General features: G+C 36.3%; 1 pseudogene; it reads left to right on the top strand.

Annotated features, from left to right (window-relative positions):
- Positions 1 to 53,844: 53,844 nt before the first annotated feature.
- On the top strand, positions 53,845 to 142,694 carry LOC116597079 (annotated as a pseudogene).
- Positions 142,695 to 144,179: the final 1,485 nt, after the last annotated feature.

Genomic DNA, 144,179 nt, shown 5'->3' with positions numbered 1-144,179 from the left:
TTACCTTTCTTTGAACCTCTCATGTATGTAGGGTTCCTATAGGTACAAAATTAAATTTTATTTTCTCCTATCAATCTGTTTCATGTCAACTTAATTCTTAGACCAGCTAGAAGAACTTTTTGAATGGGAGAAGAAAATTTTTCTTCCCCTACAGTATTATGAGAAAGATACCATGAAAGCTCTGGTACTACCACTTCCCCAGAGATTTACCCATTCTCTGACAACTGCCACTACTAGATCAGGCTCTCACTATCCAAGCTACTAAGTGGCCCCCTATTTTAGTCCACGTAGTAATAATAACATATAAAGCTAAATATGTGCCACCATTGCTCTTAGTATTTTACAGATATTAACATTTAAATCTCATACTTTCATTCCCATTTTACAGAAGAGGTATTGAAATACAGAGTTGAAGGAACTTTCCAAAGTCTTGCAGCCTGGAGTGGTCAAGGTGCCAATCAAGGCAGTCTGATCCAAGGTCCATACTCATAACAAGGATTTAATACCCTTCTAAATATAGAGTACATTCTTCATTCATCCATTCATTCACTATCTGATGTTGATTCTACCTCTTTCACATCTGTTCCTCATTTTACATATGGACTCTCCTTTGTAGTCTTCTATCAAGCACCCTAAAATAAACCCTGATTAAATTCTCCTCCTTGGTTATAATTGTCTCATTTGTCTTCCTGACCCCAACTCTCATTTTATCTGACACTTCTCTGTTAGTTTAATGTTTTTGAAACAAAGTTCTCGTGCAAATGTCTTAATTTGGCATTTATAATGTCTGTGAATCAGATTTCAATCTACCAAATCCCCTTGAAGATATTTCTATAAATATTTTCTATTTTGTCCAAGCTGAATTTTTCATTATTTCTTGAGAATACCTAGTATTTTCCAAACTTTCTTTTGTTTTATATACTATTACCTCTACAAAGACTGGCCTTTCCTTATCTCTGGAAATTCTAAGCCTGGGGTGCATGGGTAGCTCAGTCCAACTCCTGATTTCAGCTCAGGTCATGATCTCAGGGTCATGAAATCAAGCCCCACAGTGGGCTTTAAGCTCCATGTTCAGTGGGGAGTCTGCTTCTCTCCCTCTCCCTCTGTCCCTGCCCTGCACACACATGTACTCTCTCTCTCTCTAAAATAAACAAAAAATCTGAGAGAAAGGAAGGAAGGAGGAAGGATATTAATTAATTCTAATCCATTTTTCAAGAATTCTTTCAAATGTTAACTACCCCAAAGAAACCTTTCTCAAGCTTCAGACTGAAAATGGTTTCTCCTCTTCTCCCTATCCTAGCAATTTGTACTGTTTGTGGCATGGACCATATTTTATTCTACAGATAGTTATTTGTGTACACATGGTCACATCTTGGACTGGTGTACTGACAAAATATTTGTAGAGGAGACTGTATTAAGTATATGGGGGGTTAAGATTGGGTTGAGTTTGGAAAAAAGGGGAATGAGGAGAGTGTTACAGAAAGAGCTAAAAAAGTTGGGGGGAATAAAGAGGGAGACAACTAGAAGGGGAAATGTGTATAAGAGAGCAGCGGGAAATAAAGCTGAAAAGGTAAAATGGGGTCAGACCATTCAAACACATTTAATTACCTGTTAAATAATTTAGATTTGATACTGAATGCAATGGAAGATTTCTAAAGGTTTTACATTTGGGAATGAGTACTTGTAAGTGGTGTCCTGGGAAGGTTAATCTGGTGCCAAGTGTAGGATGGATTTGCAGATAGGAAGACTGGAGGCAAAGGAATAACCAACAGTCAAGCCAGGATGAAAATTCAATTATCCTTCTGGTTAAACTTGAATCAATTCTTAGATGTGATTGGCCAGAGTATATTACTCTATCTGAGAAATTGTCCCAAAGCAGCTACTCAACAGCAAATTCTTTCAGGTCAAAAGGACAACATCCCTCTTGGCAAACTACTTTATAATCAAATTTTCTCTAACAGCAAGGAGAATTTCCAGGCTAGTATCTACTGTTAATAAAGGCCTGAACTTCCATTGTTCTCTAACTTTTCATTCTAATCCCTGGAAACACATTTCTGCATATCCTTAATGGGGAAAGGGAACCAACATTTATAAAGGGATTACTAGTTTCATATTTAACCTTTAGACCAAGCCTATGATTTAGATATTATTTTCTCTATTTTACAATTATGGTAGAAGAGCTTTAAAGAAATTAGGTAACTTACCCAAGATCACATGCCTGATATGTAGCAAGAACATGAATTTTTTTTTAAATATTTTATTTATTTATTTGTAAGAGAGAGAGAGAGACAAGCAGGGAGCAGGGGCAGAGGAAGAAGCAGATTCCCCGCTGAGCAGGGAGCCCAATGCAAGGTTCTTATCCCAGGATCCTGAGTACCAGACCTGAACTGAAGCCAGACACTTAACCAACTGAGCCACCCAGGTGCCCCAAGAACAAGAATCTGATTGCAAGTCTGGCCGTTAAAAGACCTATTATATACTCTCCTCAAAATTTGGGCTTCTTTTTAGACATATTGAATAGTGTATTTGATAGAACTTTCATAAGTTCTGTATGGAAGCCAAGATTGCAGAGGACTGGGGGACTCCGTTTCAACTGGTCCCTTGAATTTAGCTAGAAACCTACCAAGCTACTCTGAACACCATGAAATCAGCCTGAGATATAAGATTATACATGTCTGGATCTCTACAGGGGCAAAGGGTCATCAGAGAAGAAGTACGAAGAATGGAGTTGGGACCTTACAAACAGATATCAGAGAACAAACAGAAGCAGGAAGGAGCCATCAGAAGCTAGCCATTGGAAAGTAATACCCCAGTGCAAAACCACTCTGTATTTGGGGACCAGCAATAGCTTGGAGACTGGTGGTGGTGGGATGGGAAGTGACTGATAACAGCATTCAAACAGAACACAGGGGCTTGAAACCAAGTGCTGGGACACTGCAGCTGCAGGAATGGACCTAAGCCTGCATCCCAGGTCGGTTATAGCTGACACCCAAGGGGACCCAGCACAGACTTGAGCCCAGAATCCTGAAACTGGCAGTCACTGCCACCACTGATACCACCGCCCATGCCCCAAAGGACCCAGCTTGGACTTGCACCCACAGACCAGGGCCAGCCACCGCTGGGCTCCAGGCTCATCTGGACTGGAATCACTCACAGTTTTGGTGGCATGGGGGTACAGGGACAAGTGGAGCCTGGATCTGCTGCTGAGAGTGTCACTGGGGGCATGCACTACCTGTAGGCAGTTGCAATATTCAGCGGTGGAGGTGGAGACTGTGTGTTCTGGAGGATTCAGAGAGAAGCAGACTGTGGTTTTTCTCCTCTGAGGCAGAGTCTGGGTATGGATAGTTTAGGCTGCTCTGGCCTTCCAAAAAGGTGTGAAAAGCCACCAGAGACCAAAAGCCTCCAGAGACCAAAAGCCCAAAAAACTGGTTTCCACAGAGCCCAGTCCCTTGATAGGAGGCAGGACAACTCCATCAAAACAGGACAGACTGAAAAACAACACGCAGGCCCCTTCCCCCCAAGACAAGCTGGAAGAACAAGAGCACAACAGACATAGAGATCCCATAAAACTGTAAAACCCAACACCAGGGGAAACAGTATACTGAGTTGCTGGTATTGCCTCACAGCCTGTGTATTTCTTAGATACAACTTCTCTCTCTCTCTCTTTTTTTAATTCTTTCTTGTGTTTCTTCTCTTTTTTCGTTTTTAATCTACTTATCATTTCAACTAGATGTTTAATATGACATATTCCATAGTAAATTTTTAACTTGAACTTTTAACACATATACTTTTTTTCTTTTATAGATAGATAGATAGATAAGTAAGTAGATATTAAGTTTCAATGTAGTCTTTTTTTCCCAATTCAACACTACCTCTCTCCCTCTCTCTCTCTCTCTCTATATATATATATATATATACACACACACCAGTTTTTTCCTTTTTTTAACTAAATTTATTTATTTTCAGCATAACAGGATTCATTATTTTTTCACTACACCCAGTGCTCCATGCAATCCATGCCCTCTATAATACCCACCACCTGGTACCCCAACCTCCCACTTCCCTGCCACTTCAAACCCCTCAGATTGTTTTTCAGAGTCCATAGTCTCTCATGATTCACCTCCCCTTCCAATTTACCCCAACTCCCTTCTCCTCTCCAACTCCCCTTGTCCTCCATGCTATTTGTTATGCTCCACAAATAAGTGAAACCATACAATAACTGACTCTCTCTGCTTGACTTATTTCACTCAGCATAATCTCTTCCAGTCCCGTCCATGTGGCTACAAAGTTGGGTATTCATCCTTTCTGATGGAGGCATAATACTCCATAGTGTATATGGACCACATCTTCCTTATTCATTCGTCCATTGAAGGGCATCTTGGTTCTTTCCATAGTTTGGTGACCGTGGCCATTGCTGCTATAAACATTGGGGTACAGATGGCCCTTCTTTTCACTACATCTGTATCTTTGGGGTAAATACCCAGGAGTGCAATGGCAGGGTCATAGGGAAGTTCTATTTTTAATTCCTTGAGGAATCTCCACACTGTTCTCCAAAAGAGGCTGCACCAACCTGCATTCCCATCAACAGTGTAAGAGGGTTCCTCTTTCTCCACATCCCCTCCAACATATGTTGTTTCCTGTCTTGTTAATTTTGGCCATTCTAACTGGTGTAAGGTGATATCTCAATGTGGTTTTAATTTGAATCTCCCTGAGGGCTAGTGATGATGAACATTTTTTCATGTGTCTGATAGCCATTTGTATGTCTTGATTGGAGAAGTCTCTGTTCATATCTTCTGCCCATTTTTTTTATATGATTGCCTGTTTTGTGTTTGTTGAGTTTGAGGAGTTCATTATAGATCCTGGATATCAGCCTTTTGTCTGTACTGTCATTTGCAAATATCTTCTCCCATTCCGTGGGTTGCCTCTTTGTTTTTTTGACTGTTTCCTTTGCTGTGCAGAAGGTTTTGAGTTTGATGAAGTCCCAAAACTTTATTTTTGCTTTTGTTTCCTTTGCCTTTGAAGACATATCTTGAAAGAAACTGTTGTAGCTGATATCGAAGAGATTACTGTCTATGTTCTCCTCTAGGATTCTGATGGATTCCTGTCTCACGTTGAGGCCTTTTATCCATTTTGAGTTTATCTTTGTGTACGGTGTAAGAGAATGGTCGAATTTCATTCTTCTACATATAGCTGTCCAGTTTTCCCAGCACCATTTATTGAAGAGACTGTCTTTTTTCCCACTGTATGTTTTTTCCTGTTTTGTCGAAGATTAATTGACCATAGAGTTGCAGGTCCATATCTGGGCTCTCTACTCGGATCCACTGGTCTATGTGTCTGTTTTTATGCCAGTACCATGCTGTCTTGGTGACCACAGCTTTGTAATAAAGCTTGAAATCAGGTAACATGATGCCTCCAGTTTTATTTTTGTTTTTCAACATTTCCTTAGCGATTCGGGGTCTCTTCTGATTCCATACAAATTTCTGGATTATTTGCTCCAGCTCTTTGAAGAATACTGATGGAATTTTGATCGGAATGGCATTAAAAGTATAGATTGCTCTAGGCAGTATAGACATTTTAACAATGTTTATTCTTCCGATCCAAGAGCATGGAATGGTCTTCCATTTTTTTGTGTGTTCTTCAATTTCTTTCATGAGTGTTCTGTAGTTCCTCAAGTACAGATCCTTTACCTCTTCGGCTAGGTTTATTCCCAGGTATCTTATGGTTCTTGGTGCTATAGTAAATGGAATCAATTCTCTAATTTTCCCTTCTGTATTTTCATTGTTAGTGTATAAGAAAGCCACTGATTTCTGTACATTGACTTTGTATCCTGCTACGTTGCTGAATTGCTGTATGAGTTCTAGTAGTTTGGGGGTGGAGTCTTTGGGTTTTCCATATAAAGAATCATGTCATCCGTGAAGAGAGAGAGTTTGACTTCTTCATTGCCAATTTGGATACATTTTATTTCTCTTTGTTGTCTGATTGCTGTTGCTAGGACTTCTAATACTATTTTGAAAAAGAGTGGTGAAAGTGGGCATCCTTGTCTTGTTCCTGATCTCAATGGGAAGGCTGCAAGCTTTTTCCCATTGAGGATGATATTTGCTGTGGGTCTTTCATAGAGAGATTTGATGAAGTTCAGGAATGTTCCCTCTATCCCTATACTTTGAAGCGTTTTAATCAGGAACGGATGCTGGATTTTGTCAAGTGCTTTTTCTGCATCAATTGAGAGGACCATGTGGTTCTTCTCTCTTCTCATATTAATCTGTTCTATCACATTGATTGATTTGCGAATGTTGAACCATCCTTGTAGTCCAGGGATGAATCCCCCCTGGTCATGGTAGATAATCTTTTTAATGTGCTGTTGGATCCTGTTTGCTAGGATCTTGTTGAGAATCTTAGCGTCCATATTCATCAGTGATATTGGTCTGAAATTCTCCTTTTTGGTAGGGTCTTTGCCTGGTTTGCTGGGTAATGCTGGCTTCATAGAAAGAGTCAGAAAGTTTTCCTTCTGCTTCAATTTTTTGAAACAGCTTCAGGAAGATAGGTGTTATTTCCTCTTTGAAAGTTTGGTAGAATTCCCCAGGGAATCCATCAGGTCCTGGGCTCTTCTTTTTTGGGAGGTCTCTGATCACTGCTTCAATCTCATTACTAGATATCAGTCTATTCAGGTTGTCGATTTCTTCCTGGTTCAATTTTGGGAGTTTATAGTTTTCCAGGAATGCATCCATTTCATCAAGGTTGCTAAGCTTATTGGCATATAACTGTTGATAATAACTTCTGATGGTTGTTTCTACTTCCTTGGTGTTAGTTGTGATCTCTCCCTTTTCATTCATAATTTTATGAATTTGGGCTTTCTCTCTTTTCTTTTGGATTAGTGTGGCCAGTGGCTTATGATCTAACAATTGTAAATATTGTAATATTGTAAATATGTAAAATTGTAAATATGAATACACTAATCGTAGGAGATCTTAATACGCCTCTCTCAGATCTTAATACGCCTCTCTCAGAAATAGACAGATCATCGAAGTAGAAAACCAATAAAGAAACAAGAGCATTGAATGACACATTGAAACAGATGGACCTCATAGATATATACAGAACATTCCACCCTAAAACAACAGAATACTCATTCTTCTCAAGTGCACATGGAACCTTCTCAAGAATAGACCACATACTGGGTCACAAATCAGGACTCAATTGATACCAAAAGACTGAGATTATTCCCTGCATATTCTCAGATCACAATGCTTTGAAACTGGAGCTTAATCACAAGGAAAAGTTCAGAAGGAACTCAAACACCTGGAAGCTAAAGGCCACCTTGCTTAAGAATGCTTGGATCAACCAGGAGATCAAAGAAGAACTGAAACAATTCATCGAAACCAATGAGAATGAAGACACTTCGGTCCAAAACCTATGGGATACAGCAAAGGCGGTCCTAAGGGGAAAATACATAGCCATCCAAGCCTCCCTTAAAAAAATTGAAAAATCCAGAACACAGCAGCTTTCTCTACACCTTAAAGAACTGGAGAATCAACAACAAATCAAACCAACTCCACACATAAGAAGGGAAATCATCAAGATTAGAGCTGAGATCAATGAGGTAGAAACCAAAGATAGAGTAGAATGTATCAATGAAACCAGAAGTTGTTTTTTTGAAAGAATCAATAAGATCGATAAGCCACACCCACCAGTTTTAATTTCCCTGTATCTCTAGGAAGTAGAATTCTTTAACAAAGAGAATAAAATATACCAAGCAACAAGGAAGAACTGAAATACCCTTCCTTTCCCACATCAAGGGATTATAGCCACCTTCCCATCACCCCCCTTTTATTGTGGGTTTCTTTCTTTTTGTTTTTTTGTGTTTTTGTGTGTGTGTGTGTTGTGGGAGTCCTTTTTTTTTTTTTTTTTTTTTTTTTTTTTTGGTTGGTTTTGGTTTTCTACTTTCTAAATCTTATTCTTGTGTTTCACTTTGCTGGGTTTTGGTTTTGGTTTCGGGGTTTTTTTGTTTTTTGTGGTTTTTTTGGTGGTAGTTTCTGATTGCTCTGAACTTTCCCAGGGTGCACTTTGCCTGGATTGTGGCTGATATTTTCAGCTGTACATCCCCTCAAACATAACTCAACAGAATGACTAGTAGAAGGAACGCCCAACAAAGAAAAGATCCAGAGACAATGGCCTCTCCAAAAGATCTAATGGAAATGGTTATAAGCAAGATGTCAGAAATAGAATTCAGGGGCCAGTCTGGAAGAAATTATTAATGGCAACACAGATTCTCTAAGGGAAGAAATGAGAGCTGATCTGGCAGTTTAAAAATGCTATCAATGAGACCCAATCTAGATACCCCAACAGCTAGGGTAGAGGAGGAAAAATGGATTAGTGATCTAGAAGAAAGACTGATAGGGGCACCTGGGTGGGTTGGGTCATAATCTCCAGGTCCTGGGATTGAGCCCTGCATCAGGTTCCCTGCTCCATAGGGAGTCTGCTTCTCTCCCTCTTCCTCTGTGTGTATGCCCTCTCTCACTCTCTCTCAAATACATACATACATACATATATAAAAGTACAAGATAAACTGATAGAAAAGAAGGAACAGGACAGGCCTGGAACAAACCGCTTAAAATCCATGAAAAAAGAATTGGAGAAATAAATGATGCTCTGAAACATTCCAATTTCAGAATTATTGGAATCCCTGAGGGGGTAGAGAGAGAGAGAGCTAGAAGGTATTTCTATACTCTGTATACTCTGGGACTACAGATCTATACTCTGGGATCTACAGAACAGTCATGAAAGAATCTATACTCTGGGAACTACAGAACACTCATGAAATAAATTAAAGAATATACAAAAAGATGGGAAAACATCCCATGCTCATGGAAAGGAAGAATAAACATTGTTAAAATGTCTATGCTGCCCAGAGCAATATACTTTCAACACCATCCCAATCTATACAAAAGCATTTTTCAAAGTGCTGAAACAAATAATCCTAAAATTTGTATGGAACCAGAAAAGACCCCGAATCATCAAGGAAATGCTGAAAAAGAAAAACAAAGCTGGGGGCATTGCTTTGCCTGATTTCAAGTTATATTACAAAGCTGTAATCACAAGACAGCATGGTACTTGCACAAAAACAGACACATAGATCAATGAAACAGAATAAAGCAGCCAGATATGGACCCCCAACTCTATGGGCAAATAATCTATGACAAATAAAGAAAAAATATCCAATGGAAAAAAAGACAGTCTCTTCAATAAATGGTGATGGGAAATTTGGACAACTATATACAGAAGAATGAAACGCAACCATTCCCTCACACCAGACACAAAGATAAACTCAAAATGGATGACAGACCTCCATGTGAGATAGGAATCCATCAAAATCCTAGAGGAGAACATAGGCAGTAACCTCTCCAACTTTAGCCACAGCAACTTCTTTCAAGACACATCTCCAAAGGCAAGGGAAACAAAAGCAAAAATGAACTTTTGGGACTTCAAGATAAAAGTCTTCTGCACAGCAACAGAAACAGTCAACAAAACAAAGAGGCAACCCACAGAATGAGAGAAGATATTTGCAAATGACACTACAGATAAAGGGTTGATATCCAAGATCTATAAAGAACTTCTCAAACTCAACACCCAAAAGACAGATAATCAAGTCAAAAAAATGGGCAGAAGACATGAACAGACACTTTTCAAAAGATATACAAACGGCTGACAGACAGATGAAAAAATGTTCATCATCATTAGCCATCAGGGAAATTCAAATCAAAACCACACTGAGATACCACCTTACACCAGTTAGAAAGGCAAAATTTGACAAGGCAAGAAACAACAAGCATTGGAGAGGTTATGGAGAAAGGGGAATCCTTTTACACTGTTGGTAGGAATGGAAGTTGGTGCAGCCAATTTGGAAAATAGTGTGGAGGCTCCTCAGAAAAATTAAAAATAGAGGTACTCTATGACCTGGCAATTACACTACTGGATATTTAGCCCAAAGATATAGATGTAGAAAAAAGAAGGGCCATATGCACTCCAACGTTCATACCAGCAATGTCCACAATAGTCAAACTGCGGAAAGAGTTGAGACGCCCTTCAACAGACAGGATAAAGATGATGTGGTCCATATACAAAATGGAATATTACTCATCCATCAAAAGGATGAATACCCAGCTTTTGCATCAACATGGACAGAACTGGAGGAGATTTGCTGAGTAAAATAAGTCAAGCAGTGAAAGTCAATTATCAGATGGTTTCACTTATTTATGGAAGATAAGGAGTAGCATGGAGGACATCAGGAGAAGGAAGTGGAAAATGGGGTGGGGGGGTTAATGGGGGAAGAGAACCACAAGGGACCATGGACTCTGAGAAACATATTGAGGGTTTTCGAAGGAGGAATGGAGGAATGGGTACCAGTGATGGGTATTAGGGAAGGCATGGATTGCATGGAGCACTGGGTATTATATGAAAACAATGAATCACGAAACACTACATCAAAAACTAATGATGTGCTGTATGGTGGACTAACATTAAAAAAAAAAGTTTTAAGAATGAGTAAGTTCATTGGTTCCATGTTCATTTGCTTTCTTATAAATAGAGAAAAAGAGAAAAAAGGCACTTAATTCTTTTTTTAAAGATCTTTTAAAGTAATTCACCATCATAAATCTAAATAATTGGGGAGGAGTCAAGATGGCGGCAAAGTAGCAGGCTGAGACTACTTCAGCTAGCAGGAGATAAGCTAGATAGCTTATCTAAAGATTGCAAACACCTACAAATCCATCGGCAGATCAAGAAGAAGAAAAACAATTCTAGAAACAGAAAAACAACCACTTTCTGAAAGGTAGGACTGGCGGAGAAGTGAATCCAAAGCAAAGGGAAGATAGACCACGGTGGGAGGGGCTGGCTCCCGGCAAGCGGCAGAGCAACGGAGCACAAAATCAGGACATTTAAAACTCTGTTCTGCTGAGGGATATTGCTCCAGAGGCTAAACCAGGGTGAAGCCCACACGGGGTCAGCCTCAGGTCCCGCAGGGTCACAGAAGGATTGGGGGAGTCTGAGTGTCGCAGAGCTTACAGGTATTAGAACGGGGAAGCTGGCTACAGAGACAGAGCCGACAGTGAGCTCACAGCTCGGGGTTACCTTGAACCAGACGCAGGCTCAGTGAGCTCGGAGTGCAGCTGGAGGTCGGGCAGACTGGAGTTACTGTGCACTCTTCTCTGAGGGTGCACGGAGGAGTGGGGCCCCGGGCTCTCAGCTCCTCTGGGCCGGAGACCAGGAGGCTGCCATTTGTATTTCCGTCCTCCGGAACTCTATGGAAAGCGCTCAGGAACCAAAAGCTCCTGAAAGCAAACCCGAGCGGATTACTCAGCCCAGCCGCTGGTAAGGGCGGTGCAATTTCGCCTGGGGCAAAGACACTTGAGAATCACTACAAAGGCCCCTCCCCCAGAAGATCAACAAGAAATCCAGCCGAGACCAAGTTCACCTACCAAGGAGTGCAGTTTCAATACCAAGGAGAGCAGCAGAATTCCAGAGGAGGAGAAAGCAAAGCACGAAACTCATGGCTTTCTCCCTATGATTCTTTAGTCTTGCAGTTAATATATTTTTCTTTCATTTTTTTCCCTTCTTCTGCTAAAATTTTTTTTAACTTTTACCCTTTTCTTTTTTAACGTTTTTAAAATATTTTATCTAATATATATATATTTTTCTTTTTTATACTATTCTTTATTTCTTTTATTTTTTAAATTCTTTTCTTTCTTTCTTTCTGAACCTCTTTTTATCCCCTTTCTCCCTCCTCATGATTTGGGATCTCTTCTGATTTGGTTAAAGCATATTTTCCTGGGGTTGTTGCCACCCCTTTAGTATTTTACTTGCTCCTTCATATACTCTTACCTGGACAAAATGACAAGGCAGAAATATTCACCACAAAAAAAAAGAACAAGAGGCAGTACCCAAAGGCTAGGGACCTAATCAATACAGACATTGGTAATATGTCCGATCTAGAGTTCAGAATGACAATTCTCAAGGTTCTAGCCGGGCTCGAAAAAGGCATGGAAGATATTAGAGAAAACCTCTCGAGAGATATAAAAGCCCTTTCTGGAGAAATAAAAGAACTAAAATCTAACCAAGTTGAAATCAAAAAAGCTATTAATGAGGTGCAATAAAAAATGGAGGCTCTCACTGCTAGGATAAATAAGGCAGAAGAAAGAATTAGCGATATAGAAGACCAAATGACAGAGAATAAAGAAGCTGAGCAAAAGAGGGACAAACAGCTACTGGACCAGAGGGGAGAATTCGAGAAATAAGTGACACCATAAGACGAAACAACATTAGAATAATTGGGATTCCAGAAGAAGAAGAAAGAGAGAGAGGAGCAGAAGGTATACTGAAGAGAATTATTGGGGAGAATTTCCCAAATATGGCAAAGGGAACATCATCAAATTCAGGAGGTGCAGAGAATGCTCCTCAAAATCAATAAGAATAAGCCCACACCCCATCACCTAATAGTAAAGTTTACAAGTCTTAGTGACAAAGAGAAAATCCTGAAAGCAGCCCAGGAAAAGAAGTCTGTAACATACAATGGTAAAAATATTAGATTGGCAGCAGACTTAGCCACAGAGACCTGGCAGGCCAGAAAGAACTGGCATGATATATTCAGAGCACTAAAAGAGAAAAACATGCAGCCCAGAATACTATAACCAGCTAGGCTATCATTGAAAGTTGAAGGAGGGATTAAAAGCTTCCAGGACAAACAAAAACTGTAAGAATTTGCAAACAACAAACCAGCTCTACAGGAAATATTGATAGGGGTCCTCTAAGCAAAGAGAGAGACTACAAGTGGTAGATCAGAAAGGAACAGAGACAATATACAGTAACAGTCACCTTACAGGCAATACAATGGCACTAAATTCATATCTCTCAATAGTTACCCTGAATGTTAATGGGCTAAATGCCCCAATCAAAAGACACAGGGTATCAGAATGGATAAAAAAACAAAACCCATCTATATGTTATCTCCAAGAAACTCATTTTAAGCCCGAAGACACCTCCATATTTAAAGTGAGGGGGTGGAAAAGAATTTACCATGCTAATGTACATCAGAAGAAAGCAGGTGTGGCAATCCTTATATCAGATCAATTAGATTTTAAGCCAAAGACTATAATAAGAGATGAGGAAGGACACTATATCATACTCAAAGGGTCTGTCCAACAAGAAGAGCTAACAATTTTAAATGTCTATGCCCCCAACGTGGGAGCAGCCAACTATATAAACCAATTAATAACAAAACGAAAGAAACACATCAACAATAATACAATAATAGTAGGGGACTTTAACACTCCCCTCACTGAAATGGACAGATCATCCAAGCAAAAGATCAACAAGGAAATAAAGGCCTTAAATGACACACTGGACCAGATGGACATCACAGATATATTCAGAACATTTCATCACAAAGCAACAGAATACACATTCTTCTCTAGTGCACATGGAACATTCTCCAGAATAGATCATATCCTCGGTCCTAAATCAGGACTCAACCGGTATCAAAAGATTGGGATCATTCCCTGCATATTTTCAGACCACAATGCTCTGAAGCTATAACTCAACCACAAGAGGAAGTTTGGAAAGAACCCAAATACATGGAGACTAAACAGCATCCTTCTAAAGAATGAATGGGTCAACCAGGAAACTAAAGAAGAATTGAAAAAAATCATGGAAACAAATGATAATGAAAACACAACGGTTCAAAATCTGTGGGACACAACAAAGGCAGTCCTGAGAGGAAAATATATAGCGATACAAGCCTTTCTCAAGAAACAAGGTCTCAGGTACACAACCTAACCCTACACCTAAAGGAGCTGGAGAAAGAACAAGAAAGAAACCCTAAACCCACCAGGAGAAGAGAAATCATAAAGATCAGAGAAGAAATCAATGAAATAGAAACCAAAAAAAAACAATAGAACAAATGAATGAAACTAGGAGCTGGTTCTTTGAAAGAATTAATAAAATTGATAAACCCCTGGCCAGACTTTTCAAAAAGAAAAGAGAAAGGACCCAAATAAATAAAATCATGAATGAAAGAGGAGAGATCACAACTAACACCAAAGAAATACAAACAATTTAAGAACATACTATGAGCAACTCTACGCCAACAAATTTTACAATCTGGAAGAAATGGATGCATTCCTAAAAACATATAAACTACCACAACTGAACCAGGAAGAAATAGAAAGCCTGAACAGACCCACAACCAGTAAGGAGATTGAAACAGTCATTAAAAATCTCCAAACAAACAAAAGCCCAGGGTCAGACGGCTTCCCGGGGGAATTCTACCAAACATTTAAAGAAGAGCTAATTCCTATTCTCCTGAAACTGTTCCAAAAAATAGAAATGGAAGGAAAACTTCCAAACTCATTTTATAAGGCAAGCATCACCTTGATCCCAAAACCAGACAAGAATCCCATCAAAAAAGAGAGCTATAGACCAATATCCTTGATGAACACAGATGCGAAAATTCTCAACAAAATACTAGCCAATAGGATTCAACAGTACATTAAAAGGATTATTCACCACAACCAAGTGGGATTTATTCCAGGGCTGCAAGGTTGGTTCAACATCCGCAAATCAATCAATGTGATACAACACATCAATAAAAGAAAGAACAAGAACCATATGATACTCTCAATAGATGCTGAAAAATCATTTGACAAAGTAGAGCATCCCTTCCTGATCAAAACTCTTCAAAGTGTAGGGATAGAGGGCACATACCTCAATATTATCAAAGCCATTTATGAAAAACCCACCGCAAATATCATTCTCAATGGAGAAAAACTGAAAGCTTTTCCGATAAGGTCAGGAACACAGCAGCAAAGTCCATTATCACCACTGCTATTCAATATAGTACTAGAAGTCTTAGACTCAGCAATCAGACAACAAAAGGAAATTAAAGGCATCCAAATCAGCAAAGAAGAAGTCAAAGTATCACTCTTCGCAGATGATATGATACTATATGTGGAAACCCAAAGGACTCCACTCCAAAACTGCTAGAACTTGTACAGGAATTCAGTAAAGTGTCAGGATATAAAATCAATGCACAGAAATCATTTGCATTTCTCTACACCAACAACAAGACAGAAGAAAAAGAAATTAAGAAGTCAATCCCATTTACAACTGCACCCAAAACCATAAGATACCTAGGAATAAACCTAACTAAAGAGGCGCAGAATCTATACTCAGAAAACTATAAAGTATTCATGAAAGAAATTGAGGAAGACAAAAAGAAATGGAAAAATGTTCCATGCTCCTGGATTGGCAGATTAAATATTGTGAAAATGTCTATGCTACCTAAAGCAATCTACACATTTAATGTAATTCCTATCAACGTACCATCCATCTTTTTCAAAGAAATGGAACAAATAATCCTAAAATTTATATGGAACCAGAAAAGACCTCGAATAGCCAAAGGAATATTGAAAAAGAAAGCCAACGTTGGTGGCATCACAATTCCGGACTTTAAGCTCTATTACAAAGCTGTCATCATCAAGACAGCATGGTACTGGCACAAAAACAGACACATAGATCAATGGAACAGAATAGAAAGCCCAGAAATAGACCCTCAACTCTATGGTCAACTAATCTTTGACAAAGCAGGAAAGGATGTCCAATGGAAAAACGACAGCCCCTTCAATAAATGGTGTTGGGAAAATTAGACAGCCACATGCAGAAAAATGAAACTGAACCATTTCCTTATACCACACATGAAAATAGACTCAAAATGGATGAAGGACCTCAATGTGAGAAAGGAATCCATCAAAATCCTTGAGGAGAACACAGGCAGCAACCTCTTCGACCTCAGCCGCAGCAACATCTTCCTAGGAACATCGCCAAAGGCAAGGGAAGCAAGGGCAAAAATGAACTATTGGGATTTTATCAAGATCAAAAGCTTTTGCACAGCAAAGGAAACAGTTAACAAAATCAAAAGACAACTGACAGAATCGGAGAAGATATTTGCAAACGATATATCAGATAAAGGACTCGTGTCCAAAATCTATAAAGAACTTAGCAAATTCAACACTCAAAGAACAAATAATCCAATCAAGAAATGGGCAGAGGACATGAACAGACATTTCTGCAAAGAAGTCATCCAGCTGGCCAACAGACACATGAAAAAGTGCTCCATATCACTCTGCATCAGGGAAATACAAATCAAAACCACAATGAGATATCACCTCACACCAGTCAGATAATTTCAGATAATTTATCTAAAAATTAACAAGTCAGGAAATGACAGATTCTGGCGAGGATGCGGAGAAAGTGTAGAAACCCTCCTACACTGTTGGTCGGAATGCAAGCTGGTGCAACCACTCTGACAAAACAGCATGGAGATTCCTCAAAATGTTAAAAATAGAACTTCCCTATGACCCAGTAATTGCACTACTGTGTATTTACCCTAAAGATACAAACATAGTGATCCGAAGGGGCACATGCACCCGAATGTTTAGAGCAGCAATGTCCACAATAGCCAAACTAGGGAAAGAACCTAGACGTCCATCAACAGATGAATGGATAAAGAAGAAGTGGTATATATACACAATGGAATACTATGCAGCCATCAAAAGAAATGAAATCTTGCCATTTGTGACAAAGTGGATGGAACTAGAGCGTATCATGCTTAGCGAAATAAGTCAAGCAGAGAAAGACAACTATCATATGATCTCCCTGATATCAGGAAGTGGTGATGCAACATGGGGGCTTAAGGGGGTAGGAGTAGAATAAATGAAACAAGATGGGATTGGGAGGGAGACAAACCATAAGTGACTCTTAATCTCACAAAACAGGGGGAGGGGGCTTGGGAGAAGGGGGGTGGGGTTATAGACATTGAGGAGGGTATGTGCTATGGTGATTGCTGTGAGGTGTGTAAACCTGGCGATTCACAGACCTGTACCCCTGGGGATAAAAATATATTATATGTTTATAAAAAATAAAAAATTTAAAAATAAAAAAAAATCTAAATAATTTATCTTAAAAATTTAATTTTAAAGATGAAGTTTGGCACAGTGGATAGCATAACATTTGATGAAGCCCCAGAGATTTCCATAATTACTAAAAATATCTTTTTACAGTACGACTTCCTTAGTAGCCAGCCTGCAAGATGACCCCAGTGATTCTTACTTCCTGTGATTCATGCCCTTAGGAAGCCACCAGCCACCGTGCTACAAGAAGCCCACATGATAAGGTGCTGAGGTTTCCTGTTGAAAACCTCATGAGTGAGTTTGCAAATAGATTCTTCAGCTAAGATTCTTCACGCAAGTCTTCAAATGACTGATGTCCCTACTGATAGTTGGAATGAGCCTTGTAAGAGACACTGAGTCAATCTAACCAGGTAAACCATTTCAGAATTCTTGGTCTACAAAAACTGAGAAAATTTGGTCTGCTTAGTGTTTTTCAGTTTCTGTAAACAGAAATGTTAAATGTTAGTCAGGAGTATTGTAAGGTTTAAGAATACTGTCTAATACTTCATAGCTGTGTGTGAGAGCATATGTGTATATATGCATATACGGAACTGGCAACTTAATTTGCAGGGCGTGATATGAAATGAAAGTATGAGGGCCTTATTCAAAAATATTAAAAATTTCAAAATGGCAACTGCAGAGCATTAAACCAAGCATGATGCATGTTTTTGAACATAGAGTTCTCTGTGACTGCACAGGTCACATGTCCATGAGCAGGCCTTCCGAGTGTGTGTGTGTGTGTGTGTGTGTGTGTGTGTGTACATGCACATTAATGTATGTGTTTGATAGCCATAACTAATATTTACTTACCATATATCGGATATTCCACAAGCATATTCTAGCTTAATCCTCAACAACTCTATGAGATAGGTCCTATAAATATCTTTTCTTCAAATGAGGAAAATAAAGTTTAGAGGTATTATTAACTTATTCAATAAAGTTCAAAAGGGTATTAAATGGCAGGACTGAGATTCAGACTAAATGTAGAAATCCTTGAATCCAGACCTATAATCATTATATTAAAGTACTTCAAGAATATTACTATGGCTACTACTGCAGCATAAAAAAATTAACCCCTAAGTTAGCAGCTAAAAAAAGAAGAAGAAGAAGAAGAAGAAAAAAAACCTTTTATCTTGCTCACATTTCACAGGGCTCAGCTAGGCATTTTGCACTTACAGTACCTTATGTGCTTGTAGTCAGACTTTGGCTGGGGTTGTGGTAATCTGAAGGCTCAACTGGGTTAAGCATCAAAGATTAAATCAACTCAGTACCATCAGTTGATGCTGGCTTTTGGCTAGAAATGGGTTGTCAATCAGAGCATCTGCTCACAGACCCTCAGCTTAGCATCTCATAGCACCTGTACTTCTTACATGGCAGCCCTTCTCCCCTTACTGACTATCCCAAGAGAGCCAAAAAAGCTACATGGCCTTTTCTGACTCAATCTTGAAATTACATGGCATTGTTTCTGCTGCAGTCTTCTGATTACAAGTGACTGATTAAATAGGTCCATAATCAAGAGGAGAGGACATAAACCCCACATCGCAGTATGAAAACTATCAAAGGATTTGTGGATAAGTTTAAACCCACCACAGAAATCAATTGGATTGTTATTTGGATTCAATATACCTTTTTCAAATCTACCTCTATTAAGTATCTGCTTAAATTTAATGAAATTTAAAATCATTTTGTATAAATATGGATAAGATTTTATAATTATTGTTGTGGATAACACTTGATAGAAGAACAATTAAATTAATAATACTTATTTATTTTATTGATCAAGGCAGTCTAATTTATAAGTGATTTATAATATTTAAATATAAAATTGTATGTATAACTTGCATTAATAAAGATATTAGTGACAATTACTACCTTTACTCAACACTGCTTTTTCTACTAAGTGCTATGCATTTGCATTTTTAATATATGTGTATGTATTACTTATTTTTATGTTGTATTTGTATTTTTGAGGGTAAATGAGTATCTTGATGAGTTGCCATTTATGATCATGCACCCTATTTCAGTGTGCAGGGTTTTTACCCACACACCACCAAGCAATTCTCCAATACCAGCTCCTACAACTCAACTTAATTCTGACACTAATTACCTGGAGATAATATCAGATCCCACAGGTTAAGGGCTCAGTCCTACAAGATGTGTGAGTCCCACTCTTCCACCACCTGGGCTTCTGACCTACATGCTACAGATCACATGTTCCAATGACCACCTTCTCAGGTTTGATTAATTTGCCAGAGCAGCTCACAGAATTCAAAGCAACATTTTTCTTACTAGATTGGTAGTTTATTATGGAAGGATATAAGTCAGGAAGACCCAGATGGCAAGATATGTGGAAAAGGCTCAGAGCTGCCTGCTCTCTCCTTCTGGGCTGCTCTATCCAAGTTTCCATGTGTTCACCAACCCAGAAGGTGTCTGACCACTGACCTTTTGGATTTTTATGGAGGCTTCATTACAGAGAGACACGATTGATTACATCATTGATTATCAATGATTTACTCAAACTCCAACCCCTCTTTTCTCCCAGGAGGTCAGGGGTGAGAATGAAAATTCTCATCCTTTAATCTAAGGGTTGGTTCTCCTGGCAATCCCCTCACCACCATCCTTAGGTTACCTAGGGGCTTTCCAGAAAGTTGCTTCACTAACATAACAAAAGACAATGTGATCCTTTTCACACTTTGGAAATTCCAGGGGTTTTAGGAACTGTGTTCCAAGAGCCAAAGACCAAACACAGATCTTTTTTTATTACAAATCACAATGTCATACCATTATTCTTTAAAACTGTGAAAAACTGAACAATTGTTCAATATGTATACATGTGTGAGAGGAAGCAGAGAGAGAGAGGGAGAGAGAAAGGCAGAAAGATAAATAGATAAGGATTGAAAAATAGAAGACTTGGTCCTGGGGTTGCTAAACAAACCAGGCCAAACTACACAGAACAAATCCAGCCTGCCCACATTTTTATATGCTTTTGCATGGCCTGTGAGCGAAGAATGTTTTTTACATTTTAAAATCTATTTGAAAAAAATAAAATAAAAAGTAATACTTAATGACCTGTGAAAATTAAAGAAATTAAATTTTTAATGTCTATAAATAAAGTTTTATTGGAGCACAGCCGAGCTCATTCATTTGCCTGTTGTCTATGGCTGCCTTGTGCTACAGCAACAAAGTCATGCCGTTGTGGCAGAGACCATGTGGCCTGTACCACCTAAAATGTTTACCATCTGGTGCTTAACAAAAACCAACCAACCAACAAACAAACACCCAACCCTGATTCAGATAAAATGAGAATTAGAGAAATGAAATGATAGATGACATTATTCTTCAAAAAGGGCCACAATGAATAATTAATAATGCTGACAGAAATGTTTCTGAACATTTCCATAAATGATTGGGTATATGAAGTTTTCTTCCCTGATTTTATACTGAGGATACTGCAGTATGTGCCCTGCACGTCTATGTCACTCTCCCAATGTGAAGCTGGCAAACACAAAAATATGTCTTTATAAACATAATTTTATTTTCCATAGTTACAAATCAAAGGTTATAACAAGCAGATTTCTCATAAATGTGTATGCCACAGATAGGAAAGTTCAGAAAGAATAAAGTTGGGGATTTTTTTTCCATTTCATTCTCTTAATTTATTTAGCATCATACTGTATATTATGAAAGAGACAGGTGCTCCTTGCAACATAGTTTCTATTGTTCTTTTAGTTATCACTTGCTGAGGATCAAGGTGCTGACAGGTAACTCAACCACAGACTGCAATTTCAACCAGGGACTCAAGGAGCAGCAACATTAGAGAGCAGGACTGTATATATTTTTCTTTAGTGTAGTTACAGAAATAGATGCCAATAATACCAAAAAACACTAATGACTTGAGTCTGCATGCTCCACCCAAGGGGCATATCCAATCACAAGTTAGACGACACAAGAATAGCAGCTTAGATACAGTAAATACAGAGTGTTTCATCTTTAAGCTAGATTGAATTTAATCTACCCTGAATGACATTACAATTTTACCTGCTATAGAAAATAAATCATTCAACGTCTTTTCGGGAGTGGTTGTTAAATCTGTAAAAGTAGATGGGATTACCCAAGGAGAGTGACAGGCTAGAAACAGAAAATGTGTCTCATGGGATCATACCTAGGCCAAAGCTCCAAGAGCTGGGACGTGGACAGATATGATAAGCATAAGTGCTCTCTTCGAGCTGCAGAGCATGGAGCCAAGAGATTTCCAAAAAAAACAATACCCAGGTGGGATAACTAGATCTCAGTGATTGCCTCCTGATGTCAGTGGCCAAAAATGTTTAAACTAACTGTAATCAAACTTTTAACTTTTCCTTATGAAAAAATACAAAGAATAGAGAATAATGGCTATCATGAAGGAAAGTCCCAAAAAAATCAGAATATGAGGTTTTCTATAAGAAAACTGGCCTGAGCACCTGGGTGGCTCAGTTGTTAAGTAACTGCCTTCGGCACAAGTCATGATCCCACAGTCCTGGGATCGAGTCCTGCATTGGGCTCCCAGCTCCACAGGGAGTCTGCTTCTCCCTCTGACCTTCCCCCATCTCATGCTCTCTCTCATTGTCCCTCTCTCAAATAAATAAATAAACAAAAATTAAAAAAAAAAAAGAAAAGTGTCCTGTCTTGGAAAAGTCTATATTAGGGCAAGGTGGAGGGAGGAAGGATGGGGCTATCCCAGATTAAAAGGAATTTAATAGTAAAATTTAAGAGATTTACATATGATGTATGATTCTTGATTATATTTTGGATTTTTGAAAATAGTTATTCTGGACAAAACTGGGAAAATGTGAATATAAATAGAGTACTAAATTATATCAAAGATTTGTTGCAAAATTTGTTTGATGAGATTACGATACTGCACTTATTCTGTAGAAATATGTGCTTTTTTTAAATTTAAAAATGTATGATATAACATTTAGATAAGTCCTTCTAGATCTATAATTAACTTTAAACTAGTCTAGCCCTTTCCGTATATATAAAGATGTAACAATAGCCGCATGTAGTTAGATGTATGTTAATTCTACTTTTTGCATGATTGAAAAACTTATACAAAATGCTTTAAAAAAAATCTTTCTAGGCAAATAGATTAAAAAAACCCATTCAGCAGGCTTATAAAGTCTTGATCTAAGGGTTTATACTATGATGACAGAATCCAGCTAAGCTACAGAAAAAGAGAGCCGAGTAAGCAGGTTTGGAAAAAAAGTAGAAGACTGGAAGGACTATAATGATGTTGAGAGGCTTGTACGTATCCCAGTGGTCTTTGAGGCCCTCATCATGTCTTTAGGGTTGATAACAAATCAGGTATATTTACACAGCAAACTGAACCCCTGTGGCCTCAGCACCCCCTAGCCCACTTTCCCCTATTTGTACATTTCAACTTACTCCATTGTTGGCCTTTCTGACAATTTTCTTATGGGACCTTATTGATTTTTTACATGAGTCTTTAGTTATACATCTCTTTTGCCTTTTGTAAATGTTTAAACCTCATCAAAACCTCTATGAGCATCACTCTCATTTCTCTCTCTTTTTACTTCCATAGATCTTTTTCTTTCATATTTGAAATTTTCTTTTTGATAACTCTCAAACTTCAGAGATTTTTTTTTCTTTCTCTATTTTCAGGCCATAAGAATATGGCCATCTTATCTCTTATATGGAATCTGCCTTTCTAAAACTAAAGCAGCTGCTTCTGCCTGCTAGTCTCCTTCCAGGACTGCAAGAGGACTTGAAGGACAGCAATCCTTCCACACCAAGGTCTAGTGCATTGACCAATTCTTCCTTATGGCCCAGAATTAGCTTTAAGGCAGCAGCTTCCAAATTTCTAACTCTAATTTCTGAAAAATTCAGTAATCAACAAAAGTAGTAAAGAATTAGCTTTGGATAGTATTTAACTCAAATAATTGAGCAGAAATCTGAATACTTGAATTCTCTGAAACATTTTGCATCTGTGATCTGGGGAAAGACTAAGACTTCCTTTCCTTCCACATGGCCACCTGCATTTGTCCTTTTATCCTCACGTGAATGCTCTACTATTCTGTCCTTGATTTTCTCAGGTTTTCCTTATTAGCTACTTAGTAACTTAATAATTAATAACTACCTTATTAACTACTTCATCACTCCCTTATCTACTGCCCACATTTGCCAACAGTTTCTCCAAAAATGAGGCAGAGAGTCAGCATTAGTGAAGAGAAATTTAACTTCCCATGAGAGCTGACTTTACTATATCATCCTATTTTTCCTTCTAAGCAACAAGGAAAGACAGATTGGTGAGAGAAAGTCTTCTATTAGAGACTATTAGCTCCTATTAGTAAGGAAGGGGAAGCTAGACGTTATTAACTATGTCCCCTAAGGGATTAGGTTTAGGAATGGCAAATTAAACCATAGCCTCTAGTAGAGAAATCTTGGTGGAAATAAGCTGATGAAAAGTACTGGGAGTGGGGGCCAAAACTAAAAAAGAAATAAACCCTAGCCAAAGATGTGAGTGCTATGGGCTGGTAGAACCCAAACCTAGTGAGTCGCTTTGACTTTCTTATGAGATTTGGTCTCAGTAGCAATCAAACCATTGTCTAAATGGAGCTATCACATTAAATGCCAGCCAAGTCCAATCAAGGGAGGATGCCCTGTCCAAAACAATCTCTTGACCTGGGACTGTTATTGGTCCTATTTACTTGTCAATTGCACCCAAAATACACAGGAATCTATTTTTTAAAGCCTGCATGGGGACTGCTTAGATTAGATTAACCCATATGTGTAGGTTAAAGGGGATTCTCCATAGATGCCCATTTTCATTTAAAGAATATTTCATACATTTCAATTTATAGACGAGTAGGACGAGTATTTTACAGAGAGTACAGAAATATGTCATAGGTGAGACTATAGTAAAAGAGAGCCTTCAGCTATTCTAAATGAGTTTAAAATACTAGGTTTAGACTAACTCTAACTTAAGGTATTAAAAAACTTGAAAGCATGATCTCAGAGCCAAGTTAAAGATATCCTGAAAGAAAGAAGATCCAAATGACTAGAAATGGCAATGCTCAATCAGAATAAAAGAATATAAAAACTATAGATGTGGTAACTTGGCAAGATATATTTAATAACTGTCATTATTATACAGTTAGTTTGTGAACATCCATAAACAATGCCATGACTGCCAAAGCAATTGTATACTTTGAACCAATAGCCAAATCATACTTAATAGTGAAATAAGACAGGAGAGAGAATTTAGAAACAGTAAATCTGGAAAACTGAATACAAAATTTTCATGATTCCCAGATGATATAATTGTGTAAGCAGATAATTACAGGGAATCAATTGAAAACTCATGTTAATTAATAAGACAGTTCAGTAGATTAGCTAAATAAAAGATAAATAAGAAAAATCAATAGCTTTTCTATGTTTTGTCAACCTCCATTAGAAACTTTAATGGAGGCAAATTCCTAAAATGGCATCTGTCTGGTGATGCACGCATGAATCGACGTTATTCCGCTTCCAAAGAAAATAGCTATAAAAATACAGAAAAAGAGGAACACTCTTAGTAATGCCGCATATGAAGACGAGAGGCTCATCTATTGTGGGAATTAGGGAAAACTGGCACTGATAATGAGAATAATGGAGATCAAATGCCTGTTACGATTTTTGGTCAAGTCACACACATGTTTTACATGATTCACCAAGCAGTCAAGAAATGCTACTTTGCTTTTTAACCTTAAACAACTATAAAGGATCAAGCATTTTTCAAAATCAAAGGTTGAAAACTAGTAAAATTTAAAATACTATAAAATTTGAAAATAATCTGGAGAGAAATGAAAATAACAATAACAAAAGTCATCCATATAGCAAAAGATAGATGAAAAAGAAAGAAGAGGAGGAGTGAGGGGACCAGGAGGAGGACTGAATAAAAAATAGAAAATGTGTATGAGAGTAGTGGGCAAAAACTCAATTATGGCAATAAATGCAAATGGATTTAAAAAGTCTCCAGTACTGAACCTTAAACAAAACACAACCTCACATCATTTATAAGAACTGCACATAAGAAAGTGGGTCATTTGGGGCACCTGGGTGGCTCAGTGGGTTAAAGTCTCTGCCTTAGGCTCAGGTCATTGTCCCAGGGTCCTGGGATCGAGCCCCACTTCAGGTTCTCTGCCCACCAGGGAGCCTGCTTCCTCCTCTCTCTCTGCCTGCCTTTCTGCCTACTTGTGATGTCTGTCAAATAAGTAAATAAATAAATCTTTTTTTTAAAAAAAAAGTTAAGAATGTAGAAATATTTACCAAACACAAAAGTAATATAAAAATTAAACAACATCAAAGTGATGAAAATACAAAGATAATCAGCAAGGAAAAGGATAATATATAAAAATAATAAGAAAAAAGTACAACCACCATGAACAATTAAGAGCAACAAAACAGTGCAAGGATAATATTTTTTAGTAAATACAAGGAGAAACTGACAACACAACCTTTGGGCAGCAACAGTGTTCTCAGTCTTCCATTGGTCAATTAGGGAAAAAAACAGAACTGAATAAGATAATAGCATAGATCAAACTTTCACAAATAGCACTTTAAAAGTACATAGTTAACATTTAGCAGAAGCAAGAGTTTCTTTCTCTCATTCAATAAGTGTTAATTGTAATCTGTATGCCAGACAACCTCAGTACCCTGTGTAAGGTCATAAAGAAAACTCCAAGACTCCCCCAAAGCAGCAATTATTTTGGCTATACTGTCTGATCACAATATAACAAAACCAGAATTAAACATTCACTCACATTCTCTTTCTCCTTCTCTTTCTCTTTCTCTCTCTCTCTCTCTCTCACACACACACACACACACACACATCACTTTCTAAGTACTCCTGGGAAGAACTGAAATCAAAACTGCAATTAATAGTATTTAGAAATTAATGGCAATGAAAGCATTACACATAAAAACTTATGGGGTATATGATAAAGTTAACGCAGATGCCAATCCATGGTTTTAAAAGACGTCATTATTAGATAAGAAATATTACAACTTAATAACCAAACATTCAACTCCAGACAGAAAGGTGAAATGGAGCATAAGTAACATAAGTCTGGTTAGGATATAAAAAGTTAAAAGTCCATCTTATTACCCTAACAACCAAAACAAACCAAGTCAGCCACAAAATCATAATTTGTAAGCCAATTGAAAATCTAAGGTTACAAAGAAACTTAAGTGAATTAATTCAAGAAATGAAAAAGCCCTTCATACGAGAAAAAAGACCACAGCTGCTTATATCCCAGGCATCGTGACAAGAATGAGGACAAATGTACCACAGATGGTTTAAGGAGGAATGAATAGAACTTCTTAACAAACTTTCAACCACCATATGGAATTACACACTAGAATTCAAAGAAGCCCCAGCCACAAAGTGTATCTGTACCCACATGCCACCCTCTCCTATAGCTCTTTACCTAGTAAAAGACAATTCCCCAGCAACCCAAAAAGCTGGCAGTCAAAATATAAAGAATAGACAGATCATCCGTAGTTTGAAAAACAAAAACAAAAACAAAAACAAAACCAATGGCTCACCTGTAAAGCACTAAGAAATTTCTGGAATCTTGCCAGGGCTTAGACTCCAAATACCATTAAAGGGAAAGTTCTGGATCAGCCATTGGGCCAGTGGTGAAGAGAATAAAACAAAAGCTAAATAATTTAATTAATAACAGACCAACTCAACAACAACAGATGACCATATTAACTTAGGTGCCACTCTAGCGATATGGCAAAAGAAGTGTGAACTTTTTAGAAGGTAAATACTATTAACTTCAGTGCCTAGCATCCTTTTATGCAAAATGCCCTCTTTGCAATTAAACACTATGAGACACACAAAGAAACATGAATATGTGCCTGGGGCCAAACAGAAAATAGAAAATTACCAACAGAAGACACAAAGATAGCTCAAAGCTTAGAATTATTAGACAGGGACTTTAAAATATCTGAGAAAAACACTAACAGATCCAGCTGAAAATGTGGGCAATATGCATAAAAATATAGGGAATTTCAGCAATGAGTTGGAAGCTGTAAAAAGAGAAAGAGGGCACCTGGGTGGCTCAGGTGGTTAAGTGACTGCCTTGTGCTCAGGTCATGATCCCGATGTGCCAGGATCCAGTCCCAGATCAGGCTCCCTGCTTCTCCTTCTGACCTTCCCCCTTCTCATGCTCGCTCTCTCACTCTCTCTCTAATTAATTAATTAATTAATTAAATCTTTAAAAAAAAAAAAGAACCAAAGGAATGCTAGAAATGAAAAATATATCAGAAATGTTGAATGGAAATATCAGAGTAAACACTCTCATTTTATTGTTTTTTTCCCAAAGATATGTGTTTATTTGCCTATTTGTTTATTTATTTATGAGAAAGAAAGTGCTCTCCCGCACACACATGAATAGGGAGAGGGGTAGAGAGGGAGGGAGAGGGAGAGAATCTTGAGCAGATTCCATGCTGAGCATGAAGCTCTGGATCTCAGGACCATGAGATCATGACTTGACTCTAAACCAAGAGTAGGGCACTTAACCAAAAGAGTCACCAGGTGCCCCTCTCACTTTATGCTTGATCTTGGGGGAAAAGGATTCAGTGTTTGACCATTAAGAATGAGGTTAATTGCAGAGTTGGGGGAAAAGGGGGAAGGATGGGTTTTGTTTTGTTTCATTATGATGTCTTCAAACTGAAAAAAAAATCCCTTTTTGGTTTACTGAGAGTTTATTTTATTATGAACAAAGATTGAATATTGTCACATGTTTTTCTACATCAATTGAGGTAATACAGTTGGCATCACAAGTGGGATTCTCTAGAATGATCCTGACTCACTGAAGTATGGTGAAAGCATTAATTGGGAAAAGGACAGAGGGGAAAGAATGGTAAGCCATTAATGCCTAGATAGATTGTAAGCTCCTGTGGTAGATGTCAGTTACTTTGACATTTGTTACTGGAGGTAAAAGTTACCAGTGGAATTTAGAAATACAGATTCAACTCCCAAGGAGCTGGCCCACTGGATACATAAAAAAGTGCAAAATCATGACAAACAAGCTAAATATACTAACCTTTGGTTATTTTTATCTGATATAGCTAAAAATCAAAGTAAATAAAGCATTGGGGATAGATTCTGGTGCTGCATTAAGCTCAGATTTTGACCTTTCCAAGATACAACCTTTAGCCTTAGTGCTGTTACCAGAGGGAAAATTATGCTGGAAAAACAAATGGTACTTCTATAACTTATAGTCACCAAAAAGCCATCAAGGTTGTTGGGGGGACAAAAAGCTACTGAAGCCAGGGAGTATAAGGTGAAGGAGTTCTCTCATTTAGTGAACTGATGTTATCAGCTTCCTGAAGAATCTTCACTAATTGGATTGTGAGAATGACTGACTAACTTAGCAGCAGCACTTGTTTGGTTTTGTACAATGTAGAATAGAAAAGCATATTTGGGTTGATGCAAGACCCACAGCTCACTATTGAACAATTACAACATTCATAGATGACTTGTACAGTTTTCCCAGGGAGGAGAAAGTCTCCAAACATAGTTGGCAAGCAGACCACATTAGGCCACAACTGGTAACTATGGGAGACTATCACTGGGTCCTAACAGGACCAGATAGTCACTCTGGACGGAGATTTGCATACTGGGTGGTAGATGCAAATGTTCAAAACACTATAAAAGGACTGGGGAAAAAATTTGCTACAGGAATTTGGAGCACCAAATTATATTCCTTGAGAGCAAGGAACACAGCTTACAGCTAATAATATGAGGTCAATTTAATCATAATTCTTAAAATGTAACAATGACGTCTAAATCTGTATTTTCAGTGCTTGGAATTTGTTTGTGATGAACTCTAATGTAACTATGGTAAAGGAATTATATTATTCTATTTTATTAACTGGAACACCTTCTTCTTTTTATATAATCCTTTATTTATCTGCTCTCTACCTTTATCTTTAAGTCTTCATAAATTGTATCTTCTTCATAAACTATGTGGTGTTGACAAAAGTAGCCCACAGCAAATGCATAAAAATCTGTAAAGATAATGAACATGATAATGTTGATGACAATGACTGATACGCAGATAAAAAATATACATTGCTGGGGCGCCTGGGTGGCTCAGTGGATTAAAAAATATACACTGCTAACTAAAAACTCAATTTCCATTTCACTGTAAAAGAGTATCTAGGAACAATGAGGAAAAAATGGAAGTTAACAAAGAGAAAATACAAGAATTTTTAAAATCAAGATTCAAAAAGAAAGTGGGAGAGAAAGCAAAGAAAGAAATCACTTAACAAAATCGCTCAGTAAAACATGTAGTAGGAAACAGGAAATGCTGAAGGCACTGATACAATGACAATTATATGCACGTCTCCCATTAAGTTTCTATTTGTTGCCTCAGGTAGTCTCAATTCAAACTCCTGGGAGACCTCATTCTTAAAGTTTGGTTTACTTATTGCCTTGTCCTTTTTTGTTGTTTTCTTTTAGAATTATTAAATTCCCCAACAATGGTATTAAAACAAAATGCCACACATAGATAAGAATTGCTCATAGTAGGAATTTGATTGTTTTGTGAATTATTACTTCATTATTTTGATTTTGATTGAGTACAGGATGAGTTAAATGGGCCTTACCATTTTACAGAAATTTATTAAAGATGATATTTATTCCTTTATATTCAGCAAATGCTCCACTTTATAAATCTTTCCCATAATTCTTAATATCATGGTGGTAATGGAAGAAGTACCAAAGAAACTACAGGCCACCCACAGGCTAATAGCATCTAGGGACGTAGCCATCTTTGTTAAAACTGGAAAGGATTTAAGATATGATCTGGTTAACTTCCTGATTTTGATACAGGAGAAGCTTTAAGTCCACTGAGACTCACTCAGAATCACACAGGTAGTTAGCTCAGGTCCAGAGTGAAGCTACAATCTTCTCACCACATTTTGCTACTCCCCACTCTTTCTGCATTTCTTAATCTATCATATCCTATACCAAACTAGAAATCAATCTGTATTAGTCTGGGTTCTCAAAGGAAACAAAATCAACAGGATGTGTACATACATAGAAAGAGATTTATTATAAGGAAGCTGCTCACATGATTATGGAGGTTGGCCAGTCCAAAATCCTCAGTGTGGTCTGGTAGCTTGGAGACCCAAGAGAACGAATGGGGCAGATGAAGTCCAGAGTTAAAGAAAATTCACATGAGGATCCTCAAGATATACTTACCTTAAAAAGTCAGGCAGGAAACTTTTGTTCAAGCCTCAGAGTGTGTGGATGAGGATGAACTTAGAGATACCAAAGTCCCACCACCACTGTAATTCTGACAAGGATTTGATAATTAAGACTACAACGAAATTATTCAATTGCAAGAATTATTATCATCTGTCATTCCTATCTTCTGGTTCATTTGGCTTTCTAATCTGTACTCACAAGCACTAAGTTCACTTCGAATACAATTCAAGGATATTGCTTTATTGCAAAGTGACTCGAATATGAAACTAGTCTTTTTAGGGGCACCATCTGTTGTTCATGACACTTTAAATGAAGGAGATTTCAGTTGCTAAATATTCCACAGAAACATATGAAGAGAATTCAAAGGGTTTAAGTTTCTAAGAAAATACAATGTCCCCTAAGCATGAAATGAAACCCTTTCTTCAAAGTGTTTGCGATAACAAAGAAGTGTTTAATCATACTTGATATACATAAATCTTTTCTGGAAAAACAAAACAACACATGAACTAAATCAAGTCTACTGTAAAGCAAGCGGAATTATGAAAATCAGTGATATTCTTATTTATAATCACATAAGGACAGAAACAGATGGAGGTAAAGCAATTTGCCCCAAATCAAATGATTCTCAAAAGGCTAACTGATGTGCTCCCCTTACTCAAGTCATAACGATGAGTCAATTGTACAAGGACAGAGTTAAGCTTTGGAGAGCAAGTGGTCTATTAGTATTTCTCTCAAGGGGTTAATCAGACTTCTTGGCCTCAGCAACTCATTTTTAAATGACTTGAGAATACTAGAACATCCCAAAGGAATAATTGATGAATACTAATTACGATTCCAAAGCCCTTGCAAATAAGTAGTTACCAGATAAATGTTTAGACATAAGAGTACCTATTAGTAATGTTTTGAGTTCCTTAGATAAAAGGTTTTCACAAACAGCTCAGTTGGACTATTACAAAAGAATAGAAGCTGCCATCTTTTGTGAACCACTCTAATCTATAATAATCTGCCCTGTCAATAAACCAGTTAAACTGTGGCTTTGTTGGAGAGCTGGGGTCAGAAAGTATTATCGTAGATTGTCATTTTGCTCTCTACATGGTGCACTACACATCACTTTAAAATGATATGCTGTGTTCAATATTTTATATGACTGAAGGATAACTCTCGACTTGAATTTATTGCCACACATACTTGCAGCTAAATCATATAATATTACTTCAAATACTATTTTCAAGATATCGCCTAGCATAACTGATGATAAACTATTCTATATATAAATCCATTTTGTCTCGTTTTTCATTTGCTGCTTTATTGCTTTATGTTTATCTAAAATATTTTACACCTGGAAAATTCTCTGACAACTCTACCTACAATCTAATTATGTTGCAGTTGGGTAACTAAAAGGAAAACTTGCTGCCTTTATGAAAAGTATTTTAAGGTTTTGTTTTGCTTTTACCGGTGAGTTGCTATGCTTTTGGAAAAAAGCTCTTTGTTTTGGGACAAAAATCAATGCTGTCTTATTGCAAGCACTTGCTTTCAATACAGCTGAGAAAAAAATCAGGACAGAAATCGTTTGTTATATTTATCTCTGAATTACTGGTATCTTGTACAGATATCAATTCATCCTGAATTTCAGCTAAATTTTCATTTAATTGTTCTCAACTTTCCTCACAGTGACTATTCCAACACTTGCACTTCAAAAATAAACTTATATTCCAAAATTTAAACTGGCAACTTCTCTCAACAAAAATCAATGAGGCCCTTTCCAAGACATTGCACCATTCAGTATATAGAAAACTCAATAAGCCAAGAGTTTTCTTATTTAAAAGAAAGAAGAAAGTTATCTAATATGAGCAAAGATCCCACAACGATTGCAGAAAACACTTATCTCTTTGATATAAAAATACTGACTGCCAAAAATCTGAAGACAGATTTCACAAAAGATTTTTTTTGCTTTTCTGAAAATGTTTTGACAGTCCAGCAATGTAATATTTAAGTATAGAGACTGTTCTATTTATTTTATTTTTTTAAAGATTTTATTATTTGAGAGACAAAGACAGAGATTGTGAGAGAGAGCACAGTGGGGAGGAGAGGGAGAACCTACACAGAGCTCTATCCTAGGACCCCGAAATGACCTGAGCTAAGGAGAGACTCAAGGGGCAGAGCCAACCAGGCACCCCTGCTGTTCTATTTATTTTCTCTCAGTTTTAATAGAACCTCTTTAAGGGATATGGAACCCACCAACTAATTACTATAGCTTCTAATTTTACACCCAAGGTCATTCAGGCACAGTAATTATTGTGTTAAAAGAGAAATTAATTAGTCAAGGTAATTCTGAATAACTATTTGGTGCAGTAGATGCCCAATCCATAAGGCATATTTTGCCATTGAGGATCACATGCCAGTGTATTATGATTAATAGAATGTTGTAAGGATCCACAGGAATAATGTGCATAGATCAAATACAGGATTGTCTAATGCGCATTTACCTAAGAATAACCTCTGAAAGCACTGTGTGTAATATTATATTTCAAGTAGACATAAATCAAGAAGAAAGATGATCCAGGGAGCAGAGGAGCCAGGTATTTGTGTCTCTCTCAAGTCAAGGGAAGATAAAGTCCATGTAACTTAAGGTAAATTAATTGGTGTCTAGTTCTCATCCACCTTTCCCACCTCCATAAAATAAAAATGGCATTTGCCAAGCATCACAGGAATGCCAGATATGAAAAGATTATCTTGTTCACCTACACTCTAAGATTCTCAAAATACTCCATTACATAACATTGTGCTATGATAACTATTTTCCAATGTCAATTTTATATTTTTTAGTAGTTATTCTGTAAGGAAAGAAGTTTCTAGTAAGTTGATTGAAATAACCTCTGTAAATTTACAGAAGACTATAGTGGGGAAGTGACCTTAAGAATACAGAAGGATCGTATTTTATACCTTAAATTTACACAATTTGTCATTTGTTATTTGTCAATTATGACTCAATAAAGTTGGAAGGGGAGAGGGAAATAAAGAAGAGGGGGGGAATAAAAGAAAGGCAAATAAACCTCCAGACCTACTTTGTTTATACAGTTTTAATGGTTTCATGTAAAGCGTAATGAGAAGAGAATTATGGTAAAGAATGGAACATGGGGGCGCCTGCACGGCTGAGTTGATTAAGCCACTGCCTTCAGCTCAGGTCATGATTCTGGAGACCCAGGATCAAGTCCTGCATTGGGCTCCCAGCTCCACTGGTAGTCTGCTTCTCCCTCTGACCTTCTCCCCTCTCATGCTCTCTCTCTCTCTCTCTCAATTAAATAAATAAAATATTTTTAAAAAAGAAAAAGAATGGAACATGGGTGGATTAGCAGAAAAGGAATTAAAGCTTTCCAGAAGTTTAACATGTTAAATTATGGCAATAGTGAAATTAATGATTAAAATTAAATCAAATCAAGTACTTAAATAAAACACAAAGAAACATTCAATCATCAGGAAAAAAGGTAACATCTTTACAACTGCAAAATCTATAACCAAGGTTTTCAAAAGTTTCTGTTCTCATGAATAGGTTTATAGACCTCCTCTATAGCCATTGCTAACTCCCAAAAATAATAAATAAATCATCCACCAAATTACCACTGGCCCTTCATGAATTCATGCATTTGTTTAGCTAACAGCTCCCACTATGTCTGGCTCTGAGTTAAACTCAGGTTAGGAATATTGGGAAATTCTTACTATAATTTATTATTTGAAAATTTCAAAGGAGAAAAAAAATGTATGATCTCTCAGGGGTCCTGCAAAATCAACACCTATTTTGCACTTAAGTATAAATTATTTAACTTAATTTCTAAAATAAGGTGTACATATTAGAAAGGAGGAAACAAATCTATCCTAGTTCGCAGATGACATGATTTGAAATTCCAACTACCTGGACAAATTATTATGCCCTGGGGTAGAGAACTAACAATTGTCCAGTGTGAGCACACTTCTGACACTGGAGGGTACTTATTGAGAAGCTCTACTTGAAATCTGTGTATTAGATAACATTGGTTCTCTTAATGAAGAAAAGGGTTATTAGCAGGAGATGCGGAAAAGAAATACTAGACATTAAAAAAATAAATAAAAGGGAAATGTCTTATTGGTTTACTATGAGGCTTTAAACAAGGCTAGGCATATAAATACTTAGCACAGTGTCTGGTACATAATAAGTGCTCATTAAATGATCACTTTAATAACTAAAGTGGGGACTATCTCTCTTTCCCCAGTTACTTCTGCTATTGCCTATGAAGAATGTGTTTTTGGTTTAGAAATATTGAGAAGGCAATTTTCTATCTCAATATCCATCTCTCTCTCTCTCATTAGACATCAAGAATGACTTATCTGAGTGACTGTTAAGTTTTAGAAAAACACTAGGCAAGAGTAACTCTCCTCCCAGGATGCCCTTCTTGCAATAGCCTGTCCCCAGTCAGGGAAGTCTACTCTTGCCCTGATGCTATGCAGGAAGCACAACAAGATCAAAGCTCTACCACACGTCAAACTAGAAGCCAGTCTCTTCCTTTAGATATAAAGCATGTTGATTCCTCACACATGTAGCCAGATGTCTACTTTAAGGCTCTTTTAAATGTCAGTGTGAAATACTAGCTATGAGGGCAAGTCTCAGGAAATTTGATTGTGGTGGCAGATCTATAGTCCAGTTTTATCAGAAAACAAAATACAAAACAAAAAACCAAGTATCATGCTTCTGTAGCTATACATATATACATATTCATATACATATACATGTATATTTTTTACTGAATCTAAACCCAGAGGGAGAAAAGTATGATTAATCATCACGAATTTGACTGGCAGACATCTTTAAGATCACCAGCATTCGTTGCTATTATTGTTATTAATATACGGCATAGCATTAAACAAAGAAAAGAGATTTACAGTGTCTGCTCAGTGTAATTTTAGGTTTAGTCACAGTTTTACAGAAAGTTATCTGATAGAAAGAACATATACACAACGGAGTGTAGCCAAGGGGGTAGCACTAGGACCTATTAAATATAATAGTTGAGATTTCATAAATGATAGTATACTAACCTTACATTTTTGTGATACAAGGGAGTTTATTAACCAAAAAAATATCTATATAAATAGACAAATAAGCCAAGCTTTAGAATCTTGAAATCCCCCAAAAAAACGTTAGGCATAACTTGTGTAAAGGAATGATATCAAAGTATCTTAATATGGGGTTAAATATATACCAGAATTAATTAAGCCCCATGAATCATACAGGCATATACTTTTTCAGAGAAGAAAGCCAAGCAGAAAGGAGTAAAATCAGAATGAGGATTAGAAGGAAGTAAAATCATGGGAGAAAGAGACTTCACCTTCAAGGGAAAAGCAATGTTTTGAAAAGACAAAATTATTAAGTGTATGAGAAAGGGTTTGAGACTGTATGGGAAGACATTATTTTGAAATAATTAGGATATACAAAGAAGGTACAAAGAGGTGAAGTTTTCTACAGTGTGAGTAAACAGACCAAATGACCACTGAGTCTCCCAGCTCCATGAAATTCTCTAAAACAAAGTCTCTTTGTAACTCTTTAATGAAATGAAAGTGGTTTAATACTTTCAGCCACTGCTTTAACACTCTTCACTTAAACTACAAATTCCTCTTATTTCATTAAATACCATAGAAAGTCAAAAAATTTATATACTTTAAAAAATTAAACTGTGATATGAAGGTTGTCTTTTCTAGGAAAATGTATCAGACAGTAGCAAGAAATCTGAATCTGCAAGAAAAACAAGTCTTCACTACCACCAAGACAAAAAGTATCTTATTTTTACTCCTTCATTAAGACTATGGAAAACCTATAATTTCTAGAATCTGCAAAATCTAAAAATCATTAAGAGAATGCTGTTCACTGACTATGGAATTTTACATCCAAATAATTTAAAATACTTTTTAATATGCCAATCCAATGACACCAAAGTGACGCCTTTATAGACAAAAAAAAGCTTGAATTTGCACAGGTAATATGATTAATCTTGAGTATTATATAAATAACAGATACAAGAAGATACAAAAGATTCAGAAGTACACACAAAATTATTTTGATGAGATGCCAAGGAATGCACCAAAAATACAAGTTCTTTCTTCTTCTTTTTTTTTTTTATTTTTTTTTTAAAAGATTTTATTTCTGTATTTGACAGAGAGAGATCACAAGTAGGCAGAGAGACAGGCAGAGAGAGAGAGAGAGAGAGGGAAGCAGGCTCCCTGCTGAGCAGAGAGTCCGATGCGGGACTCGATCTCAGGACCCTGAGATCATGACCTGAGCCGAAGGCAGTGGCTTAATCCACTGAGCCACCCAGGCGCCCCGACAAGTTCTTTCTTCTGATGTCATGGATGAATGCTAAGTAATTCCATAACTTTCATTTTCACATATGTAAAATAGAGAGAGGAAAAAATGCTTAGATTTTTCTTTGGTTACTGGGAGAAAAAGGACTATCTAAGAATTTGAACTAGGATATGTTAATGAAATATTACAGTTCTGGGTCTTATTTCATGAAGTTTACAAAATTTCAAGTATGATTGGGAAGAATGTTCAAGGAAGTAAGGGACATACTACTAACATACAAAAGTCAAGGAAAGAGATAATCATAAGGAATCCCCAAAGCAGAGATGTCAAGGAATTGTAAGAAGAGTGGTTTTAGGTTACTTTTTGTTATCTGCTATGCTATAGACTGTTACAGTGATTTCAAATGTTTAATTAAAGTATATTTTATTTATGTGAGGCACTAGGCAATATGGGAGGCCATGATCACTCGCTGGCAATGTTGGGCAAAAGTCAGACAGTAGCTTCCAGAGGGATATAACAAGCAGGGATTAAAATTTAACACGAAATCCCACAAAGAAGTGGCTAGGAGAAAAAAGACCCTCCCCACCTGTGCTACATTTGGAATCTTTGATCTGCCACACAATGACCAAACTTTCAAGTTTCTGGCTTGCTTGCATACAAATATAAGGCTGCACAGCCCACTATTTTCAGAGAGACATTTTTTTTTCATGAATCATTCATTTTGTTCAGAGTTAAAGTTTTCAGTCACTGCTATTCTTGCATTTCAATTTTAATTAGTGTTAGTCTACATCAGTTATTATTTGCCCAGGGCTATCAGTTAACCTTGTAATATTAACTGTACTTATGGGCTATACTTTCTAGTAACTAGATTTTAGAGTTTAGAATTTATAGTTCTTGCAGCTCAAATACGGAAGTATCCATTTCCCCATCTTGAAAGCGAATATAAACCTAAAATCTCAATAAAAATATGCTTATGCATTGAAACTGCAATGTTCTCCCTACCAAAAGTAGAAGCAAGATAGAGTAGGTGAGTCCTGGCTCACTTGTCCAGCCCTGGAAGAACTCTGCAAAAAAACTGTAGAATTTGAGATACCTTCAAATTTGTGCTCTCACGTGAGAATAAAGCTATCATTTTCTAGCATACCTAGGTTTGAACCATCATATCCTAACTGGGTTCTTCACAATGCCAGGCAAATTTTACATATGACACAGGTTGGAAAAAGAGAAGAATTGTAGCCGTCACTCTATTGAATGAAATAGATCTACTGCCTGAAGTCTTCTCTCCATATTAGTTATAGATGCATATCAGATCCAATTTAAGATTATCTTTCATGAACCAATTGGAATATAACAAGAGAAAGCAATAAGAACCATTTACACTATACAACCATTATCTTCATATAGCATTCATGCAAAATTACATTACCTTTAGAGATAAATTGTTGAAACTAAAGACAGTGATCTCTCACCTCAAAATTTCCTTTGTCCCTCAAATTACCTTCACATAGTTTCTTGGTAACCAGAGGCACAAGATGGAAAAAACGATGAAAATTTTACCTAATTTCTCAAACACATGCAATTAATATTAAATAATAGAGAATATGTAACCCTGGTCTTATATTTCCCACACTGATCAATGAGACAGTGATACAGTGGAAAAGGAGGTAAAATATATCTTCTTAATTTGTATTGTTTTCAGGTTAACATGTAGAGCATATGGATACCATGGTAATAAGCTAAAATAGTCACAAGAGGTGGCAAAGAGTTGCAGATAATTAATTCATGTCCCTAAACTATGGATGCAGAATTTCAAAGGCTTCTATTTATAGACTATAAGGATTACACTGGAATATATGTTTATGTGAGTACAAATTCAGAAAGTACAATTATGAAAAATTAATGGAAGGAAAGTAAATTTAAGCATGATGTTATCTTTCCTCACAGAGCAAAACAAAAGTATCCAATTATTACTATTATTCCCCTAGAGAAAGAAGTTAAAGTAGAATGATTCAGTGTTGGTAACTTCACACTGGATAGGCAGTCAACCTCTCAAACACCAGCCCCTGGGCTCTCATAAAGGCAAGAACAAGGTGATTCACATCTGTCAAACAGATTGTATCGTCTTACTGCAGAAGATTATTTCCTCTGGGAAAAAAGAATGGATGTGAAGTTCTTGGTTTTCATAAGAAAATTTAGGTTCTGACTTACCAATAAAGGTATTTATAAAACGTGGGGTTTCCCTGAGCATAAAAGTATGCTTTCAAGACTTTTCAATGGAGAAGTATAATTTCTATGGCTTCTTGTTGAAAACCTAATTAAATACAGGTCAAGGGTTTCACGAAAATTCTAACATTTTCTAGGCAAGGTTCTTTTCTCAGTCCAAGTTGCCATGTGTCATGGGATAACAGTTATATATCTGCTTCACCAACTTTCTAGCCCTACACATGTCTGTTATTCTTGACTGTCGCCACCAATGAGTAGCCTGGTTGATGTGCTGTTATCTAACACACGCAGGCTTTGCTAAACCTACCTAAATAGCCTCCCATCCTGGCCCCAAAAGGACTTGTTACAACTTCAACCACTGACATGTCATTTTTATTTTCCAATTAATAATTCAATGATGAGAGCTAAATTTTTTAAGCAATTAATGAAGTTTTGACTGTTTAACCTTCTTTCCTGATCAATGGCAAAACAAGAGTAGTGAACACATGAAATGCAGGCTTTCTCTGCATGTCTGCACCCCCATTTTTGCAGAGTAGGATTTGTAAGTATACAGTATAGTCAATCAGAAAATGAAAAATTATTGTGTCTGGTGGTGAGAAGTTTGTAAAAGACTAATTCATATTTTAAAAAAGCAAACATTTTGTTCCTTAAAATTGTCAGTCAGTTAAAATTTCATTGAATTTTGTTGGATTCTGACTCTAATGACTTCCCTGGATAATTCCCGAGTGCTTACAGCAATGTAGCTAATATTAAACTTTCACCATCCTAATATTGCTAAAGATAGATGGGAAATTTTTATCAGTTCTTGTTTGGTTTTATGATGGATAATTTCTTTTTATTACTTCTAATCATTTCCCAGAACTTCAATCCTATTTTGAAGGAAAAGAAATGGTTGTTAGCTGTGCTTTAGATATTAGGGTTAAGCTGCCAGTTCCTTGATGTCAGACAGTGAAACAAGCGATAAAATAATGAAATGCAAAAAGACAGTCTTAAGTTGGACAAGATAAGTCCTAGTTCTCTCCTCTAGAATCCATTAAGAGAGCATTTTGTTTATTAATTTGTTTGCTCTCTTATGTAAAAATAAGAATCCGTGACTCTTACTCTAAATCCAACTTAGAAATTACATGATTTTGATCTCCTGCTGTTGTCCTTAAATTAATTAGTTAAGAAGAGTTTTCCTGAGGTACTACTACTACCTACACACTATTCAAGACATGAAAGTGGCCCTGCTGATATTCCTGTTGTTTTGACTCAAAAGAAATTCTAGAAAAGATTATACCTCATAGCTGTCAATTGTGAACACTCAGACATTTTAACTTCACTATATCTTCATTGAAAATATCCTAATAAATCTGGATCCAATTTATTTCTTGTTATTTTCCAAATTTTTCTAATGAAGATTATTTCCTGTTATTTAGGCTGTGATTACATAATGGTTATTACTCTGCATTTTATATTTCTTTTTATTTTTACTGGCAAGAATTGTTTTGATATTCTCCCCTTATTTTTCAAATCCATTTACTTTTGTACATAGACTGCTTGCTTCAGGTCTAAACGACATTTTTTATTGTCATAAGAACACATAATATGAGGGCACCTAGGTGGCTCAGTGGGTTAAGCCGCTGCCTTCGGCTCAGGTCATGATCTCAGGGTCCTGGGATCGAGTCCCGCATAGGGCTCTCTGCTCAGCAGGGAGCCTGCTTCTCTCTCTCTCTCTCTGCCTGCCTCTCAGTGTACTTGTGATCTCTCTCTGTCAAATAAATAAAATCTTTAAAAAAAAAAAAAAAAAGAACACATGAGATCTATCTTCCTAACAAATTTTAAGTTTACAATACGTTATTGTTGACTATAGATACAATGTTGAACAGCAGATCTCTAGAGCTTATTTGTCTTTCTTAACTGAAACTTTTTCCCTGATGCTTAGGAAACTCCCTATACAATAATTACTGATGTCAAGCCTTTGCAAGAATTTTAACTGAAGTCATGTTGGTCAAAGCTAAATCCCCATATTTTCTCATCACATTCTTAAGATTATTCATCTTAAATATATTTTTCTTAAATGTTTACTTAATATCCAAATTTGACCAAGGTTTCAGAATTTAATACAGATATCATTTATGAATGGATTTACTTTTGTAGTACCTTTTACTTTATTAATATAAGGTAACACAATATTTCAAATGATTAATATTCACTTTTAATTTTTATTCTTTTTTTTTTCTTTTTAGTCTTGATTTGGTAACCTTTGCAAAGAAATTAAGAGAAAGCTACAACTATCTTGGGAGTCATTAACTACTTTTCCCAAATAGGACTCCCTGCCATCTAGGTCCCCTTGCTACAGGGGAAGGATAGAACTGAGTTTGTTCTCTCTTAGAAAAGAATGTTCTTCTTGAAGCTCCTTTCATTTGACTCGTAATAGGGTTCCTAGACTTAATATGGAAACCTTAAGAAATAGAAATAAGACCTGATCTTGGATACAGTCTAATAAAAAAATTACTGATTATCTTTCATTAATTAATTAAAAACATTTGTTAATGTATGTATCTACCAGCAACATGAGAGATCCTTGTGGCAATGTTCTGTATCTGACTACATCAATGTCAATTTCCTGGATGTGATATTGTGCAATAGTCTTATAAGATGATACTACTAGGGGAAAGTAGGTAAAGAGCACTATCTCTCCATGTTATGTTTCACAACTGTATATGAAATATACAAGTCTCTCAAAATAAAACCTTTCATGAATCTACAGCGCTCACCTAATCCCCTCTGCCCTTTTCCGTAAGTTGGCAGACGTGAAGAAAATCTACCTCAGTGTTGTCCCAAATCCAATATTTGCCAGAATAAAGCTGTGTTCTCAATTTTCTCTTGTATTTTGCTTCAGGAGTCCTGAATTCTAGGCTCAGCTTTGCCAATAACTGAAAGATCTAAGCCGTATCACTTCTTTGTTTTCTCGTATAAAATGACGAATTGAGCTAGATAACTTGAAAGGGTTTTTTCCTATTGCTAAAACTCTATGATTCCAGGTACACTGAGCTAGTGCTAAGTGTTTTTCAATCAAATTATAGTAACTCTGACACATTATCAAAAGTGAGTCCTTAAGTAGAATATCTAACAACAAAGCCAATACCGTGGGCTCCTGGGGCTTTCATCTATTGATCAGCAATTGAAAGCTTTGGAGTAGAAAGAAAGAGCACTTCAGGAATCCTTGAACAACTCAGTCTCCTCTGGTCCACTGCAAGTAGTTTTGCCATCCTCCTCTCAACATGTAACAACCTAGGAGATCTTTACCTCAACATTTTGGTACTTTTTCAGTGTTCCTACTAACGCCATATTTAGATATAAACATTTTGAACCAGGGAGCCCTGTGATGACTATGTGTGTTCACCTTGCTCTCTTTACCTTGTCCTCCACACCCCACCCCGCACTGCCCACAAGAATATTCCTCACAATACAGAACTGTTTGAACTAGCTCTTAATCCTGATACATTATAAGAAACAAATTCAAACTCAGTTGGGAAAATGCATTCATGCAGTTACTTTAATGTTTTACTGTTTCTGCTGAAGATTAAATAGAGCAAAGACCACCAAAAAAATTACTAAATATTTTTTAAAAGTACTTTTGAAGATATTGTCTTTATATTGCTCAGGATCCTCTGCAAAATGATTCATGCAGATTCAGCATGGATAGGGATATAGCCTTTCAGAATTTAGAATGAGGAAAAAGCTTATTTCTTGTGTAGAACTTATGCATTTATTTTTGTCACATAGTTAGAATTTACATCCCATAATGTTTTCTTCATGATCAGTGCTGCCTAAAAGCTCAAATCTTAATTTAAACCTCAAACTTAGTACTCTTAGTGGTATTAAACAGTTCTTGGTACACATTCAAAATATCTCAGGACTCATATTAAGAATAAAGATTTCTGGGTCCACACCAAGAGATTCTGAGTAAGCAGGTCCAGGATAAGGGCCTCAAAACTGCCCTTTTGTTGAATATCTAAGATAACTATAATGCAAGTAGCCCACAGACCTCACTTTCAGAAGTACTACCTATATAGTTTTAAATTGTCTCCACTGTTTTTGATACTTCAAATGTATCTATTTTTATAGGAGTAGCTTTTTATATAATGATTTTTATTACAGATCATCTTGATTATTTTCTAGATTAAGCAGATAAACAGTTTGTGCATCTCTTCATCAATATAAATATATAACAGGTACTAATTTGTAACCAATGGGGAATACCTGGGTAAGCATTTTTTATATCCTAAGCATGGTAGTACTGCTTAAACAAAATTGAAAAGACTGAAAAAAGGGAAGGGATGAATTTCATGGCAACCGAGTTTGGGATTTCTATTCAATGAGAAATACTACCAAGTTAATAAACAATCAACAGAATGGTAGAATATATTTGTAATTTCTTAAAGCATCAAAGAATTACACCAGAATATGCTGTATACATAAACATACACTAGATTCTACCTAGAACTTATGTAAATCAATAGGAAAAAAAAAACCAAAAAACAGCCCTGGCAGAAAAATGGGCAAAGAATAGGAATAAGCAAGGATATTCTTTTTAACTATCAAAATGCAGGAAGCATTTAATGAGATGCTCAGGTTCATTGGCTATCAGAGAAATGCAAAGTAAAACAAAAATAAGATATCAACTTACATTTTTTTAAAAGATTTTATTTATTTATTTGACAGAGAGAGATGACAAGTAGGCAGAGATGCAGGCAGAGAGAAAGAAGGAAGCAGGCTCCCCACTGAACAGAGAGCCGGACGTGGGGCTCGATCCCAGGACCCTGAGATCATGACCCGAGCTGAAGGCAGAGGTTTAACCCACTGAGCCACCTGGGCGCCCCTCAACTTACATTTAATAAACTGGTAAACATTAGGAAGCTAGGCATTGCCAAAGACTTGCAGGAATATGATGACATAAGAATGTAGCTATTTTGAGAGCAATCTGTCTGTCAAAGAAGTCTGACAGCCCTTGTCTTGCCAGAAGATTTTCCAGGTAATAATTATACATCCATCATTATGTTCACCAAACCATCAGAGGCCCAAATTAAGTCTTCCCTCTCCTTAAATCACACTTTCTCTTGACTTGACAAAAGGCAGAAATCCATCATCCCTTTGTGGACAGATTCAAGAGACACAGCCCACCAAGAGCCCTCTGTGAAAGTCTCCTTCATAATCCAATCCTTGACCCTTTTGTACACTAAATGCAAGGAAAGGGTTCCTACAGTCACACAGCCATCTTCACGCAGTTTCTTATCTTCTCCCTTAAATATCTTACATCCTGGACTCCTATCTCTTCAGAATGGGGCATCTGTTAACTCAGTGATTCAATCAAGTTCACCATCATATTAAATATCATGAGAGCTAATGTAGGTCCAGTTGAACAAGGAGGTAAGACCAAGTAAAAAGACTTGGGTGATTTCTATCTCAGAAGGAGAACAGACTCATGCTACCAGAAGCAGGTTAACTTTTATACTACACCTGATACCTGACTATCTTTAGGGTCCCTTCTAGGCCTGTGAGTACAAGATTCTGGATAGACCAGAATCCAGGTACCGAACTCTAAGCAAAAGAATTATCTTGAATTCAAGAGAAAGACAAATCATACATTAATTTTTAAAAAATCATTATAGTTATTCTTCCAATAGCACAGTTTAAAAATAATTATGCTTAAAATTTTGTTAACTGATATTTAAATAAAACTTATGAATAAGGCATAATAATTACACTTATGGGTTTACCCTTCCAAATTGAGGGAAAGCATTATGTTTCAAGTTTTTAAGTAATACAGAGTATCTTTCTCCAAAGAAATTATGTTCTTTTAATTTCAGAAATTGGGTCCATTTCTCTATCACACCAGTATATTACTTGAGGCTTGTAGAGCAGTATCTCAAAGTGTGGGCAAGACCACGGGTCTCAACATCTCCTGGATTACATTTAAAACATGCAAATTCCTTTTCCTAGAAGTAAGTCCTCACCCCTTCCTTGATATATAAAAGCAGATTCTGGGACATGGATTTTGTGTCTTGAAAGCTCCCCAGTATTTTTATGCAATAAACTCACAAACTAAAGTACTTAGGCATTCAAACAAAAACAGGGAAACCACTGTTTTGGAATCTGCATTTGAGAGGAATTCATTTTTTAATATGGACTAAATAGAATGTCTTCTCTAAATTTATAAACGTCACCCTCTCCAGAAAATCAGCTAGGTTTAATGATTAGGGCTATGCACCAGAACTCAACAAATGTTTAATTCCCTGTGCTACCATTTCCCCCTATGAATGATATCAGTAAATTATTTAAATTCACTGTGATAAATAGGATATACAGTAATTCCTTTTTCCTGCCTCAGAGGCATAGTGTGAGGTTAATTAAATAACAGCTGCAAAATACTTTTGGCTCCTTAGAGAAAGACATTATATAAGACATTATATTATATATGCAGCATTTTTTTCTCTCCAATGAAAATAGAGCTAATTGTTCTTCAGAACTCAGCCCATGGCAGAGAAAACAACCATGACATGCTTTCACAGGCATTAAATTCACAAGGGCAAAATTTTGTCACTGTTGGTATCAGACCCAGTGAATTCTATGCTTCAATTCTTTACACAAAGACCACTGCCATCTTGTGGAAAACAGCCATTATCCTTATCTTGGGCTTCTATTTCATTTGTGTGAAATGGTGACAAGATAATTTGGGTTTTCTGCTATCGAGGATTTGTGACACATACAGTCTTAGTCATCCTGAGGCCTGTTATCTGTGGCACATGAGGGCGATGTGAGACCACCCTGAAGGTCAGGTAGTGTTAATGGAAGGAAAAGCTTTATAAACAAGACATCTCCCTAGGGCTCTGAACTGTACTTATCCTTCAAATGGGGCTTGCCACACAAACCTGCTTTTGTGTTCCATTTATATTGCAGAATTAGGGCCAAAAATGAAGGAAAAAAGTCATCACTGGTGATCATTAAATCCAATGATGATGGCTCTGGGAAAAATATGTCAGTCTGTAAATGTTGTTTGCATTCATTTGTCAAAAGAAGAAGAGGGATTGCTTACAGAAAATAAATGAAAAAAGACCATGAAACAGCCCTGAAGTCTATCAAGTCTGATAAATAATTGTCATATTTTGACAAACATGATGAATATCTAAATCTATCCTACAAAAATAGGTTTTCAGGAAAGGAAGATTCCTTTCTAGCTTTTCTCATATTTGTTGAAAGATTTACAAGTGTACCTAGAGAAAATATAGTAAATGCCTTTCATTTATTCCAGAGAAAACTTTGCCTTAACAAGTAATGTTACATAGAAGAAAAAAAAAAAAGAAAGAAAGAAAGAAAATTGTCTTTTTATAAAGGAGGTTTTCCTTGAGAAACAGAATTTTTGTTATTTGCATTTTAAAATTTTTGTGGTTAAGTCAGCCTTAGGCAAAAAAACAAAGAGATGAGATTTTTCTTTGATACACTCTCCTCTGTCCACTTCTCCATTTTAAGTCTATCCCTTGCTTCAAACACCTCCCCTCACATGGGATTTTTTTCACCTGTGTCCCCAGGCCCTTGTCTCTGCAGTTATCAGATAACTGAAATGCAAATCAATGTACACTAAAGTGTTAGAGACTGAGTAAGTCACTCTACAGAGGAAGGAACAGGTACATTTTTGGAAAATTGTCAGTTATTACTTAACCTACCAAAAGATGGATTCTAGAAAACTGGGCAGGAGAGAGAATTTGGTGAATTTTTTCTCTAGGACCCAAGGTTTCATTATATGGGCACCTATTTATTCAATTTATTGATCTTTAAAAGTTTAAAAAAATACTTGGGCAAAAGGAACATCTTAAATAGTACTACACCAAAAAAACAAACAAGCAAGCAAACAAACAAAAAAATAAATCAGGGGTGCCTGGGTGGCTCAGTTGGTTAAGCTCAGGATCCTGGGATTGAGCCCTGCATGAGGCTCCTTGCTTGGCGGGGAGCCTGCTTCTCCCTCTCCCTTTGCCTGCTGCTCCCTTGCTTGTGCTCTCTCTTTGTCAAATAAATAAATAAAATCTTAAGAAAAGAAAGACCACCTTGGCAATTATGTAAAAAAAAAAAATCGATGACCCAAAGTATCAAAGAATAATATATAAGTTTACTGAAATGTCTTGAAGAGGAAGCAAAAAGAGGGATCAGGAATACAACACATAATACAAATAAAATTTTTTCTATAATCTTTTTTGGCTAGATTTTCCTCTTAACTCCCATGAATTGAAGCAATCAATCCCCTAAATTTTCCATTCTTGTGTATCCAAAAGCACCCCCAGTTTTCTGTTCCATTACTGAGCTCCAAGAGAAGGATTTTCTTATGTGAGCAGAAATCTTTATATGCTACATTTCTGTCCAGAAGCCTAGTCAGTACATCAGAAGACCAGCAACCTAGCAATGACAACAATGAATCTCCTTAAAGGGAACAGGGGGTCAAAAACAATAAGCATGTGTTCTTCAATAATTTTGCTCCTTTAGCAAAAAAGTAATACCACATTACAAAAAGAAGTCTCTCTCTGAGACCAGTTTAGCCCAACCAGGGTTGGCCCTTACTCAGAACTTTGAAGGGTAACCAGTATGCCAATAACGGGTATGCTGGAAGACATTTTGCTAAAGGCTAGGTGTACGGCGACTTGATGATCATGCTCGTCCCAGAACACCATTCCCCATGCTTTTGGTCTAGCATACTCCAGCCCATGCTGGAGGAGCCTTCCACTCACTCACACACCAAAATAGGTTCTCTGGCAGAAACTGCTAGTTACCTTCTCCCTAATCTATTATTTGCTTATATTCTCATAACAAAACAAAACCTCTCTATTTTAGCTGAAGGTACGGCCACACACAAGAAAGTATATATTTCCATTTCTCGCTTAACTTTCAGTTAGATATGGCCATAAACCTGATTTCGGCCCAAAGACACGTGAGCCCAGAGGATATGCGCATGTTGTAAGCTGTGCTCTGAAGAGGATCCTGAGTGGCTTCAACTTCTCCACTTTCCCTTTCTTGCTGACTGGAGTGAGGACAGTGGTGGGACCCATGGTGGACCATGTGGATGAAGAAACACACTACACTAGTGATGGCAAAGCAACAAGATAGAGCCTTGACAGGATGTAAGCACCAGACCACAACTGGTGAGGAGACCTCCATCATTTCCGCTAGCACTGTATGCAGGCTTTTCTTGGCTGATCTCTCTGCATTCATTAAATGGAGGTTTTCTTATCTATAGACTTGTAAACCCAGGCGGGGTGAAGATCTTATTAATGCCTCTATTCCAGGGTCAGGTACACCATGCATTTGCAATAAATGTTTGTTCACTGGATAAACAGATGGATGGATAGGTGGATGAGTAAATGAATGAAATAGATGGCTGATCAATCATGTGATCAGTTTGTATTCAGTCAGAGTCAGATATTTTTATATTATAAATTAATAGAGTATTTGAATGGAGTTTTGGGATTTGGGGCATAATATTTAAATTATAATTTAAAAATAAGCTTTGGAAGAAAAAATGCTGTAAACAGTAACAAAGGTGGTGACTCTGAAATGCTTGATGTAGGTGCAGACATGATTAATCGTAACACTTACTTATCAGGTGGGAGTCTCTTAATCAATTATCTCTCTTCAAAGTCCTAGGGCTAGTACTGGTTCTGTTTTTATCCTTCTTACTTTTATCAAGGTGGTCTTCTGATAGAGGCAGAAGCTCTAAATATAAGTTGCAGAATTTCTCTGTACTTACATAAATCCAGTTTCTAATGAACAAGGCCCCCAGGCTCAGCTGTTACTACTATTGTCCTCTTACTCTTCGTCTATCTCTGTCCCTCTGCATTTCCATGTTCATATGTTGCTGTGCACTGCTATATGGGAAAACCTTCCTGACCAGTCATAAAAACAAAACTCTTCATTATACAGTACAGTTTGTACTTGGTACAGAGTCATCATCTGGGCGAAGAGTATGGTTTCGCCCACTCCTTATGCACTCTAGGATATCTCACACCAAGACTCCTCTTCTGATGCTGTATGCAGATACCTGTATGGACTGAGGTTCAGATGTTCCAAGAAATAGCACTCCTGTCCCTAGATGGTGCTTGGTTCCATGACCACCCATAGCTACATTGCCCAATCCAGCTGCATAGTGTGCTGACCTACTCATGCTTTTGAATCTATGTTTTCCCTTTGGGGTTTTTCTTGCCCTTCAGTTTCCACTGATCTTCTGTTCCCTCACTTTTCAGCATGTTAGACATTATTTGGCCTAACAATTCTCCATAAAGAATGGCAGTGAGGGGAAGTAACTCTGGGAGTATTTCTTCTATTCCATGTCCTTTCCCCCACTTCCTCCCTCTTCAAAACACCCCCCCCCCACACACACACACACCCTTCCTCTGGGACCTTTCCCTGCCCTCCCTCCTACATGGGATGAGAGTGAAATGCTCACGTTTATTCTGCAAGGGCTGCAGCTGGCACTTACACTGCTGCTATGCTTGCAGAAGAAACCTCAATATTTGTTCTTCTTTAATTCTTTCACCGTCCACTTTGTGTGGTTAGCTTGGGTTATTAAATGAAACATGCTTCTGTCCTTCAGAATTTTTATTCTAAAAACAAATACAGACTCAGGTACACCATGTACCTATATCCACATAGTAGTCTTCTCACTGTTATGGCATAAGCATATGTTTACCAATCCAGAGCACACCATAACATCACTACACATGCTAATTTCCTTCACTTGTATGTGTCTTGGAGTGTGAAACCAAGGCCTTGGCGATATGGGTTAAAAAGGGATCTGGGTAAGTTATTTTGCTTTCTTCTTTAAACAGACAATCCATTCCAGAAATAGCTTCATTCATGTACAAATTCACAACTCTGTGGGTAGGCAATGCTTATCTTTTCATCTGATGAACTGTTTTTCATCTTTGCATTAACACCAGTGGAACTTCCTTTAATCATGCACCTATAATGCACATGATTAGCTATGAAAACACCCTGTAGCCCTCAAACATACAGAAGAAATAGGAAAACCCTACACATATATACTCAAGTTTCCTCAGCTAACCCACATATTGCCAGGGCCAAATTCTGATAACTCAGCTTTCTTCTACTACCTTTTTACACAGTAATTTGTCAGACTTACAGCTTTCTTGTTCTATCATCTATTAGCTCAGTTCAAACACTACCATTTACTAGGCTTTACTCAATATAATCTTTTCAATTTTCCCTACTGAATTTCAAGTTTCATTCCTCAAATATCCTCCAAACCTCATTTCATGCGATTGTGCCAATACACTTCAAATTGATAGGCTTCAATCCAGTAAAATAAATGGCAGGAGGTTGAAACATGACTGGAGAAACTTTATTTGCCCAGATCATCTACCAGAATACTTGCAAAATAAACTGTGGGCCTCATCATTTTTAAATTTCTTTATGATGAATCCAAGGTCAATACTGTAGATCTGTACGTTATGATAAAGCATCCTCTCGGGGTGGGATCTGTTATGCTACTTCTGTTTAGTAAAAGGGAATGCTAGGTGTCTCCAGCAGGTTTTCATGAAGCAAGTACAGATGACAGTACTTTCTGACATAAAAACATTCAGGCACATGACACAGTCACATTGATTTTATGAATTAAAGTACTGTTACTTTCACCCTTTCAAAAAACTCCCTAAAGCTGGTGAAGAAATAAAATAGGCCCATATTATGGGTGCTTTGTATTATGAGCCAGAAGGGGCAACCCTGAGTGAAGGTAAACAGAGCCCAGGGCTCAGAAAGGTGAAAAGTGGTAAAATAGACAGCAACAAAGGACTATTTCTAGACTGATGAAATGGGGGCATCTGAGTGGCTCAGTTAAACCTCCGACTCTTGATTTCGGTTCCGGCCATGATCTTGGGGTCACAGAGTCCCACATCAGTTCCATGCTCAGTCCAGAGTCTGCTTGAGACTCTCTCTACCTCTCCTTCCCCTCCTCCCTCTATTTCCAAAAAAAAAGAATAAAAAGGACCTAGTATAGAATAATAAATTAATGAAATGATTTACTATAACGAACAACCCATTTTGAACATATGCATTTTAATTCTGAAAATAAATTATTAAACAATTATTTCGATGTATTTTTCCACCAAAATTGAAACCAATGCAGTGGGAAGGATGGGAAGGGGAGTGTTTACCCTTTGGTAGTGTTTTAAGCAGCAGGCCTGCACGCAGGAGAAAAGGAAGTGGAAGCCATGAGCTCTGCAGAGACACCACACCAGCTGACTACACGATAGGATGATCAGATTGAGGGCCAGGCTGAAACCAAATGAATGAATAATTGATAAGACTATCAAATGAGTGAAGCAGCAGTTCAGAAAGGCACAAGCCACTAAATTAGCAAGATGAGTCCTGAATGCCAACATCTACCTCAGTTAGCTTTTCGCCATGGTTACCTGTCATTTTGTTAGAATTCTTAGAATTTTTGTCATTTTCTTTAAGTTAGTAGGGTAAATTAGACATATTTTCCTCATTGATCACTACCTACCCAGACTGAGATATGCCAATACACAGCAAACACTCTTCCCATTAAAAATTAAACTCAGGAAAATCACAAGGGAATTTCAAAGTTTCCTTTCACACAGTACACTCTGAAGACAAAAAAAGGAAACTTCATTAGACTTTATAATAAATTAATATATTCACTAATAAGTATTTAATGTATAACTGACCTAGTTCCACTGGCAAAAACTGTTTATGTAATATAAGCTATATAAATCCTTCAACATAAAAAAATTATTTTTATTTATTGTTCCAGAAATAGGAACATCTATTTCATTTTATTTTGATGTCATTATGAGCTAAAGTAAAAATGAGACTGTAACATAAACTTCTTGAAGTTAGGGGTGTGTGTGTGTGTGTGTGTGTACCTGTATCTGTATTTGTGTGTCTGTGTGGGTTTTAATTGTCTTAGAAAGGGAAGATTTATTTCATATCCTTTGTATTTCCTTCTTTATCAGAAGTCCTCAGAGAATTCTGAATACACATGGGGGACTGGTTCTTCTCTTTAGGTAAAATTACATAAATATTTTCACTTACAACAAATATCCCTCCAGGCTTATTGTTGTTGACATTGTTATTGTTTGTAGTTTCTAACTTTCCACAAAATATTTTTACTTTGAGTAAAGAGTCTTTTAAAAATTCATTTGACAGTTTACCCCATTTATCAACATGCACAAGATCAGCTGTAGTCCCAGGGGAGAGGCATCCTCCTTGCAGAGAAGTACATACATTCAATGAGCCTTTACTGAGCATCTTCTCCATGCCAACATACTGCTAGGATATGAACATGACACCCATCGGTCTAGTTTGTTTGCATGTATTGCATATTCATGTGTATATTCAATCATTCATTTAATAGGTACCTAATGATACCGTAACAAGTGCCAGGAATTGTTCTAGTCCAGAGTTAGAATTATAAGTACAACATATATTCAGTCTTCTGGGCACTTACATATTAATAGAAGAGAAGGGAAATGCCTACCACAAAACCTCTGTGATAACTGCATTCTGAGAAACAGGTCAGAGATACTGCAGTAGCACAAAGGGAAGATGATTAACTTTACACAGAGCCATCAAGGAAATCTGTATGGCCACTGGACATACTCAAGGCTAAACAAATAGGAATCTGATTTTCTCATTCATTTGGGCAGCAAGTTTCCTACCAATGTGTCTCAAATCATTCTAAAAGAATATCACCTTCAGACCACCCACCAAATGTCTCTGTCTCTGGGCACAGTTACCACTTGGCATCTGCTGAGATGTGCAGCAAGGGTATTAATTACAGCTCGCCAAGTGATTAATGTGGTTGATAGTTCCTGATGAGGTCAGTGTGTTTTGTGGATCTTAGATTAATGATTCCAATTTGACAGACAGCAAGCCACTAAATGGTTACCAGGTGGCAAAAATATTGTGTTACCCTAGACAGAACCAAAGAGAGTAACATAGTTAAGAAAGCAACTCATAGCAGGGTTAATTACTTGGAAATAGTTTTCTCATATTTTACCAAATAATCTTAATTTTTTCCCATCTTCATTTTTGAGAAACTAACTTGTCAGTGTTCTCTACAAAAAATCAGGTAACGTATTTGATAGCAAAACGTAGATTTGACTTCACTGAAGCATAATGAGGAATACCATTTTAGTCTGCACAGTCTAGCCATCCAATAGAAGGGGCCACATAAATATTAAGTAATTTAACCTTACTACTGACATAGTTAACCATTTAGATTGACTAAGCACATTTATGAGAAGATAGCAAAGATATTTCCTAAGATTCTGTAGGAAAATTCTATTTGTATATTTTCTTAAATTAAGTACCTAATTAAAAAATATTTTTAAAATTTTTTTTAAAATTATAAAACAGAAGCCAAGAGAGAATAGTCTGACAGAAGAAAACTGAATGGAACAGAATTAATTGTATTTCTGCTTCCTGTTTGCTAAAAACAGCAAAAATCCCAACACACAATGCTCTAAGATCTTCCCCAGGACATGAGCTCATTGAGGAAGAAACCATTCATTACTTACTCTTATATTCCCAGCACTGAGAATAAGATCCAATATAGGGGTTGAATAATTTTGTTGAGTCATTTACCAATCATATCTGGACTATGAAGACTTGGCCTTGACATGTATGCCACTGGCCATGTGGGACTCGGCTTTTTACATCCAGAGTCAATCTGCAAAGAGCTAGATATGGCGTGTCACTGAACACACATAAGCACAATGTGTGAGGCTGCAATAAAAACAGAACTTACAGTCACTCTCCTTCAGGACCTTAATACATTTGCTGAAACAGGTTGGATGTTGGTTGGTAGGAATATTTTGTGTCCCAGACACAATTCACCCTACAATGCTCTGTATGTGCTTCACTCAGAAATGCTGACCTAACTTATGACCTCTCCACTTATGCAGCTTTCATCATCATAAATAAGACTGCTGAAGTGATAATAAAATCTCATATGATCAGCCACAATGACACTTTTTCAAAGGACAGTGGATCGTGCCATTCTGCAGCGAAAACCCTACAGCGACTCCCCCATTTCCCTTAAGGTAAAATCCAATGTCCATGCAAAACCTGGCCTCCCTCACATTGGGGACGGTATATGCTATGGTGAATGCTGTGAAATGTGTAAGCCTGGGGATTCACAGACCTGTATCCTTTACATTATATGTTAATTAAAAAAAAAAGAAGAAGAAAAGAAAAGAAAAAAACCTGGCTTCCCTCACTTCCCGGACCCCTCCCACTCTTCTCTTGAGCACTGTTCCCTTATCCTAGAACACTATTTTTACTCCATTCCTGTGTTCCTGTCTTTGCCCAAAGGTGACTCTCTTGATGAGATCTACCCCACTCACCTTATTTACAACTGGAACACTTCTCACCCTGTACCTCCCATCCCCCTTATTCTGTTTTATTTCCTGCACAGAACTTACAATCTCTAACATATTATACACATACTTACAAAGTTTAGGATTGACCTCACCTTACTAGAAGGTAAAGTCTATACAGAGATGTTTACCTCTTCTGTTCTTTGCTGTATCCTCATTGCCAAAGAGAGTGTCTAACACATAGGACGCATTCAGTATTATTAAACAAATTGATCAATCAATATAGTAACTACCCTGGCCTTTGCACATAAAAGCTGCACATAAGAAGCTAACAGAAATTAGAAAAAATTAGAGTTTAATTTCTCACTGGGATGGAAGAGGAAGGGATCACAAGAGAAGCCATGCTAGAAATGCTCCTTGAGCAATTATCATAAAAGATTTTCACAGGCATCCAATAAACACTCTACCTACAAGGAAAGAAAAAAAAAAAAAAACCTCTAAGAAGAAAGGATCCTTATCTTGAAAGCACTTTAAAGGGTTTTAGAACAATGATGAATGTCTATGCATGCTACATAGAAATTTACCAGCAAAGGAAGACTCTTTTCCAGATTTCATCTGCCAAAGCTTCAGGCAGTCTACCCTTGCAGAAAACACACCTTCTAATGGAATATATACAGAGACAGAGAGGGAGAGAATCATGTTTCTGTCACCATTTTAGCCCTATATTAACTAGCTCATAGTCACTTACCAAATGATTTTTAATACCTAATTCATACCTGTAAAAGCCTACACATCTATGATAGATTCCTTCATTTATTTTCATAATCAATTTTAATGTATTATGATTTTTATAAAAGATCTAGAATAGAATACCAAATTATAATCTCATGCTATAAAATTAAAAAAAAATTCAACTAACAGCAATTACTTGAAAATCTTGTTCAAAACAAATTAGGTGAGAGCTGGAAGTAGTCAATATCCTTAGCAACATGCCTAGATTGGTTCTAAATTATGATGAATTTCCACTATATATTGTCCTCTATTTCCTCACACTCAGGATATTTTGGGCTTTTGGTGTATAAAACTGGTGTAAGAATCTTGACTGAACAATTAATTATAAAAGCAAAAACTGTTCTTAAATCCCCTTGGAAATATAAAACTGTTAAATCACTGTTAATTCCACATTTAATTTAGTTATATGTCATTTAAATCTATGATGCCATCGATTACATAATGCATAATTATTCTGTGTCATTAAGAAGGAATAAAATATTGCCAGTTATAATTGTATAATACCTTTGACTATAAGATATATCCCAATTTCAGAGATTTTGAAGTGGGGGAAATGTCTATCTGAATCAATGAGTCATTCACTGGTATTTAGGGTAGTTATAACCAGGGCGGCCAAATATTTTTTTTTCTACTAGGGAAACAGTGAGAGCAAATTAATTTCTTGAGTAAGCTACTACTTAGTAAGAATGCTCTTGTGACACTACAGATTATCAAACACTACACCAGACTCAAGGCTAATTGTGGAATAATCCTAGAATGAAATAATTCTGACTTGTATGAGCCATACAGTTAATCATGATCCATAAGGAAAAGATCTACAAGAAATCGGTATGGATATAAAAGAAATTACATTTTAGCTACAGTCTTTTGAAGGAAATACCATGCTTCCCACAAAGTATTATCTTAGGATAATACTGGTTCTTCTTAAATTCATGAAGTGATAGATTTTCTCAAATTGCTTTTATTAGAATTTTGAATTTTCACAAAATGGCTTTGTCTAATGAAAATATTCACCAATATGATCGTCTATATCCAATTTTTCTTCATGCTGTGCTCTAATGGGAAACTAGAAAATGTCATCCTAAAAATTGTTTTGACAAATAGCAGGTAAATCACATAACATAAGCAAGATAATGCTTAAAATGGGAGAGGATCTGGCAACCAAATAGCCAAGAAAGAAAAATGAAAAGTACCAGTATGAAGACTGAAAGCATTTACAGAATTTCAAGAATGTGTGACTAGATCTTTCAAGATGGGAATGATAAACAATAAGAAAAGTCATGCAGCAATTTCATTTTATGTAGAACCATGTAAGTAAATATACCATTTGATTTAATAATGAAGATATGAAAAAGATAAACTGTTAACAAAATATAGTCTGCCATACCTCCTTTCAGTAATGGTGTATACATTTTAAAAGGAGAACGTCAATAGACGTAAGATTAAAAAACATTATTCATCTCGTTCTCACAGCAGGGTGACTAAGCCTGCTGTCACCAAACATGTTACCTCCCTGTTCCCTGATGGAGTCCCTTTAATAGGATGAGATGAATGCAAGTGTTTAACTATTTTAACATATCAACAACAGAAAATAAAAGCAGCTATTGAAACATGATCTGGCTTCCCACTAATTGAATATGTGTATGTCTTTAGACAGACAAGCGCTGATGCCTAGAATTTTTATAGTGCCATAGGAATCAAGGTTTACCAATTAAACAGCAAATTAGTTTCCATACCATGGAGGTCTCTTGATCCTTAGCCAATCCCTCACAAACAGAAGTGTTTCACATTGGTTAGGGAGTCCGTGCATGTTAATTTTAAATGGACGCTGAATCTAAATCATGATTTCAAAAGTTCATCACTTTCTGACTAATGTTGGTTCAAACACAGGAAAATACTAAAATTATGACTAGGTCTCACTGCCTTGGACATGCCTATAGTAAAGTGAGAGTCTCTAGAATCCAGAAAACCTGTCTGGAATGCAAGACACCTTACTATAAAGTCTACAGCATTTTTGTTCTCTAAAGCACCCAAAACGAATGAAGTATCACTTGGGAACAGTCTCTTAGAAAAAGAGACTTAGAAAAAGTCAGAGCATCAGTTCTACAAATGAGCTACTTCCAAATTTCCAAAGTTTTGGCCCTGAATTATCCATAAGTCAAAACGGAAAATAAAACTCCCTCTAGTCCCCATTCTTTAATTTACTTCTCTTTTTTCCCAGTCTGTTCTTTTCTCATTGGCTCTCTTTGCCTAATTTTCCCAATGTTTTTTTTTTTTACCCAGTCTCTTCTCACAGAGAACAACTTGATAAACTTTTGCCAAGTAAGGACTTAACAAATTATTTCTTCTAGTAACATGCAGATTTCAAAAGAGGATGGTCTAGAGGATTAATATTGTATCACTAACACTGGGATTTCTAGAGATGGCTTTTAGATAACAAAGAACAAAACTTAGCCTGATTTATATAAAGTTGAACCATATCTCATATTTCACATGCCTCAACTATGTTTCCTCCAGATTTCATGACCTATTATTAAGAATTTCACATGGAAATGTGTAGAATTTTCCAGATTAGACAGGGAAGAAAGTATTCGCATGTACAGTTTCATGAAACTCACATGGTTCAGTACAAAAGGAGTTTGGTATTAGGGAACAATTTTGAACTCCAACAAGTAGTTCTACAGAATTTTAACACCCATTATTATAAATGTTTTCATTCTAATAAGTGGACGAGGTAATGAGATGAGAATAACAGCCTTTCATCAAGCATGATGTAATTTCCTTTTTACTATCATATCTTTTAAAGTAGGGGTTATGGCCTGGGGGCATCTAAGAAAGTGTGGCCAAAGGCAAAAAAAAAAAAAAAAAATGTGGTTTATAATGCTTTAACATTGATTATATGTTTTTAGTCAAAATTTTCCTTTAAAGTAGCCCCAATTTGTGGCCACAATTCTGGATTTTCAGTCTTTATACCAAGGAAGAAAGGAAGGAAGGAAGGGGGGGAGGGAGAAAAGAAAGTCAGAAAGAAAAAAGGAGAGAGAGGAAGGGGAAAAGGTGAAGGAGGCTGAAGAAGGGGAGTGATGCCTTTCTCTTGTACAACAGAATCTCTTTCTTGAATATCAAAACTGGCCAAGTCAACAAACTCCAGTGTCGAAGTTTACACCGGGGTATGAGGCAACCACGAGGTTTATCCACTGAAACAACTTTGCCACAAATTGAACCTCAGCCTCTTCAGTAAGGTGGTTCCCAGTCCCAGATACACAGTCAAATCACCCGGTAAGGTATAACACTGTCAGATGTGCTGGAGCTGTCCCTGAGGTTCTGCTGCCACTGGCCTGGAGGCAGCCTGGACATTAGGAGACTGGAGAGCTCCCCGGGGATTTGCAAGTGCAGGTACTCAGCATTCATCCAAGAACCGAAGACAGAGCTATCCTGGCACCTGTTTGAGCTGACTGATGGAGCCTGACAGATGGAGCCCCAGCCTCAGGATGCTGAATCTTCCTAGCATCCCGTGTTTACTCAGTGAAACAGGAACAATAGTGGAAGCAGTTTTATATGGTAGCTCTCTGACCCACTAATCAATTCCTCCCTCCTTCTCTCTCTCTCTCTGTGTCACATTCTCTCTCTCCTGACTCATGCCGCAGTAGAGGAAGACACAAACAGCTCAGCCAATAAAGGACCATTGCCACCGGATCGCCTTTCTTTGACTATGGTAAAGATCCTTTCAGAAATGCAGACAGCGCAGGAACAAGGCTGCCATCTGGCGGTCTTCCTGACCATCTCACGCTTCTTTCTCCAAAAAGAAATATGAATGACAATCATTGCCCTCCACTTCATTTGCATACTAGACACACAAGCTTAAATATTCCCCCTCTGTGGTTCTGGGGGTGCTTTTCGGTGACAGGCAGAACCTGAAGGGAGGGGAGAGCTAGCACTCTCTGTAGATACAGTGGAACACACATCTTTAAACATTTTTCATCCACAGGTCTGTCTTCAAAGTTCATTTTAAAGGACTTTCAGGAGACAGGTTAGCTCAAATGGGTCTGAGATTTTTTTTTACCTAGAAAGATTTAATACAGCAGTTCCCAAAGAATTTGCATTCCTAACACATTCCCAGGTGAGTTGCTGGTCCAATGACTTCACCTTTGAGGACACTTGACAAACTGTAAAAAATTAGTTAACTGTTAACATTTCCTGATCTAATAAACCCAGCTGAGACAAGACTGGGTGAAATATCCATAGACTGGGGCAGCAGCCGGGGTCAAAAGATGACGTCACTTTGGGATTGTTTGTAGATATCAGTGGACTAACATAAAGGAACCAAAAATACCAGCAAAGAAGTGGCCTAGACAAAGATTGGGCCAAAAAAGACTTCTTCATTGTTTGACCTATAACCTCTAGGGGCCTCTGGGAATGCGTGGTCTCTTACCCAAATCTCAGATCATCCCGGTCCATTGAGTTTAGCAGGGAACAGACCTGATTCGCAATCCAAAATGACAAGCTACAATAGATTTCAAACTGATGGTTTTATAGAGACATAGCAACTAAAGATATATTGGTTTGCATTCCAATATCGCCATCTAGTGGAATCTTGTTTTACACCAAACGACCTAAAATGGTAGTGATTTACTTTTTGACAGGAAGAGGGCCTCACCATCTACTAATTGTGATACAATCCGCAAGGGCAAGTAAACAAAAAACAGTAAATCGAGACTATGTGAAAGACATTTTTGCAATCATGCATAATGTGTTCTATGAAAACAGAGCAAAGCTATTAGCTAAGAAACCTACAAACACAGAGAAATGAGTACAACTAACTTTTCCAGAATACACAAGCAGGAATAGGTACTGAAAATGGGGAAATTATATCAAACATTGTGCTCATGTGTTGTCTTAATATGCTAATGCCTGAAACTTCCTCATAATAACTTATAAATAATTGTGAAAATAAGAAAAAGAAGCTCAAGTTCTGCATAACTTGTAAAATTCATATGGTTCTATACATGTATGTTTATATATATAATTCATGTAATGATTCACATAACCACATACCTGATTAAACAGTTCAATAAAATGAATTCTCGATTCTCTATTATGGACCCCAGGAAGAGACACAGTAAGAAGGAAAAGAGAGATACTAAATCACTGCTTCTAGCCCTGAGTAAAGATTAAAAAGGAAAAAAAATTTAAATTCAAGATGTTAAAAGTCTGCTACACTGGACTAGAATTCTGTCCTAGGTGAGCTGATAGTTTAAGGGTAACTATTCGCCGAACATTCAGTTAAACATTAACAAGATGCAATTTTATTTTTTCTAAACATCGCTCTAAATGTGATTAGTTGACGGCTGCTTTCCTGCCTCTGAACATCTCAGGCAGGTTCCATCAATGTTTGATTATCTCCATGATTAAAAAATATATAAAATTTTACCTAGTCTAAGCTAGTGAAACTGGTGATGCACAGGGGTCTCGTCTGACCCTTCTCCTCTGACTCCAATATTAAGAAGCCAAACTGGGAACTTGTTAGAAATGCAAATTCTCAGGCCCAAGTCAAAAGGAAAAAGTCCCTCTCAACATGTGTCATATGCTACCAAATGCAGAGCCTTCCATTCTGTGTTTAAAAAATAACATACAGTTGCCTTGATACTACAGTGCTTGGTCCCAAACTCCTTGTCAGCTATTTTTATAAATATTTTTAATAAGATTTTTCCTGGGCCATATTTCCTACCTCAAGTGAGATTTCAGTATGTCCAAGATTTTTTAAATTACATTCAAGAAAGTATATGTAATTCTATAGAGAACCCCCGAATATATTTCAGTACCTTCAGCTAAGGTTTTATTAAACTGTGTTTCTATTTCATGTATCAAAAATCCCCGTTCTAATAAATCTTCATTGAATTTTATATGTGCCCAGCGCTCTGCTTTGAATGAAAGGTAAGTATCTTAGGTTGGGTTCCCAAGAGGCAGACTCTGAGATGAAGATTCACGAGCAAGTGATTTATTAAGAAGGAGCTCCCAAGAGAAATCAGTAAGGGAGAAGGGGAAGCAGAACAGCGAGAAGCCATGCAAGGATGTGTTTCAGACTAAGTCCCATGGAGGGTACCCTTAATCCTGCAGGAAACTCTGACATTTATCCAAACAAAGCAAAGGAGTTGGGCTTCCTTTATTCCCAAGCACATGACTAATGAGATAAGGAGCCTGAGGTTGGCCTGGCAAAGAAGTCCAGGTGCCAGCCACAGGAATTAAATCCATGCCAAGGCTGCAGGAGGAGCCAAAATATAGGTGAGAGATAGACAAGAGGATCTGCGTAGAGCACCAAGAGTCTATTCTTTAATCAGCATAAAATGTGTTTGCTTTCCACTGGCATATTACATCCTATGTGAATAACAGATAATAAGAACAGTAATAATAACAGATGATAATATTAACAACTGAAGGCCAAAGATCAAATATAGCCAAGTACTAAGTTAAGGTGCAGCTGACACACATTATAGCAAACCAAAAAGCAGTCATTCCCAAAACTCTTCTGCACACTGAAATCACTTGGGGATCTAAAATACACTGAGAGAGGCACCTGGGTGGCTCAGTGGGTTAAAGCCTCTGCCTTCAGCTCAGATTATGATCCCAGGGTCCTGGGATGGAGCTCAGCGGGGAGCCTGCTTCCCTTCCTCTCTCTCTGCCTGCCTCTCTGCCTGCTTGTGATCTCTGTCAAATAAATAAATAAAATCTTTAAAAAATAAAATGCACTGAGGGCTGGGTCCTGACACCAAGGCATTCTGGTTTATTTGGTATGGGGTGTTACCTGGGCATCGGAATTCTGAAAAACACTCCCACCTCCAGGTGATTCTAATCTTCAGGAAAGTCTGGGAACCACAGCAGGAGAGAGCAGTGTGAAATGTTTCGAATTGGGGAAGAGACATCAGGAAAGCAGGGAGGCTTGAACGATGGTTAAAATTGAGGAAGCAAGAAATAAAAATGGGCTGACACTACTGGAAAGAGATGCAGTGTAAGTTAAAAGATAAAAATTAGGATGACTAATGAAGGAAAATAAGGAAACCAACTTGAAAAGTTCTTGGCAAGACTAGGGAAAACAAGGTTTCACAGATAAAGTGAATCCCTATTACAGTTGGTCCAGATGCCAAGTAAAATATTTTGAACTTGACCTAGTGGGTAACCACTATAGGTTTTTTAATAAAGGATGAAGTGATAAAAGTGGTGTTTAAAGAAAACCATTCCAGCAACAATACAAAAGACAGATTCAAATTGCAAGAGACTTGAGTCATTGAGGTCTGCTGAGAGGCCGTTTCAGTAATCCTGGTATTTGATAGGGTCTTCACTAGGGCAAGAGCTGTCAGAATTGAAAGGAAGGCACAAATAAGGAAGTGTATTTTAAAGAAAAGAGAGGTCTTGGATCTTGGATATAGAAGCCAAAAAGATGAAGGAATTAAAGATAAATCCAAATTTAATAGGGAATGGGAAGTAGAAACTGATGTGTTTTTTCCACGTATATATTAACCCCCAGCCCACTTTAAAATGGTTTGGGGGGCATGAGGCAGGTTTTGTTCTATTTAAGATGTCAACATAGTATAAGAGAAAAAAGACACCAAATCCTTTCCTTTAAATAATAAATGAATAATCATAATAATTGCATTGTGACTATAACACCAAAGATTCTCAAGGAAAATTAAGAAATTTTTTTTCTGCCCTCCCTCCATGTGTACTCTCCATGGAAAAGAAGAAGAAAATCAGGTGGGAAGAAGAGGGCTTAGGCACTCAGAGTACAGACTTGAGACACTGTCCATACCCATTTCTCTGCCTCTTCCATATTCCTCAGTTCTTGTGGGTCAAAAAGAGTAGAAAGATGTACAACCCTTCTTTATTCTGAGGGACCCAAGGATAGAGTGGAAGGGTACCCTCCTTTTTGCCCCCCATGATACATAAAGGTTTGTGATATCTCAGTCACACAGCTTTTGATGATGTTCCTATATCTCTACAGCCCTACAGAGGGGTTCTCAAGAAATTGAAGTTATTTGTGTTGGTGGCCCAAAGCAGTGTCAGATATGGTGATAAAAAAATATGGCAGCAGAAAGTGACATTGGACCCTCAGTTCACACACTGTGTCATACCCCCAGAAACATCACAGCAAAAGAAAGAACTGATATTGATAATCAAAGCTGATGTCAAGAGGATTAAAAATCTCAGCCAATTACAGTTTGGGGCAGATCAAGACTGAGATACAGATGCCTCCCACCAATAATGCATCCTCTGCAGTGAAGGGAAAGAGTAGGAAATACCAAATAAAAAGTAAAAGTATAATATAAATATGTATATAAGTATATAACATAAATACTGAATATACATGACTGGGAGATCACTGAATTTGATTGAGTTTAACAATTAAGAAATCATTAAAGTGACTGAGTTTTCCTAGAAGTGTTTGGGTTGCTTTGTTACTATGAGAAGGAATAATGCATGAGATGGAAATATAATTACATTTTCATTATAGGAAAATAAAGAATGTTATATTTTACACATCTGAATTTTTACTCTTTGAAAATCATACTGACTTCATAAGGTTTTGAGCTGATATGACAGGAAGAATGGTGGCGCCAAGATGATGAGTCTTGCTTGGGGGCATGTCAATTTTAAGTAACAAGACAGGCAGTAGAAAATATGCTGTAGGTTGATGGAATGCAAAACTAGAGCCAGCCTAAAAGATAAAGGCAAAGTTATAGGTTCATTTGGTAGTTATTAGAATGGAGGTGATAATTCCAGCCAGAGTGAATTTGCAAAGAAAAGCAAAGAGGCAAAAGCTCTGAACCTCCAAATCGCTCCTTTAGGACATAAAAGTGGGCTTTACATTTTAAATATTGGTGGAATTATTCAAGTATATAAAAGGACATGACATAAAATGTACACATTTTTTTCTGTGTCTTTTTCACTATTTGATTAAATTGAATAAATTATAGGAGTTTAGTAGGCTTGTATTTTACAACTATTTATTTTATATATTTATATCAAAGGTAAGTACATGGAGTATGTAAGAAATCTCAGAAATGAAAATGCAGATTGCTAAAATACATGACAGAGATTGAGAGATAAGGTTTAGAAAATTTCCCACAATAAAGAGGAAAAACAAAACAAAATCCAAATGGTAGAAAATAAGAGAAAAATGATAGGAGATGTTTATAAACAAGTCCCAGGAGGTCCAACATCCAAAGAATAGGAGTCAGAAAGAGAGAGAAATAAGAGAATAAAGAAAGAAGAGAGGAGAGGAGAGGTGAAGAGAAGAGAAGTAGGGAGGAGGGGAGGGGAACAGGAGGGGAGAAGAGATGGGGGGAGGGGAGAAGATAGAAGAATAAAAATTATTTAAGAAATAATACAATTTCCCAAAGTAGTTTCTTGAGTGAATAATATTACATGTTTGTGGTATGATAATCTCTATTTATTGATTTTTATTTCACAAAATCCTCCCACTGACAAGTAATAGAAATATCATTTTAATTCTAGAATAGAGCATAAATCCTATGAACCTTGACAATGTTTATACTATAATTTAACACTGACAGTTAGAGATGTGAAGACAGAAGAAGAGACCCAATGTAAGTGCTAGAACCCAGCTGTCTTCTCATTAAATAGCACAGAGGAAAGAGAAATTATTTCAATATAACAGACTACAATAGTAACCAACAGAAACCCTAGAAATAAGATTATATCTGACTAAATATGGGAGGCAGAGAAGATGGAGGGGGTAATACTGTGTGGCTAAGCAAAATTTCTATGACAGGTAGCCCCCAAGACAGTCCCCAATGATCCCTGCCTCTTGGTATCATAATCCTCTGTGTAATTCCATCCACTTGAGTGTAGACTGGACGTAATGACTCACTTTAAACAATCAGAATATAAGAAAAGTGATAAAAGGTCATTTATTAGGTTATAAAGAGACTTCAGCTCCATCTAGGGGACTCAAGCTATCTCTTTTTCATTTTCTCTGAGAGAAGACAGCTATCATGTTGTGGTTCCCTCATGCCATGGAACTGAGTGGGGCACCCAAACTTTGAGGGACTGAACCCTACCAAACAACCATGCAAGTAATCTTGGAAGTAGATCTTTCTTTGGTTGAAAGTCCAGATGAGAATGCAGCTCAAGCTGACACCTGGATTTCACCCTTATGAGAACTCTGAGATAGAACATAGCTAAGTCAAGCCTTGACTCCTGACTCCTTGACTATGAACTATACTAAAAATGGGATTATTGATTAAGATGAAAAATCAAGGGGCACCTGGGTGGCTCAGTGGGTTGAAGCCTCTGCCTTCAGCTCAGGTCATGGTCTCAGGGTCCTGGGATCGAGCCCAGCATTGATCTCTGCTCTCTGCTCAGCGGGGAGCCTGCTTCCTCCCTCTCTCTCTGCCTGCCTCTCTGCCTGCTTGTGATCTCTCTGTCTATCAAATAAATAAAATCTTAAAAAAAAAGAAGAAAAATCAAAAAAGCCATCCAAGAATGAGAAAAATATGTGCAAAAATAAGAAAGTTATTAAAGCAAAGATAATAGACCAAAAAAAAAAAAAACCCCTTAAAAAATAGGTATTTTCAAGGACAAATGAGAACAAATGGAGTCAAAGCAATACTCAATGAAGGGAAAAACATTTTCCTGAACAATGAAAAAGATCTGAGCCTGTAGTTCAAAAAAGCTCAGGATGTTGTATACAACACTGATGAAGAAAGACCCATGCTTAGAAATCACCAGGAAAAATCATTTCAGGGATGAAGGGGGGGAAAGCTTATAAATATTCAGGAAGAATACATAGAATCAAATTTTAAAAATGAATAAAACTCATTCTCCTCTCAGACACTGGTCACTAGAAGACTGAAGTAATGTCTATAGAGTTTTGAAGAAAAAGTGGCTATGTTAAAGGTTGTGCGTGAGCATAAGCTCCTGGTAGGCACCACAAGACATAAAGGGGCTATGAAAATAAACAACCCATTAACTCCCAGCTTTAAAAAATATGAAGAGATAGGGGCACCTGGATGGCTCAGTCAGTTAAATGGCTGCCTTCGGCTCAGGTCATGATCCCAGGGCTGGGACTGAGCTCCGCATCTGGCTCCCTGCTTGCCAGGAAGCCTGCTTCTCCTTCTCCTACTCCCCCTGCTTGTATTCCCTCTCTCATTTTCTATCTCTTTCTCTGGGCCAAATAAATAAAATCTTTAAATAAATAAATAAATAATAATAAATATGCAAAGATAAATTTACCCAATTAAATAATCAATAAAAATATTTATTCAATAATAAGAAAAATGGGATACAAAAGGTTTGTGGGGAAACATTTTTATTGATTAAATAAGTGGAGTAAAATCTAAACAATAATATGCTAATATTCAACTGATACTAAAAAGTAAATGTGTGTGAATTCTTCATTGTTCATTCATAGCAAGTTTCAAAAGTAATTTCATTTTTACTGAATTTGATGAACACATTGTATTCTAAAACATCTTTGAAAAAGTGAAAGAGAACCACTCAAAGAATTTATCAGTTAACTTTTACTGTATGACAAACCACTCTAAAGCTCACTGAACTAAAACAACATTTAGCTCATGATTCTGTGGGTAAGCAATTTAGATTGTGTTCTGGCAGTCGGTTGTTCTCTTCTCAGCTAGCATCATTAATCCATCTGTGATCAGCTGTCAAGTGGCCTGGGAACTAATAAGTTTAGGATGGTTTCTGCTGGGACAGCCCATAGTTGCTTCATGTTGTCACCCATGTTCCAGTATGCTAGGCTACACTTTCTCACATAGCAATAGGAGGAAGTTTTTAAGAAACATGCAAGACCTCCTCAGGTCCAGGCCCAAAACATGATTACACTTTGCATTTTGTTGGTCAAAGCAAATTACAAAGCCAGCCCAGACTTGAGGGATAGAAAAACTGACTCTAACTTTTGAAATTCTCAAAATTGCGTTGCAAAGGGCCACGAAGACAAAAGGGAAATAATTGTGGCCAATTCTGCAAACAATATAGCACACCTTATGTCTGGCCTCAATTATTCACATCCATCCAACAAGCAAAATATACTCAGTTGCCCTCACCCCATACAACCCAAAGCCTAACCTAATCACTGCATTATGCTCAAAGTTCAGAATTTTAAGATCTACATCTGTCTGCATGGAGTTCTTCTTGACCTAGAGACCTCTGATCTAAAAAGACAAGTTTATCTATCCCCTATACAACAACCTACAACATCAAAACAGAACAGGATAACCACAACAGACACTTCCATTAAAAAAAGAGAGAGAGAGGGGCGCCTGGGTGGCTCAGTGGGTTGAGCCTCTGCCTTTGGCTCAGGTCATGATCTCAGGGTCCTGGGATCAAGCCCCACATCGAGCTCTCTGCTCAGCAGGGAGCCCGCTTCCCCCTCTCTCTCTGCCTGCCTCTCTGCCTACTTACCATCTCTCTCTCTCTGTCCAAAAAAAGAGAGAGAGAGGATCAAGGATATATAACAGTTATAGTCCATACAAATTCTGAAATCCAGCCCAGCAACTGTTTCTAGGATATCCTACTCAGAGGTAGAAAATGTCCTTGATTAAGTCTCAGTTTTGATCCCTGGAAGTAGCTTCCCGATAAATTTTTCTTGATGACTCTTGGTCCCACCCTCTAGATGTCCTTTCTTTTTTTTAATCTTGCCATATCACCTTGAATACAAGCCTGCTTAATAACATTGTGGCCCTGATGCTTCTTTTATCACAACAGCTGACTCCCTGAAAATCTTCAGAAGAACCACATTGTGAATGCATAAAGTCAAAGAGAGCCATCAAAATTCACTCTGGATTGCTGACCCACAGAATCTGAGTTAAATAAATGCTGTTTTAAGCCACTTAATTTTCAGGTAGTTTGTTACACCAAAATAATTCATAAAGTTTTTAAAAACAGTATTCTTACTACAGAAGATAAAGCCAAAAAAATCATAGTCTTTATAACTGAGATAATAAAGCCAAAAGGAACATAAAAATGAGATGACAGCATCAGTGTATTGTTCATACCAAATAAAAGAGTTAATCCCTCAGGTAAAAAGAAAATGCTCTCATTAAGTTCAAAACAGATTTCAACTACATGTGGCAACAAGAAACATCTAAAATGACATGACAGAGAACTGCCCAAAATAAAATAGTGAAAAAATTATTGGGCAAATAGAAACAAAAATAAATAGGTTTTTGAATTATTATTATTATGTAATTAAAAACCCAAAGCATTGCAATGGTCTATTTTTTAGAGAAAATACATCAATTAAGAAATACATACATGTTGTGAATCATTATTACTGAATATCACCAAAATATATAGATATTATGAATACAAAAAATAAGATATTTACAAATTTTTAACTTGAATCCTATTAAAAGATTGAATGATTTAGAATACAATATCCTATATAAAGAAAGCATATAAAGAATACATTATTCTCAAGCAACCCTAAGACATGTCTAAAATTTGATCACATAGAAGATCAATATAGAAGTTCAAAAAAATCCCCAAAATAAAAAATTTCAATGGCTCATTTTCTGACCCTGTGGCTGGGGCCATTAATCAAAAGTCTATGTATAGACTTCAGAAAATCCACACACTCCTGATACAGCATTTTGTGTTTATAAGCATTTTTCTCCGTATTGAGTGCATAATAGTCATCAATTTTCCAAAGGGCTCCAATCTCTCATAAAAATTAAATTGGGAAGCAATAAATACAATTTTAAGTGAAATACTAAAACCCAGTCACACAAAACTGGCTTATTTTTTAAAAAGGATATTTTAAACAACAGTATTAAAATGAATATAATACACAGTTCGAACTCATTCCCATTTAGTAAACAGGTAGGTGTGTGTAATCAAAATTGCTTTGGGTTTGGCAGTGGATGTAAAGTTTCATATGTATTAATCAATTATCCATAAATAAAAGCATTTTTGTCATTATATTGAATCCAGCTTCATACTACAATATGTAAGTTGGCTTATTATTCTTTGTGTGTAACTTTCATAAATTAGAACTTTTCCCTTATAACTAAGAGAAAATGTAATTCAAAATGGCCTAAGCAAAAAAGAATTTAATGACAATGAAATTGGAATTTCAAGGAATAGTAGGTTTATCTTGATGCATAAGCTCAAATTGCTGTCATCTAGAACCTGGCATATTTCCAACTATTTCCTGGTCTGTTTGCAGATAGGCTTCTCCGTTATACAAGCAAGGGAGCTTGAGCAACTCCAAAAACTTATACAATCTCATATTCCATTTGGGTGGCAAATTACATTTCCCTCGATCCCAAAAGTCTCTGGAATCAGTGCAACCACTATACAAAATGGTATGGAGGCTCCACAAAAATTAAAATTTGAACTATCATATGATCAAGCAATTCCACTTCTGGTTATTTATCTGAAGAATATAAAAACACTAACTCAAAAAGATAAATGCATGTTCACTGCAGGATTATTTATAACAGTCAAGACATGGAAACAACCTAAGTGTCCACCAACAGATGAATGGGCCAAGAATCTGTGGGCTCGTGTGTGTGTGTGTGTGTGTGTGTGTGTGTGTGTGTGTGGTGTGGTGTGGTGTGTGTGTGAGAGAGATATTATTCAGCCACAAAAAAAGAATGAAATCTTGCCATTTGTAACATGAATGGATCTTGAAGGCATTATGCTAAGTGAAATAAGTCAGTGTGTCTGACAGAGAAAGACAAATATCAAATGATCTCAGTTACATGTAAAATCTTAAAAAGAAACACACACACACACACACACACACACACAGAACTCACAGATACAGAGAACAGAATGGTGGTTACCAGAGGCAGGGAGTGGGGGTTAGTGAAATGGGTGAAGGGAGTCAAAAGGTACAAACTTAGTTATAAAACAAATAAGTCATGGAGATGTAATGTATTAGCATAATACACTACTTAATAATGTTGTATCATGTATCTGAAAGCTGCTAAGAGAGTAGATCATAAAAGTTCTCATCATAAGAAAAAAAAAGTACATAACTGTGTACGGTGACAGATGTTAGCTGTGATGATCACTTCACAATATATACAAAGATTAAATCACTGCATTGTATACTTGAGACTAATATAATGTTTTATGTCAATTATACCCTAATAAAAATACTTTTAAAATAAAAATTAGGGATACATATACTGTCTGGCCCAGCAGTTTCACTTCTATGAGTTTACCTGAGAGTACTAATATTGCATAAAGATGCACATTGTTTTAGTGATGAGAAAACAAACAAACTGGAAACAACATAAATATCCACCAACCACAGTATAAACAGATTGTGGTATAATCATTACATAACTTGTGAAATTAAAAAAGAATCTATTTGCATATCATGACTAAATCTTAAAAACACTGTTGAGTGAAGAAAGAAAAAAAAAAACCCTGTATCTGCATTATCTTGTTGTCCATATGTTGAAAATAAAATCAAATAAATGTCTAAATTTTAGCTGTTCAACTAAACTTTGAACTCTTTTGATGTTTTCTTACACATTTCAGTAGTCAAATCAGACTAATTCATTGTTCATATTCCTGGAAGATACTGGGATCTAAAAATAATCGAATTCTTTATTTACAAAGATATTCTCTTATTTATAACTAAAATCACAATGCATAGAAATTCAGTAGAGATAATTAATGGGAGTTAAAGGATTCTTTTAAAAAGAAGATCAATGAAGTGGAAATGTCACATAAAAGAAAAGCACAATATGAAAGTTAAAAAAAAAGAAGAAGAAAAAAAGAAAGAAACCAGCACACTGAGAGAAGATGTGGGACCAAAAAGTGTTCAAAGAATGTCTAAGAGCTTAACCTTCCTGACCTCAACATAGCAGAGTAGAAAATAAAACTTATTTAACATTTCTTAGGCTTCAGAATGTATTGTACATTGAAGGAACACAAGATAAATTATTTAGACTGTTTCAGTCGAGATTGGCAAAATCCCAACCTGTCATAAACAGGGTTTAAAAAGCTTGATACTGCATAAATAATTTATAGTTTCTAAACCAGAAAACTTTTAAATTTGAAATCCTGCATTGAATAGAAGACTCTGCATCAACCACAGGGCATACATCTCCCTTCAGGAGTTGACTGAGATACTTTATAAAAAGGTCACCATCATAAATAAAAGCACAATATTTCATCCCTTATTTCCCATTGTCAGAAATGTAAACCAAACACAGGATATTAAGGAGATATGTCATAGCAATTTTTAAATAAGCAAGAGCAACAAAAATGCTACCTATACATTCTTATACTTATTATGCAAACTGCATACCAAATTACCTTGTCTTTTTCTTCTTATAGGAGGTTCAGGTTAATTTTATATTTACCCAAGTTCCGTATTAGAAAAGACTCCCATGATACAATGTGTTTTTAAAGTTAGGCAAAAATTATAAACTCCTTAGGAAGAAATCTGACTACAGAGTATTTCTAGATTTTTATAAGTATTTGTTATCTTTCACATTTTCTTGCCCACAACAAACTTGATCTAATTTTTTTTAATAACTCACCTTTACCAACTACACCCAAAGCATTCAACTAGGCTAATATAGAAGTATCTCCTTCTTCCCACATTCATGTTTCACTGGTTTACATAATCAGCTTACATGATGGAAATAACTATAACTGGAAAACAGGTTTGGAACAAGCACATTTTATCTCAAGGAAGAGCAAAACACATTAGGACACCCGGTGAGAGCTGACCTGCCTTGGCACAGCCATGGCATTTCATGAGAAGCGATCAAAATGTTTTATAAGAGAAATAGAAAGCATTGATTAACCTGGTGAGTGTATTAAGTGGAGGTCAGATAAGAACACTTCCACAGTATAATAAGGAAAATAGCTACTATATGTGACGTGTTCACTATGGACCTTGGCACTATTCCAAGTGTTTTACTGACCATCTGGCTGATTTAAATAAATCAGCAGGTGATGAGACATGTGTTCCATGTGATAATGTCCTTAACACAGAACAGATTAATTTTTTTTCAAGAGTGGTCAAGGTAGACTTTCCAGAGTTCCTTTGCATTGAAAATCTTATACAACTCATCTCCAAATGACCTATCTAAACTTATCTTCCACTGCTTCTCCATCTAAACCACTACTCCAGCAAGAACATCTAGCCATCACCCCCATAACAGGGCTGTGTCCTACAGCAAAGGGATTAAGAGAGCTTTGAATTTTCTCATACTACTGGGTAGTCTCCATACTGTACCTTAATGGCAATGGGACCATGGCTGGGTTGACCAGCCTTTTTGAGTCAGTTTCCTTATTTAAAAAAAAAAAAAAATGGGAATACAATAATGAAGATATACAATACCTACCTCTTAAGTGAAATTTTGCCTATAAGGTACCTGACCAATACTAGTCACATGCCAAGTTCTCAATAAATGTTGCCTATTATCATTGTTTTAGAATAGTATCTATACTATTTTATAATATATTATTAATTATTAATATTAATCATTAATTATAAAGAAGTCTGAGGGGTGCCTGCATGGCTCAGTCAGTTGAGCATCTACCTTCAGCTTCAGGTCATGATCTCAGGGTCAGAGGACTGGCCTCACATCAGGCTCTCTGCTCAGCAGGGAGTCTGCTTCTCCTTCTCCCTCTGCTCCTCCCACCCTCATTGTGTTCATACTCACTCTCTCTCTCTCTCTCATAAATTAAAAAAAAAAAGAACTTTGTGAACAAATGGGTACTTTTATCTAATATTTTCTACCACTTAAAATAAGACAACTTTGAATAATCATGTAGTGCTTGTTTTCCTTTATGCAATAAAAATATTACCAAACTCCAAGACTCATTTATAGCACTCCTGGTTAAACTAAAAAAAAAATAAAATAAAAAATACACATTTAAGGAGTGCCTAGATGGCTCAGTTAGTTAAGCGTCTGCCTCTGGCTCAGGTCATGATCTCAGGGTCCTGGGACTGAGCCCCAAGTCAGGGTCCCTGCTCAGTGGGGAGTCGTCTTCTCCCTCTCTCTCCTTCTGTCCCTCCCCACTACTCATTCTCTCTCTTAGTCTCTCTAAAATAAATAAATATATATATATATATATATATATATATATATTCTTTTTAAAAATATACATTTCAGCTTTTGCAGTCTCACAGAAAGGTACCAATATTTTGCTTAGTATCAAGTAAACAATACTCCAAAATAGTCAACAGTAATAAAGTATTTCTGAGTGCTTTATATGAATTATCTCATTCAATGTCCGGAAAACAATACGTAAGCATTAGTATTATTATCCTTTTTCTTTTCATGTAAAGAAAATGAACCTTGGAGTTCCTGGTAACTTGCCTAAAGTCATATACCCAATGAGTACTGAGGTCAGGATATGAACTCAGTCTAACGCCAGAGGCAAAGTTTTAAAGCTCTGTGCTATGCTGCCAGGATTTTCACTGATGACGATTAAAAATCCAAGGGTTTACAAGGTTAGATCAGAGTTCCAGAACAAGGGTGAAGGTTGCAAGTCCTTCTGATATTGTTCCTTCCAGCCCTACTCCAAGTGCTGTTTCACAGGAATAGGAGAGATGCTATGATATATTGGGAAGACCACACATCGCTGGGTACTTGGGAAGTAACATAAATCTGGGATGTTGCACAATCTTTGTGAAAGCTTTTCTTGGTGAAAGGGATCCATTTTAGGGCAATGTCAGACCTTCATGGTTTGAGGAATGCTGAGAACTATAAACGTTTTCTAATGCTCTGCTAGCAAATATCCTGTACTGTAGGGCCTATAGTTATGGTAATGGGGACAGGGATAGACATGGTTCCTGATTAGCTAACAATGACAGAGTTTTTAATTATAGTAATTATTGTGGTTTATTTACTACTAGTGTTCCCACTACCACTCTTGGGTCTTCCTTCATGCCATCTCTTCCCCATTCTCAATTCCTGACATTTCCTATCATTTAAATAAATTTATCAAATTATACCCAGTCACACCCCAGGCAGATTTTCCTGACTATACTAGCTCACCATGATTACTCCCGGATGTGAATTCTTATAGTGGCTGTTGTCCCCATCCGTTCTCACCTTTCTGGCTGGTTTTTCATGCACTCTTGCCCTATCTCTACTTATACAGAGATTATAAATTCCTTAGAATTGCACTAGGTCTTACCTGTCTCATCATCCCCAGTATCTTCCTTGTGAAACACATTCAACCAAAATACATCAATTTTCTACTTGAAGGAGACATAAGCACAGCATAGCAGCACTGGAAGTCATTTCGCGTTCGGATCTTTCTTACTCACTATTGTGTCGGCATACCAAAGAGGAGGAACAGAATGCCATGTGAAGGAACAGGGAGGGAATGGGGGCAAGCTTGTTCGTTGAAAGGATTTAGGATTTCACTCTAAGATCCTGAGAGAGGAAATTTCAGTCACACCATTGTTAACACAAACAATCCCAAAATGAATAAACAGAAAAAACTAAGCCTTGACTACTCTCTAAGCTATTAAAGCTGGAGACCCTCCAACATAGCGTGAATCAGGAATTCCATGGCCTGCATATGAAGTAGCAATGATAGCACTCATGTTACTGAAGATCCCGAGACCAAAAATCACATCAAAAAAAACCAAGGCTCAACGACGTTTGCTTATTTTTCTCTAAAAACAGAGCTGCTGAACATCAGAACTTAGATGAAAATGTGTCTCATTTCTTGAATTGTCTCTCATTGAACAATATGCAAATGATTATCAGAAAAGATTTTACTTTCATTTTGTAAGACTTGACTCATTATGACACGAAAAAAAAATCGGGGGTATCATTAGAACCAATTCAAGATTATTTAAAATAGAATCAAGCTAATCAGGCTCTGCCATATGTCCCCTTATCTCTCACCTAGGACCTTGACATTTTAATGAAAGATGCAATTTCAATAATTACTTTGCAAACTATATATTTATTGTTTTATTTTTACCTTTAACCTTAAGGCAAAGACTGATGGGATATTTCAGTTTTCATATAATGCCAGGTAAGGTTTTTCCCATTTTTTAAATTTCAAAATATATTTAAGTTATTTAAAAATAATTTTCAAAATGATGGAATGTGCTGGAAAGAAGAAAATAAGGATTATAGCATGGAAAGCATGGCCACCAAGACATGCAATTCCCCAAGATGATGAATAGATAAGAGCAACTGATTTTCACATACATCAAAAGATACAAAGTCCCGATGTTGATGTTTAAGCCATTTTGGTGGTAAACCTGTCTTCACAACAAAGCTATTTAAAAGCGTATCCTCAATTAAGAAAAATTAAAATTTTCATTAAAAAATATGTACTTAGAACAATCTTGAAGGATTCTGAGAGGTATTTAGTAAAAACTCACAAAGTCTGTCTTCAAGTCAATCTCAACACCCTCCCTGATCCTTGGTGCAGCCCCGCGACAAGGCCACCAGCAGGGTTGTCTGCTCCATGGACACCGGCATCTATCTCTAGATCTCCCTGTCTCCAGCACTCCTCTCTTCCACATCACTAGCATCTCGGACAAATAGCACTGCTGCTTTTTAAGTTTAGTTTTGTTTTTTCCCACTTGATTTTTCTTTTCTATATATGCTGTATTTTCAAAATACATTCATTTATATAATGAATATATATCATTTAATAACCAGAAAAACATGAATGAATGCTTTTAAGATGCATATTCTATATTATTAAGTATGTTTATACTTCTACATTTGTTACATAATATATACTATAAAATATAGATTTAGCACTAAGCCAGACACTTTGATGCCACCCTTATTTATCCACTCCACAAAACTGTCTTTATCAAGGTGATAAATGACCTCCACATTACCACGCCCAGTGGTCAGTTCTCAGGCTTCTGCTTATTTGATCTATTAGCGGCATTAAGCACTCTCTCTTCTTTGAAAAATTTTATTTGATTTCCAGCACACCCAGTGCTCCTGGTTTTCCTTTTACTTTCTTGGCTGCCTCCTTCTTTACTGTCTTATCCTCGGATTTTCCCTAAACTTAACAATATCCCAGGACTCAATCCTTGAACTGCCTCTTCGCTCCCTCTGAAATCCAATGTCATAGTTTTAATAACTAAAACCTCCTAATGTGTATTCCCTGCCCAGACTTCTCCCCTGAAAATCCTGCTCATATGGCCAACTCTCTACCCACCCTCTTCCCTTAGAGATCTTAGGCATCCCAATAAACTTCATCCTGGAAATTCCCCTGGCCTTTTATTTTCAGGAGTCCATGTCATCCTGGTTTACTTCTTTGTTTCAGTGAAAATTCCCTAGTAAATTTCTAAGAAAGGATGCATCAGAAGCAAATGATTTGAAGCCTTGCCTTCAGAAATACCTTTATTCAACCTTTACACTTGATTGGTAGTTTAGCTGAAAATAGCATTTCAAGAAATGTCCTATCTATTTATTTTTTCTCTATCTTTCAGAAATTTCTCAAAACTTGTAAAAAAATTTTTTTAAATCACTGTTTCAATTTTTTCCCCAAGGACTCTTTTTATTCTCCAAAGGTGCTTTTGTTTCTAGTATCCTTTTCTTGTTGAGGATATGCAAGGTATGAGGATACCTTCTATGCTGCTTAATACTAATGTCAAATGACATCTGATTCTCCTCTTGTTAAAGACACAGGTGGGATTGCACTTTCTTGTCCCTTGAAGTTAGCATGGCCATAAGTCTTGCTTTGGCTAAATAATGTGAGAGGAAGTGAGTCCTGTCATTTCCAGATGGAAATATTTAACTCCAAAGCTGAAATCCTCAGCCTCTCTTCCTTATAATAGTGATGGTGGAGCCATGTATTGATGTGAAGAGCAAAGCAGCTAGGAATACTGAACTTGGAATACAAAGAAAACAGCAGCCCAGGAGTGAAGTGTGGACCTGCCACAGACAGTGCAGGAACGAGCCAAAAAAAAAAAAAAAAAATTTGTATTTAGGTACCCAGATTTGGGGGTTATTTGTTATCACAGTCTATGGTATGCTATCCTGATTGATTCAACCATTGGTACCACAAGTGGGGTACTACCACAACAATAAATATCAAACATATAACATAGGTTTAGTGGATAGATAGCAGGTGCTGAATAAACTGATATCAGAGGCAGGAAAGATGGTGATTCATGCTATGTAATTACAAAATCATTGGTACAACTATGAGCCAAGAGTCAGACTGTATTGTTATTGATCTCACAGTTACAAAGATAGGGGTAGGAAAAACTAACTGGATTCTGTGACAGGTTTCTGTGGGTAGTGTTTGACAAGATGTAAGAAACAGATGAGGAATTGTCCAGCCTTCAAGTAGCAATTAAAAGAAAAAAGAGTCCAGAAATCTGAGGACATGTTAGGAGTAAACTAATTTTCAAACAGAAGCAGTAAGATATAGAATTGAGAAAATCCTAAAATTAGGGAGGCTCATTAAAACTCAGCCTTAAGAAAGGATTAAAGTTATGATATAGTTGCCATACCCTTATCAAAGCCTCTGGGTAGTTTAAGTGTTCTTGGATCACCCAGTAAATTCTTTTAATTAGATAAAAAGCGTAAGGAGATGCTAAACAATGCCTCTTATTGAAATATAATGACCAAAATCTTAAGCTGCTAAGTTTCCTCAGAGATGAATGCTCCAATCCTCTGTCTGGGAAGTAAAAGCCTATCCAGTAATAATTCTACTGAGTGGAGGAAGAGAGAGAAGTAAAAGCTTTCCATTCAATATAAACATTTTTATTTAATCTCACTGTTCTTCAGGCTAAGACCCAAAGCTCCAGGGAACAAATCTCTATTCTCCTGTTCAATACACATAATGTAGCTATTGTTGTCTCCCTTCCCATAGAGATTTTTTTTCTGTCTGCGTTCATTCCTTTTTGTCCCTTCTCTGTCATTTTTGTGGAATTCTGGGAGAGGATAAAAGAAAACCTAAGTGTCCAATGAACTATATTTAACCAGAAGTCTACAATACCCCTTACCTGATCTCCCTCTTTCCTCTTCAGTGCCTGATAAACTATTCTCAACACCACAGCCAGAATGATCCTTAAAATAATTTGTATTATTTCCTTATATTAAACCCTCTTGGATATCCATTACATTAGAATAAAATTCAACCCCCACCCCCACCAACCACAATCTACAGAGACATACATGATCTGAGCCTTGTAGATGTTTTTTTTTTCTCACATCTCATACATTATCTCCTCATTTTCTATTTGTAAGACACTCTAGATTTGAGTATGTTCCTTGAACATGGGGAGATAATCTCTACCTTAGGGCTGTTTCTCGTGCTGTTTCTTCTAGGAATCCTCTGTCCCTAAGTTAGTACAGGGCCAGTTCTTTTTCATTCAGTTTTCAGTTCAAATATGACCTCTTCAGAAATGTTTACAATAGCCTGATTCCACCCCAATGCCAGTCTCTATATCACACCCCCTGGTTTTATTTTTTCCTTACAGTACTTATAATTCTCTTGATTATCCCATTAATTTATATTACATATCCATTATCTATGTCTCCTTCCAGTCAAACCCCTTCCAAAAGAATGTGAACTTACAAGACCTTGTTTGTCTCATTCATCAATATTTACCTAGTATGGAATATTACCTGGCAAGTAGGTTTCCAGCATATATTTAAGTCAATAAATCCATGACTAAGAAAATCATTCTATGTTATGTTATACATTAGAATTACTTATGGACTTCATTTATTATTTAACTCTGTCAAATTGAATTTTAATAAAATTATGTATTTCTCCTTTCTAGCTATAGCAAAAATATAACTTACATAAGAGTCTTGCTGAAAACAGCAAGAAACATGGGATAAAATACTACTACTACCACCACTACCATCACCACCACCACCACCAGTAAAGATCAGAGAGCCACAGAGACGTAATTGAAGGAACGAGATCATGGACAGGAAAAAAAAAAAAAAAAAACACAAATCAGTAGGCCAATGTTCTGTGTATTCACTTTTTCTTGAGGCATTTGTCAATTGCAGAATAGCAATTATAAGATTAGAAACAAGAATTCCTAGCAAAGAAAAAGCCCTAATAGCAGGTAGAGAGCTCAGCAGAGCTTTTGGCAATATTATTGCAGCAAGAAAGAAGTGCAGAACACCAGAAAGAGTAAGTATGAAGAAAAATCTAAAAGAATATTAATTGTACTAAACAATAATAACGTCTTGTGAAAGTTTAGATATATGTAGGATTTAAATGGCTTTAAAAAATAACATAAATTGGCAGGATTAGCAAGAGTAAACATAGTTTAAATATTCTAAGTAGAGCACATGTCTGGAAAGTGGAAAAGTACAAATTTATACTTGATGTTATTCAGCAATGAATGCATATTTTAAACAGTAAGATAACTACTAAGAGAAGAGAAAAAATAGTGTAACTCAAAAGATAATTGGAGAAAAGGGAATAATTTTTTAATTTGATTAATCTAAAAGAAGGTGAGTACAAAAAAGATAAAAACAAGTGGGAAATTAGGAAATAAATAAGATTGTAGATATAAATTCAAATAATCAGTAATTAGTAATTTGATTAATTTGTCCATATTAAGAGATTAATATTATCAGATTTGATTTTTAAAAAATACTAATGCTGAATACAAGAGTCAGACTTTAAATATAAGAACACAGGTAGAAAGGCAAAGATGGGAAACATGAAAATAAGAACCAAGAGAATGTCATTGTAACTATTCTAGTATGGCAAAGAATTCTTTTTTGTTATTAACATAAAATGCATTATTTGCCCCAGGGGTATAGATCTGTGAATCATCAGGCTTACACATTTCACAGGACTCACCATTTCACATACCCTCCCCAATGTCGATAACCCAATCACCCTCTCCCTACCTCCTTCCCCTCAGCTTGTTTTGTGAGATTAGTCTCTTATGATTTGTCTTCCTCCAGATCTCATCTTGTTTCATTTTTTTTCCTTTCCTACCCCCCAAACTCCCCCCACCCTGCCTCTCAAATTCCTCATATCAGAGAGATCATATGATAATTGTCTTTCTCTGATTGACTTATTTCAGTCAGCATGATACCCTCTAGTTACATCCACATCATTGCAAATGGCAAGATTTCATTTCTTTTGATGGCTATACAGTATTTCATTGTATATATATACCACTTCTTCTTTATCCATTCATCTGTAGATGGACATCTGTAGATGGACATAGTTTGGCTATTGTGGACATTGCTACTAAAAATATTCGGGTACATGTGCCCCTTCAGATCACTACATTTGTATCTTTAGGGTAAATACCCTGTAGTGTGATTGCTGGGTCATAGGGTAGCTCTATTTTCAACTTTCTGAGGAACCTCCATGCTGTTTTCCAGAGTGGCTGCAGCAGCTTGCATTCCCACCAACAGTGTAGGAGGGTTTGCCTTTCTCCTCATCCTCACCAACATCTGTCAGTTCCTGACTTGTTAATTTTAGCCATTCTGACTGGTGTGAGGTGGCCTCTCATTGTGGTTTTGATTTTTATTTCCCTGATGCTGAGTGATGTTGAGCACTTTTTCATGTGTCTGTTGGCCATCTGGATGTCTTCTTTGCAGAAATGTCTGTTCATGACCTCTGTCCATTTCTTCACTGGATTATTTGCTCTTTGGGTGTTGAGTTTGAGAAGTTCTTTATAGATTTTGGATACTAGCCCTTTATTTGATATGTCATTTGCAAATATCTTCTCCCGTTCTGTCAGTTGTCTTTTAGTTTTGTTGACTATTTCCTCTGATGTACAAAAGCTTTTGATACTGATAAAGTCCCAATAGTTCATTTTTGCCCTTGCTTCCCTTGGCAAAGTATTCTTAAAGACAAGAAGTATTTCTAAAGATAAAGGCCACTCCTTTACAATGATTAAATAATCAATTTACCAGGGACATGTAACAATTAAAATTTATATGCAATCAATAATGTAGCTTCAAATATATAAAGTAAATGTGAATGAGTGAGAGACTTTAATATATCTCTCTCAATAACTGATCAAAGAAATACAAAAACCCAGTAAAGATCTAACAGACTATACATGTATGTGTACACACACACATGAATTCATATATATATATATGATATACATTATGATATGCGTATACATACATACAATCCTGCCCTGCCCCAAGAATGTCAGGCTATATATTGTTTTCAGGAACATTACAACATCAGTGTAACATTTATCAAAACAAAACATATGTTGATCCATAAAGCAAATCTCAGCACAGGTAAGGAACTGGGTTTTTTCAGAGTATCTTCTATGACCCCAAAGAAATTAACTAGAATCTAACAACAACAAAACTAGAAAATCTCCACATTTTGTAAAAATGAGGGGATAGACTTCTGCATGAATTAAAGATACCTAGAAGGACTAATAAGAAAAAAAATGTATGTTGGGAAGATCCAAGGAACCAATATTACAACTGAAAAGGAGGATATCACACCACAGATCATACAAATATTAAAAGAGATAATAAGAAGATTTTATGAAAAAAACCTTAATACCAATAAATCTGAATATTTAAATGTAGGTAAATTTCTAGAAAAGCTTAACTCAGCAAAAAGAAAGGAGAAATCTGAATTCTTTTTGCATTTTTCAACATATTAAGTCTGTAATTTAAAATCTTTACACAAAGAAATCCTTAGACTTATATAACATCACCAGAGACAAATTTTCAAGGAAGAAACATCAATCTTGATCTTCCACAAATGCTTCCAGAAGCTAGAAAAAGAGAAAATACTTCTCAATTCATTTTGAGATCACTATAAAGCAAAATCTAATTAGGCTTCACAAGTTAGAAAAATCGTAAGCTAACTGCTATTGAACATGGATGCAAAACCCCTAAGTAAAATATTAGCAAACCTAATCCAGCAATACATTAAAAAGATAGCACACATCATGACTCTAGGGAGGTACTCCAGAAATATGAGATCAGTTTAACATTTGAAAATCAGTGTAATCTTCCATAGTAACAGAATAAAAAAGAAAAACAGTTCAATAAATGCATAGAAGTATTTGATTGAAGAAAAGACTACAGCAAACATAATTTCTTTTTTCTTTTTTTTAACAATTTTATTTATTTATTTGACAGAAAGAGAAAGAACACAAACAGGGGGAACAGCAGAGCGAGAGGGAGAAGCAAGCTCTCTGCTTAGCAGGGAGCCTGATGCAGGGCTCAATCCCAGGACCTGAGACCATGACCTGAGGCAGACCCTTAACCAACTGAGCCACCTACACGCCACTCAAACATAATTTCTGTGGGTATATTTTTTTATTTAAGCTTTTTTTCTAAGATTAGGAATAAGAAAAAGGTGTTCTTATCACTACTTACCACCAACTTTTAGCCTTTCCTCTCTACCTCCATTGTTTTATTTTTCTCTTTTGGTCAAGTTCATAAGGTTTAACTTACACTAGCAAAATGGGCACATTAGGAGGCTCTATAATATTACAACATAAACCCAAATCCTCTTTTCATGGACATTCTGACAGTTTTTCAAATGAGTAAAATACATTGTTATTGAAAAATTATCTGTTCTATCTCTTAAGGACAATTACTCTAATTCTATATAAAGATTTTCTTCATTAGATTTGTGAGACCTAAATGTTAAGCATGACCTGGGCAAGACACTTCATTGCATTAACTGTAAAGAAGGGATAATAGTTCTGGCTCACAGAGCTGCCATTGCTTGGAATGGAGCCTAGCGAAGGGTAAAGTGTTACATAAGTACTTATTAAATAAATAAGTAAATAAAACTACTGATCCCGGGGCACCTGGGTGGTTCAGTGAGTTAAGCCTCTGCCTTCAGCTCAGGTCCTGATCTCAGCGTCCTGGGATGGAGCCCCACATTGGGCTCTCTGCTCTGGAGTGAGCCTGCTTCCTCCTCTCTCTCTGCCTGCCTCTCTGCCTACTTCTGATCTCTGTCTGTAAAATAAATAAATAAAATCTTTTACAAAAAAGCAAACAAAAACTACTGATCCCTCTGCTATTAACACTTTAATTAAGCACATAACTTTAAAATAAGACTTTCACAATAAAAATTTTTAAAATTTCATGACCTCTTTTTATTTACAGGAGTGTTGTGATAACAAACCCAATTCAATAAGATTACCTTCAAAACACTGCATATACTTTTCATTCATATTTGAGTGACTACCTTAAGTGGTTTAAGACTCCCCTCTGAAGTTCTTATCTAAGAAGCAGGCCTTAATAAAGCTCCAAGACATTCAGCAGGTCCATGCCCTCAAGATTTGGGGACAAAAGCCTTTTTCCAGATTCAACACTGCTGGATGTCCTGTTGAATTAACTATCCCTGCCAGTCATCTCTGCATGGAACCACGAGGCAGACTCACCTTATTTGTAAGGCACCACCTACCAGGCCCTTCAAAGTACTGGGGAAAATACATGATAAATAATAAAACACACAAACAAAAAAGGCCAAAACTACCTTTCAACCAATACACATTTCTTGCTGATCTGAATAGGAAAGAAGGGACGAGACCATCTTATATATAGTATATACCAATAGCAATTATAGAAATTGCATTAAAGAATTGTATGTAGTAAATTTTAAAAAATAATGACTTACATTTTATAAACCCAAAGCAAATAGTTACTCTAAAATAGTTTAATGCCCAGATAGTATTCTATATATTATTTATGACTGTCTTCCCTCATATTTTGCTTATTCTACCCAAGTGCTTTGGACTAAATTGTATCCACACCCCACCCTCCAAATTTATATACTGAAGCCCAGTATGTTGGTATTTGGAGACAGGACCTTTGGGAAGTAATTGAGAAAAGGCCATGAGGATGGGACCCTCAAGATGGGATTAGTGCCCTTATAAGACACCAGAGAGTGGGTGAGCATGCCGCATACATACTCACGCTCTCTCTCTCTCTCTCTCCCTCTTCCCCTTTCTTTTCCCTCTCCCTCTTGCTTGCTCACTTGCTCTCACTCACAAGTGCTCTCTGACATGTGAAGATATGGTTTAAGAGTCATCTAGATACCAGAAATAGTCTTCATTAGAACCTGGCCATACTGGCACTCTAATCTTGGATTTCTAGCCTCTAGAACTGTGATAAAATACATTTTTGTTGTTTAAGATGCCTAGCCAATGGTATCTTGTATAGCAATCTGAGCTAAGACACTGTGTACTATATTGTAGTGGTGCAAAACACTGCCTTTTGAATCTTAGCTCTTTTATTTCCTGGTTTATGACCAAGGACAAGTAACCTTAACTTTTTTCAGATTAAATCTGTTTATCTGTTTAACACTAAAGGTGTTTGTTCTGTCTTTTGCACAGACTTTTTTTTAAATTACTTCTATTAACATAAAATGTATTATTTGCCCCAGGGGTCCAGGTCTCTGAATCATTAGGCTTACACATTTCACAGCACTCACTATAGCCCATACCCTCCCTAGTGTGGTTGGGTTTTGCACAGACTTTTTAGAAGAAAATGACATAGGAAAACTCTCATGAAAATAGAAGCGAACATTTTCTAAAGTTATTTCTAACTCAGAACCAATGCAAATAGGAATGTTAAAAATAATTTGATTATTAAAATCTTATTGACATTCTTTATATTTATTCTGACATATTCTATATTATCTATATAAGTTTTAATAGGCATTTTATACATAACCCAAATAATCATAGAACACATGCATTGCAGAACCTGAGAAGGGAAAATTTCACAGATTTCCTCAAGTTGTTAGAACATTTGCCCTATATGTCAAGTGGCAGCACCAACTTCTCCCTCCTGTATCTTTCTAGAAGAGCTGATGCTGGGTCCTCATAGACTGTGAGGCTCCACTGTTCAACTCTTCCTGTTGTTTCTGTATTCTGTTTATTACTTCCAGAATACCTGTGGTAACTTAATAAGATGCTGATGTCACACTAAGTCACTGTTATGTGCTTAATTGTGTCTTTCCCGAATTCATATATTGAAGTCCTAACCCTCAGGACCTCAGAATGCAACTGTATTTGAACACAGGGCCATTAAATAGCTAATTAGATTAAAATGGGGTCATATGAGTGGGTCTTAATCCAATATGAGCTGGTGTCCTTATAAGAAGTGGAAATTAGGACACACACATTTTGAGCACAAAAAGAAAAGACCATGTGAAGGCACAGGGAAAAGATGGCCATCTGTAAGGCAAGAAGAGGGGTCTTGAGAAACCAAAATTGTCCACATCTTGATCTTAGACTTCTAGCCTTCAGAACCATGAGAAAATAAACTTTGACTGTTTAAGTCAACCAGTCTGTGTTTTCCTTTGTTTTGTTTTATTTGGCTTTGTTTTGTTATGGCAGCCATAGCAAACTAATATAGTGACTTTAAGCACAGTCCTGCCCCAAGCTTGATCTTGAGCATTCCGTCTGCCATTCTTCCTTTGCCACTTCTGCTGATATAGATACGCACCCTCAACAGTACATTGTCTGGTTCCTCTCCACCCTCTTTTCTCAATTCCTAGCTTTAGCAGAGGGTCTCTAGAAACACAATTCCCTCCATATCACCTAGAATATTCCATAAGATGCATAAAGGCTTTAAAAGGTAGTCACAGGGGAGTTGGGATCGGAGAGGTCTCAAGAGCAGCTTTACAATTCATCCTGAACTACAGCTTCTTCTTAACCTTCAGAATCTCTGTTAAGGAGAAAAAAATTTCTTTACCCTTTATAGTGAATACTGTTTATCTGAAAATAAATAAATTAATTTAATTAAAAAAAATTCTTCTAGCTGGTCTAAGAATTAAATATGACATGAGACAGAATAACAGGAGAAAATCAAACAAAAGTTTAATAACATCTATACCTCCAGTATACATAGAAGAGACTAAGGAAATTAAGTCTCTAAAATGACCTAAGCCATCACCCTAAATACCATCGTCAAATAAAGACAAAAGTTTTTGGGAGTTGGGAGACAATTGTGGGAGGTTCCTAGGAAAAGCACAGTAAATGAGGGTAAGATTGTTACAGAGATTTAAATACATGCTTTCTCCATTGATAACAGTTTCTAGAGATTCAGAGTCATCCCCCACTTTTTTGTGCAGTCAGGGAGACACAAGTGGAAATTTCTCTTATACATCCAACATCTCTTACAAAAGGGTAACTTTTACCTACTTTTCAGAGCTTCTCTTGTATCTGCAATTTTTTTTAAAGATAACCAGCTTAAAAAAATAAATATGCAAGGACTTCTGGGAAGCTGGTAGAGTAAGAGGATCCTGAGCTTACCTCATCTCATGGACACACTGAGATAACAGCCACATCAGTGCAACACTGAAAACTACCCAGAATCTTGCAGAGCAGACTTTCCACCGTTAATTGTAGAAAAGAAGAGCAGGGATGCAGTTGGGAGCCAAACCCCAGGAGCGACTACCACCCCAAATGGGATGGACACCACAGACCCTAACCAGGCACCCCAGGCATGGGGGACCCATACCAAAAAGATAAGTCCCCATAACACTTTGGTTTTTAAAACCACTGAGGCTTAACTTTGTGAGTTTTTTCAACCAATGGGGCTTAACTCTAGGTACCTTAAAAATTGCAAGGTTAACACTAGGAGAGCCAGTAAGCAATAGGGAATTGAGCCCCCACTTTTAAAGAGCCAGCATACCCACCCCAATAAAAATCTAACTACATACAACATAGAAGCAACATTTTGAAATGTACCTGGCATACAGGACATTTATTTACCAATCTCAGAATGTGTGCTGGAGAAGCAGGGATCTGGCAGAGATTTCTCCAAGAACAAAAGTGTTGATGGACACCATTTCCCACTCTTCTTCCAGCCCAGATACCAAGACACTTGCAGAAATCAGCAGATACACTCTCTACCTATCCTGTTAGCATTGTCCTCCCTGCCCCCATGTTCTCCTGTAGATTGACCCCAACCAACATGCCTCACTCTATAGGCATTCTTTCAAAATATCTCCTGCCCTGACAAACCTTGCAAGCAACCCCAGCAGAGATCAGATCACTCCAAAGTGACTCCTTCCTTGGAGAGAAGAGAACTACACACATCAGTGTACCTACAGCCTCAGCAGACTCAGCAGCCAAACATTATAGCTGGCAGCACAGAGAGTGTCCTACTAATCAGTGCCACTGAAGCCCTGACAAAAAAGACCTGGGGCAGGGATATGGTCTGACTGCTGACCCTACCCTCCAATGAAAACCTTTCAGGGGGCAGCACAGGGAGAGAGCCTGCAGTTCAGTGTGACTGCAGCCCTGGAAAATGGGCTGAGGGCAGGCATATGGTCTGACTGCTAACACCATCCAACTACAACCTCCAGACAGGCCCCTTAACGGCACAGAGACCAAACCCTACCTAGTTTGTCCACAACAGGCAAAGTGGGCCAGCACAGCCTAATGGACTAAAGGCAGATATGGCTCAGCCACATTGGAAAGAAATATATAGCCCACATTAGAAACATCCCTGAAGTTCCTGCTTCTAGTGACAGGGGACACTGCATAGAGTACCAAAGGACTTCTTCATGAGGCTACTACTTTCATAGATGACCTTCCTAATATATAGAAACAAATACGGAGAGTGGGACAAAATGAGGAGACAGAATAGGACAAAATTACAGCAAAAGAACTAAAAGAGACAGGACTAGCCAATATGCCTGATAAAGAATTCAAAGTAATGGTCATAAATATATTCACTGGACTTGAGAAAGAATGGAGAATCTCAATGAGACTTTCAACTAAAAGATAGAAAATATAAAAAAAGAACCAGTCAGAGATGAAGAACTCAGTAATTAAAATTTTAAAAATATGCCAAATCAATAGCAGATTAGTGGAGGCAGAAGGATAGATTAGTGATCTAAAAGGATAATGGGAAGCTATCAAGCTAAACAGCAAAAAGAAAAAAGAATACTAAAAACTGAGAATAGGTCAAGGAAACTGAGCAACATCATCAAGTGTAATGATATTCACATTATAGGGACCCCATTAAAGGGATAAGGAAAAGAGAGAGAGACAAGGGGGCAGATATTTTATTTGAATATATAAGAGCTGAAAATGTCCCTAATCTGGGGAAGGAAACAGACAATCTGATCTGGGAGGCACAGAGAGCACCCAACAAAATAAACAGGAAGAGATCAACAACAAGGCACATAGTAATTAAAATGACAAAAAGTAATGATAAAGATAATTTTAAAGACATCAAAAGAAAACAGTTACATACAAGGGAAAACCTGTAAAGCTATAAGCTTATTTTCCAGCAGAAATTTTAAAGGCCAAAAGGGAGTGGTATGAGGTCTTTAAAATACTTGGGGGAGGGAGACCATGACCAAGAATACTCTACCCCACAAGATTATAATTTAGAATAGGAGAGATAAAGAGTTTCTCAGACAAAATAATAATAATAATAATTATTATTATTATTAAAGGAGTTCATTACCACTAAATCAGCCTTACAAGAAATGATAAGAGAATTCTTTCAGTGGAAAGGAAAGTCCATAATCAGAATTAAGAAAATTATGAAAGGAAAAAATTTTGGAAATAAATGCAAACATATAATAAAGTAGTAGATTAATCATTTATAAAACCAGTATGAATGTTAAAGCACAAAAGTAGTAAAATCATTTATATCTACAGAAATCAGTCAAGATGTTTTATACGAACTTAATGGTAACCACAAATTAAAAAGCTATAATAGATACACAAAAAAAGAAAGAAAAAAAATTCAAGAATAACCCAAATGAAAGTTATCAAACCACAGGGAAGAGAGGAAAACAAGAAGTTAGGAATAGAGAAGAACTATGAAAACAACCATAAAACAAGTAAAAAATGGGACACCTGGGTGGCTCAGTTGGTTAAGCAGCTGCCTTCGGCTCAGGTCATGATCCCAGCGTCCTGGGATCGAGTCCCACATCGGGCTCCTTGCTCGGCGGGGAGCCTGCTTCTCCCTCTGTCTCTGCCTGCCATTCTGTCTGCCTGTGCTCGCTCGCTCTCCCTCTCTCTCTCTCTGACAAATAAAATCTTTAAAAAAACAAAAAACAAAAACAAAAAAAACAAGTAAAAAGTGATAATAAGTACACACCTATTAATAATTAGTTTAAATGTAACTGGACTAAATGGTCCAAACAAAAGTCACAGGGTGTCTGAGTGGATAAAATAACAAGACCCAACTATATGCAGCTTACAAGGGACTCCATTCTGACCTAAAGACACATGTGGATTGAAAGTAAGGGGATGGATGGGGTGCCTGGGTGGCTCAGTGGGTTAAAGCCTCTGCCTTCGGCTCAGGTCATGATCTCAGGGTCCTGGGATCGAGTCCCACATGGGGCTCTCTGCTCAGCGGGGAGCCTGCTTCCTCCTCTCTCTCTCTCTGCCTGCCTCTCTGCTTACTTGTGATCTTTCTCTGTCAAATAAATAAATAAAATCTTTAAAAAAAAAAGAAAGAAAGAAAGGGGATGGAAAAACACTTACTTATCATACAAATGGAAGTGAAAAAGAAAGCTGGGGAGCAGTACTTATATTGGACAAATAGACTGTAAAATAAAGACTATAAGAGACAAATAAGACAAATAAAACAATCCAACAAGAGGCTGTAACAATTATAAATATCAGTGCACCAACATGGAGTACCTAAATACCTAAAGCAACTATTAACAAACATAAAGGAAGAAACTGACAGTAACATAATAAAAGTAGGGTACTTAAGACACCTCACTTATATCAATGGATGCATCACCCAGACAGAAAATCAACAAATAAACAGTAGTTTTGAATGACACATTAGATCAGAGGGACCTCACAGACATATTCAGAAGTTCCTATTCAAAAACACATTCCTTTCAAGTGCACATGAAATATTTTCCATAACAGGGCACCCAGGTGGCTCAGTCGTTAAGCATCTACCCTCAGCTCAGGTCATGATCCCAGTGTCCTGGGATCCAGCCCTACACTAGGTTACCTGCTCATCGGGAAGCCTGCTTCTCCCTCTCCTACTCCCTCTGCTTGTGTTCCCCCTCCCACTGTGTCTCTCTCTGTCAAATAAATAAATGAATAAATAAATCTTAAAAAAAGAAAAAGAAATATTTTTCATAACAGATTACATGTTAGGCCATAAAAAAATCTCAATAAATTCAAAAAGACAAATCATATCATGCATCTTTTCCAAACACACTATGAAACCAGAAATCAATTACAAGAAAAGATCTAGAAAGAACACATATGCATGAAGGCTAAGTAACATGTTACTAAACAATGAATGGAGCAATCATAAAAGCAAAGAGAAAATCAAAACATATGTAAAGAATAGCAAAAATGAAAACACAGCAGTCCATAACCCTTAGGATGTAGCAAAAGCTGTTCTAAGGGGGAAGATTATAGCAATCCAGACCTATCTCAAGAAAAATCTCAAGTAAACAACCTAACCTTACACCTAAATAAGCTATAAAAGGAGAATAAACCTAAAGCCAGTACAAGAAAGAATATAATAAAGAAAAGAGCACAAATAAATGAAATAAAAACTAAAAACAAAACAAAAAAAATCAATGAAAGAAGGAGCTGCTTCTTTGAAAAGATCAATAAAATTGATAAACTCCAGCCTGACTCATCAAGAAAAGAAAGAACGAAAGAAAGAGCAAACTCAAATAAAATCAACAGTAAAGGAGGGGATATGACTACACTACGGAAATACAAAGAATTAAAAGAGAACATTATGAAAAAGTATATGCCAACAAATTGGACAATCTAGAAGACATGGATAAATTCCTAGAAACAAATAACTTTCCAAAACTGAATCAGAAAGAAATAGAAAATTTGAACAGACTGATTACTAGCAATGATGTGAAATCAGTAAACAAAAAATTCCCAACAAACAAAAATCTGGGACCAGATGGTTTCATAGGTGAATTCTACCAAAAGTTTAAAAAAGAGCTAACACCTACTCTTCTCAAACTATTCCAAAAAATAGAAGAGGATGGAAGTGACTATGTGGCTCACTTGGTTAAGCATCTGACTCTTGGCTTCACTCAGGTCGTGATCTCATGGGTTGTGGTAACCAGCCCTGCACTGGGCTCGCTGGTCAGTGGGGAGTCTGCCTGGGATTCTCTCTCCCTCTCCCTCTCCCTCTTCCCCAACTCGTGCTCATGCATGTGTTCTCTCTCTCTCTCTCTCAATAAAAAAAAAAAACAAATCTTAAAAAAAAATAGGAAGAGGATGAAAATCTTCTAAATTCACTTTAGGAGACCAGCATTATCCTGATACCAAAGCCAGATAAAGACATTACAAAAAAAAAAAAAACCAGAAAACAAACAAACAAACAAAAAAGAACAGAACAAAACAAAACAAAACCAAAACAAAACAATACTACAGGCCAATATTTGTGACGAAAACAGATGCGAAAATCCTTAACAAAATACTAGTAAATCAAATCCAACAATACACTAAAAAAAATCATTCAACACACTCAGGTGGGATTTATCTGAGGGATGCAAGAGTAGTTCAATATTCACAAAGAGAAGGAACAAAAAACATATGAGCATCTCAATAGATGCAGAAAAAGCATTTGACAAGGTACAAATCCATTCATGAAAAAAACCTTCAACAAAGTAGGTTTAGAGGGAACACACCTCTACATAATAAAGACCATATATGAAAAGTCCATAGCTAACATTATCCTCAATAGTGAAAAACTGAGAGAATTTTGTCTAAGATCAGGAATAAGACAAGGATGTCTATTCTCACCACTTCTATTCAACATAGTACTGGATGTTCTAGCAAGGGCAATCAGATTACATAAAGAAATGAAAGTCATCCAAATTGGTAAGGAAGAAGTAAAACTTTCACTCTTTGCAGATGACATTTTACTGCATGTAGAAAACCCTGAAGACTCCACCAAAAACTACTGGAAATGATAAATGAATTTAGTAAGGTCACAGGATACAAAATTCATACACAGAAATTTGTTGCATATCTTTACACTAATAATGAAGTAATAGAAATAGAAATGAAGAAAACAATCCCATTTACAATTGCACCAAAATAATGAAATACCAATGAATAAACTTAATCAAGGAAGCGAAAGACCTGCACTCTGAAGACTATAAGACATTGATGAAATAAACTGAAGATGACAAAAATAAATGGAAAGATATTCCATGCTCGTGGGTTGGAAGAATCAATATTGTTAAGATGTCCATACTGTCCAAAGCAGTCTGCAGATTTAATACAATTCCTTTCAAAATACCAACGTTTCTCCCATAATTGAACATAGAACACTAAAATATGTTAAACCATAAAATACTCTGAATAGCCAAAGCAGTTTAAAGAAAGAACAACAAACTGAAAATATCACAATCCCCGATTTTAGATGTACTACAAAGCCACAGTTATCAAGACAGTATGACACTGGCAAAAAATAGACACACAGATTAACAGAACAGAATAGAGAGCCCAGAAATACTCTCATGTATATATGGTCAATTTATCTACAACAAAGGAGGCAAGATACATAACAGTTTCTTCAAATTCAAATAAAAACATTCAAATTCATAACAAAAACAGTGTCTTCAGCAAATGGTGTTGGAAAAATTGAAAAACTATATGCAAAAAAATGAAACTGAACCACTTTCTTATACCATACACAAAAGGAAACTCACAATGGATTAAAGATCTAACTGTGAGATCTGAATCCATAAAACTAGAAGAAAACATAAGCAGCATTTTCTTTGACACTGTCCATGGAAACATTTTTCTATACACAACTTCCCAGGCAAGGGAAATAAAAGCAAAATTAAACTACTGGGACTATACTAAAATAAAAAGCTTCTGCACAGCCAAGGATATCATCAACTAAACAAAAAGGCAACCTACTGAGTGGGGAAGACCTTTGCAAATGATATACCTAGTAAGGAGCTAATACCAAAATATTTCAAGAGCCTAAGTAACTCAGCTCAACACCAAAAAAACTCCATATAAATTAAAAAATGGGCAGAAGACATGAATAAATATCTTTCCAAAAAAGACATATAAATGACAAATAGACACAGGAAAAAATATTCAACATCACTAATCATAAGGAAAATGCAAAAAAAATGCAAATTAAAACTACAATGAGATATCTCACACCTGTCAGAATGATTAAAATGAAAAAAAAAAGAAACAACAAATGTTGGCAAGGATGTGGAGAAAAAGGAACCCTAAGGTACTACCAGTGGGAATTCAAATGTAGCCACTATGGAAAATAGTATGGAAGCTCCTCAAAAAATTAAAAATAGAATTACCATATGATCCAGTACTTCCACTAATGAATATTTAACCCAAAAGACACTAGTGCAAAAAGATACGTACTTCTATGTTTATTGCTGCATTATTTACAATAGCCAAGATATGGACACAATCCAAATGTCCACTGAAAGATGTATGAATAAAAAAGATGAATAAAGAAGATGTACAAAAAAATAGTGGAAAATTATTTAGTCATAAAAAGGAATTAAACCTTGCCATTTGCAACAACATGGATGGTCATGGTCCTAGAAAGTATAAGTGAAATAAGTCAGACCAAAAAAAAGACAAATACCATATGATTCACTCATACGTAGAACTTAAGAAAAAAACAAAGAAAAAGACCAAAAAAAAAAAAAAAAAAGACTCATAAATACAGAGGACAAGGGCGGGGGATGGGGAGGCTATATGAGGGGAATGGGTAAAATAACAGGAGATTAAGAGTACAGTTATCATGATGAGCACTGAGTAATATATGAAATTGCTGAATCATTATATTGTATACCAGAAACTAATATAACACTGCATGTTAATTACACCTCAAATACCCAAACAAATAATCAATATGCCAAAGAGGCATATCCAGAGGTGACAAAATTTGTTTCTCATATACCTCATATAAAGTCTGGTGAGATTTCTTAGACCTAGATGTATGATTTTTCTTTCAGAGTTTCCTTTGCCCTCCCCTCTAATCTAACTTCTGTCCAATCCAGCCTCTTCATTAGACTTGTCTGTAGACGAATGGACCTCTTTAATGGCCAGGATCCAAGTTTGTTCACAAAAAGCTCCCAAAACCCCATGAAAATCAGAGATGACACCAGGTATTACTTTAGGGTCCTTGAACTTTCTCTGACATTTATGTTCCTTAGTCCACAGCATCCTTAAAACCCCTGGGGTAGAATCCTTAAGAATCTATGAGAGACCCAGCTCTGTCTCAGGTGATAAACTCTATCACATAAATATTCCATACTACTATTTTACTATTTGTTGCAATATTGTAGAGCAAGATTAATACTATTCTGCTTTATAAAAGAGGAACCCAAGTCTATATATCAGGTTTACTTGCCTAAGGTAACTTAATAAGTAAATGTGTGTGTGTGTGTGTGTGTAGCCACATGGAGAGAGAGAATAAATATATCTAAAAAATGTTTCTAGTAAGAGAGCTTAAAATTTCATAGAATTTGAGTTTTATGTCTTTTGTGTTTTTACATACATGAAAATCTACTTATAGAAAAAATTACAAAACAAAAACTCAGTATTATTTGAATGAAACTAACCTTGTGAAAACAGAAAATGCACCTAACAAGTTCTAAATTACACTGTTACAGTAGCACCCTGTAAATCTTTTTAAATGTATCTAACATTTCCCACTAAAAAAAAATTTCAGAGTACACACATACTGTTCAAAAAGACCATATTTTTTAAAATAATTCAGAACACTCCATGTAATATAAGAGCTCATTGCATACTTTTATGTTAAAAACCTGAGTACCCGCAGGATTTATTTTAAGGCAATGACAGACTTTAAGTCTTGAACTCTACAGAGATGCACCCAGAGCAGTGATAGTTTTATACCTGATATAATAGGATCCACTCTCCCAATGATGCAGGATCTATAGCCATTTGTTAATCAGAAGGGAGTCTTGTGCACAGAGGTTAACTTCTCCACCCCAAGCTTTATGAATTAATTCAATAGAAGCACAGAGTTTCCTTTTTTATTTCTTCTTTAGCAGCACTACTTCAATGCACAGCCAGCAGAGGATGGCAGGAAGCTAGAATACTAGAATACTAGTGCAAAGAAAGAAAATTGAGGGCCCTGGGTTCTTTTCATTCACAAACACAAACACTGCCTTCGAAATAATGATACGGAAGAAAAACTGTCAATATGCACATGAAAAGATGTTCAACATCATTAGTCATCATGTAAATGCAAATCAGAACCACAGGTAAGATACACTACATACTAATAGAATTGCTAAAACAAAAGGTTGACAGACAATCTTATCAGTACTTGGTAAAAACAGATGAGAAAAAAACAGTAAGGATAAAAGCTTTAAAAACTCTATCAACTTATCTTAAGTGATATCCAACAAACAAGGAATACATAGTCTCTTCAAGTGCACATAGCTATTTAAAATAGCTGTATAGAGTCTGGAACTTTTTTAAAGATGGTTCCAACTATAAAACCTGATTTTTGACCACTCACTTGAAAAGCTGTTCAATTGCTAACCATGTAAGACTTGGGACTTCAAACTGGTCTTCATATCAAACCATAGCACATAATAATTTAATTTAAAAAAAAAGGCTGAAAATTTCAAATTTAAAGAAATGTCATCAAAAGGTAACTCCCATAAACATTTTGGTATGTTTCTCATTTTCTCATGTATTTTAAATTGTTACTTACAACTTTATTTTTTTCACTTAATATACACAAGTTGGCATGGAATAAAAACTCTTCAAAAACAATTTAAAGGTAAATATATTCCACAGAGTAAGTATATCATTTTCTTAACCTCCCACTCATATTAAGTATGTGGCATGCATGCAAAGTTTTGATATTTTAAACGATATTTATTATTTTATTACTTATTATTAAATAGATTATACACTAAATATTCTTTTAAACAATATTATGAACATCTCACAAGAATACATTTAAATTTTGTAACTGTTTTTGCTAATTAAAAATAATATTTTCCTGACCCTGAAATTGGCACATTCACAAATAAATTTGGCACATCACTGCCCATATAGCCTCTTAAATCTTCAGACTTTATGCCTTATGTTTCCCTTACAAGCAAAATTGACGTGAATCATTAAGGAAATTATCTAAATCTATGGGAAAAAAAATAATTAAAGGCTTTTCTTTACTGGAATTATCCACATGCGCAACCTATATTAATTCCATCACAGACCGACTTGACATGATCACAACATTAGTAGGTGATTGTGAACATTTCAGACCTTTAAAATGATAGATTTAAATTGAATAAATATCAGTGAAGAACTGAGGATGAAGATGTGAAATGGAGAAAATAAGGTTGGAAAACCGGTCAGAATTTCAGAGGCCTGACCCATAGCCAGGGTGAAACAATGAAAGCTTAAAGTGTAATATAATCCATAAAACAGTGGGTTGGACAAAAGGAAGGTGGAGATTCCCCCTTTGAATGACATAGTATCTGACCCAGTTTCATAGTGAAATTTTAACAACACAGCTACATTTCCCAGAGTCTCTATATAACAAGTGCCTTGAGGGTTATCATCCAACCACACAAATGTCCAAAGCAACCTCTTTCTCCAGCCTCTCTTTTTCTGCCTGACATGCTCCATTTCCAGAAGTTAGATTACAAATTCATATATGAAAATTCACATGCTACAAAAAATAAGATACAATCTTCCAGCTTTTTTCCCTTAGCACGTAGTAGTGAATTTAAAGATCAACTAATGGCAACTGAAAAAAGTGAGAGTTTCTACTCTGAGAGCTGAGCTTCAGAACAAACCTACTATTAAAGCGTGTGTTGACAAAGGAGAAACAGCTCCAGAGAAAGGGAGCCTGTACATATAAAACTTGGGTAGTCAAAGGGCTACCATTGACCTGTTTGGCTCACAAGTGGCAGATCGTAGGCTAGAGGGATCTAAAACAAGGACTAAGGACCAATAAATCATAAAGAAGGAGATGGGGGGAGATGGGTATATGCACAGGGAAGTGCATGCGTGTGTATGAAGACAGAGGAGAGAGGTCTACATCTGTACCTATAACAAAGGCAATGAACATAAAATAAGAAGCTGAATATAAAAGACAAATTTCTGCTTTGCAGAGGGGTAACTGATTTTTTTACTTTTAGAAATAATTTATTTTGTTCACCTGTCATAAATACTCTGGAGGAAAGCCTTTAGCCATAATTTTATCTCTGAGTAATAATCCAATGGTTGGAGATCTTTGTGAAAAATAAAAGAGCATCAGTATAATCAATAAAAGGAATGAAGGAATTCTGTGTATTTTTAAAAAGATGGTTCTTTTTGTTAAGTTCTCTGTACTGGAAACTTCAGCATAAATTTGTTCTTGACATTAGAATAAATTACAGCTCATCTCCTCCTAGGAAACTGTATTCCTGTCCACTACACTTAGTGGAGGTAAGCTAGGAAAAGCTTATCAGATTACACAGTATTACCACATGCATAAGGCTCTCATCTGATTGCTTTTCAATCAGAACCTCACATCTTTTGCCAGATATAAATCATCTTATATAAAAGAGCTTTAGAATAAAAAGTCAATGAAATATATATATTTTTGGAGGTCTTAATGCAATCCTTATTTGATTATGAATCCCAAACTTGCCCATTATGGTTTAAATAAACAACGTACGCTGTGTTTACAAAGTATGTTTCTGTAATACAAATGAAACAAGTACAAACTACATGACCTTGCTACTAAACTGCAAATTATTCAAATGTAGTTCCACCCTAAATTGGAAAAATAAGTCATAGTATATTTTTGCCTCTTCCAAATTATAGTGTAATTACAAACATAGTTTCTAGCTCAATTCCCAAGAGCAATGGAGAAAACAGAATACTGGTATGTGCATGAATACATGAAGGGGGAATTGTGTTGGAGAGAAGAAGGAAGGGAGAATGGATGGACAAAGGACAATACATAATAAAACTCTGCCTCCCTGATCTCCAAGTTGGTTGGAAAATATCCCCAAGTGTTCTGGGATTGACTTAATAACCAAGTATCCTGGGTTCAAAATAAGGCCCTAGGACTAACTTACTCTGAAGCCTCTGGTAAATTACTTTATGACATGAGTCTCAATATTCTCAGCTATAAAAAAAATAATAATAAAATGGTTGGATTTTACCATATCTAGGAGTTTTAATATTTTCAGATAAGTTGAATATACTGTATACATGACACAAATTGTAATCTTTACTTGTTTGCCATATTTTTAGGTACTGGATAAAATGTAAATAAAAATGGAAAAGACAAATAAGTAAAAAGAGATACCTCAAATCATTTTGGAAAAGCATCAAGTTCATTATTTAACAATTGCTCATTGAGTACCTACCATGTATCGAGTATAGCATAGGGCACTAAATTGTAAATAAAAGGATAAATGGGTGGTAGAATAAACAGCAAGTGAGAAAGAGGGGAGAGAGGGAGGAAGTTAGCTAGCTGTTTAGTTGGGATACCCAAGCCTATAACAAATCAGAGTGGGTCAGTATTCTCTCAACAGATGGACTCCCACAATGTTATCGGTGTTCACAGGAAATAACTCTAAGAGCTTCATGGGGGGTGGGGGGTGGTACTAGAATAAGGGATATGATACAAACTACCACATTCATGAGAATCTACTTTCTGCCATGCTTTGTACTTAACATTATATCTAGTCTTCATAACAACCTTGAAGGTAGACGTCTCTAGTTTTTTCCAATTTTATCTATAAGAAAACTGAGACATATATTTTAAGAAGATTTCTTAGATAACGCTGAGGACACATGCATAAACGAATTAAGCTCTTACACATTGTTACTGAAATAAGTTTTGTTTCTATTTGTGGTATAGTTTCCTACTTTATATCAAATGTTTATAAAGAAAAACATTTCTAAGAGTTCTCTCTATGAAATAAAGCAAACTTAACAGTAGATCTAGAGATAAGAGGCCTACTGGCAATTACAAATGTGATCAGAAGACTGTACACTCTACCCAACAGAACATTCTCCCCAGAGATATTTGAGAGGAGAACAGAGGCTGAAGCAATGAGGTGCTGACTTTAGGTAATTGGGAAAAGTCAAAGTCCCTGCTTTATCCCTCAGAGTCTCTATTATGAAGAACATCCATTTATTAAGGCACCCCAAGCTCAGAAAGGACTCCTGAGAACTCTCTTTTGGATTTCAGGTTGCCTGTCTATTTTATCTATCCTTCTAAAATTACTTAGAACATATGTACTTAATCTAGCCAAAATAATGATTGAAGCATTACACAAATAGAAGTATTGGCAATCTGATTTATACCACCAGATGATCTTAACATTAGTAATAGGAGGTAGGAGAGAAAACATAATAAAAGTGCTTAGGTTTTTCTTGAGATTGATTTTGCATCAGAAGACCATAAGCTTATGCATTGATCTTACATGTGTTTCAAAAACTTGGGGTATGAAGATAAATGGAGCATGTAGTTTTCATACACGGAGTAAGTTTTCCTAAAAGGTATAATTAAAAACAATCCACAAAAGGTAGACAAAAAGATAAGGACAAAAGAAAAATAGAAAAACATACAAGAAGATGACATTAATAAGTCCAAGGTTAAAGGACTCAATTCCTAAGATAGAAAGAGACCACACAAACACATGGACAGAAACTGAGTCTCCACCAGCCTTTAGCCAACATCAATGGGCAAGCATGTGGATGAACAGTCTGCAGATGATTCCAGCATCTAACCTTTGAGTCTTCCAGACATCATGAACAGACACCAACATGCCCATGGCACCCCATCCAAATTCCTAACTCACAGAATCCATCAGTGTTTAATGCCACTAGGTTATAGAAAAAATGTATTATGCAGCTATAGTAATAAAAACATGCAAACACACACACACACACACACACACACACACACACACACACACAGAGTACTAACGACAGGGAACCTGAGTGGTGCAGTCAGTTAAGCATCTGACACTTGGTTTTGTCTTAGGTCATGATCTCCGGGTCAGGAAATCAAGCCCCCCACCAGGCTTTGTGACTCAGCACAGTGTCTGCTTAAGACTCCCTCTCCTTCTGCCCCTCATGCTCTCACTCTCTAATACACAGATAGATCTTTAAAAAAAAAAAAAAGAAAGAAAGAAAGAAAGTACTAATGATAATGCAAGTGGGTCAAAATATTAACTATTAGTGAAAAGCCTGCTAAAAGCTGTATGGTAGTGATTTTTCTTATATTTGCAACTTTCTAGAGATTTGAATGTATATCAAAATGTAAAGAGAGAAAAAGAGACAAGGAGATGAGAAATAGAAAATGGAAACAAAAGGCAGAGGTAACAGAATGAAAAGATGTAGCCTATGTCTAGAATTTTTTTTAATGGAGAAGAGACAGATGCAGGAAGGGCAGCATAAACAAGACTGATGAAAAGAAATCCACTTGATAGATTAGAGTGAAGCAGCAAAATACTAAATACAAAAGAAAATCTTAAAAGCAGCCAGAAAGAAGAAAGACTACAAAAAAAGGAAAGAAAATTAAGCTGACAGGAGGTTTCTAAACAGTAGCAACTCAGAAAATAATGAAATCATACCTCAAAGTGTTGTGAGGAAAAAACACAAAACACTTAGCTAGACCTTTGTACCCAATTTAAGAATAAGGGAGAAATTAAATACACATTATTTAATTCAATAAGCAAATTCTAAAGGATGCACCTCAAGAATTAAAATTTCCCTGGAGGAAGGGAAGAGAGGGAATGGTGAGCAGAAAAAATGTCCAGCATGCAGGAAACTATGGTGAAGGTGAAGCACCACACAGTGTCCCTTTCATGGAAGGTCTAGATGCTCCAACAACTAGAGAGTCGTCAGCTGACAGCCTTCATCTATTAGCTCCTCCAGAGAGTGCACAGTTAAAGAGCAGCACCTTACTCCAAGTCAAAAAGCAGTCCACACAATGACTCACAGGCAGAGATATAGAAGCTGTGATTTTGGACAAACTTGGAACAACTCTGGCAGGCCATTTGGCTCCCAGTGGGGTCAGCTGGGGCCATCATCAAACCTGCATTACACAGCCCCAGTGCCTCCAGTTTCCTTTCCCTTCCTTCCACAAATGGTGATCCTGAGGGCATTCCCTAGTAAGCATCTAAGGAAAGGAGGGAGGGAAAGAAGTATGGGAGAAAGCGAAGAAGGGAGGGAGGGTAGGAAGGAGGGAGGGAGGACAGAAAGACGGAAGAAGGACGAAAGGTCGGAAGGATAGAAAGAAGGAAAGAAAAGGAGAGAGGAGGAGGGAGAGAAAAAGGAAAGGGAGAGCAAATGAAAGAAAGAAAAAAGGAAAGAAGGAAAAGAAAGGGAGACAATGAATCAAAGGAAGTAAGGAGGGAGAAAGAGAGGGAGAAAAGGAAAGAGAAGGAAGGAAAGAAACAGAAGTCTTAAATTATTTAGAAATAAATGAAAATAAGAACACTGCACATCAAAATCTGTGTATGTAAGCCAAAGCAACAATATGAGAAAGATACCTGGATCTTTCTCATATTGGAGAAAGATAATATGAGAAAGATCTCTTGGAAATCAAGAGAAAGGAAAATGAGTGAAATGACATTAAAATCCCAGTAGCTAATAACAATAAAAACAAGTTACAACAAAAGACAAAATAAATGAATAAAGATAAAAATAGAAATGGAAATAATCTCATCAATACAACTACAGTCCACCTTTTTGAACAGGTGAATAAAATAAAACTTTAAAACACTTGCAAGTGTGATCAAAATAATGTTATAAATGCGAGAGGAAATACAACTACAGATACAGAAAATATACCTGAAGTAGTAATAAAATGCTAAGTCTTATCATTTCTTGCAATCGATTTGATCGTGAATAAATTTTTGGGTGAATACAAAGTGCTAAAATTATTCCAAACTAATGAAGAAATTTTGAATAGGTCAATAATCAAAGAATAAATCATAAAAGTGGTCAAATGTCTATCTCTCAAGAAGTAAGAACAATCAGAAGTTTTACCAAATCTGCAATAAATAATTACCATATACACAAGTGTTCTTTTCCAGAAAATAAAATAAATAGCTTTTTAAAGCATTTTTCAATTGAGGTGCCTGGGTTGGCTCAGTTGGTTCAGAATCTACCTTCTGCTCAGGTCATGATCATGGAGCCCTGGGATCAAGCCCTGCATCAGGCTCCCTGCTCAGAGGGAAGCCTGCTTCTTCCTCTGCCTGCCTCTCCTCCTGCTTGTTTGTGAGCTCTTTCTCTTTCTCTGTCAAATAAATATATATAAAATCTTGAAAAATAAATAAATTAATTAAATAAAGCATCTTTAAGTTATTCTACAAAGGAATCATTACTGTGATGCCAAGATTGAACAGGATAGCTCAAGAAAGGAAACAAATTTAAGGACCTAGGTGCAAATGCAATAAATAAATTAGCAAATTAAATCAAGAGTGTACATTAAAAAAAAAACTTATCTTGACCAGTTGAATCTTAACCCAGAAATGCCAGAGTGGTTCAATTTAACAAACCAATTAATGTAATTCATTATATTATCATATCATAGGATCAAAAAATATAATCATAAATCACATAATTATGTCAAGAAAAGAAAGGCTTAATAAAAGCTCTTGTAAAAATGCTTAGTAAAATATAAACTAAAAGTCCTTAATATGGTGAAGTATATACATAGAAATCCATTTAATGATAACCATTAGAAGCATTCCTGTTAAAGTCAAGAACAGAGCACGAAGTCATCTAGCAACTCTGCTTTACAAACTATACTAAAAGTCCTCAATTGTGGGTGGGGGGGGAAGATTGTGAAGAAGAGACAAACATCATTATTTATGGAGGAAATCATTAATTCTCAGAAGATCAGCTGAGAAATAATTAGCATTAATGAGAGTTCCACAGGGGGTCAATATAAGATCAAAATACATACACTATTAATAGATCACTAATATAACAGCAATGATCAGCTATAAAATAATATAGAAAGTACATTCCACTGACAACAGAACAAAAATAAGATACCCAAGAAAGATTCCAATGAGAAATATAAAGGACACATCACATCTCTTTCACATTTACCTCTTTATTCCATCTGAAGTTTATTTTTATTATGCTATAAGGTTAACAGCTAACTTTTCTTTACAATTAGATATCCAACTGTATCAAAAATATAAATGGAGAGGTGAAGCTGGGGGGCTCAGCCTTCAGCTCAGATCATGATCTCATGATCTCGGGATCCTGGGATCAAGCCCTGCTTAGGGCTCCTTGCTCAGTGGGGAGTCTGCTTCTCCTTCTTCCTCTTCCCCCCCAACCCAGGTCCTATGTGTGCGCTTGCACACGTGCTCTCTCTCCTTTTCTCTCTCTAATAAAATAAGAAATAAAATCTTAAAAAAAACTATAGTAACTTAGATCTTGAGATACTAGAATCATATTCAAATCAGTGTGGAAAAGAATAAGCTATTTGATAAATACTATTTGGACCATAAGCCATTCATTTGAAGGGAAAGGAAGTAAATGAAATAATTAGGTATAAAATAGAACCTCATTGGACAAGGGGCATCTGGGTGGCTCAAGCGGCTGTCTTCGGCTCAGGTCGTGATCCCAGGGTCCTAAGATCTAGCTCTGCATCGGGCTCCCTGCTCAGTGGAGAGCCTGCTTCTCTCTCTCCTTCTGCCTACTTGTGCCCTCTATCTTGTTGTCAAATAAATTAATAAATAAACCTTTAAAAAAAATTGGACAATAATTTTATTGTCATAAAAGGTCAATCAAAAGCCCAAGGAAACAAAACCGTGTTGTTTAAGGAAAACTAAACCACAGCCTTTATAAGAAGAAAGACTAACATTTGAATATTAAAAAATGTATAAATTCTGCCCAAAAAAGGACCACATAACCTCATTTTTAAAGTACAAAAAGAAAAGTCTACAATATATAAAACACAACAAGTAAAATCTAAGTATAAAAATAATTCCTATACATCAGTAATGAAAAGCCAAAAAATGCGAGAGAAAAAAAGGATCAAGATATGAACAAGCAATTCTTAGAAGAAAAAATATGACAAATAGATGTTAAATTTCTCAACCTCACCGGTAATCAGGAAAATATAAATTAAAGCTACAATGAAATAAAATTTTTCAACCAATCCATTGGCAAAAAATAAAATATTGAATATTTAGCTTTAAGGAGCGTTGAGAATAGACACTCTAGCAACACTCACTTGTGTGCTTTGTCAAAATATAAACATATAATGGCTTTTTGGAGGTCATATTAGCTATATCTATCAAACTAAACACCTTTGACACAGTGATTCTAATTTTAGGCCTCTATCCTAGAAAAGCAGTTATGAATGTTCTCTAAGACACATGCGAAAAGTAATTCCTGTATCATTTATAATGGTGAAAGTAAGAAACCTTCTGAACAGTCACCAGTGATGCAAGAATTAAATTCTAGTAATATCATGAAGTGCTCTGCAGCAATTAAAATAAATGTAAATAAAATCTATATGCATTTGTATGGAAAGATATCCCATATATTTTTGAGTGAAAAAAGCAGTAAATAGGATACTTGCATATGAATCCTTCACATGACCTCAAAAATAATATATTATTTGTCCTTATGCACAGAATACATGTAAGTGAGTAGCAAACAGACTGGAGGGACACCTGGGTGGCATATTTTATTGGTACATTTCCCTCAGAGTAACTTTTTCAGCTCAAATAAATTCTCTGAACTATAAAATATACTTCCAATCACAGAACACAAGTAAGCTTATATGATTTTTTTTTCTTTTTTGGCACTCTTACATAATGCTGACTAGTCACAAATTAAATTTACCAAATGACATGAATAGCAATCTGATGTTGTGTTTCATAAATCAAAGAGGTAAATACAGAATATGAAACTGTGAAACTGTAACAGAGCCTCAGTTTGATGATGGTTTAAAAATTCTGATTCTAAAATTTAAGCATATGATTGTTATACTGACTTTTGAATGTCTTAGCAATTGGTGCTTTATAATAGGAAGGACTCAGCATTTAAGGCCAAAAGACCTTAATTGTATGAATAGGGGTACATTACTTAAAATTTTCCTTATGTTCTTACCAATCATACTTTCTAAATGTATACATTTGGGTAAGTTATTCAACTTTCTTTATGGACATTTTTTTTCTTCTGTAAAGTGGGAAAAATAATAGTAATTCCTCTTCTCACACAGTTAATTTGAGGAATAAATGAGATCACATGAACAGAAGTTGTCACCTGTAAAACACTATTAAAGGTCAACTAAGGGGGCGCCTGGGTGGCTCAGTGGGTTAAGCCGCTGCCTTCGGCTCGGGTCATGATCTCAGGGTCCTGGGATCGAGTCCCACATCGGGCTCTCTGCTCAGCGGGGAGCCTGCTTCCCTTCCTCTCTCTCTCTGCCTGCCTCTCTGTCTACTTGTGATAGCTCTCTGTCAAATAAATAAATAAATAAATCTTTAAAAAAAAAATAAAGGTCAACTAAGTAGTACTATTCGGTATTATTCAGTATTCAGTAGTAGTATTTCCTCCAGTTAAAATAGTGTGTGAAGACCAAAACAAAGACATAAAGAAACTTCACTAAAGATAGATTATAGACTTTCTAAAATGCAACTTTATGCCACTCCCTATAATACTAGATTAAAAGAAACTATTTTTTTCTGTTACTACTTGTTAATAGCTTAAGGTATTATACACAATACACATTATTTAACTTTCTTTCTAAGTGAGATCTACTATACTTACGGAGAATTAAGAGAATTTACAAGCATTTACAAGTTTATCTTTCTTAAATTACCCTCATTCAAGAGCGTATCCTATACAACACAAGGGGGCAGTAGTTCTTTTAAAAAAACCTCACTGAGGGGCGCCTGGGTGGCTCAGTGGGTTAAGCCGCTGCCTTCGGCTCAGGTCATGATCTCAGGATCCTGGGATCGAGTCCCGCATCGGGCTCTCTGCTCAGCAGGGAGCCTGCTTCCTTCTCTCTCTCTCTCTGTCTGCCTCTCCGTGTACTTGTAATTTCTCTCTGTCAAATAAATAAATAAAATCTTTAAAAAAAAAAAAAAAAAAAAAAAAAAAAAAAAAAAAAAAAAAACCTCACTGAGGTGGTACAATGGAAACATCTTTTAAAGATATGTCAAGATTAAAACAATTTAGCATCCATGTCAACTATAACTCACAACCACTGGGGGGAAAAATCACAGTACTACATTTCTTGGACCACTTGAATTATTCCTAAAACAAGAAGTTCATGGTTTAACAGAGATGAAATGTCTGCCAACCAGACCAGAAAGAACAAATACATAGTTCTAGTCGCATTTACTTAAGCAGTCTTCACAGTCAAGCAAGCTGGAGAGCATGTTGCTCTCCAGCTGTTTCAGCCACAGCAGCAACAATTAGTAGGTGCAAAAAAAAACAAAATCAAGTGTGACTTCATCACCCTAATAGGGTCCATTAGGGAAATATCAAGTAAACTAAATGGCTGTTTCCCTGGAAACAGGCAGGAAAAATTCTTCCAAAGGATTCTCTACCCCATACTTAAAGAACCGACTTACATGAACTTCAGTTTAACATATATAAGTACATAGCCCAATGTTCCTTTTTACAGTGGGTATAATGGCATTGAGCACATGGGTCAAGTCATGGGTCAACAGGAATAACCTCTCTAATGGGCTGAAAAATTAACATAGAACACGACGGTACAGGCTGAAACTACTAATCGCTGAAATGATTCTAAATATAGGTTAGAAGGCAGAGCAGACCAGCCTCCTCCAGGCAACATGATGTTATTACCATTTATCTAGCGCTCACCACACCAGGCTATCTTAAATTTCATTAAGTTCATTTAATCTTCTCACTAAGAATATGATAGGTACAGGTACTGAGGCACAGGTTAAATAAATAGCAACAGTTGAGTTGGAGTCAGAATTAAACCCAGAAGGTCTAACTCCAGAGCGTGTGCACTTAATCAGCACTTGATACACGGCTTCTCACAAGGCTGGGTTCTGTGCAATCCAGGCAGTCTGGCTTTCAATCACCCACCAACACTACACGTGTGAGGCTGGGAAAACTGCATCATTTCTGGGCTTCAGTCCACCCTCCACGCTCACCAACCACCCACCACCATCACCTCCATAAATAAAGGAACTAGACTAGGTAATGAACAGGGCCTTTTTTTTGCTCAGTAATTCATGACAATATTATGAAAGCAGCTATTGAGTCGATGCAAAGTGTAAGATCTTGTATTTTTAGATACCTGCCTTCTGTGATCACTGATAGCAGCAAAGAAAACTTGTTTTTGTTTTTTTTTGTTTTTTATCTCTCAAAGGTATATAAAAAAACCACCAGTTTACTTCTTTAAATAAACTTCAGGCTATCTACTATCTATTCTTTATGGTTAAGCAGGTCTTTATATAGAGGGCTATATAGAAGTACTGTATATCTATAATTAAATGAGGATTGGTGGGTACTCACAACAAGAATGTAAAAAAGTCACCAAATACAGAAGTTCTGGGCAGTAAACACGAATTTCATCTACTATAGTTTACAGCTTTGGCTTCAGCTGGCTGCAATCCTCCAGCTAGGAATTAAACAATGTGACAATTTTGAGAAGCTTTATAGCATAACATAACAGAAGTCATATGTAATTTCTATTTACATGGGACAAAGATTTTCATCTTTAAAGATTTTCTGATTGCAATTACTAACATTTTCATTAAAATTTCCAAAAGTTTAATACAAAACCAAGATGCTATTAGGTAATATTACAAATATTTTAAGGAGTCTCTAGTTATACCCATAGAATAGCTGTTTCAAATTCAAATTCCCATAGAATATCTGTTTCAAAATTCATCATGACATTAAAATTGTTTCTTAAAAGCATAATTTCAAACTGGCCATTTTTACAATTTGAAGGAATACTTCCTTCTTTTAATGCATTTTCATCTGTGAGTATCTTAAGTCCTTTGAGATTTTTAAACATGCAGTCAATTTATTTCTGTTATATTCTTGTTTAAGCTGATGTTGCCAGAGGCTTATTTTGGGGGGGGGGGAGAAGAAGAAGAAGAAAGAAAGAAAAAACATATAAGAAGAAAATTAGAGCTCAAGTAAGTATCAAAACTATTAAATTTCAGATTTAAAATAGATTCTAGAGGCTAAAAAAAAATCCAGGGAATAGCTTTTTAAAATAAAAAAATTTTAATCTTTAGTATTTGGTTCTTTATTTATGCAATAGCAATATCATTCTGGTAGACTTCATAATTTCTGATTCATTTATTAATTTTGGCCTTCCTCTCCATAATGTAACTGTTCTAGAGACAACTATAAATTTTGGGAAATAAGCCCCATTAAAGTCGAATAGTCCTCTTTTTTTATCTTCTTAATAATTCACTTCTCATCGTCTGGTATATATACAAACTAGAAACTCAGTAAAAACTAGTCCTATATGATACTTCTAAGGACTAAAAATATTCTGTCAGAAGCTAGGAAAGGCTGATGGATTTTGCCCTTTAGCTTATGCTGTATTTTCCTCCCTGGAATTAAAAAAGTGGAGATGGGATCTATGACATAAAAACTGGAAGAACTTTATTTAATTACTATGAATATCTTCAAACAACCCTACAAATGTTAGGGAGAGTGAACATGATTATAACCATCTTAAAGATTTACATCAATGACTTTATTTTTATTAAGAATAACATGGAACTAAAAAATTGTTAAAATTTTCAGGGTGGGCGCCTGGGTGGCTCAGTCATTAGACATCTGCCTTCTGCTCAGGTCATGATCCCAGGGTCCTGGGATGGAGCCCCACATAGGGCTCCCTGCTTGGTGGGTAGCCTGCTTCTCCCTCTTTCACTCCCCCTGCTTGTGGTTCCTGCTTTCACTGTATGCAAATAAATAGAATAAAATCTTTAAATTAAAAAAAAAAAACTTTCACAGAATATTTCTCTGAAATCCACTCGAGTCTAATTGTTCTCAAAAGCCACCTTGATTATACCAAAAAGCTTTTCCCAAAGTCATAAACTAAACTAGAAAACAGGATTCCAGACAGTAATAACATAATGAACAAACTAGCTCTATTTGTGCCAAAATTAATTGAAAAAGTAGTTTGAATTGATTCTTAGCTTGATTTAAGCTACATTTAAACAAACAAAAAGTAAAACTGTATAGGCAAGAATACTCAACTTCATGAACTTCAAAAGCCATTCTGAATTTATTACCTTATTCTCATCTTGTAGATTATTCTATATGTTTTCCTAAGGTGTTGTGTTTAAAAAGAGAAAAGAAAACTAACATTTATTACATTCCAGCAAAGGGCCTTTGGAAACTGTGAATTTTCTCATTTAACCCTCATAACTTCCCTGGAAAGAACACATCATTTTCCAGAGATTTCAAGTGAGGGCCTCGAAAATAATGATACTATTTACTGATGTGCCTAACAACACTGACCTGGAGCAACAATCTTTCGATAGCATACATCCAAGTTCTTATGTAGAAAAAATCTCTGAACCAAGTGATTAATTTGGACGAGAAGCCATAGGATTGGTCAACAAGTGTGTGCTGCTGTTCAGTAAATACATACTGAAGGCCTACAGAGGTCTCGCCTAGGAACTGGGACTAAAGGTAACATGAAGTCCCTGCCCTTACCGGGCTTATAACCACAGAACATGCATAGAAAATCATTTCAGGGTTATGCACTTACTTAGCTTTCCATAAACATCTGGTCCCATTAAGGTTCTCTTTTCTAACCCAAATTTCTCCCAAGTGTCTTCTGATTACAGTTAACTAGAAGAGATCCCAGCCATGCTTTTGGACTTTAAGGACATCTTATAAATCTCTTAAGTGCCAACATAAACCTGTCCCTCTTTAAGCACAGTGCCATTTCTTTTTTTTTTTTTTAAGATTTTATTTATTTATTTATTTGACAGAGAGAGATCACAAGCAGGCAGAGAGGCAGGCAGAGAGAGAGAGGAGAAAGCAGGCTCCCTGCTGAGAAGAGAGTCTGATGCGGGGCTCGATCCCAGGACCCTGAGATCATGACCTGAGCCGAAGGCAGCGGCTTAACCCACTGAGCCACCCAGGCGCCCTGACAGTGCCATTTCTTAATGACTACAGCAGTTCTTGGATCTCCTCCCCAATTACAGGATGGCAGCATCCAGTTATATGAAACTGATGCTCTCTGTACTAACTACAAGAAAGCTCATACTGCTGCTGGTAACATACACAACTTGGAGACTCTGTGTAACCATGGCTCCATGGTATCATGTGAAGGATACCAGAATTAGTTCCTTTCCAGTTCCCAAAGAACTCCTTTATTGGTTTTTAATAGTGCCGGCAACTACAGTTGCAGTCATTCCTTTCACTAGATCTAGGAAAGAAATGTCAAATACACGGAAATTATGTGCTCTTTCCTCCTGTGCCACAGTAGGCATCAGTTATCAAACCTGCTCCGGGTGAATGAGGACACTATCTTAGGGTCCTTCCCAAAACAGCATTATAATCCATCTATGAAGGAGGTTTGCAGGCCCATCTTTTTTTTTTTTTTAATTAACAATGTATTATTTGTTTCAGGGATACAAGTCTGTGATTCATCAGTCTTACAGAATCCCCAGTGCTCACCATAACACATACCCTCCCCAGTGTCCATCACCCAACCACTCCATTCCTCCTACTTTCCTCCACTCCAACAACCCTCAGTTTGTTTCCTGAGATTAAGAGTCTCTTACAGTTTGTCTCCCTCTCTGGTTTCATCCCATTTCATTTTTTCCTCTCTTCCTCCATGATGCTCTGACTTCTTCCTCAAATTCCACATAATCAGTGAGATTATATGAAAATTGTCTTTCTCTGATTTACTTATTTTGCTTAGCCTAATACCCTCTAGTTCCATCCACATCATTACAAATGGGAAGATTTCATTTTTGATGACTGCGTAATAGTCCATTGTGTGTATATATACCACATCTTTTTTATCCACTCATTTGCCATTACAATCCATCTATTGAAGGAGGCTCACAAGCCCATTTCTTATCTAGAGAATGTTTCTAGATGCCACTTACTTACCAGCCCTGGTTGCAAAAGCACTCTTAAATGCAAATATGCAAATTCAATATGGAATTGCCATAATAGATTCCAATAGTCTCTGTTGCTAGTTAGAGAAAGAGGTCTCTGCTGCAGCTGATTCCAGAATGACCCATACAATAAGGAGAGATCTGAAATGCATTCCTAGACCAGATCTACTGCCTTCTACTCACACAACCATAACTCCAATCTAATTTAAAAACACCTAATTCAGGGGTTCCTGGGTCCGGGAGTCCCAGGATCAAGCCCTGCAAGGGGTTCTCTGCTCACCAGGGAGCCTGCTTCTCCCTCTGCTCCCCACCGCGCTCATGCTTGTGTGCTCAGGCGCATGTGTACTCTCACTCTCTCCCTCTCAAATGAATAATAAATTCTCTTAAAAAAAAAAGGTACCTAGCTCAGAAGGTTGGTGTGAGGATGGTCCTGAGGCAGGTTTAGGGGGACAAAGGTCAATGTTAGAAAAATTTCCAAGGAGAACAATGGAGTCCTACTATTTTTTCATTCAATCTATAAAGTTATATTAAACTATATAATTTAACTGTTTAGTATTGTGTAGGAAATTGTTCACAAAGAAGGTCTGATGTTATTGTTCTTTAAAAAGTCCTGCTTACTTGGCTGGGCCTGGTAAGTTGGATTTTGGAATGTTCCCTAATTTACTCACTAATAAGGTTGGTTTATATGCTGGAGGCACTGAGCTCTGCTTGCCTAGGTTATTTATGAAAACAGACTGATTTATACTGATGAATAACTGCTTTCCTTATGAGAGTCTAGAATTGTGGTAAAGTGTGGCTGATTGCATATAGCCCATAATAAAAACTTTGGACTCTTAAGTCTGAAGTGAGTTTCCTGTGCCGAAAACAAAGCCACTGCATATGTGTTACTGCAGTTCATTGCTGTAAGAAGCAAGTTCTCTGTGACACGCCAGTCCCTGGAACAGAGAACTTTGGAAGGCTATGCTGAAATTCTCCAGACTCTGCCCAATGTGTCTCTTCCCTTGCATGTTCTGACTTGTATACATAGTTGAGACAACCACCACCCCTGAGTCCTGTGAGTCTTTCCAGCAAGTCACTGAAAATGTAATTGATTGTGTTACCCTCAAAACATTATGTTCTTCACTAATATTTCTGTCCCCATTAGAATGCCATCTCCATAAAGTCAAGGATTTGACTTTATGGCTCATATCCCTTTAGCTCATATCCCCTTTAGCTCATAAAAATCCCTTTAGCTCATATCATTTATCAATATAAAATCTCTTTAGTTTACTGATATATCTCCAGTGCCTAGAACAATGCCTGACACATAATGTGTGTTCAGTAAATATTTGTTGAATGAGGAATAAAGCAAATATTATCTTATAAAACAGATTTTTTAAATAAATAAAATATTAATTTATAATCTCAAAGATCTTTAAGAAGACACTGTTTCTATAAAGAGAGAACACTGCTATTGGGAAAAATTCCTTTTAAATGAAAGGCAAGAGCTGAATAGTTACAGAAAAAGTAGATTATATACTTCAGAAATACCATGAACATTAATGAAACCAGCTAGAGAAATTCTCCTAAACTCAGAAGAAAATGGTAAAGAGATAAACATAAAAACTAAAAATAAGTAAATTTCTAAAAACAAAATTATAAATATCCAGGGAGGAGAAATCAAGTTATCCCCACTAGACACAGACAAAGCAGACTCACAATAAGTAATTGTTGAATGAATTGAATGAAATGGGAAAAAATCATATTGGTATCAGTATGTCTTTTTCAAATATAAAAACAACTGAAACATTTTAGAATGAAAAATAGTGACATAAGAACTTAATGGACAGGTGAAAGATTATATGTGGGGACAACAAAAAGATCTTCCTACATACTCCTTAATACAGAAAATATAACAATTATGAACTCTTCCTAACATTTACTTAAGGAACTACTCCCCCTAAGAAATTAATCAAAAAACAAATTAAAGGAGCAGAATAACCAGCATCATATGAAACTGCAATAATAAATAACCAATAATAAAAACACTTCTGTTAAATTAAGAGTCAAGACAGGGATTTAACTGGCATAACTTTATTTAATATAGCTTTTATTAGGCTTCCTTCTAACTTTTGTAGGTTCTGGGACAAAAGAAAAAAATGAGGCCCATGTACTATATTACTAAATAATTAGAAGTTAAAAATCAAGCCATCAGGGTACAAAATCAATATGCAAAAATCTGTTGCATTTTTACACACTAATAACAAACTCTCAAAAAGAGAAAATGAGAAAACAATCCCATTTACAATTGCATCAAAAAGAATAAAATACGTAGGAATAAATTTAACCAAGGAGATGAAGATCCATGCACTGAAAACTATAATGCACTGATGAAATAAACTGAAGAAAACATAAATAAATGGAAAGATAGTCAATGTTCATGGATTTGAAAAAAATCAGTGTCATTAAAGTGTCCATACCACTGAAGGAAATCTGCAGATTCATTGTAATCCTTATCAAAATTCCACTGACATTTTTCACAACAATAGAACAAATAATCTTGAGATTTGTATGGGACCAAAAAAGACTCTCAATAGTCAAAGCAATCTTGAGAAAAAACAAAACTGGAGGTATCATGCTCCCTGACTTCAAGCTATGTTACAAAACTATAGTAATCAAAACAGTATGGTACTAGAAAAAAATAGACACATAAATAAAATAAAAACAGACACAGAGATCAGTGGAACAAAATACAGAACACAGAAATAAACCCACACATATATGATCAGTTAATTCACAACAATAAAGGACCCAAGAATATACAATAGGGAAAGAACAGTCTCTTCAATAATGGTGTTGGAAAAACTGGACAGCCATAGGCAAAAGAGTGAAACTGGACCACTGTCTTATACCATAGTCAAAAATCAACTCAAAATGAATTAAAGACATGAACATGATAACTGAAACCATATAACTCCTAAGGAAAAAAAATGAAGGCAGTCTTAGTGGTGATTCTTTAGATTCAACACCAAAAGCAAAGGTAACAAAAGCAAAAATAAACAAGTGGGACTACATCAAACTAAAAAGCTTCTGTATAACAAAAGAAACCATCCTCACATATTGCACGGAGCAGTAGATGTTATATGTAAATAATGAGTCTTAGAACACTACATCAAAAACTAATGACGTAATATATGGTGACTAACATCACATAAGTTTTAAAAAATCAGGAAATTCAAATCAAAACCACAATGCTGTATCACTTCACACCTGTTAGGATGACTGTTATCAAAAAGACTAGAAAAAGTAAGTGCTGCTGAGAAGGTGGAGAAAAGGGAACTTTTGTGCACTGCTGGAAATATAAATTGGTACAGCCACCATAGAAAACAGTACTGAGGCTCTTCAAAAAATTAAAAATAAACTACCATATGATCTAGCAATTCTACTTCTGGGTTATTTATCCAAAGAAAACAAAAACACTACCTCAAAAAAATATATGCACCCTCATGTTCACTGCATCATTATTTATAATAGCCAAGATTTGGAAACAACTGGAGTGTCCATTGATGGATGAATGGATAGAGAAAATATGGTGCACATATATAATAGAATATTATCCAGCCATAATAACAGGAAATCCTGCCACTTGTAACAACACTGATTAAACTTAAGGGCAACAAGCTAAGTGAAATATGTCAGACTGAAAAAGATAAACACCATATATTCTCACTTACATGTGGAATCTTTAAAAAAAGAATCATAGAAACAGAGAATAGATTGATAGTTGCCAGAGATGGTGGTCAGGGATTGGGCAAAATGGGTCAAGAAGCTCAAAAGACACCAACTTTTAGTTATAAAATAAGTTATAAGTTACATTGTAAGTTTTAAGCCATGGAGATGTAATGTACAGCATGGTGACTGTAATTAATAACACTGTACTGCATATTTGAAAGTTGCTATAAGAGTAGATCTTAGTGCTGGCTTCAGCAGCACATATACTAAAAATAGAGTCAGTCTTAGAAGTTCACATGAGAAAAAGCTTTATAATTATTTATGGAGACAGATGTTATCTAGATTTAATGTAGTGCTCATTTCATAATACATAAAAATATCAAATCAAGTTGTACAACTGAAACTAATGTAATGTTATATGCCAATTATATTGATAATTTTTTAATTAAAAATGAAAATTTGGCCAAAAAGCTGGTAATTAAAGTATGGTCTATCTCATAACTAGACAAATACACTTCTCCAAGTAGTGAGGTCCCTCACTGTCTTAGGTGCTTCCTAACACAGCATTACAGTCATGTATTGAAGGTAACTCACTAGTACATCCATAATCTAGAATGTGTTTCTTGGCTTTACCTACTTACCAGCCCTGATAACAACAAAAAAAAGTTTAAACTATGATTTAAAAGTCATCAAAATGCCAAAGATGTCTAGATTTAACTAAGTGTATCTATCTTAGTATTCTGTTGATGGGATATAGATATATGAGTAATAAAATTATAAACAGTATAAAAATCATTATAGATTCTTTCCATAAATCCATTCACTTACTTAATTTCAATGAAATCAGTAATTAGGCTCTTATGGTCCAGACTTTACCATAATTTGTATTCTATTAACAGTAACATCAAATTAGACAACCTTCCATGACTCATAGTATATCTCAGATAATTTTTTTTGATAACTTCAATTTGGAGAAACTTCATTTTGATATGACAGCAGCAACTGAAAGCATCAGTAAAAAAATCTTAAAGTAATTCTTGGATTCAGAAATGTCCATGAATTCTCCATATTATGTTCAAACATTATAATGGGTCACATATTATAAACTATGATTATAGAAAATATTATAAAATATTTATTTTCATTGTCAGTTACAGCACTTACATTGAAATTTTCAACCATCACTGAAGCAACATCAGATCTATATATTAAAGAATTGTATTAGTTTTCATACATTTTACCTAGATCTACATGTATTGCAAAATTTAGAGTAACGATTAATACTGCAAAATGTTCCTCAGCTGTCAAGTTCAACTGTGGCAAAAGTTGTGCTCATTCATAAGCACTCTAAAACTGAATTAGAAAATAAAGAGAATCAAGAAAACAGATACACACAAAATTCTATTACCTCCATGTTATATGAGAGAAAGGATTTTTTTTGAGTTAATGAATATATCTTTTCCATGACCCAAGCATTTCCATTGTTCAAAGACTTCTTGTATCCCAAAATAATGCCCATCACCAATGTCAGCAGTGGCACAATCTACAACCTTCACAGTAGCCCGATCTCCAAAACTTTTTATCAGCTTTTATTTCAAGGGTATTGGGCAAGAGTTGGAGAGAAGCATTTCTCTAGAGCCTGAAAAATGTTAAACAATCGATGTTCGAGATTACAGGTTGTACTATGTTAGGACTGAGTACAGAATCCCACATGGCAGAGATACTTTTAAGTTCTTTAATAAATTTATTTTTATATATTTTTAAGATATGTGATGCCCTAGAAAGTATGATTCTCAAATACGGCATCTGGCAGTGCCAGCCAGTGTATCTAGACTTACAAACGATATATTATAAATTTTGGAATGAAGAAAATGAAACTCTCAATATCTGCACATGATTATTTGTGGGCAAAATACAACTATATTGGTGGGAGGGCCATGAGAACTAATTATTTCAACAACCTGTTTTGATAAGTACTACATAAATGCTGATAATAACAATAATCAACAAAAAAATGGGGAAAATGCCATTCACAAAAGCAGTGAAGACAATGAAATCTCACTAACACATGCAAATAATATGAAGAGAGTTATATGAACAAAACTATAAAACACAATCTAAATCTAAATGGTATAAATGGGGACTTCAGTAAATGAAGAGATAAACCACATTCTTAAATAGTGTAGTGGATCATTACATTTTCAACTTGGTTAAGCTAAAGCTATATTCCCAGATTCCTCCTCTCTGTATGCTTCTGACCAAAAGAATTAACCAAAAGAAACACATGAATAGTATTTGGGAGGTAAAAGTAAAGTAAAAGTAAAAGTAAAGCTATTGCTCTTTGAAAATGATAATAATCATGTGCAGTGACAGGTAGAGAGGTTTCAATGAGTGCCAGCTTGTCCTCCGTCTCTTGCACCAGGTGCAGCACTTTCTCCTGACTGCTGCCATGCTAACCATCACTGGTTTGGGCTCATTACCAGATAGCATCAAATTTCTCCCCTCCTTGATTTGGTATGTTACATCTTCCATCACGAGGGAAAATTTTTTTCTCCATTCCTTGAAACTGGACTAAATCTGTAGCTTGACTTGACTGTTAGAATGCAGCGGAAGTGATGCTTGCAGCCTTGAATCCAGGCTTTAAGACACCCGTGGCTTTCATCTTTGCAGTTTTAAAAGCATGCTTCCATGCTAAGAGGAAGTCAAGCTAGATAGTTAGAGAGGAAGCCCATGTGGACAAAACCTAAAGCAACTAAGCAACAGGGAGCACTATGGCTCCAAACATGTGAGAAAGTCCTTCTCAGACCTTTCAGTCCAACTGCAGCAGAGTTCCCAGTTGAGTATGACACAGGCAACCTCAGCCTGTACCACATGGAGCAGAAGAACTGCACAACTCCACCTAGTGAACCCACTGAATTGTGAGAAATAATTGTTCTTGTTTTAAACTGCTAAGTTTTATGGTGGCTTGTTTCACAGCAATGAGTAACTGAAATGGGGAAACTTATGTTGTAAATATAACAGTAACAGTCTTTCCCCTAACCTCCTTTGGGTCTTAATGAAAGCATTCTAAAAGTCATTTGTAAAAATATTCAGCAATCATAGTCAATAATTTTTTGAAAACTAAAATGAGGGCATATTTGCCCTAACAAACATTAAAACATCTTTAAACTTCAGTATTCAGAAAAAGAATAGCACCTATCATTTACTGAATGTTTACCATGTCTTAGACATTGCTCAAAGTACTGCCATGACAAATAAATAATGCTATTATTCTTCTTGATTCCAGATGAAAATGTGAAAGTCATTTTTCTAAACTTTCATATAAATAATTAAAGGACATCAATGATAAACCAGAATAATAGGAAAGATACTCAAAAAAACTACATATGTAGTAAGTTAGGCTAAGTCAGACTGTCAGAGTTCATTAAGCTAAATCAGGTATGTAAGAACATTGGGCCTGTCCATGCTTGTACTAAATAAATAATCATCAGAACTAAAGAGCCCTCAGCCTTCTGAAAAGTTTCCTAAGGGATATAAGACAACCAAAATTCTCACCTAAGGCAAAAAGATTTGGAGAAAAGAATGAAAAGTCCATGATTTCAGCCACTCTGTCATCTTACTCTGTACAACACAGGAAGAAAATCATCAAAGGAGGATAAAGTAGGGTCTCTGCTCAGCATATAACTTTGCTTTGGGAGGAAAGCCCATCCCTCAAGGCAAAGAGTAGATTTCTTCCATTCAGAAATTAAAGCTGAAAAAAAAACATTAAAACCCTCTGAGACCAAAGCAATTTATTCATTTTGCCGATGAAGGAACTGATGCTCAATGGGTAATGTGATTGGCTCCGAGTCATTCACTGGTGCCAGACAGAGCTGGTCCCCAGATCCCAGCTCCTGCTCTACTCCAGAGTGATTCTTCCTCTGTATCTTTTCCACACCAAACCCACTTAGAAGCACCCTCTCCAGTCCCAACCACTTCACTTTTATGAACTGACAGTAGTTTAAACAAGGAAGAGAACAAAGGCAGTGGCTGTCTTGTTCACTCTGTCTCAGCATCTGGCTCTGTTCCTCTCCATAGAATGCACTCAAAGAGCATTGACAGGGCAAAGGAAGTGAAATGAATCTTAGCCAACAATTATATTCAATTCTCCCGAACAAAAGCAAGACTCTATAAAAATAGTTGTGTTGAATAGGTCCAATCATCTGTTAACACGCAAGTATTGATTTCTAGCTAATAAGCTATAACTATAAACTATGAGACAAAATAATGTTGTTCTTAGAAAGCAAAGATTTGTTTTTTCAGCATAATTATGATTTTGCTTTCATAATTGATAGTCATTAAATAGGATGAGTTGTTTCTTTTCATTTCTTACCAAGAGGACAAGATGTTTACTTATAATTAATGATGAGAATGCACTGAGATGGGCAGCCAGCACTTTTTGCCTAAAGTGCCATTTCATCTGCAGGAATATGACTCTCAGTTCATGAAGCCACATTAAAACCATATGTTTCTTTATTTAAAGACAACTGTTCACAAAAGGCAATGCCAGGACGAAATTAAAATTCAAAAGAGATCAGAATGTATTACTGGTGCAAGGGTGCTTCAGGATCACCGGTTTTTACAATATCCTAAGCAAAGAAAATCCTCCTTGAAGCCTTCAGACTGGTTGAACTACAAGCCATGTTATAATATTTTCTTCTTTGAATAATTCTTAAACTAAAGAATTGTGTGCTGCTCATGTTTTCAGAAATTGTTCCTTCCTCGGCATCCCGATGTCATTACCCTAGAAAGTCTGGATATTCCCTAACCCGTCTCAGCATTCTTGGCAGAGACCACCTTTCTGTGTTTCTCCTCAGTGACACTTATAAATTTTGGCTGGAAAAGTTCATCCTGTACAGGATCATTCCAACAACTGCGGTCCACTAGATGTCTACAGCATACCCAGTCATAAAGATTACCAAAAAATCAACTTAGAGAGTCTACCAGGCTACACCTTGGCCTTCCCCCCCTCCCAGCACATCACAGCTGGGTACTCTCTAATGTAGTAAGTTGGAGCCATTTTTCCCATTTCTCAGAGATTACTCTCCTTCATCTGATGTCTTGAAAACCACTGTTTCATGTATTTTGTCCAGTTTTATTGTTTCGGATAAGTCAAAAGTCAGCAATTGGTTGTATTTTAAGCTTAATATGGGTGTGGATATCATTTTTTTTTTAACAAGACACAGTCTTTAATGGAGATAAAAAAGAAAGGGGACCTGAGACACCAAGAGCATCTGAGGAGAGAAAGGTTTAGGAGGTAGAAACAAACAACAGAAAGACAACAGACACTAATCTACTCTATACCCCCAATTTCTTCTAGGGATGGCCCATGAAAAAAGAATTCAAAAACACTAGACTCTAGGGTTGTGTCTAGGCTTATATATATGATGTAGCATTAACAACAATAAGAAAGCAATTCTTCACTCACTAAGACTACCTGTCTCATGCTACACAGGTAAGAAACTTACATAAAACCACCTTCTCTATGACTGGTGCTCTGCAAATTGTCCTTAGGTCTACACTTGCTGATGAGCAGCTCTATGCAAGGTGTCCATATCCAATGTGCAGATAAAGCTATCATCAGCTCCCACAAAAGAAGAAACTAGAAATACCTGTGCTCTGCACAATGACCTTCACCATCCTCTACAGGTTCAATCAAGGTCACAGATCATGTAATAGCTATCTAACTGACCAGAAGCAATCCCTGATACATGACTGTCATTCTAACATACATAATGCTTTAAAGCCCACCCCCCTGAATAATGAAGCAGGTATGTGGATGAATTTGGGCAAACCTAGCAGTTTACGAAAGTAGATTCTCCTAGTGCAGTAAGCAGAAGGGACATTTAATCAGGTTTTTTAGTTGAGTGTAATATCCCAAGAATAAGAAATGTAGTATTATATGAACATCTAGTGACGTTTTCCCTATAAGGGTACTAGGACACTGGCCTTAATTTATTGGCAGGCTAGATATAAAGCCATTAGTAAAATAATAGTTTCTGATTCGTGCCAATGAGGAGATGTGAGTCTTCTCTAGTGCCTGCCCATGGATAAAATTAACCAGTTCCTTAACTCTTTATTTGAATAAAAACAAGATTTCTGTCTTCCAAATGTTAATCCATGCAGTCTCACAGATGTTATTTGAATGAACGGAAACTGTCAGCATGGCTCCATTTAAACAGCATGTTGCTTGGACTTTTCTGCATGATAGAGCAGGGCTAAGATATGGCAGGTGTGGGTATGCCAGATGACACATGAATCAGGCCATGCTCAGGGGGATGAGTCTGATGATGCAAGCCTTTAACAAGAAGGAAAAAATACGAAATAATAAATGTGTTCTTAAAACACAGCCTCAACCACTAACTTGGACAAGAAAAAAATATGGTTATACTTAACAACTGGGTTGCTTCAGAGAGTCTGCTAAGAAACCACATAATATAACAGGCTCTAATCTGCCATTGGCCCATGGAGAACAGCAATGCTTAAGATACCATTTCTATACAAAGTGCCTTTATGTGTGGCCTTCTATGTAAAGGGTAAATGTTATTTATAACAGTAACAATAAATGTATTGTTACTGTAATATCTTTTACATACTTCAGTCCAAGTTCATGCCCAGAAATAAAATGTACAGGCACCATGAACTCTCACATTTTTAGCCATATTCAAACTATAGTCTCTGATAGTCAGTCATAGGTTTTAGCTCTAAAATTCCTAAGATAATTACAAACAGGGCATGAAGTACAAATAGAATCTCCTTGATGCTTGCAAATTTAATTTGCTGCAGAAGGTTTGCCATTTGGCAAGCATAAGCCCTTAGTTCCAGTGGGTTGTCCAAGTAGCACATAGTATTCAAATCCCTACTGAGTTCATTCAGGCTGGAAGATTTGCTTCAATATCAGACTAAGTACTATAGTGCTATTAGGGCTGTCCTTTTACCAAGGATTGTGAGCCTGGTTAACTAGTTGAAACTGTTCATTTATAAGCTGAAACTCTGCCCCCTCTGATCTCAGCTGTTAGTCTGGGGTCTGGTTTAGAATAATGGGATGATCTGAAGAACTCATTCTGATACCTCTTGAGCTTCACACGTCAGCACTGACTAAATCCTTCTACTGCTACCTACCATCTTCTAAACTGGACCACCATTGAGCCAAAGTTTACTCTGGGGATCATGCTGCTAAGTATCCAACTGGAAGCAAATCTTAGGCAAACATTGTTCTCTCTAGATCCACATAACTCTGGATGACTCATGGATAAGTTTCAGACAATCTATGAACATTAATTTTGTATATAGTTTTAGATATATGCAAACAAATTTCATCAAAGTTTCAAAGGCTCCATAGCTCAAAAGAGGTTTAAGATTCATCAACCAGGAGAGAGACCTGTTTTTCCTGTCCAGGTTCCTCCTAGTCTTAGTCTCTTTTCCTTACTGATAAGCACCACTGAAATTCTAATTTCTTTAAGAATTTATTTATTTATTTAAGAGAGTGCGCAAGCAGGAGGAACAGCTGGCAGAGAGATAAACAGGTTCCCCACTGAGCAAGGAGCCCAGTATAGGACTCGACCTCGGGAACCTGAGATGAAGACAGATCCTAAGCTAACTGAGCTGCCAGGAGCCCACCACTGAAATTATAAAAAGTACAATATGCAAGACAGAATTACTACAACTATAGAGCAAGCTTTATAAGTCAATTACATCATTCCAAAATGTCCCCTTTATTCCAGTTTTTTCTTCACATTTCCTACTTGCAGTTAAGAAAATCAGCAACTGCTATTACTTAATGATACAATATTCTAAAACAGCTCCTTAATAGACACTCAATTGATTTTCATCCAATTAAAATATTTGCTTTCAAACTGCACAGGATGCTAGTAAAATCGGTTTTCACTGAGCCCATCCCCCAACACAGGGGGCAAGGCAATTCTGCCCAAACTGGGTTGCCTGAGTAATAGCCCAACAAGCCTCTACCTCCAAAAGACAGGCTGAAAGAACAAGAGGCCAAGAACCCTAAGGTCCCTATAAAATAGGTGCATCTTGCTCGGATTGTAGTCAATAGTTTGGACTCTGAACATTCTCTCAACCACCTCTCACCAGAATGACTAGAAGGAGGAACCCCCACCAGAGGAAAATTTCAGAGATATGGATGTGGACATAAGCAAGATGTCAGAAATAGACTTCAGGGTAACAGATATGCAGACAATAGCTAGGTTGGAGAAAACCATTAATGGCAACACAGATTCTCTAAGGGCAGAAGTGAGAGTTGATCTGGAAGAACTTAAATATGCTATCAATGAGATCCAATCTAATCTAGATACTTTAACAGCTAGGGTAATTAAGGGAGAAGATCTAATTAGTGATCTAGATGGCAAACCGATAGAAAAGAAAGATCAAGAGGAGGCCTGGAACAAACAGCTCAGAATCAATGAAAATATAATTAAAGAAATAAATTATGCCATGAAACGTCCTAATGTCAGAATTATTGGAATCCCTGAGGGGGTGCAGAGAGAGAGGACTAGAAGATATAGTGGAGAAAATCCTAGCTGAGAATTTCCTTAATCTGGGGAATGAAACAAGTATTCGTGTCCTAGAGGCAGAGAGGACACCCCCTCTCAACAAAACCAAGGAGGGCAGACCAACCCCACAGCATGTGATAATTAAACTTGCAGATCTTAAAACCAGAGAAAATGTCTTAAGGGCAGCTAGGGGGAAGAGAGTCCTTACATACAGAGGGAGGAACATCAGAATAATGTCAGACCTGTCCACAGAAACCTGGCAAGCCAGAAAGGGCTAGCAAGACATATTCAGGGTACTAAATGAGAACATGCAGCCAAGATTACTTTATCTGGCAAGGCTATCACTTAGAATGGATGGAGAGAGAAAGAGCTTCCAAGACCAGCAAAGACTGAAAGAATATGTAACCACTAAGCCAGCTCTGCAAGAAATATTAAGAAGCATTCCATAAAAGGAGGAAGACCCCAAGTGTGATATAGAACAGAAATTTACAGAGACCATCTATAGAAACAAGTACCTCACAAGCAACATGATGACAATAAAATCATATCTTTCAATAATCACTCTCAAAGTGAATGGCCAAATGCTGCCAGAAAACAGCACAAGGGAGCAGACTGGATAAAAAGACAGGACCCATCCATATGTTGCCTATAAGAGATTCATTTTGAACCTAAAAATATATCTAGACTGAAAGTGAAGGGATGGAGAAGAACCTTTCATGCCAATGGACCTCAAAAGAAAGCTGGGGTAGTAATTCTCATACTGGACAAGTTAGATTTTAAGCTAAAGACTGTAGTCAGAGATACAGAAAGACACTACATCATTCTTAAAGGGTCTGTCCAACAATAAGATCTAACAATTGTAACATGGGAGAAGCCAACTACATAATTCAATTGTTAATCAAAATAAAGAGACATATTAATAAGAATACAGTAATTGTAGGGGATCTTAACACTACACTCTAAGCAACAGACAGATGATATAAGCAGAAAATCAACAAAGAAACAAGAACTTTGAATGACACCCTGGACCAGATGGACCTCATAGATATATACAGATCACTCCACTGTAAAACAACAGAATACTCATTCTTCTTGAGCCCACATGGAACTTTCTCCATTAATAGACAACATAGTGGGTCACAAATCTGGTCTTAACCATACTAAAAGACTGAGATTATTCCCTGCATATTCTCAGACCAAAATACTTTGAAACTGGAACTCAATCACAAGAAAAAGTTTGGAAGAAACTCAAACACTTGGAAGCTAAAAACCATCCTGCTCAAGAATGTTTGGGTCAACCAGGAAATCAAAGAACTTAAACAATTCACGGAAAACAATGAGAACAAAAACACACTGGTCTAAAACCTATGGGATATGGAAAAGATGACCCTAAGGGGGAAATAGATAGCCATCCAAGCTTCACTCAAAAAAACAGAGAAATCTTGTATACACAAACTCTTTACACCTTAAATATCTGGAGAATCAACAACAAATTAAGCCTACCTCACCCAGGAGAAGGGTAATAATTGAGATTAGAGCAGAGATCGACGAATTAGAAACCAAAAATACAGGAGAACACACCAAGGGAACGAGAAGCTGGTTCTTTGAAAGATTTAATAAGATCAATAAAACACTGGCCAGATTAGTCCAAAAGAAAAGAGAAATTACCCAAATTAATAAAATTATGAATGAAAGAAGAGAGATCACGACTAATATTAAAGAAATAGAAACAATCATCAGAAATTATTATCAACAGCCATATGCCAATAAATTAAGCAACCTAGAAGAAATGGATGCATTCCTGGAAATTTATAAACTTCCAAGACTGAAACACTAAACAATTGACAACCCAAATAGACCAGTAACTAGTAATGAGATTGAAGTAGTTATAAAAAAAACAAATAAAAAACAAAAAACAAACTCTCCATTCCAGGACCTGATGGATTCCCTGGTGAATTCTACCAAACATTCGAAGAAGTAATAATAATACCTATTCTGCTGAAGCTGTTTCAAAAAATAGAAACAAAAGGAAAACTTCCAGACTCCAGGAGGCCAGCATTACCTTGATTCCCAAGTCAGGCAAAGACCACATCAAAAAGGAGAATTTCAGACCAATATCCCTGATGAATATGGATGCCAAAATTCTCAACAAGACCCTAGCTAATAGGATCCAACAGTACATTAAAGGAATATCCACCACAACCAGGTGGGATTTATCTCTGGGTTGCAAGGGTGATTCAACATTTGCAAATCAATGTGACAGAATAAATTAAGAGAAGAGACAAGAACCACATGGTCCTCTCAATTGATGCAGAAAAAGCATTTGACAAAATACAGCATCCTTTCATGATTAAAATTCTTCAGAATAGTGATAGAGGGAAAATTCCTCAACTTCATAAAATCCATCTATGAAAAATCCACAGTGAATATCATTCTCAATTGGAGAAAAAGCTGAGAGCCTTTCCCTAAAGATCAGGAACATGACAAGGATGAGCTCTTTCACCACTACTGTTCAACATAGTATTAGAAGTTCTAGCAACAGCAATCAGACAACAAAAAGAAATAAAAGTATTCAAATTGGCAAAGAAGAAGTCAGACTCTCTCTCTTCACAGATGACATGATACTTTATGTGGAAAACCCAAAAGACTCCACCCCCAAATTACTAGAACTGATACAGCAATTCAGTAATGTGACAGGATACAAAACCAATGCACAGAAATCAGAAGCTTTCTTATAGACTAACAATAAAATTCTAGAAAGGGAAATCAGAGAATCGATTCCATTTACAATGGCACCAAAAACCATAAGATACTTTGGAATAAACATTGTTAAAATGTCTATGCTGCCCAGAACAATCTATACTTTCAACGCATCCCAATCAAAATACCACTGGCATTTTTCAAAGTGCTGGAACAATCAATCCTAAAATTTGTATGGAACCAGAAAAGACCCAAATCACCAAGAAAATGTTGAAAAAGAAAAACAAAGCTAGGGGCATCACATTGCCTGATTTCAAGCTTTATTACAAAGTTGTGATCACCAAGACAACATGGTACTGTAAAAGATGAAAGGATAAAGAAGATATGGTCCATATATACAATGGAATATCACTCAGCCATCAGAAATGATGAATACCCAACTTTTGCAACAACCTGAATGGAACTGGAGGAGATTATGCTGAGTGAAATAAGTCAAGCAGAGAAAGTCAATTAACATATGGTTTCCCTTACTTGTGGAATATAAGGAATAGCAGGAAGGACATTAGGAGAGGGAAGGAAAAAATGAAGAGGGGGAAGTCGGAGTGGGGGATGAACCATGAAAGACTGTAGACTCCAAGAAACAAACAGCATTTTGGAGGGGAGGGGAATGGGGGGATGGGTTGGCCCGGTGATGGGTATTAAGGAAGGCACATATTGCATGGAGCACTGGGTCACTACATCAAAAACTAATGACATACTGTATGGTGAGTAACATAACATAATAAAAAATAATAATAATAAAAATTTAAAAATAAAAAAATAAAGGGGAAAAATACCCAAACTCAACTGTAGTTGACACTGAAGATTTTAAACACATGCCAATTAGCTTTATTTGAATAGCCATTCTCATACTTAAAATTGTGATCTTTGGAAACTAAAGTTCTATCAAATCACAATTCATAACTTTTCTCACTTCTTACTGATATCTCTTTCCTTCCATTTTTAATTGCAGTAAAATACACATAATTTATTTACCATCATAACCATTTTTCACTTCTTACTCATTTCCACAGAATATCATTCACATGACAACAAACATGATTTTTATTAAATGTCATTTTCATTTGAAACACTAAATTTGTTGATCTATTTTTTATCGGATGTTTTTCTTCAATCTATGTCTAGCTCTCTCTTAACTCCTCCCCAGAAATTAGACAGGTCACTGGTAGGTTGATTCTACAGGAAAATTAACAAGAAAAGGAAAGACTCCTCTTCTTGGACCCTTCTATGTTGTCTTTCTTTTTTCTTTCAGTTTTTGATTCTTTAGAGCCAAGTAGTCACACCATCCACAGAAACTACCAATAAAAGCCAATAGCAAAGAGAAAATATAATACACTGCCATGTACGGTGAGAATAAGGTCAAGGTCTGAAATTCCTTACAGTAGTAATACTTTGTTTCATATCAACAATTATAGGCAATGTATTTGAAATCCCAATTTAAAAAATAGTCTTTTCATTTACTAACATGTAAATAAATCAAACTTAAAAATACAACTTTCAATAAAGGAAGTCTTTTGTTTCAACAAATGAATTCTCAATTGAAAAGCTAAGCTATATTTTTGCTTGTTTCAAGTTTTTATTTAAATTCTAGTTAGTTAACACATAGTGTAATACTGGTTTCAAGAGTAGAATTTAGTGATCCATCACATATAACACTCAGTGTTCATCTTCATAAGTGGCCTCCTTAATACCCACCACCCCTCAGTTTATTCTGTATAGTGAAGAGTTTCTTATGGTTTGCCTCCCTCTCTTTCCCCCCCCTTCCCCTCTGTTCATCTGTTTTGTTCCTTAAATTCTACATATGAGTGAAATCATATGGTATTTGTCTTTCTCTGAGAGACTTGTTTCGCTTAGCATAATACACTCTAGTTCCATCTACATCATTTCAAATGGCAACATTTCATTCTTTCTGATACCTGAGTAACACACCACAATTTCTTTTCCCATTCATCACTCAGTGGACACTTGGGCTCCTTCCATAATTTGGGTATTGCAGATAATGCTGCTATAAACATAGGGGTGCATGTACCCCCTCAAATCAGTGTGTTTTTATTCTTTGGGTAAGTACCTAGCAGTGCAATTGCTGGGTTGCATAGTAGCTCTATTTTTAACTTTTATGTGGGTGTAGGTATGTGTCAGAATTTTCTCTATTTTGTTGTTACTGATTTTTCAAAGGAACAATAAATACACACACACACACACACACACACATTCCTGTAGGCAACTGTTTTCAGCATTTCAGCATGAACACTGTCAGTACAGAGCAAAATGAAGGCCTGTGCATTAAAAAGTAAACAATGATGGAGAATACAATCTATGCAGCTAGCTTTAGAAATGAAGTTAAAAAAATTTTTTTAAACCATAAAAACATTTATAGAGCTTTGGAGAAGCCCCTTCCCCTTTCTCGTAAGACCTAGCCATAAAAGGCCTCACTCTACCAAACTCCTGGGAAGAAGTAAAAACACATCTCCCTGTACTTCATTTCCAGCTATGGGACTGTAATCAGGATCATAAATGTCTTCAAGATTGGGCAGCCAAGATAAATAACTGAAACTGTTATGTATTTAGTAACAGGCAGTGGTGGGGTCAGTGGTAAACTGAAGACTCCACACCTGAAAACCTTCTAATTAAAGAAACAGAGAAATAAAGTAACAAAAGAGTAAAGAAATAAGGAAGGAAGGAAATAAGGGAGAAAGAAAGGAAGGAAGGCAGGCAGGCAGGCAGGCAACCAGACCGTATTCACCAAACAAAACATACCAACATAGTAGACTCCGCTGTGGTTCCATCCATTTGTTCCCCAAGACTTCTCCACACTCCCTAAATCCAAGTTTCTGATTCAGTTCTTATGGCCTGAGGTGGGGCTCCAACAGAACATGGCTTAATGAGGTTCTTGAGAACTGGAGTGATGATAAATAAGGTGACCGTCTTGGCCAGTACCCTGTCACCGCTTCCTTATCTCCTGAAACCCTGGAGAATTAGCCAAGCTACTTCTACTTTTGGTACCGTCTTTTGTTTCTGCCTAGGGCTTTTCTCTGGCCAAATGAAAGAAATAGCAATCTCACAGCATTTGCCCTTTTCTCTTGGTCTGAAAGCAAGCATAAAACCATTTTTGTGGCTTTTCTCACAGTTTTAATGGTTACAGATAAAATGTGATTTAAAGATAAAATGTTACTTACATAATGCATATGTATATCAAATCACCATAATGTACACTTTAAATACCTTAAAATTTTGTCGATTCTACTGTAATTAAGCTAAAAAAAATAATAAATGAATAAATCAAAATGTGACTAAAAAACCTGCTTGCTACATACTTAGTTTGTTTTTTTCTTATTTTTCTGCTTCAATGCTAATAGAAAAGATAAAAGAGGACAGAAATGGTAAGAGCAGGGTTATGCAGTAAAATATGTCTTCTGTTTAGAAGAATCCTAAAGCATTTCATAAGAGCATATGGGGCATAGTCTCTTGGTGAGAAGCTAAATGGGGAAAGGGGTAGGTTTTGAGAAATGAAGGGAAACATTCCAACAATCTGAACCAGTCGTAGGCTAAGACAGAAAATGGGTAAGAAAGGAAACAGCTGCCTTAGTGGCTTATAGGCTGACTCTTTCCCTACCTCTGTGCAACCTTTTCCCACTTGCTTCCATAGACTACATCAAAACATAGTGCGAAAATGAGCAATGAAAGTTTTGAAAAAGCAAGAGACAATCCTAGGCTGTGTAGTCATTCTCATGAATGCAAAGGAAATTAATTCATCCTCAGTTTGGCCAACATCCAGTGTTGGCGATACCAGCCAAGCAAATCCTTCAGTCTTTCACATGTTTTCAGGGCAGGCATGGCACAAACATGATAGCAATAATGTGAACTAAATATTTCTAAAGAAATGTCCATGGTTAGCCAATACTTGAGCATTGGTTTCATTCTACTTCCCATTTGAATCTAGAATTATATGACAACTGAAATTATACTATTAAAACAACTGAGAACAATATCCGAATATTCACCAAACACAATGTGTTGTGTCAGTGACTGTGTGTGTGTGTGTGGGTGGGTGGGTGTGTTTATTCTGGCTGGTTTATGTTACTGAAGTCAAGCAGATAACTTCTCTGTATTCCTTTAATAAATAGTTAAATAAAGAATTTAATTGAAGGCAAAAACTCTGTGAACAAATTAATCCAGAAAAATTAAAAGAAAGAGCAGAAGTTGGTCTGTATTCATTTTTGTAAAACTAACCAAAACATACTAAGTGGAATGTGTGACCTTCACTATTTCAACAGGGAAAAAGGAAGTCAACATCTCAGATTGACAATTTTTTTGGAAGCCTCTCTCAAGCAATTTTTAACTTGGTTGGTACAAATGTTTTCTGCCAATTAAAATTGTGCAATATTCTCACAGATTAAAATACCCTTGGCAACTACATCTCCTTGGAAAAAAATAAAATTAAAAGTTGGGTTTTTTAAGTGCTTAATTTAGGAATGTCTTAAGTAGGCCTAAACACTAAATATTCATTTTTAAAATACAATAAACATTTTAAATTACTATTTTTAAGCACTGAAGATGAAGACCCAGAAACTTCTCCATTCTCATAACAAAACACAAAATAGTCCCTAATGGTTCGCTACATCATTTTACAAGTCTAAGAATTTCTAAAAATTATTAAAGTCATTTCCTGTTGGATGCTTCCAAGTTGGGTCTTTTGATATGCTATAGGTCCAAGGCATTGGAAACACAACAACGACAAAAAAAGTCACTCTCATTAGGTAATACAATTTCATCATCAAGTGGCTATGTAAATAAAGCAAAGGACAAGGGATCTGAAAAATAGATCATCACATAAAAGGAAATCCACATGAACAATAAACAAATGAAAAAATGTAACAAAACTCATAACTCTTAAGAGTATGAGGCTCTAGAGGCACCTGGGTGGCTCAATCACTTAAGTGGCTGCCTTCGACTCAGGTCATGATATCACGGTCTTGGGATAGAGCCCTGAATCGGGATCCTTGCTCAGCAGGGAACCTGCTTCTCCCCCTGCTTGTGCTCTCTCTCTCTCTCTCTCACTCTCTTTCTCTCTATGTCAAAAAATAAGTAAAATCTTTAAAAAAAATAGAGTATGAGGCTCTTAACTCAGATAATCTGGATTCAAGTCTAGGTTATCACTTCCTAGCTGAGTGATTTTGGACAAGTCATTGATCCTTATATGCCTTTTGATCTACAATGTAAGGATCAGATATTCTAACTCATAATTGTTATAGTATATCCACTCAATAAACATAGTTACTATTACTATTATCAGAAAATAGACTCAAACTCATTGGTAATCAGGAAACTATAAATTAAGATTTAATTTTACCATATTTGAGTGCTTAAATTTTATAAAGGAATCAATAGTATGCAGTGTTAGCAAGAAAGTGATATAGTACCCACGTATACAATCAGTAGAAATACATAATGGTTCTGTCCTTTCAGACAGCAATTCAGGGTGAAGGAGGGAAGTCAATTGTAGAAGAGAAGAAAGGCAAGTGCTTGTGCTCCTAAACTCATCTTACTAAAGGACATTTTTCATAATCGTTATCATTTGTTATACCCTACTCCTTATAAATCATTTACCAGAAGTTGTTCATTTAGTTGTACTGTATTTGACAAACCAAAATAAGATCAAAAGAAACCAAATATACAAAAACACACTGTATTCATGTGAGAGCTCTTTTCTAATCCAATGACACAACACTTTTCTTTCAGTGAGTCCCTGTAGATCTTTAAATTGACTCTGTATTTAATAAAACAACCGTGTAGTATCCACTGGCTCTTTATTATAAATAGTCCTTGATAAATAATACCTAATCTAAATTTTTTTCTTCCTTTCTCTTCTTTTTCTCTTAGGAAATATTCTCAAGACTTCATTCTTCTAACCTGAATCAGACTAACTTCATACATTATGATTGGGAAATTCTCTTGGCCACAACCTTTTATAAAAATAAACAAAACATAATATAATAAACTGTTAAGTAATAGCCATGGCGTAGTGGAAAGAAAGCTAGTCCAATCAATAAGCCTGAGTTGTGCCATTTTGAGACATCAGGCAAGTTTCTTAACCTGGCTCAGACTCAATTTTCTCATCTGCAAAGCATAAGAATAATATGATTTCTTAAAAGCATAACATGGGAAAAAATATATCAACCCCAAACTGCCTTTTTGTTAATATTTGAAACAACTTTCTCCTCTCAGTTTCTATGGCAACAGAGACATGACCTTGCAGAGGCCTCCCTTGATTTCACCCAAGTTCAGGAAGAACAAGATCTTCAGTAGATCGGTGCTATAATGGCATCCTCCAGTATTCACTTTCAGATCAATATTATAATTAAAGATTACCATCATTGTGGGAAAGGGTTAGGAGGGAAGGGACAGATGAGAGAGGGGAGAGGAAAATGATTTTTAAAGGGGATCAAAGTTCATTCCCTTCATTTGATTCTCACAGAGAGAAACAAAGGGATTATAAAACAAGCCAGAGGGGGGCGCCTGGGTGGCTCAATGGGTTAAAGCCTCTGCCTTCAGCTCAGGTCATGATCCAGGGTCCTGGGATGAGCCCCACACTGGGCTCTTTGCTCAGCAGAGAGCCTTCTTCCTGCCTGCCTCTCTGCCTACTTGTGATCTCTCTCTCTCTCTCTGTGTCAAACAAATAAATAACTTCTTTCATTAAAAAATAAATAAATAAATCAAGCCAGAGGGATCAATTCTCTCTTTACTGCCCCAAAGGGGAAGAGTAACTTCGAGAAAGACCCAAGATGGATAATGCGGTGAAAGAAGCCCAGGAGGGGCAGATGGAAAGCAGCTCAGGCCTAAAACTATCTTTGACCTTAACCCAGCATAAAAATAATCCCTCAGATCTTGGATATGAGGAAATAAGAATGAAGCACGAGCAGGCACAGTGGCTGAGATTTCTTTTCTCTTATTCTTGACATTCTAAGCAAAGTCCTAAGCAACTCAAAGGGCATTTGAGATTTTGAGGTTGAGGATTTGGCTTTAACTTACTCAATAAAGGTTCAAGCTTTAAAGTCATGCAAGATCTGGAATTGGCTCTTCCACTCTTTCCTCCTTGCTTCTTCCTTCCAACATGCACATGATAGTTCACTTCCACATATACTTCCTGTGATCTCTTTCACTCCTAACGTGGGTTAGGACTCTGGAGACAAAGCCCAGAGGCCCAGTCTTTCATTCCTTGAGGCCTCTAGATGTAGGACAAACTATTCTAACAGAGGTTGGGGCTCCAGAAACAGAGCTTTTGTTATTATTTTTTTTTTAATCTCCGTGATCAATAGCACCTCTCTGGTAACTCTGAGTGCAATCAGAAACCCCAAAAAAACACTCCCTCTGGAATTATTGTTTCATTTGGGGCAATAAAACTGTTTATAAAGATTGCTAAGTTTCCAAAGGCTTATGTATCAAACCAGGAAGTCCTACAAGCACTTCGAAGTAAATGTTCTATAGAATTTCTGCATTCCCAAGGATTTATTCTGAGTAACTCTGGGGAACAGTATAGGAAGTACAGGGAGTGCTCATTTGGATCATTAAAAGTGATAAATGTCCACCATTACTTGCTGTCATGGGTTGATGCAATCTGAGAAAGTGTCCCAAAATAATAAATGCTGTTATTTAAAAATTAATTAGGTAATACATAACATTTTTACTTTTATATGTCTTAAGATCCAGAAATTGGTGATGCCCAGTTTAATGTCAACAGGGCAGAGTTAGCTGTAGGCAAATTTATGAACAAGAAAAGTTTTCTTTGGCCCCCTCCAAACATCACTTACTCTCTACTCTGTCACTTTGTGCAAAACCCTCAGCACTTAAATTTTTCTTAATGCCTCCTGGTAGGACAGATATTCCCATGTAGTGTCCTTCTCTGACTGGCCCAACCTAAGTAGGGCCTCATTACTTAGGTCTTTACCTCACAGTAACTTCTAGTCAAAACTTAACTTGTCATATATTCTACTCTTATTAGATTCTTTTTTTTTAAGCTTAAAAAATTATTAATAGGAAGTTAAAGTCTGTTAAGCATTATTACTCATTGATTATAGCTGTATTATTAAACACTAATATATTAAAAAGAAATTCATAAAGTCCACAGTATTTTTTCACAAGCCCTTTGCCAGAGTTAGTGACGAAGCATTCATCTGCAGCACTCCCACTTCAAATGCCGCAAGCAAAGGTTCTGTCATGTTATCAAGGCACAACGCCATGTTAGGGGTACACAGTAAAGCCACTATGAAATGATGCCTTGAACTCACTCTTTTCTTCAGTATAAACAGATGGAACATTTTATGGATGGAAATAAAGGATGACAGAAATATGGCATTACATCCTCCATTTTTTCTTCTCTTTGGCAAACGCTTAGGGATCCAGCCTTTTATCTGGGGACATCTTTGATGATAGTTAGCTAAAGGAACAAGAGTACTACTCCCTGAAGAAAGAAAGGACTTCATCAAGATGTCCAGACATAGGTCTTATGGTAATTTCAAGGGATAATCCTAAAAGAGGTAACTATGCCTCACTCATATGGAAAGCTAAGTGGAAAAAAAATTCAGGATAGAAGGCCCATTTAAAAACAGAGTGTCTTTGACCAGGGGTGTTTTCATAAGTTCAGCAATCGCGGCTCGAAGATAAGTGGGTTTAATGGAAGCAAATAGTTTCAGTAAGTTACTCAGTTTTCCCCACTAACAATAAATTACATTATTCTGTAATTATTTCTTATTCCTTTCTTGTTTTGTTGCCTCTACACATAATATCTAAGGAAGAAATCAGACTCTCTTTTTACCCCCAGTTAATAAAATGAATTTCTCCTTGTTTTTAACATTTGGTAAGCTAAAAACAATCTTTCTCTTTAGAATGAATTTAGCCCCCATCCTCCCTCAATCACTGGAAATTAGATCATTGGAAATCCAGAGGTCTGGGTCCAAATCCAGAGTAAATAATCTTGACAAAATAAGTTCATATGTGTCAAAACATTCAGACCTTGTCAGTGAAGACTTTTTGCCTTGCACCATTTTCCTCACTGAGCACCAGAGGCATAGTGATCTTGGCCTGTGATAACTGAGTGCCTTAAAAAAGTGAGATTATAAAAGTTATTTGCTGAATGCTAGGAAAGGAAAGACAATTCAGCAATAGTTGGAGACTTCAATATTCAAATTTTAATAATGGATAGAGCACCTATGCAGATTAACAAGGAAATAAAAGAGTGGAATAACACTATAAATCAAATAGACTTAACAGATACCTATATGATACCTATATGACCTATATGTCATCCAACAATGACAGAATATACATTCTTCTTAAACACATGAGGAAGACAGGCTAGATCATATGCTAGTCCATAAAACAAATCTCAAAAATTTTAAAGGAGAGAAATAATACAAAGTGGGTTTTCCAATCAAAATGGGATGAAAGTAGAACAACAGAAAAAGATTAGGAAAATCTATGGAAATTAAGCAACATCCGAACAATCAATGGCTCAATGAAGAAATCAAATAAGAAAACAAAATATTTTGAGATAAAGGAAAATAAAGACACAGCATACAAAACATGTGGGATTTAGCTAAAGTAATGCTTATTGAAATTTTTATATCTGTAAATGCTTACTATGTAGAAAGAAAAGGGGGGGTGCCTGGGTGGCTCAGTCATTAAGTATCTTCCTATGGATCAGGTCATGATCCCAGAGTCCTGGGATCCAGCCCTGCATCAGGCTCCTTGCTTGGCAGGAAGCCTGCTTCTCCCTCTAACTCTGCCCCTGCTTGTGCTCCCTCTCTCACTATGCCTCTCTCTGTCAAATAAATAAATAAAATATTAAAAAAAGAAAGATCTCAAATAATACACCTAAACTTCCACTTTAAAACACTAGAAAAAGAGCAAAAAAAAATCTAAAGGAAACAAAAAATTGAAGTTATTTTATTAATAAAAATTAGAGCAAGAATTAATGAAATAGGGAATACAAAAACAATATTGAAAAATCAATAAAAACAAAACCTAGTTCTTTATAAAGATTGACAATTTTGACAAATCTGTAGATAGATCAACCAAGAAAAAAAATAGAGAAACTCAAAATACTAGAGTCAGAAATAAAATAGAGGCTATTACTACCAAACTTATAGGGAAAAAAGAGTATTATAAAGGAATACCCTGGGGCACCTGGGTGGCTCAGTCCATGAAACATCTGCCTTCAGCTCAGATCATGATCCCAGGGTCCTGAGATTGAGCCCTGCATTGGGCTCTTTGCTCAGCTGGGAGCCTGCTTCTCCGTTTGCCTTCCCTGACTCGTTCTCTCTCTCTCTCTCTCTCTCTCTCTCCTCACTACCAAATAAATCAATAAAATCTTTAAAAATAAATAAATAAAGGAATACCATGAACAACTGCATGCCAATAACTTAGATAATCTAGATGAAATAACAAAGTTCTAGGAACACACAAAGTACTGAATTGACTCAAGAAGAAATAGACAATCTCAAAAGATCTTTAAGATAACAAATTATTAACCAAAACCTACCTAAGGAAAGCCAAGCCCAGATGGCTTCACTCGGGAATTATACCAAAGAATTAATATGAATTCTTCACAAATTCTTCCAAAAAATGTAAGAGGAGAGGACACTTCCTAACTCATCACTTTGTATTACCCTGATGACAAAATCAGACAGACCTCACAAGAAAAAAAAAAAACAAAACTACAGACCAGTATCTCTCATGAATATGGATAAAAATATCCCCAACAAATTACTAGCAAATTGAATACTTATATACCATGAACAACTGGGATTTACCCCAGGAATGCGAGGTTAGTTTAACATCTGAAAAATCAATTAATGTAATATATCATTTCAATAAAATGAAAAATAAAAATCACATGATTATCTCAATAGACACAAGAAGAGCATTTGAAAAGTCCAGTAACTTTCATGATAAAGACACAAGTCAAATAAGGAATACAAGGGAACTTCCTCAACTTGATAAAAGTCATCTTTAAAAAACATACAGTTAATATCATAGTTAAGGGTGAAAGACTAGATACCCTAACCCATAGTTAAGGGTGAACGACATCTAGTCTTTCTTTTTGCTTGATCAGTAACAAGACGAAAATGGCCTTCTTTCAGCACTTTTGTTCAACATTGTACTGGAGGTTCAACCCAGGGCAGTTTAGGCCAGAAAAAGAAACAAAATATATCCAGGTTAGAAAAGAGGAAGTTAAAACTATCTCCAATCACAGACTGCATGATTCTATATACATGAAATCATAAGGAATGCACTAAAAAATGATTAAAACTAAAAGAAATGGAAAATACTATGTAGATTCCTCAAAAAGTTTAAAATAGAGCTATGCTATGACCCAGCAACTGCACTACTGGGTATTTACCCCAAAGATACAATTGTAGTGACCCAAAGGGGGACCTGCACCCCAATATTTATAGCAGCTACATCCACAATAGCCAAACTATGGAAAGAGCCCACATTTTCATTAATAGATGAATGGATAAAGAAGATGTAGTATATAAATATATATACAATGGAATATTACAGAGCTATTAGAAAAATGAAATCTTGCCATTTGCAATTACGGGAATGGAACTAGATGGTATTATGCTAAGTAAAATAAGTCAATCAGAGAAAGACAATTATATGATCTCACCGATATGTGGAATTTAAGAAATAAAACAAAGGATCTATAGGGGAAGGAGGAAAAAATAAAACAAGATGAAACCATAGAGGGAAACAAACATAAGAGTCTCTTAATAATAAGAAACAAACTGAGGGTTGCTGGAGGAGAGGGGGTGGAGGCATGGGGTAACTGGTTGATGAACAACATTAAGGAGGGCATGTGAAATAATGAGCACTGGGTGCTATATAATGAGCATTAAGGAATCACAGGCCTGTACCTTTGAAACCAATTATACATCACATGTTAATCAATCAAATTTAAATTTAAAAATCTTTAAAAAACTGAGTTCAGCAAGTGTTCAGGATATAAAGACAATATACAAAAATCAATTATAATGGAAAAAAAAATCCATGATCGTGGGTTAGAAGACTTAACATGACAATATACTGCAAACTGATCTACAAATTCAACACAATGTTTTTGAGAATTTCAGCTAACTTCTTTGTAGAAACTGACAGACTGATTTTAAAATTCACACATAATTATAGGGGACCCAGAATAGACAAAACAATTTTGAAAAAGAGGAACAAAGTAGGAAGACTTATACTTCCTGATTTTAAAACTTACTACAAGGCAATGGTATTTGTGTGGTACTTGCAAAAGGATAAACAGATAGATGAATGAAATAGAATTAAGAGTTAAGAAATAAAATCACGTATCTACGGCCAACTGATCTTTCACAAGGGCACCAAGACCACTTAATAGCTAGATTTCAACAAATGGAGCTGGAATTACTGGATAGCCACATGCAAAACATAGGACCTTTGCCCTACATATACATAAAAATTAGCTCAAAATGGATAAACAACATAATTACAAAATTATAAAACTTAAAAAGAAAACAAAGGATAAGTCCCCTTGGGTTTGGAGAAGATTCTTGGCTATGACAAGCAACAAGCAACAAAAGAAAAATAGATACACTAAATTTCTTCAAAATCAGAAATGTCTGTGCTCCCAAGGATACTACCAACAAAGTAAAATGCCAACCCACAAGATGGACAAAAAAATAAATCATATATATGATAAGGGACTTGTATCCAAAGTATACATGGGGCATCTGGGTGGCTCAGTTGGTTAAACATCTGCCTTCAGCTCAGGCCATGATCACAGGGTACTGGGATCAAGTCCCAAACTGGGCTCCCTGCTCAGTAGAAAGCCTGCTTCTCTCTCCCTCTGTCCCCTCACTCATGCTCCCTCTCACTCACTCTCTCAAATAAATAAATAAAATCTTTAAAACAAACAAACAAACAAAAAACAAAGTATACAAAAAATCATTTAAAACTCAATACTAGAGAGATAAGCCATTAAAAAAAAAAAGGAGATGAAATGTTTAAATAAACATTAAATAAACTTCATACCTACTAGAACATTAAATCAAAAGCCAGATAGTAAGAAGCATTGACAAGGATGTGGAAAAATCAGAACTCTCATACACTGCTGGTAAGAATGTAAAATGGTACAGCCACTTTGGAATAGCAGTTCCTCAAACATTTAAATACAGAGTAACCATATGATGCAGTAATTCTATTTCTTATATATACACAAAAGAATTGGAAGTAATTGTAAACAAATACTTAAGCAATACTGTTCACTATAGGAAGAGGTAGAAATAACCCACAAGTCCAATTTATGAATTGATAAACAAAATGTGGTATATCCATACAATGGAAATATTATTCAACCATATTAAGTAGCAAACTACTGATACATGTTACAACGTGGATAAATCTTGAAAACTTATGCTAAGTAGAAGAATCCAGTAACAAAAGACCGCATATTACTCCATTTACATAAAATATCCAGAACTGACAAATCTATAGAGATCAAAAGATTAGCCATTGCCTAGGGCTAAAGAGGGAGTGAAGGGAAACAGGTAGGGAGAGTAATAGCTAAAGTGGGTGGAGTTTCTTTCTGAGGTGATAAAAATGCTCTAAAATCTACTATTGTGACTGTAGCATTTATCTGTGAGTGTACTAAAATCTACTGAACTGCACAATGTAATGGGTGAATTGTATGTAAATGGTTTTTTTTTTAAGATTTTATTAATTTATTTGACAGACAAGAGATCACAAGTAGGCAGACAGGCAGGCAGAGACAGAGAAAGGAGGAAGCAGGCTCTCGGTTGACAGAGAGCCGGATGCAGGGCTCGATTCCAGGACCCTGGGATCATGACCTGAGCTGAAGGCAGAGGCTTTAACCCACTGAGCCACCCAGGTGCCCTGTAAATGATATTTCAATAAAGATCCTTTTAAAAAAGCATTGTTTTGGCTTGCAAAACAAAAGTTACTGACTCCAAACACAAAACAAAACAAAAAAAAATCCACAAAATAAACATCATATTTATTTCATATATTGTTAAATTTAATACTAATAACAATTTAAGGACCCAGAACAATTTGTAAGTTAGACTGTCTCATTTCAAAGTAGTTCTCTAGTAAGTACAATGATTCTTTAGAAATCAGAACTAAACATAATTTCAAAAACAAAACTATAAAAATCATTTACATCCTGTTCACTGCACAGATATTACATTTAATGAGACATGTGGGTACACTTAAGAATGTTTCATACGATCTAGAGAATGATTTCCAAAACTTAAGTGTTGCACACTAACAAACTCTCAAAATATCCCTGCTTTTACCGTGTCTTTCACTACAGGCACATGCCCAGACACTGTGTTTGTCAGTAAAAAAAACCATTACTAATTTCAATGTTATTCCTCTTGACTCAAAACGTTTTGGTAAGGTCTCTTAGCTCTAGATTTCTCTTCTGGGTTTTGATTACATTCTTTATTTGTCATCTTTCAGCACAGCAAGGCTTATGCTTTCAGGTGAGAAATAAGGAAAATGTGAACAGATAAACCACTATAATGTGGATTGAACAGATGAAACACTACAACCTGGACTGGCTCATTTTCAAGCAAATGTCTTTATGAAGATAAAATGGCTTTATGTCAAGAAAGAAGGGTTAAAAGTGCCATTTATGCATTCCTGAAGTGAGATTGGTATCATACATAAAATTATTCCTCTTGAGATAAAATTGTAGCTAGTAAGTATTTTAAATTTGGCCAATCATCAACATAGAAAGCTTAAGGACACTTTGGAGACAGATTATCCAAGGTTTGGATCCCTCGTCTTTCATTTCTTGGCTGGATGATCTTGAGGCAGTTGCCCAAATTCAATTCTCTTATTCACATAAAAGAGGATAATAAATTATGCATACATCATAGCATTATAGGGAAAAAAATGACTGTGTCTAACAAAAGTAGGCATTCAAAAAACTGTTCTAACTTACTATTCTGGAATCTCATTTAAAATAGCAGTATCCATAATGGCACCATTGGCCATTCAAGAAATTTTACTAATAATCCCTAATAACTAAAAAGATTTATTCTCTGTTTGTTCTAAATACCAGAGATAGATCAGACACTACTGGAAGACTACAAATATACCCTCTCCCTACTGCCTCATACTCTCTAACCTTCATAATATCTAATGAAATAGTTCCAATATTGCTTAGTATGAAAACTGAGAAGTATAGACTCCAGAAGAAACCATGAAGAAACCTCCAGAAGAGAGCAATCAAAAATAAATAGGCAATGGGCCCTCACGTTCACTAACAGTAGAATAACTCTGATCATTTCTTCCTCTCTGGTATGGCATTGCATCTCAGATTGCCTTATATCACAGGGATGTTGTAAAGACTCTAAAAACCTAAAAAAAAATTATAATATGATTATAGGCACCAAATGCCAAATGAACAAAAGAATGAAGCATAAAAGAACTAAAGGAATGGAAGGAACAAACTAAAGATGAAGTGATCTTCAGCTGTAGAATGAAAGAAAAACAACTTCGGTAAGGTCAAGAAAACATGTTAAGTAGAATAGTTAAGAGACGCCTTCTAAATGTCTCTAAGTATCAGATGTGATTTTATTTCTTTCAACTTGCATTTCTTTATTATTCCTCACTTTCCTTCACAAATCAACACTTGTCAAATTATACTGTACCTATAACGGAAGGGCACAGACATAGTGATAGAAATTTTCTAATGGGGTAAGGTGCAGAAGATAGACTCTGTCCTTTTCGTTGGCCTTTTCCAGACCCTTTCAAAGTTAACTTTAAAAGAACTGGTATCAGGAAGAGCTGGGGATTCATTTAGTTAAGTCAATTTCTAAAGCAATTTGGAAATGAACCACATGGAGGAGAAAGGAATTTGCTTGTTTGTGTTTATATTTTCCTTCCTTCAGAATAAGAGTATATACCTCCTACTACTGGAGGAAGGAAACAGATAATTTTGAAGGCATCTTTATATATTTATGAAATGAACTATGGTATATCCTTAATCAATATATCAGAATCTACACAGAGTTCAAAAACCACATCATATTTTCAGTTTTTAAAACTGTGATTAAAAAAGTACTTAACATAAAATTTACCATCTTGGAGAATATGGCCAGGTGGCTCAGACTGAGCATGGTTTTCCTTAACACTGGCTTCTGTAGAACCCACTGCCAGTCTCTTGTCTGCTGTTCATAGTGGCTGCTTCTGATACCCCAGGGAAAAAACTGGAGAAACATGACTCAGGCCAAGCTTTGGAGTTGATTCTCAGTCCTCAACCAAAAGATCATCCCAGAATTTCCCCTTTCCCCTCCAAAGAAGAAGGATCTTTCTCTAGAGGAAATTTGGAAGAAATCAAAAGCTGCAGAAGAAAAAAACAAGTCCCATAAAGCGGAGGTCTTGAAGCAGCTTGCTGAGAAATGACAGCATGAGAAAGAAGTGCTTCAAAAAGCAACAGAAGAAAAGAACAACTTCAGTAGAATGGCAGAAGAAAAACTGACTCACAAAATGAAGACCAACAAAGAGAATGGGGAGGCATAAATGGCTGCCAAACTGGAGTGCTTCTGAGAGAAGGACAAGTACATGGAAGAAGTATGGGCAAACAAAGAATCCAAAGATCCTATTGATAAAACTGACACTAATCTGTTCTGAGAACCGACTTTCTCCACTTCCCTTCCCCAAATATCCAAAGACTATACTGGCCAGCGTCATTTTACATTTGCCCTCCTGACAAATATTCTATAAGCTGATGTAGGACTGTATCGGTAGATCTAGACAGTATGATGTTGTTTTATGGGCTAAAGGGGAAAAACTGAATGTTGCATTTTTTCTAAATGTAGTTACTTTAGAAAGTAGAAACTACTTTTCTAAAAGTAGTTACTTTAGAAACTAACTACTTTCTTGTTTCTAAAGTAACTACTTTTCTTGTTGCATCTCTTTTCTACTTTAGTACACTTGGAATCCTGGGTTAGCGGCTAATACCATACTAGCTCTGTGAAAACATGTTTGATGTTTGTGAAAAGAGTGTATAGTGGCTTCTTTTAAACTGTTAGATGCTGAATATCTGCTCATTTTAAACTCCAATCTATCCAGATCTTACCAGATGCTACTGTACTTGAATGATTAATAAAACTGCATGGTACTATTAAAAAAATAATTCATCATCTTAACCATTTTTAAATACATAGTTCAGTAGTTTTAAGTATATGCATATTGTTGTAAAACAGGTATCTAGAACTTTTTCATCTTGCAAAACTGAAACTCTATAGCCATTAAATAACTCCTATTTCCTCCACCCTAGCCCCCTGATGACCCCCACTCTACTTTCTGTTTCTATGAATTCTATTATTTTAGATACCTCATATAGAAGGAACTGATTGTATGTGTCTTTTTGTGACTGGCTTATCCCACTTAACATAATGTCCTTAAGGTCCATCATATTGTAGCATGTGAAAAAAATGTAAAAAGGACCCCCTTGCTCTTTAAGGCTGAGTAATGTTCCATTGTATGTATATACCACATTTTGTTTATCCATTCTTTTGTTGATAAACATTGGGTTGTTTCTACTCTTAGGTACTGTGAATAGTTCTGCTGTGAACATGGAAATGTAAATACCTCTTGAATAGCTGCTTTGAATTCTTTTGGATATACAGCCAAAAGTAGGATTATTGGATCATATGGTAGTTCTGTTTTTAACTTTTGAGTAACTGCCATACTGTTTTCCACAGCAGTTGCATCGTTTTACAATCCCATAGTGTACAAGGGTTCCAATTTCTCCACATATTCAACCAACATTAATTACTCCCTGTGTTATTTTAATAGTAAGCACGTTAATGAGTACAAGGTAATAAGTCATTATGGTTTTGATTTGCATTTTTCAGATAATTACTAATGTTGACCATCTTTTCAAATGGTTGTTGGTCATTTGTATTTCTTCTTTAGAAAATGTCTATTCAAGGCCTTTGCTTATTCATACGTAATTTGCAAATATTTTCTCTCATTCTGCAAATATTTTCTCTCATTTTCGCTTGCCATTTCATTCTGTTGATTGAGCCCCTGATACCCAAAAGTATTTCAGCTTAATGTAGTCATTTTTTTTCCATTTTGCTTGTGTTTTCTGTGTTTTTGATGTCATAT

This window comes from Mustela erminea, chromosome 8 (assembly GCF_009829155.1).
Source record: "Mustela erminea isolate mMusErm1 chromosome 8, mMusErm1.Pri, whole genome shotgun sequence".
Taxonomy (NCBI): domain Eukaryota; kingdom Metazoa; phylum Chordata; class Mammalia; order Carnivora; family Mustelidae; genus Mustela; species Mustela erminea.
The sequence above is the reverse complement of the archived record's forward strand: the minus strand, read 5'-3'. Positions and strand labels throughout refer to the sequence as shown.